Consider the following 136,678-nt stretch of genomic DNA (forward strand, 5'->3'; position numbering starts at 1 on the left):
GGTTTGTTTCCTGCCTTGCGCCCTGTGTTGGCTGGGATTGGCTCCAGCAGACCCCCGTGACCCTGTAGTTAGGATATAGCGGGTTAGACACTGGTTGGTTGGTTGGTTGGATGGAAAGTTATAAAGCAAATTAAAAAAAACAAAATCAAATCTGACAAATACATCGTGAAGTTCAAATAGCAGCACAGAAACCATGAGATGATGAGGGGCACTGCTGAAGAGACATAAAAACATAAAGCTTTAAAATAAGAGTTTATTTTTGGATTGTACAAAGGAATATGATTCATAAAGCAAGTCTAGCTCTTTGCAAAAGTTATGTACAAGCATCAACGATATTTTGCATATAGAGCAGTTATAGTTATATTCCACATATTTAAAAATGTAAACATTGAAATTTTAGATCCAGGCACCATAAAGAAGCATTGCTGCTCAGTAAAATACAGCTATAGAATTCAACTTCCTATGACTAGAAAATAAGAGAGAAAACATTATTATTCCAAATTTTCATTTGGAAAATAATAATAATAATAAAAAACTCATAACAGCCTGCAAATAGTTGTAAAGACAGTTGAGACGGGTTATTATACGGTCAACTGAAGGAAAAATATGAGCGTATGTACAACTTGTTTAAATGAGTAACTTTGAGCTCTACCATATTCATTGATAAGATACTAGAAATGATATTTAATTTAAATGAATAGTGAAATGAAAAAGGTTATCCTATATAATGCTATACAGTTCAGCAATGAAACAATATATTTGCAAGACCAAAAAAAAATTAAATAAAAACAACTTTTTAAAAACAACATACGCATAAATATCAATAATTAAAAAGCGCTTCGCACATGTAAGTACAAACAAGATGGCCAAGATGCACACAATTAAACGTGTCCTCTAAGAACAGCCCCAAATAATGTGTGTTTTTTTTTTGAGACTTTGAGCCTCTGAATGCACTGGCAGCCCACTTTGGACCAATCGGTCTGCTTTTGCAGCTCTCTATGTGCATTAATTCACAATTTTATAGCTTACAAGCTCCATGCAGATATCCTGATTGTAAAACCTATTTTCCTGAAGGTTTTTATTATTAAAATCATCTTTAAGACTTTGGCTACAGTATATGAGAAAGGACCTTCACAGATTTTAGCCATATTCGCAGTTACAGGATAACTGATGCGTCCAAAGGAACCTGTCCCCAGACTGACAGTCATCAGGAGATGATTTAATTTTAAGATCAGTGTGTAGATCGGTTACAACACCATAACCTCAGATACTTGTGTGATCTTTTTTTCCATAGAATGGTCAATAGCTTAAGTTGGCACTTGGCAGAACCATTAGGCAGTTCTAGGTGCGTCTCAAGTGGCCTTTCATATGAGAAATAGTGCAGACTACTGGTGCTCCACATACACTTGATAGAGTCTGGAGTTGGAGAAGAAGGACGCTGGACAGCTTAGCTCCATACAATGAAGTGTGGCTGACTGCTTCTTTGGGTGAGATGCCATTTTGGAAATGGGTTAAAGTGGCTATTTGCTCTAACCATCGTCTGAATGGTTTGTGGTTTTTAGTGACTCTCTCTTTTCTTTAAGGGCAGGGAAAAGGTGAACAGAAATGCTGCTGGTTGTATGAAAATAAACTGTCATCTGAAATTCTTGTTAAGATGCCTGTCCTCCATAAAAAATAACCTGAAATTATTAAAGTCTCAACTCACACAAGTCAGAATTTTTATGAGACCATTTTTTCATAATGCATACATCAGCCCAAAATTATTTAAAACTCCAGAATGCAACAGCATTCAATGGTATAAAAATCTCTAGTTTTATTGTACACCAGTATCTTCTCAAATGTTTAGTTTTGGCGTTACAAAATGCTGAAAAACAAATGTACGCTGGAATTTAAAAAGCAGCTAAATAAACATCTTTACCTCATCACCTCTGTCTGGTTGCCTGTGATGTCTGTCACTCAACGTGCCTGTAATTTTACTAACGAGAATACCACAGTCAGTATTTTTGTAACACAATGACATAATTCACTCACTGAGATGAGAAAATTGTGTTACATTAATAAGTAAATATGTCCAAAACTTGTGCATTTAGGTTACATTTCAAACCTACTTCAGTAGCTTACATTTACTTCTAATTTCATTCTATTTTTTTTTCCAGTGTGTCTTTTAGTAACTGGCAGCCAGGAACGTCTAGTGCTCCAGACCACCCAGTGTACGGAGGGATCAGGCTCCACAGGGGGCTCATCGCATGAGCTGAGAGATGGACAAGTGTAATGAAGTGTGCATAAAGTGCCCTGGGAAGGCGTTCAGCCCATAGAAGTGCTTTATCAAATGCAGTTCATTTCAAACAACGTTTGCAAAATAAAACAGTCGGACAAGTCTGAGTCAATGAAAAAACTGAGTGCGTTTTCAGCAACATATTTTTATCTATTGCATTTCCTATTAGAGCAATCTTATTTTTACTGTTTTTAATGCTTTCTAATATTCTGGTGAACTGGAATTAAGTTCTTCAATAATGAAAATGAATCAAAAACACAGTCATTCTTAAGGCACAAAGTGTGAATAAAAACCCGTAATGAGGACGTTGGCAACAATTAAGTTGTACTGTGTACAATTACAAAAATTAGCGTTAAAATAATGATAGCAAGGCAGCATCTAACTACCTATTGGATACAGTGTCTTTCACATTTGTCTACATTTTCGCTTTACACAGCTCTCTCTCTAAATATTCCTACAGTGTACATACATTTATATACATATGTATAATACACACCCATATCATGATTTGCCCTGCTATGTCTACCTGTAAAATTAAAGAATGAATTTGGTAAAACTCAATGCTTCAGTACCAAATAAGAAATGAGACAACTGGGACTCTAGAAACAATTAGCGACTCTGGAAGCCTAAGATCTGTATTTTCTATTTTTTTTAAAGTCAGAGTTCTTCTATGTGTCACTATTACATGTAAGTAGAACAAGGGAATGGACAGGTGGCGTGGGTGAACTGGGAAGGGGGGCCAAACCTGTATATTGTAATGTCTTAATTTATTACCATGTCTGCAGTCTCTTTTGTATTTAATATTTAGATTAAATGTAAATATATTCCAGAGTTATACGTATTACATACATGGGGTACATTTTTATATACCGAGCACTTGGGTTTTATCTGTTTTTTGCTTTGGAGCAAATAGGTGTTGGTACTGGTACTGAGATCCAAAAGCTGGTATCGATACCAAATTTTAGTACTTATCCAAACTCTGAGATTTTTCACGTAAAGAAGACCAAAGTTTAAAGGTTAGGTAACTTTTAATCACTAATGATGGTGTCAGAGACTGGCAACGTGTTGCATGTTGATTAACACATGCAAGTTAGAATTACTCTGTACTATGTACACATGACAATAATAACCCTATAAGCCTATCAATATTTACAATATATTAAATCGTTCATTTTTGACTCTTCTTGATTTGAGTTTGGGGTCAAGGGTGCCTGCTGGGAGTAAATGACAACTACTGGCAATACAAGGAGAAACCAGAACTGAACATATCATTTTTGAATCTTTATCTGTTATTGTTCTATTGAGTTCTAACGGAAAATAGAGCTGGTTATGAATCCATTATCCCCAATAACCTCATAAACTTTCAAGCAACAGGAAAAAGCAAACTCAGTTTAAGATCAGAGTCAAACTACATCAGAGCTTTGCAAACATGAGCATTTTAGAGATGCGACAGCTTACTTTTACTTTGAAAACTCAAAAAAAAAAAAAACAAACAAAGTATGAAATTGAACTTTGAATCAGTTTGTTTATATTTCTTCACCAAGGTGCATAGTTTAAAATGGTTGTCTAAAGTCTATTGAAAATCATGATAATTACCCAAACTGAAATGTTTACAAATGTGTGTGCATACAGCATGTACCATACAGAGAAACTTTAAACCTGATGCTGCTGTGGAACATGCATAGGCTGCATAACGAACTAAAGGCAGTTATTCTTCTGAACTCTGCACTCTTATGTATTCTCCATTGTGTTCATTTTATGTGTTTGCCCCCCTGTCCAGTGCGCCTCTGTATAATAATGAAACTGCTCTGCCTACTACAGGGTGTGCAAATGTTGTGTCTATTGATGAGCACACATTTTCTTTTTATATATAATACAAACTAAGTAGAAGTTGCCATTCAGGAAAGGATTTGCTTCTGTTACAGACTAACATGATATTAAGGATTTCATTTTTGGTTCTCGCTTGCACTCAGAATTGGTACATGACCCACAGTGCACCTACTGTAGACTCCTGTTAAGGTGCGCTCCAATACATTTAGACATTTGTGTTTTTGTCTTTGCCAGGTCCAAAGCTGTATTAGACCTATCCAGTTGAGGAATAAACAGTTTTCATGGGTTGAGGACAAGTCGAAATATGTCCAACCATTATACGACAGATTCCCGTATATTTCTTTTGATGATGGAGGGTAAAGCAGCTGTGCGTGGTTCAGAGAGTGGAACAACAACATCAGGCATGTGAGGAACATCTAAGGTGTTTTCCGATTTAGAAGACTCCTTAGTCTCACTCTCTTCTTTCCTCCTGTGATCCTCTTTTCCATAGTGCTCCTCCATCTTCTCAGCAATCAAGCCCTCTTTTTCTGGAGCTTCTTCTACTGTTTTGTTTTCCCCATTTCCAATATGCCGGAACATGTATGAAGCCTGCTTCACTGATCGCTTAAGCAGGTGCCTCCTGTAAGCTCGCTGGATGACTGAAGCAGCCACCTCCTCCTGTTTCCTCTTCAGGGTTGTGGTGATGGGTTCATAGGAAACTTTGGAAGGATTGGCAGCCATGAACTTTTCTTCCATGGTTGCTTTCAGGGTATCCATTTCCCCAGAGTCTCCCAGCACTTCTTTAGTAAGAGCAAAGAGGATATCAAGGCAGTGAATTTTGTCACCTACAACCATTGGGAGGTCCAAAGTTATGAGTTTGATTTTGTTAGGTTTTGGTATCTTAAGAGGGTCTTGAAGAGTATTACAGAAATCAGAGAGCCGACAGTATTCTATAAACTGAGAAGCATCAGGATCAAATTTCTCCCATGTTTCATAGAACATTTCAAAGTCATCTTCACATAGTGGCTCACCACTTTCTTCTGTGGCAACATTGAAGTTTTCCAGGATGATGGCAATGTACATGTTGACTACAATTAGGAAAGAGATAATGATGTAGCTGCAGAAGAAAACTATGCCCACAGCAGGATTGCCACAGTTGCCCTTAACTTCTGAACCAGGATTTTCAAAAGTTGGATCACAGTCTGGTGGGCCACTGTTCAATATAGGGTTAAGGAGACCATCCCAACCAGCTGAAGTGGTGATCTGAAACAAGCAAATGATGCTATTCCCAAAGGTCTCAAAGTTAAATATGTCATCAATGCCTGACTCTTTTTTCACATAAGCAAAGTTTGACATTCCAAAGATGGAGTAAATAAACATCACGAGGAAAAGCAGCAAACCGATGTTGAACAAAGCAGGAAGGGACATCATCAGTGCAAAAAGAAGGGTCCGGATTCCCTTTGCACCTTTAATAAGCCTGAGAACGCGGCCAATTCTGGCCAGTCTTATAACTCGGAAAAGAGTAGGTGAGACAAAATACTTTTCAATGATGTCTGCTAACATTATGCCTGCAATAAAAGAAGAAAAAAAGATCAAACATCAGTGCCATTGGGAACAGTATTTTATATGATTATTTACTTATTTTGTATGACTCCTTTGTTCAAAGCGTCTTGCAACATCAAGGTTCAATTTGTTACATTTCTTTTGTTTTGACAATTTCAGCACATACTGGTGAAGTGACTTGCTTTTGGTCACACAGTGTCAGTAGCCAGATTTGAACACGTAGCCTTAGAGTTTGGAGTCAAATGCCTAACCATTATGCCAGACTGCCTTTATTTCTCGCTCTTATTTCACAATCATAACTGAATTTCATGGCAAACACGTCTGGTACATCACTACTCTCCCTGCATCCAGGTCTCTTGGGATTATATAACACATATCTGAATATGTGAGACAGAAATAGTGAGTTTTTAACCAGGGCAAAGGGTGCTTTTTTGGGGGCGTGAGGGGGGGCATGGTATGGGGCTCCTCCCCCAAACCCCTTCTACCCAAAAAATAAAGACAGCATTTCAGAAGTACACAAGTGACACCGAAGGAAGAAAATGAATGACCACCCTGAACAGGTCTGTTGATTTTTCTGACAATGACACAACTTGTCTCAACAGCACATTATCTCTTACTTGCTACATTATATTTAATTCCTCCAGGCATATATTCCCTGGACTGCAATTACCATAGTGAAACTATGAAATATTTTACATTTTCATGTTTCCTGCTATTCTGCACTTGCATGATGGCTGTTATTAGTCAAATCGGTTCACCGTCAAAAGCACGATAGACATGAGCGCCAACAAACCCACGACGGACAAATGAGCACCAACAAACCCGCTGACTGGTTTTCGACAAATGCGCGCCAACAAAATCGCGAGAGAGGCCAAGAGAGTGGGACACCGTTGCTGCAATTCTTCCTACATATGCAGGGTGTGATCTTAAGGACTATCTGCGTGCCGTGCTGATGGCATGCCGCGTCTCATAATATTGACTTCTAAAATAAACATTATTATATATGCTTTAAACTAGTAATTCATATTTAATGAAACTTTCGCGATTTTGTCGGTGCGTTTTAATCAGCGCTATTTTGTTGGCGCGCATATGTCTATTGTGCAAATGTCAGGTCACAAGTCAAATCTGTTAGGCTGGTGTCACCCAACACTACAAGACATCGAGTCAGAGATCATGTCACTTACTGAATGACACTGTCTCTAAAATTATCAGTCAAATTATAAAGCTATGAATTGCAGAAGGTGATGGATTACACGGCTCCCTAATGATTTTTCAGCTTAGTTTCAAACATAAATTTTTCTAAATAGAATCAGTAATGGGAAGTGGTCATCTAAGCAGAGAATCACAACACCTTATGTTCACTGGAAGCTATAGCTTACACTGCAGTGGCATATCATTGAGTTCCCAACATTACTTAACTCTGACTAAATTTGGCCAATTGTGGTCATATTGGTGGAGCAGCAATCCTAATTTTTGTTGTTTAACCAGCTGAGCTGGGCACGTCATTCCTCTCTTCAGATCACTATGTTGGCTCCCTGCAGAATTACATATTAGGTTCAAATCCTTGATGCCCGTAGTTAGGGAGTCTGAAGCTATATATAATTAATATATATATATATATATATACACACATACATATATACACTGCTCACAAAAATTAAAGGAACACTTTAAAGAAACACATTAGATACATCAGATCTCAATATGAAGTTGGATATCTATACAAATAACGACAGGGCAATGTCTTAGGAACAAAAGGATGCCAAGTCTTTTAATGGAAATAAAAGTTTTCTGCCTACAGAGGGCTCAATTGTGTAGACACCCTAAAATCAGAGTGAAATGAAGATGTGGCAGGCTAGTCCATTTTTCAAAAACTTAATTTCTGCTACTCAAAATGCTTTTCAGTATCTTGTGTGGCCCCACGAGCTTGTATGCATGCTTGACAACGTCGGGCATGCTCCTAATGAGACGACGGATGGTGTCTTGTGGCATTTCCTCCCAGATCTGTATGAGGGCATCCCTGAGCTGTTGTACAGTCTGAGGAGCAACCTGGCAGCGCCTAATGGACCGAAACATAATGTCCCACAGATGTTCTATTGGGTTTAAGTCAGGGGATCGTGAAGGCCATTCAATTGTTTCAATTCCTTCATCCTCCAGGTACTGCCTGCATACTCTTGCCACATGAGGCCGGGCATTGTCGTGCATTAGGAGGAAACCAGGACCTACTGCACCAGCGTAGGGTCTGACAATGGGTCCAAGGATTTCATCCTGATACCTAATGGCAGTCAAGGTGTCTTTGTCTAGCTTGTAGAAGTCTGTGCGTCCCTCCATGGATATGCCTCCCCAGACCATCACTGACCCACCACCAAACTGGTCATGCCGAATGATGTTACAGACAGCATAACATTCTCCATGGCTTCTGCAGACCCTTCAACGTCTGTCACATGTGCTCAGGGTGAACCTGCTCTCATCTGTGAAAACACAGGGTGCCATTGGTGGACCTGACAATTCTGGTATTCTATGGTAAATGCCGATCGAGCTCCACTGCGCTGGGTTGTGAGCACAGGGCCCACTAGAGGATGTTGGGCCCTCAGACCACCCTCAAGAAGTCTGTTTCTGATTGTTTGGTCAGAGACATTCACACCAGTGGCCTGCTGGAGGTCATTTTGTAGAGCTCTGGAAATGCTCATCCTGTTTGTCCTTGTCCAAAGGAGCAGATACCAGTCCTGCTGATGGGTTAAGGACCTTCTATGGTCCTGTCCAGCTCTCCTAGACTAACTGCCTGTCTCCTGGAATCTCCTCCATGCCCTTGAGACAGTGCTGGGAGACACTGCAAACCTTCTGGCAATGACACACATTGATGTGCCATCCTGGAGAAGTTGGATTTCCTGTGCAACCTCTGTAGGGTCCAGGTTTCGCCTCATGCTACCAGTAGTGACACTGACCATAGCGAAATGCAAAACTAGTGAAGAAACAGTCAGAAAAGATGAGGAGGGAAAAATGTCAGTGGCCTCCACCTGTTCAACCATTCCTGTTTTGGGGGTCATCTCATTGTTGCCCCTCTAGTGCACCTGTTGTTAATTTCATTAACAGCAAAGCAGCTGAAACTGATTAACAACCCCCTCTGCTACTTAACTGACCAAATCAATATCCCAGAAGTTTCATTGACTTGATGCTATACTCTGATTAAAAAGTGTTCCTTTAATTTTTTTGAGCAGTATATATACATATACATATACTGTACATACATACATACATACATACATACATACCCATATATATATATTGTGGAGGATGCACAGGCTGTTTATTTTTAAAATAAACAAAATTACCAGGTGTATATATATATATATATATATATATATATATATATATATATATATATATATATATATATATATATATATATATATATATATATATATATATATATATATATATATATATATATATATATATATATATATATATATTGTTGTTGAGGATGCCAGGGCGACCGGCGGGACGCTTGAAGGACCGGAAGTGGGCATGCACCCATCTGGGATCACGTGGGGCGTGGGCCGACATCCTGGTTGCTTTGGGGGCCACGGGTAGAGGGCTTGGAAGCCCAACCCTGTAGGGACCCGTGGTCACCGCCAGGGGGCGCCCCAATACCTTGGGGACCCTGGACCTCAGCACTTCCGCCACACGAGGAAGTGCTGGGGGAAGAAGTAGAGGGACACCCGGAGAGCTTCCGGAGAACAGCCGGCATTTCCGCCACACTGTGGCGTGTCCAGAGGGGAATGCCGGGAACCACCTGGAGTTCATCCGGGAGCATATAAAAGGGGCCGTCTCACTTTATTCAGGGCTGGAGTCGGGTGGAAGAAGGACGAGGCAGAGAGAGAGTGGAGACGGCCCAAAGAAAGGCATTGTGTGTTGGCCAGGACTTTGGGGACATTTGGGGGTTTGTGTTGCACTTGATCTTGTTGTAAATATGGTTGTAAATAAATGTGTGGTGGTGGAAAACAACATGTCCACCTGTCTGTGTCCGGGCTGGGTCCACAATATATTTTATATATATATTGTATATATATATACTGCATATGAAGACACCTGTGAGGTCCTATGTTCCTTCTTGCCCACTCAAATCTGCTATTGAACAGCATCTAGTGATGCCACCTCGGCATGATATTAAATCTCATGTGTAATCATGTGTAACTCCTGGCTGGTGGAATGAGCTGTCCACCTCCATTTGAACTGCTGACGCCCTCAAAGTGTTTAACTTTACATATCTTTCAGGAGGCTGTTCACAAGGGATTTCGTAACTACAACACCATCATCGGCATTTGTGAAACTGGACTGTGTTGTGAGCATTTAGTTTAGAGCTTTGAGTTTTGTTGAATTTCTTTTGTATCCAATCCATTTTCCAACCCGCTATATCCTAACTACAGGGTCATCGGGGTCCGCTGGAGCCAGTCCCAGCCAACACAGGACGCAAGGCAGGAAACAAACCCTGGGCAGGGTGCCAGCCCACTGCAGGGTGCACGCGCACACACACACACACACCAAGCAAACACTAGGGACAATTTAGGATCGCCAATCCACCTAACCTGCATGTCTTTGGACTGTGGGAGGAAACCCACGCAGCGCAGGGGAGAACATGCAAACTCCATGCAGGGAGAACCCTCTTTTCTATCTGTAATACTAATCACTTTTGTAGTTTACTACCTTAAATATACTCACACACATCTTATATATAAATGTCTATGCATGGAAGTGTGTGCGTCTGTCTGTCCAGCCCGGAAGTGCAAGGCTACAGCATGAAGCTGAAAAAGCCAGCAAGGCAGCACCAAGTTAAAAAGTCTGAAGAAGAAAGAAGTACGAGGCTATAACATGAAGCTGAAAGAAAGCAACTCTATCACCAAAGTGAAACCGCTGAGGAAAGACAAACGAGAGAGAAATTTGCTTAGCCAATGACAGACACAGGGGGCGAGCACGTCTTCAAAATGAAACCACTGACTCTGCATTTCAATTTGTTGTTTTTTGACGATTTCAATAGTTTCTAGGAGACCAGGCTTTTTACAGCATGGGCTTACACAACTGGTTTATCATAATAAGTAAAATTCTGTAAAAAGTTAAAATTCACTTAAGAACTGCTGAACTATGCATTTTGGTGGGGGACACCACACATCTTTGTCTCAGTAACTAGCCTTACAGAATTATCACTGTACAAGCAAATCATATTGTGTCTCATGTTTCTCGCAATGTTTTGCATCTTATTCAGTACAATAAACGTATTCATGGATTTTCAACTCGCAATGGATAGCTATACTGTCAGTCTGTAACAAAGTCTCTTAATTTTGTGGTTAACAGAAAATTTTGCTCCTCCCAATAAAATTTTCTCTGGAAGCCTATGATACAGGACACACTTTACCTAATACTCCTGAATCTGACTTATCTACTCCATTTACACAGGGTAGTCCTTGAAAGTTGCTTGAATATTCACATGTGATGGTACACTATCAGCCCTGTCATTTTCAGCTTATAAAAAGGTTTTTTTAATTAGCAAAATTAATTAGCAAGGGTGTTTAGGCCATTTTTCTTTTTGCTAAAAATCAATCAGTCACCAAGTTAAACTGGCTATTGTTGATCAAGGTACTGATCTCTTTCGCTCTCTCTGTTCAAGGCAATAGAAACGGAGCCGTCCACTTCCTGATTTTTCTCCAGGGGATATAAAATCAAAAAATACTTACACCAGTCAACATATATTCAGCATTACAGAACTATAACTTTTTGACCCAACCTGTCATTCAAGAAAAACAGAATAGCTATTGATTATTATTGAGCTGAAAGAAGATATAATACATACCAAGAATAGAAAGGATGACCACAACAAAATCAAAAATGTTCCATCCAATGGTAAAGAAATAGTGTCTGAGAGCAAAAAGTTTAAGGATACACTCTCCAGTGAAAATCACGATGAAGACCAAGTTGATATAGAAAAGAATTAATTCTTTCTCTGCGCTCTGGTCATCTGTCTCCACCATCATTGTCACCATGTTGAGGCAAATGAGGACCATAATAAAAATATCAAAAGCTTGCTTATTGACAAAATCATACACAGCTCCTTGGATTTTATTCTGTAAAGAAACAGAAAGAAGATGGAGGTGGTTTGCTGCATTCCACTGGCAGCCTTTGTAAACATTACAAGCTACCTACATGAGATTACTATCTAAAATACGAAGTCTGATGATACTTTCAATGTACTTTTTACCTTTTTATGGCCTCTTACCTATTCACACTGAGGGCAGTGACAGTATGAAATTCATTGCAGTACAGACCCCACCATCTTATGAATAAAAAACTAAACAATGTTAATATTAAATAAACTCTAATAATTTGGGGTTTCTGCTGATAGGCAACTAATTTTATGACCAAACAGGCTCTTCAATGATGGTTGGGCATGGTTGTTGAGCATAAAAAGTTTGTTGACCACATTAATGGCAACTGGAATGTGTACTACTTGCTTAACATTAACAGATCTTAGAGAAATACAGCTCTATTTATTGATTTGATTTTTTTTCCATGTAAAATGGCATACCTGTGGCCTTGGGATAGGCTTCTGTGGTTTCTTGGAACCAAGCTTCTTCATAGCGTTATAGTATTTTTTCTGTTCTTCAGTCATGAAGATATCCTTACCTCCAAAGTACAATACAAAAATAAGAAATGTTATTTTTATAGTAAATATAAGAAGTCTTCATATGCACAGTACAACAAATCTACTTTGTTTATTATGACAAATTTAACCTGTGAGTAATAAAGTGGTGTGAAAAACTATTTGCCCCCTTCCTGATTTCTTATTCTTTTGCATGTTTGTCACACAAAATGTTTCTGATCATCAAACACATTTAACCATTAGTCAAATATAACACAAGTAAACACAAAATGCAGTTTTTAAATGATGTTTTTATTATTTAGGGAGAAAAAAAATCCAAAACTATATGGCCCTGTATGAAAAAGTAATTGCCCCCTTGTTCAAAAATCACCTAACTGTGGTGTATCACAGCTGAGTTCAATTTCCGTAGCCACCCCCAGGCCTGATTACTGCCACACCTGTTTCAATCAAGAAATCCCTTAAATAGGAGCTGCCTGACACAGAGAAGTAGACCAAAAGCACCTCAAAAGGTAGACATCATGCCAAGATCCAAAGAAATTCAGGAACAAATGAGAACAGAAGTAATTGAGATCTATCAGTCTGGTAAAGGTTATAAAGCCATTTCTAAAGCTTTGGGACTCCAGCGAACCACAGTGAGAGCCATTATCCACAAATGGCAAAAACATGGAACAGTGGTGAACCTTCCCAGGAGTGGCCGGCCGACCAAAATTACCCCAAGAGCGCAGAGACGACTCATCGGAGAGGTCACAAAAGACCCCAGGACAACGTCTAAAGAACTGCAGGCCTCACTTGCCTTAATTAAGGTCAGTGTTCACGACTCCCCCATAAGAAAGAGACTGGGCAAAAACGGCCTGCATGGCAGATTTCCAAGACGCAAACCACTGTTAAGCAAAAAGAACATTAGGGCTCGTCTCAATTTTGCTAAGAAACATCTCAATGATTGCCAAGACTTTTGGGAAAATACCTTGTGGACTGATGAGACAAAAGTTGAACTTTTGGAAGGCAAATGTCCTGTTAAATCTGGCGTAAAAGGAACACAGCATTTCAGAAAAAGAACATCATACCAACAGTAAAATATGGTGGTGGTAGTGTGATGGTCTGGGGTTGTTTTGCTGCTTCAGGACCTGGAAGGCTTGCTGTGATAGATGGAACCATGAATTCTACTGTCTACCAAAAAATCCTGAAGGAGAATGTCTGGCCATCTGTTCGTCAACTCAAGCTGAAGCGATCTTGGGTGCTGCAACAGGACAATGACCCAAAACACACCAGCAAATCCACCTCTGAATGGCTGAAGAAAAACAAAATGAAGACTTTGGAGTGGCCTAGTCAAAGTCCTGACCTGAATCCAATTGAGCTGCTATGGCATGACCTTAAAAAGGCGCTTCATGCTAGAAAACCCTCAAATAAAGCTGAATTACAACAATTCTGCAAAGATGAGTGGGCCAAAATTCCTCCAGAGCGCCTTAAAAGACTCATTGCAAGTTATCGCAAACGCTTGATTGCAGTTATTGCTGCTAAGGGTGGCCCAACCAGTTATTAGGTTCAGAGGGCAATTACTTTTTCACACAGGGCCATGTAGGTTTGGATTTTTTTTTCTCCCTAAATAATAAAAACCATCATTTAAAAACTGCATTTTGTGTTTACTTGTGTTATATTTGACTAATGGTTAAATGTGCTTGATGATCAGAAACATTTTGTGTGACAAACATGCAAAAGAATAAGAAATCAGGACGGGGGCAAATAGCTTTTCACACCACTGTAACTGCCCGTAATTTATTTTAATTTCTTTCTCTCAATTAAATAAAACAACTTTTTCGAATGTTTGGCTCTGAGATTTGTTAATTGTCTTTGCAATATCTATTTGAATGGGAAGCTGTTAACGTTTTAATATGAATGGCATATCCTTTGTTGTCTAATGTTATCCGTGGAAGATTTACACATTACCTTTCTTGGATTCATCCTTCTTCTACAGTAATTCATGCAGTGGAAGACCGGAATGGTTTTAATGGTTGTAGATATTCTATGGGATATTATAAGTTGATGTTTTTATCTTCCGTACAATCACCACCAACTGTTTCAGCATAGTCTATTGGTATGCATTTAACCCCTCTGTCATGTAACTGATCAACATTTTTGGCGTTAATTCATTTGACTTTGTTTCTCAGTGCTGGATATTTTTGTTGATAACTGCGATGAAATTCTTCAATAAGATTTGGACGTAATAAATCTTATTTAATTGGGAACTTAAAGTGAGGAAAACGTTAAAATTTATAAGAGCTGAGAGAGCAGGAACTGTGTCTGCCAAAAGCATTCACATGAATGAGAGGTGAGAGTACCATGTGAGTGGTTGAATATGCTTGAGAGGAGGACGTGACTTGAAAAAATCTCATGGCCAAAGTCTCGCCGGGACTTGAAAAAATCTCTTCAAAAAAGTCTAGTCTCAGGATTTTGTATATAATAGAGATATACAGTATAATAATTTCTAATTTTATTCTTACAGTGTAATTTCAGTTTGACTGTTGATGAAAAATCAAATGTAAAGATGTCATTAAACTGCTCAGTACATTTCCTTGCACAACAAGTAAATGACCAAAAACAAGTCCCGAAATAATCCTAACACTGATATCAAGAGGCCTTTATGGTATTAGCTAAATCATTATTTTTAGTTTTGTATTGTATTACACCTTTAATGGTTGAACACCATCTCAATGTATGGTAAACAAAGACAAATCACTGTTTAAATCTGAGCTGTTCAGAATGAAAATGACTCAGACAACCTCATAATCAATCCATAAGTCAAATCAATTTGTCTTGCTTAATTTTATGTTAATGTGCAAGTAATTAATTTCAATGTACTCTAGACACGACAAAATTAATACTATAATCACTACAATAATGCATCATACTACTTGCACATTATATAATTTTGTTAGTCATATTTATTCCTTTTCCTTGTATTATTGTTTATTTTATATGAATGCCTTTTAAGGTGAATACCATCTCCAAGTAAATTACATTGCTACTATAAGAATAATATAATAAATCAATTATCAAATAAATTGTCTTCCACAGTGAGCTTCACTTTAGAGTAAATCAATCCATTATTAACTTTAAAATGTGCCTTTCAAAATTAGCACCCTCTGAAAATACTTGAATGAAAATGAACCAGTCCGTCAGTGAATAAAATCAATCAATTGATTAATGCTTCATTTAAAACAGTGCTTTCGAAACACTCTACCTCTGAAGAAAATTATATAACTTTGTTTCACTTAATAAAATGCTGTTCAAGATGAGCACCATCTCAAAACACATTTATTTGACCACTACAGTTGAGTAATTATTACTGCATATAGTTCCTTTCTTTGAGTAAGCAATTCTTATAAACTATGTAGTGAATGAATCAATACTTGACTAAATGCATTAGCCGGTCTGTCCGTCACTCTTCATGCACTTCATATAGCACAGGTCAATTTGTGGACCTGTCAAAGTGCCAAAGCACTTTACAAACCATCAATAAATCAATACATGTAATTTTCAGCTTTATTTAAACATTCATGGTGAGTAGTCAAGTCATGTGCCTTACTGGATATACCATCTGCGCACAGTGTTGAAGCATACAGTTGCATGAAATAATGTTGAACAGGATCAACATATATACAAACAGTACATATACAATATTACACAGGAGAAGTAGCAAGATTAGTAAAACAAAAAAATATATACTATGTTATACAGTAGTATATTCTACTAAAGTATATACCACTATATACTAAGTATATACTAATATCTATACTAATAGATCTACTCTATATATATATAAAATCCTAAGCCTAAAAGTGCAACAATTTTATGTCACTTTTTTTGTCATGCTTTAAATCGGGCTTATTTTAAAACCTACATATATATGTTTGATATCATTCTTTTCAGAATTTATCAAACTTTATTGTGATGTTGTTAGATTTTCAGATTCTTATTTTTAAATCATAAACTAAAAAATATCAAGAACTCACGTCCTGCGAGACCAGACTTTGTTCCAAGAGATTTAACCACACCCGGGGCCGGAAATAAAAGACAAAGAGGCGAAGTGCCGCTAGAGATGCAGATCATGCGGCATGGCAGCAGCAGCAAGCCAGCAGCTGATTGAGCAAAGAGGAGTTTAAAAAAAAACCTATTTGTTTCCCATTGTATGACCGTTTAAGAGGGGGTTTCGGAGGAGCGACCGCGTCTCCATGGGGTGCTTTCAGCCCCCTGCTTCACAACGCAAGTGGCAGAGATGTGAAGTGGTTGGCGCATAGCGCAGGCCGGGGGGGTTGGCAAGTGAACCCCCTAAAAATAATAATTTTTCTTTTGTACATTTACAGATTTTGTTAATATAATAACCTGGGGTGGGGAGCCGAAGGTGCCAGGGGGGGTTGCCCCCTTGTAAGTGAATAAATACATACATATACAGTAAATTATAATAGTAAAAAATAAATTAAATGATAACAACTAACAATAAAGACAACAGTAGTAATGGATGTACTGTGTATAATAAAATACTAGGAGCAGACCCAGGGGAAGAGGTACAGCTTCCAGACCGCCAAGGGGTAGAAGCAGTTACAGAACAATCTCAGAACAATTTATTGTACTTTAATTTGTACTAACAGTAGATTAAAAACGTTAGCACCATTTTGCATGTTTGTCATGGTATAAATTTTATTAAATTAGTGTTTACTTTACATCAGTCATGTTAAGTAAATTTTCTTAAACGTTACAATAAAAAGGACCATCAACCATTCCCAAAGAGCTTTAAAAGTATACCACAATAGTGACAAAAGAAACCTTAAAAGCAAACTGGACCAGTAGTCTGGAGATCAATATTGGCCTTGATGATATTAAACAATATTGCTATGTATAATTTTTAGTCACAGTCCTGGTGCTCAGTTTTTTTGTACAAAGCACCTGTCGCATTTATTAGTGTTTGCTATTTAATGTTTCTCTTTTCATTGCTGGCAATTAAGTTTCTTATTATATACTTATCTTTTTCTTTTGCTGATTGAAGTTGTCAATAATGACACCAATGAAAAGATTAAGGGTGAAAAAAGCTCCAAAAATAATAAAGATGACAAAGTATATGTACATGTACAGATTGATTTCATATGAAGGCTGTTCTTCCACCTGGAAAAAAGGAAAACAAATGACAAGATGGGAAAAAGACTGACTTCTTTATGCCATACAGTGAACCAGTAACATGTGACATTAAAAGTGCTTAAGTCTTTCTTTTTTGAATTCCTTGTATGCATTTTGAATGCAGACATAAATGCCCAGGGTCAGTTCTAGGACCTTTTAATATAAATGCTCTGCTTTTCAGACCACTCAAGGCAAGCAGCCCTTGGTGTTCTCCGGGTACACATTTCTTACAGACTAAATTCTGGTTAGGCCTTACTTTTGCCTTTTACTTCCTCAGACACCTCGGCACAGCGTGGATGCCTCTATCTATGCATATCAGCTTATAGGTGCACAATGGAAACCATCATCACTGGCTACAGAATTTCTAGGTAAAGCACTTGCCCATATCAGGATAGAAATGCACTACAGTGAAGTTGGCACAGAGTATTACTGGTACACAACTCCCTTCTGTTCAGGGCATATTCTATATAACACACACACTGCCTTAGAATGCAATCAGAATTATAAAAGACCCCAGGAATCCTTATATGGAGAATATTTTATACATATATTGTCTGATATTGCAGTCACTGTCTGTGTTTTACTTGTCTAATGTATGCATTATGCTGCTTTTACTAGTCAATGGAAGACTTGATAGTAAGACAAGAAATGTGAACTTGAGAATAAATAAAAAAAACCTTTTGGGTACACATTAAACTGTGACCATGTGTGCAGCAGAAATTAGAGAGCAGGCAACACCATAGTGCTGGCAACATGACACTAACTAGAACTAGATGAGTAATTTTTGGGGAAAGAGCTGACGTGTTAGGAAGCATTAACTGAAATAAAGTGAACTGGATCTTTCAAGGATGTCCGAACCATTGTGTTTAAGAAATGTAATTGCATTTATTCTTGAACCAATGACTGCATTGCAAACAAAATCTATTTTGTGCTTACCTGGCGTGAATCTACTGCAGCATACATAATGTCCATCCAGCCTTTAAACGTGGCCTAATTGAATAAAAAGACAGTGGCTTATATTGAAAAGAACATTTTCTGTTAAATCTTTACATATCTGATGCACAATTCCAATACAAATGCTATTAATGTAATTTCATGTTTAACTGTATATTGTAAAAACTCTTGTTAAGTGCTAAATTTAAAAGCATAGATTGTTAGTGGGCTCTCTCACATCAGGCCTACAAAATAAGGAATGTGGCGCCAGTCTCTTTCTTAGACTAGGGAACTTACTTTCAGCACATTGATTTTCTTCTTTTCAGTTAACTTACCACCTGCAACAGGGACAAGTAGCCTAGACCCACATTATCAAAATTGACTTTCAAATTCATCCATCTGGTTTCCCCTGGAATCGCCAAGCATTCTGACTTGTTGTTGACCACAGATATGGGAAACAGCTCCTCTGATGTGGTGTTGATGCACCTGTAGAACTTCCCAGCAAACAAATTTACTCCCATTATGCTGAAGATTAACCAAAAGATCAGACAGACCAGCAGGACATTCATAATAGATGGAATTGCTCCCAAAAGGGCGTTGACCACTACCTGGAAAAACAATGCAAGAGAACAAATACAGACAGGGCTCAGATTGTGAAGAAGTTAATAATGGGTACATCTTGCAGAAGAGCTCTAATATTGCCACACTCTGACACATTAGCATGGTATGAAGTCCATTAGCATTCAAAAGGCAAGATGTTTGGATGTAAGCCGTTTATAATCTGCATACATGAGATTTTCTGGGTCTGGCCTTCATTGACAAAACAGATAAAACATTGAAAGCCCACCAGTTATCTCCTTTATACTCCATATGCCTCATAGAATAACATGTAAAAAAAAGAGTCACAAAACAGTTCATATACAAGAGAAAAAAATTTGTCAGAAAACTTCAATTTTAATTGCGATATCCTGAACAGATTGTTAAACATTTTTGAACACCAAACAACTCCTTTTTGAAAGCATTTCCGAATTTTTGAAACTGCCAATCTTAGAAAAGAGAAAAATTCTTGACAAACGTAATTACATATTAGTTTACAGTTTCAAAGTTGTACTGAGGAAGGTTAACCGTACTTCTAAAATTTTTATTATTATGCTGTATTAAGGAATTGTTCTGTTCTGTGTATTGTATTGTATTGACCCCCTACTTTTGACACCCACTGCACGCCCAACCTACCTGGAAAGGGGTCTTTCTTTGAACTGCCTTTCCCAAGGTTTCTTCCATTTTTCCCTACAAGGTTTTTATTGGGAGTTTTTCCTTGTCTTCTCAGAGAGTCAAGGCTGGGGGGCTGTCAAAAGGCAGGGCCTGTTAAAGCCCATTGCGGCACTTCCTGTGTGATTTTGGGCTATACAAAAATAAACTGTATTGTATTGTATTGTATTGTTATTTTAGCTTGTACACTTTATGGATTTTGCTGTTTTCCTCATGGGATAGCCGCTCTTATTGGCAAAACAGACCCCTAATACAAATTATTGAAACAGCAGAAGAGTTGTGCTCGTAGTGGTTGTACCCGGTAAGTTTAACGTAACCATAACCATAAAAGTGAAAAATGCATGCGCTGCAATAAAAAAAGTCACTCAATTTATCTGGTTATGCATTGACAAGAAAGTGGTTGTGCATACAGTAGATAAATACTATTATTAAAAACGTATTCAACATTTACAGACCACTAAATATAACCTGACAGCTGCAAAATGTAGATATTAATTCCAGATTTCTCTGATAATATAGTTTAATAGAGACACCATCACAGTCACCTGCTATCCATCATTGGTCATTGTAGTTAACAGTTTCAGTTTTAGACTTTAACTCTCTGTTAGTTAATTTTTCATATATTTCAGATTAAAAAAATGTGCAATACAATTTGCCATGAACTTCCTCAACCAGCTACTAGCAATAGTACAAAAATGCAATTTTTACATCACTTGAGGTGAAACCTGTTGACTTTAGTCCTATTCGGATGGAATTAGTTTTACACCAGGAAGTGAGGTAAAGTAATAATTACTGTAGGACCTCTGTAATTTTTAAGCTCTATTCAGATGGCATTAATTTTACACCAGGAAGTGGTATAAAGTTAGTTATTCACCAGCAGTGCTTTACCAGCATGTCTCTATTCCTTTTAGTTAATGTATGCATACTGTTAGTTTGGCCCACATTAGCAACTCAATCTGTTAATCAATCAATCTGTTACAGAAAACAGTCTAGATTTATAAAACTAAAATTCAAATTAATGATCTCAAGTTGACCCAAGCAATTTAAACCTAAGGAAAAATGACAATAAAGGCTTCTCTATATCCATAAATTCAACAGCTGCAGCATTTTCCTCAAATTTTCGAATATGTCACACCAATAAATGCCTGAAGATGGGGCCTGAGTTACCTCGAAAGCTTGCATATTGTAATCTTTTTAGTTATCCAATAAAAGGTGTCATTTTGCTTGGCTTTTCTCTATATTCATAATGGCTAACTCTGTACAACACCCTAGTACTACAGTCACACTAATAAAGAAATTAATTTTTTTAGACAACTAAATATTGCAATATACAGTGTCCTTTTAAAACATGCAACCAATTTCAAAGTTGTCACTTTCAGACTTCTTTCTAAGTTGGTTTAGCTGTTGTTATTGTGTAACATTTTGACATTTTTTCTTATATGAATGAGTGCTACATAAACACATGTAGTTTTGTTATGCTTTAAACAGTAAAATCAATTTTGAATTCACCTTTGATCACTGGGAACATCAAAAGAAACACTAGAGTTAAGTTCCCCCAAATGAAATACAATCTTTACCAATACAGTAGTGATTTGTATTTCCCACATAAAGAAGTAAAACATAATGCAATGAGGGTATCAATAACAATCCAGGGCCATTCCAATCAGTGATCTGTAGTGCAGATTGTTACATAACATGATTCATTATGCTGCATTTTTTTTAAATTACAGTAAAAAGAACTATTAAATAAAGGATGTGTAGGCACCACAGAATGCCAGAAGTATGATTATGTTTGATTTTATAAACATGAAGCAAGGCAGAGGTTTGTAGCCGCAAGTCACATTAAGCAACATTACAACAAGCCAGTATGTGGTTTGGCAGTGAAAGATAACAAGTTCTACTCTAAAAGGTTTTATACAAAAAGGCTGAAACAAAAAAATAAGTCAAAGGCTTGCTAGAAAGTGAAATGGTTTTCCAGTACAGCCCAAAATTTTCACAAGCTAATTTCTCATACTGTATGAAATAATTTGCTAATTAATACATTAACTATTATGCATACCATACAATACAAGAAGCCGTCATGTTTGTACATGCAAGATAAAACACTCAAGTATTGCAGATCTACAAGATGCTTTTCAAATTTTCACAGAAATATTTTTATATTTATGTCTCTGGTGACTCTTCCTATAAAGTCAGTAGACGGATTGGGAGAGCATGGAGGGTCATGAGCTCACTGGAAAGGGGTGTGTGGCGCTCCCGATATCTATGCAAAAGGATGAAGGTCCAAGTCTTTAGAGTTCTGGTGCTTCCTGTCTTGCTATATGGTTGTGAGACATAGACGCTATCCAGTGACCTGGGACGAAGACTGGACTCCTTCAGTAATGTGTCTCTTCAGAGAATCTTTGGGAGCCGTTGGTTTGACTTTGTGTCAAATGAGCGGCTGCTTATGGAGTACTGAATGAGGAACATTACTTGCATTTTGAGGGAGTGTCAGTTACAGCACAACAGCCATGTGGCACGATTCCCAGAGGGTGATCTGGCTCGGAGGATCCTCATTGTTGAGGACCCAAGTGGCTGGACCAGGCCAAGGGGACGCCCACATAACACCTGGCTAGGGTCCTTCCCAGAGGGTGGGACTAGACTGTCTGTCTGCTTGTGGGGTTGCCAGCCGGGATCCTGAACTGTTTTATTGTGTGGTGGGTGCAGTAATGTACTATACCAGTACATGCTCCCTAACCTGACCTAATCTGATGTTTATGAACCCACCTCATAGAAAATATTCAGTATGATAGCCTTTCATGTTTACATGAAATATACTTCTACTTCAGGTATACAGTATTTGTGAAATAAGGTCAAGATTATTTCACACATTATGTACAAGATCATTTTTTCCATATACACCTGAAAATCCTTCCTGCTTTCATCATTTTTGTGTCATATTATACAGGAAACCTTTGAATTTTTAAACTTTTCATGTTTAAACATGATCATTTGCTGTACAGTAGAGAAATATTTTTAGTTCGTACAAAGACATTTTCTAAAACTCTTTTATAACATTACAACAACCCATCCATACAAAAGGTAGCTATTCAATTTTTAGAATTAAAAGCTGAAAGGAGACAACTCACTAGACTCCTGACACCTTCAGTTTTGGTCAATCACCTGAAGAGCCTCTGCACATCTCGCTGTTAATCAGTGTCTCCTTTTGGTTGACAAAACCTTTTTATGTTTTTGTCTTGATTTTTGCATATTTTATACTAGCTGTCCCCTGTGGCTCCACCCACATAGCAGTGAAACAGGAGAAACTTTAAAAATCAATAAAAAAATGTAATAATTTGTACTGCAAACAATTTATATTGATAGCTTTCGTATGCAAGGGCCTGTTGATATACAATATTTTTGGTTTTGCTATCAGGGGCGAGAATGTAGCTGTGATCTCTTTGCCAAAAATGTAAAAAGTTGTCAAGGTATCTCTGACTAAGCAAAAGGTAGGTACACTCCAACTTTAAACGCTGCCACTGTACCTGATCAAATTCAGCTCTGATGGGAGAGTGTTCCCCGCGTGGGGAGAAGACCACATGGCCATGATATCTCTGCCAACAAGCAGGTGCACTCTAATACACATGTAGCCGTGATCTCTCTATTTCAAAAATGTCAAACGTTACTCTTTAACAATCTCTAGATGATAATGTCTGCTGAACAAACAGGTATCGCTAGCAAAGAAGAGACAAGGTATGCTCCAATACACGGCGAGAGGTAGAACGACTCGAATGGAGGCTGGTGCGTGAGTGAGGATGGCCCACCAAGCTCACTACTCCTGAGGTCCTGCCTCCCATTCCCCACAGACTGTCTCTCAGGATTTGCACGAATAAATAGGTGTTTGGCCCCCTTGTTTTTTAACCTCTTTATGACGTTTTACTTTGTTTTCTACTGTCTTTTATTTCTGACCTCGCTTTGTCCTGCTTTTTTTCAATGACACCTGGTCTGTGGTGATTATTTTCCATTTTTCGAGTAATAATTTCCGTTTGTTTGCGCTACTGCAATCTTTACTTTCTTTTTTTATATTTTCTAATTTTCCTACTTTCATATTCTTTAACTTTCTCCACGTGTGTATCGCGCCATTTTTTTTTTTTTTGAGCCTTTCGAATTCAACTGCTTTCATAATCTTTAACCTGCTCTGCATGTGTATAGCGCCAACATCTGGATTGGACGTGCTTTTTTTCCACTTATTCCACAATTCCACTTGTTCCGGGCTGATAATTACTTTTCTTATTTTCTGAATTTGCACCTAGATTATTCTTTTTCTTTTTTTTCTCTCCAACGCTTTTGAGTCTCTTTTCTCCGCACTGCTTTCTTCTTCGCTTAGTCGTCTACGTTTCATTTATAATGTATTGTCCTTATATGAGCTGAAAGCCCTGGATCTGTGTGTGCTCAAAGCCAAAACACGACCAATTGTGTTGCTGCCTGTGGTCTTATTTGATATTGGTTGTAAGTAGGGTGTGTCTTGCAAGAATCTCATGTTCTACGTCATCGCGAGATAGTCCTGGGTCAATCTCTTGTCACAAAGTCTCATGTTTAAGGTCCCCGCGAGATGCTCTGTGGCCAATCTCTTTCGTCTCGCGGGTCTTTTAAGTGTCTTCTGTGATCTTCACGTGAAGATCACATCTTGTCGCCCTAATGTTTCTCTCCAGGATTTTTTTTTTTTATAATAGAGAGATTTTAAATATTTTTGTGATGTCTCTGAGTATATCATGGACAATGGGCCTTTGTCAATGAATCATCATATAGTCATTTATACAAATCTAATATTATGAAAGAAAAAAAAAACTCCTAACATTTTATCATACAATTCAAATGTCCTGAAACACATATGAAAAAACAACTGCTAATGATTGGTGAAGAGGTTGTAAAGCTAATGTATATATAAAAATTTTGAAAAAGTACAGCCTGAATTAGGCTTATATCTCCAACATCATTTTGTACTGTTTATTTCTTTTCTGCATTAATGTAAAATGATGGTAAAATGAAGATGAATGATATTTAAATTCTGCAGTTACCCTCATTCCTTCAAATCGTGACAGTGCTCTTAAGGGCCTCAAGGCTCGGAGTGTCCGCAGGGATTTGATGGGTCCCAGTTCAGAATACCCCATTAAGTTTGCTGTAAGGCTGATCAAAGAAACCTATGAAAAGAGAGAAATCATGGAGTTAAAGAATAACAAAGTATGGTATTCTGAATATTTTAATTTGTTCAATATATTCCATAAGTGTAGCAAATATAATTAGTACATCACTCTTAGTGACAGTATACTTTAAATTATTATGGAGACATTAATATAACTTTTTCCTAAATTTAAATACATATAAAGAGTTAGGCTGCCTGTGTGTATGTGGGAACATATACAGTACATACACACACACACAAAATATTAGAATACTAGCAAAATACCCGCGCTTCGCAGTGGCGAAGTACTGCCTTAAAATTTTTAATTAAGAAGAAAATTAAACCTTTTAAAACTGAGGGAAAATATACCAATAATTATTTGTTAAGGATCTCTTTGTATACCACATTGTGAGTGCGGCCCTCCGATTGTAATATGACCAAGCTGTGCGCTGAGCTTACTCTGAGCATGTAACGTACAGTTGGCCATGTGAACAGTAATCTTGTCTCAAATCTCACAGCTTGGATTGCTGCTGTAATAATCGGTTTGAGTTTCATGATTTGTTTCAATGACGACAGTATTTGTAGGACTTGTTGTGCTGAAGTGACATTCGCCATCTGTCAAGTGTTGTAAGTATACAACCACCTTCATCGATAACTTCACATCCAGCTTTTGAGAGTTTAAACATTCATAAACATCAAAGTGTCCACTACTCAAATTGTCACCTGTGAATCTAAGATGTTTAAGAGGCATCGGCGGTTGTCGAAAGGTGTAAAATATTTGGCCATTTCGGTACACTTGAAAGCGACAACCGAACAATTTAGCAGCAGCCATCAACTCACATGCAGAACCATAGGTGAAGGGCTTAAGCATTTCACTCTTCTAGTGCTCCTGTGTAGTCTATCTCCTGTACCGTCATCAGTCCACACCTTGAACCTGTCCCAGTCATTCAATACATAAGACACAATGTTCCTCCAGATATCAAGAGTGAGCCTGATATGGCCGTGCAATATGTAACAAAGAGAATGGAAAAGGCAGGCGTCATCTCCGGGCATGGAAACAGTAAGTAAGTGACAGTTCTTTGATCGATGGTGATCACCTCGATAGACATGTTAATGGGGGTTTGAATGATAAAGGAAATGGGTACCTGAACAATGTAAAGTAAGTCTAAAATACCTACACAATAACTATAATCGTAATAAATGAACAATAAAACAGCGGAGAAGCCATGGATTAAATTAAAAGGCTGTAGTTATCAGCAGGGAGACGTGAATCCCGTGGCGTAGCAAGGAAGGGAATGTAGAGACTGGAGCGACGGACGGCCTTATATAGGCAGGCAGCCAACAACGTGGGAGGCGTTGGGATGGGGACCCAGCGTCGCCTCACACGGTGACTGAGCTGCAGGCTATGGATGTATATATTTACGTAAGTAGGAATCAGTTAGCGCTGGGAGCCCGCGTACCAAATTTCTTGAAGATGGGCCCATAAGTAACAAAGACCATTGGAAAGTTCACTATGGCGGCCGACAGTGGCATCATACCACTGAAATAAGTACATACATTGGTTTCGGTTAGTGCAGGGAAGCCACCTACCAAATTTCGTGAAGATGGGGTCAGCTTTCTACCTACACAGGAAGTTGGAGAATTAGTGACGTTGGAAGGTTCAATATGGCGGCCAACAGTGGCGTCATACCATCGAAATAAGTACGTACATCGGTTTCAGTTAGCACAGGGAAGCCACCTACCAAATTTCGTGAAGATGGGGCCATAAATAAGAAAGTTCAACATGGCGGACATTGTCGACCATTATCGACCGTTACGTGTCGAATTTCGAAATTAAACCTGCTTAACTTTTGTAAGTAAGCTGTAAGGAATAAGCCTGCCAAATTTCAGCCTTCTACCTACATGGGAAGTTGGAGAATTAGTGATGAGTGAGTGAGGGCTTTGCCTTTTATTAGTATAGATAAAATCAGAACAAGGTGCTTGTGAAATGTAAGCATCCACAGAGAAACCAAAAAACATGATTAGAACTGAACGTCTGGCAATGCTTTGAGTGGAATATTTCTCAGTGCAGAGAAAATAAGTGGAAGAAATGGGCTTATATAGAACTCTAACATTCATTGGACAAATGCTGGAAATAATAAGATGATAACAAGAGGCAGTTACCAGACCCCCACACTGGTTTGATAGTACTGTCTTGTTGGAGGTCTTCAAGCCATTCAGCTCTGAACTAAGCCAACTACCCACAGCTAAATAGGGAAAACAACTGAGTGGCAGATGATAAGCTTAGCCATGTTCTTTTTCAACCAGAGACTCTGGTTCTGATGGTGATGGTAATGTCACACTCCTTGTCTCTACAGCTGATTATCAACTCCAAATTAAACCAGGATTAAAATGTAAGATAACTGTTGCTTTTTATCCCTATGTTTTCTTGGATTAGCCTCAGCTTCCCCACCATTCTACTCAGGATATAGCAGGTTTGATAGATGCATGGATGGATAGATGAACGGATGTTTTAAGGTTTTGATCTCTGTAACCAATTTTACAGTATGTTTTTTGGTTTAGCATTAGGCTTGAGATAAACGTTCCTATGTGTTAGGAAGCTTCAACCCCGGGAAAATGTACACCTTTTGCTAAATAAAATTTAGAAACAGACTTGTTCCTTAAAAAGCAACAAGCACAATCAGTGACAAAAAAACAAATTCAAAGTTTCTTTCAAAGTAGAAACATGTTTGAGATAAAGTGAAGTGTTGTCTGTAAATCTGTTGTCTCCCCTCTTATGCCTTCCTATCTACCAGGCCAACCAGCATGTGTGCTCTGGAGTCTAAGCAGATATTGAATTATGCAAACTAGCTAATAAGTAATTATAAACAGCAGATACTCCATTTAAAATTGTTGATAAATCTCAAGTCACTTATTCATTTGTATCATATGGAATATAATAGATAAAGAGAGAGATGGAACCAGAGTAGATCTAAAAGGATACCGCACAATGTTTGAAGAATTCCCTGGCTGACAACAAGGATGCCACCAGGATAGTACAGGACAGGGTAAAGTCCTATGGAAAGCCTCCTAAAAGACACTTTATCAGACAGATAAAAATGGAGAACACTGTGGGTGTGTGTTTTGCTTTAATTGGACAAAGAGAATGAGAACAGAGTGGAAATAATAGGTCGCCTCTAACCCACAGGTTTCATCCTAAGGTCTTTAAATTGAGCATTTGTGATGTGGTAGATTATTAAAGATTAAGGCCAGGAAGAAATGTAAGGATGTAAGTGTTTTTGCACCTCGCTGCTGGGGAAAGCCAGTTGTCCTTGCCAGGGAAGAAAGGGAAATAGACAGATGTGGAAATGCTATGGAGACATGGCCTTATAAGATCTTATGAAATCTCAGGAAGTAAAAACATTGCTGGAAGTTTTAGCCTTACATCAAAATGAGACAGTCCTAAGAAGTTATTCAAGAGCTTGATAGCGAAAGGGCTGATTGACTCTACAGTGGGAAGCAGATATGTGAAGAGACCAGATGGCTCACAGCTGAAAATGTGAATTAAGGAGCTGGGATATGAAACATAATGAAACTTGATGGACATTTGGAAGTGACACCATGCCCAAAAGACTGGTATTTAAGGCCTATGACACATAAGCTTGTTGAGCCAGCAAAAGTTTTGTTTTATTTTCACTATTCCTTTATAGTTCAAGTATTGATCCATTTCTTCTGTACTTTATTAAAATAAACAAATGATTTGATAGATCCTATGCCTCAGAATTATTTTGGAGGAAGAAAATCTTATAATGCTAGCAGGCACACGTTACAGATAAAATTAAATGCACACTTAGGGCCTTGGGAGTGGGCACACTCAACGGCATCCGGTGGGGGGAAATTTCAGCCTCACTCCGAGTGCCGGTGTCCACTTCCAATTTTAAACTGCACCTAGTCACGGAGAGTTTTGGGGGGGAGGTGGGGCTGTGTGTTGGCATCAGCTGGTGTAGGCCACATGGTGCCGGCACTGCCTGCGCCCCCCCAACCACAAAATGCACCTTATCAGCACACACCAACACTACATTAGAGCAGGCGGAGGGAGACTAGAGGTCTTATTACACCTCTGTTCTCAGTTAGCTGACCGGGGCTGGAGGCTAGGAGTGGGAGCTGGCCGTCTGCCTGTGGTCTGGAGTGGTGGGTTGCTTTGCTCTACGTTGGATGGGGGTGCCTGCTCACTATTACCCCTGCGGAACGGGGCTAACTCTGACGTCCAGGAATGGCTGTACCTCAGGTACGGCAGCACCGGGACCAGAGTTAGGTAGGTGTGTGTGGGGAGTGTGAATGGGTGTCTGGCGTACATCCTTGTAAGTCTTGGGTTGTATGTGTATGTGAGAGCATGAGGGAGGGAGTGTATGACTGTGTTTGTGTGTGACTGTATATGTCAGGTGGGGTTTTGGACTCCTCCCCTCTCCTGGGACATCTGGCAATACTACAACATCTTTGCCTACCCTCCCCCTGCCTTAAGCATCTGTCTGGTCGCTCCCGGTGGCTGCCTGGTGGGATCTGGTTCCCTGGGCTCTGTTGGATCCTCGGCGGGTGGGTCGCCCTCGGGTCCCGGGCTGCTGGGTTCCGGGCCCGGCCGACTCGGGAGAGCGGCTGCGGGCGGCCTGAGGGCTTGCCGTTGATATCTCCGGGACTCTGCCGGCTGCTGGTTGTGACCCCGGGTGATCCTCTGCGCCTCGGGTGGGGGTTGGGGCTTCTCTGGTGACGGCCTCCCTGGGGTCTCCGCGCTCTGGGGTGACCTCTGGATCTCTGGGCTTGGAACTTCCTCCATCTTCCGCACGTTTTTGGGGGCAGGTCTGTGGCCCTTCACACTCACTATTGGATGCTCCTATAGAGAAACCTTACACATACAAGCGTGTGCATACACACAGGTGCTCACATGGTGATTTCATAAGTATGACTTGGACATCTTCAGCACATGATCTAAGGTTGTGGTGGCCTTAAATGCCTCAGTAATAATTACTGTATGATTGTCAGCAAACATTTTTATATATCTTCATGTAGCTGATGCAGCAATGTTTTTGTCTTGTGGTTTGTTTGTTTCCCCTCTCTTTCTGCAGGTCTAGAAGCGGATTCTGGTTCATTTATTGTTTATTCTATACGAAACCCCCCCTCCCCTTTACCTCCATCTCTTCCTTCTCTCTCTTCTTTTTCTTTCACTTTTGTCTCCGTGTCCGGTTCGAATCTTAAAAACATCTAAAAATATTTTTTAATAAAGTTTTGGTATCAGGCGTGACGTCAGCAGAAGCTGTAACGCTCCACCTGAGAGAAAAACTGTAAGGCTAGTCGCCAGCATTCAGACATCAATTCTGATTGCTTCACAGCCGAACAGGACACGGTAAAAAAAAAAAGATAAAATTAAATACTTACATCCACAATAAGGAAATCTAGCCAACACCATGCATTGGTGAAATAGGTCTTAAATCCATAGGCGGTCCACTTTAAAAGCATTTCAATCACGAATACATAGGTAAACACTTTGTCTGCATACTCCAAGATTATTTTTATCATTTGCCTTTGTTCAATGTATATATCTTCAAATGCCTGTGGAAAGAAAGGGATAGTCCATCAGTTTGATGTAAACTAATGTTTCTCAGCCTTTTCGGTGTAGAAACCCACTGCGACCTAAGGGGGGTGTTGAGTCCTCTTTGATGAATTCAGCACGGGGTGTCCAACTCTGGTTTTCGTGCACCACAGTGGCTGCAGGTTTTCATTCTTACCATCTTCTTAATTAGTGAGCCATTTTTGCTGATTAACTTAGTTTTAATTGATGGGACTCAGACCCCTTAGTTGTTTCTTTTCCCTTAATGAGCAGCCAAACAATAACTAGACACAAAACAAGCTACCACATGACCAGCTAACCTGAAAATAAAGAATGGTGAAGGTCTCTGTCATGTTGGTCTGCTCAGGTCACCAAAACATCTTGACCGTGGTCTTAGAAAAAAAAAAAAACCAGCTGTGGCAGAATGAGAGCAGCAACAAGTCCTGATATTCAATAACAGCTTTAATAAACAGTGAAGAATTTGCTTCTCATTAAGAAACTGGTTGGAGTGAAATTGGCTGGAGATTGACGTTCCATTTTAGCTGGTCATTTGTTGGCTCATTTCACATCTCATGATAATGAAGAAACAAATCAATTCAGAGGACTGAAACCTTAAAAACAGGGCTATTAAAATGAAGTGAAAAGGAGTTAACTAACAGTGAAAGCTGCATGCCGATTAGGAAAAGGGTTGGAATGAAAACCTGCAGCCACTGCAGCCCAACAGGACCAGAGTTGGACAACCCTGATTTAGCATGATCATCAATCAGGGGTTGATTAATGATTACTGCACTTGTATTATTTAACTTAGCTCCAAGGTTTTTCTCTGAAGATGTATTCACTTTTTATCCAATACGAAGTCTTGCATTTGTAGATTTCTTAAAACAGCATAACACACATTTTAAATATATTATCTGTTATCCATTGTAAACTCTTGTGCAAGGTCCTCAGTCCTCTCATACATTTAAAGACTGAATGATGTCGAGTTTATCTTGCTAATCTGTAAGAACAACAAGGGCTTACCAGGGCACCACTACTCAGCAAAATCATGAAGATGATAAACGTCTCAAACCAGTTGTGCTCCACAATGCAAAAGCATGCTTTCCTCAAATTCCACCACTGTTTTCCTTTGCCTTGCGTAATATCAACTGTGAGACAGGGACATCGCCGGATACAGCCTGTATGTCAAACACACATGAAAAACAACTTTTTTGGTGTAATTCTATTTTTTTTAAGAAATAAATATAGAAACTTGACTGTGACCCATGGAAACTATACCTTCTGTGAAGCAAGGCTGTGGTTCTTCACTGTCTGCTGCTTCTTCCAATGCCATCTCCTCCTCAATCTCTGGTGGCTTGTAATCAGCAGTGCTGTAGGAGCTCCCATCAATTATTGTGTGCTGTCAAAGATCACTTTAAATTAGACCTTGGTAAGGTTTAACATATATTGTCACAACAGAAGTACTTTCAAGAATATTGTCAGAATTCTTACTCTTTTGGGTTCTTTAATTTCTAAACTAATCTCATCGTCATCTTTTTCAAAATCAGACTCTCCAGGTGCAATGGGAGCAGTGAGTCTCATATCTACATTGGTCAGAAATCCAGAGCGATCCAAATCATCCATCATGTGAGCTTCTTTCTTTGTGACACCATCCACAATCTTAAGATCTGACTTAGCTTCCTCTGGTAAATCCATGTGGTTAAGAACAAACTGTTCTTTTTTGTCACTTTCATCTTCTTCAGCTTGTGCTTTCTTCTTCCCAAGAATTGTTCGGAACAGACCCAAAATGCCTCCTTTGACAAAATCAATGCCACGTGTAATCCTGCCAATGGCGATCTGGAGGTTATTCATTTCACCATCGTCATCTTTGCTGGAGAGATTGTCCGCACTAAAGGAGCTTAGCAGCAAGGCTAAAAAGAGGTTAAGCACCTGGCGAGAAAGCAAACACAATACATCATTTCAGACTCACTATGAAACACTGAGCTTTTGTGACATAACCTAATTCACCAAGTGAAATAATGATATATCTACACGAGTTAAGCTCTTTCAGGCCCAGAGCTCAATGTACACGACACATGCCTTTAACACCATGCAAAAATTCTAACTTAAAATTAACATTATTATACAGCAGAGAAACATGTTGTAGCAATCTTTGACTGTTAATGTCTCTCAGAAACAATCACTAATGTATAGGAAAGACTTGCCTATCCCCAAAGATCCTCTTTCCACAGACGACCCACTAGAAGATCAAATCTCCACTGATAACTGAGTGTGACCACACCTATAGTAAAAATACCTACTTTTTAACTTCATTATTTATCTATACATTTTATGAAATTTCTTAATCCCGTTTTAGGGACTCAAGGAGCCAGGCTCTGTCACACCAAGACACTCCTGGACAATACATTAAGCTATCAGAGTATACTCACTTATTCATGCCAAGCCAATTAACCCAACATGCACATCCCTGAAATTCAGGAGGAGAAATTGGAGTATGCAGAGAACGCCACGTGAAGAATGTACAGAATTGATTGACAGTAGAGCACAGTATTTGGACTGCTTTGTCTTTTAATAATAAACTTAAAGAAAATACGGGTGTAGAAGAGTCGCAGCAGGTAAAAACAAGATTGAGAATAAGTGTAATAAATGGATGTTTTCAAACCTTACAGGGTGCGCTGAGGATGACTTTTTGCTCTTTCATTAAGACTTACATGAACACTTAAAAGTAAATAGTTGGGGAGACTAACATAAAAAGGAAAAGGATAAAAGATTTAAATGGCATATACACCGGACAACAGGTTAATCTCCTCTGTGTTTGACACATTCTTGTCTGTATAATTGGTCTCCTGTTTTGAGTGTTTACAGCTGTTAGTTTCGGTGCCAGAGGGCACATTTGAGATGGGAATTAGCACTTGTCCAAGGTCAGAGTTGCTTTTGCTGGCGCTAGATGAACAATTTAAATATATCAGCCTGAATAAATAGTTCACATCCTATCTGCTAGTGTTTGTCTTCGGAACTACTAATAGCCAAAAGTGCTGGGAGAAGAAGGGCCAGTTACTCTTGGCTCACTATTTCCAGCTGTACTTTGTTACCACATTGCAGGAGATATTTCCTCTTCTCTCTAAGTATAACCCAACAGGAAATTCAGTCTGAGTCATTAATAGTAAAGAATTACTTGACTTCCCTGATAAATATAGAATATATATATATATATATATATATATCCAATTCAATGCAAATAGACAGCTTTCAAAGTTTCACCTCAGGCACTAGCAGATGATCCTTAGAAGACTTGATTTACTTAGTTTGCTTGTTTTTATTTTCTTCTGTGTTTTCAGTATTTTTTTTTTGTTTCATTCATATTATTATGTTTGGCTTCTTTGGTAACTATTTGTATCTTTATCTATAAATCACATCTGCATTCTTTCATCACATCCCCTCTTTTATTATTGTATCCCCCAATTTATTATTTAAGCGCACTGGGCTATATTTAATATATGAAATGTGCTCATCAATAAATGTATTATCACTATTATCAGGTTCATAATTATGATTATGAGTTCTCTTTTTGGTTACAGAAGAGGTCATAATCATTACAATTTCGGGCATCAAAACTACTCCAAACAATGGATATTTCTGTTAGTGAATATCTGTATATTTTATTTAGTGAGCTTTGCTCCATTTATTTCTTCTTAGCTTTTACTATTTCATAGTACAGAAATTTTTTCCTTCCTTTTCTCCCCTAATTGTATTGCTCAAAACTGATTTTCTTTCATCAAAAACATTCAGTTTCTGATCATTATATATTTAAAACTAGCAAAATACCCGTGCTTGGCAGCGGAGAAGTAGTGTGTTAAAGAAGTTAAGAAAAAGAAAAGGAAACATTTTAAAAATAAAGTAACATGATTGTCAATGTAATTGTTTTGTGACTGTTATGAGTGTTGCTGTCATCAAGGATTTGATTATCATTATTTCTTTCAATCAGGTTCATATTTGGAGGATGTGTTGTGTTCAAGTTACAATCCGTGTTTGACTAGTCTATCCCTGACCATCTCATCTTCATTGTCAATCGTTGTAAAGATAACAGGTTTCATTCATCGAAGTGTTCACTACCCAAATCGCCACTCGTGAATCTAAGATGTTTAACAGGCATTCCCGGTATTCACTTGTGGATTTGCCTGAAAATATTTAGCAACCGCGTCTCTATGAACTTGTGGATTTGCCTGCGAGTATTTAGCGACAGCATCTCTATTAAGTTGTGGATTTGCCTGCGAGTATTTAGCGACAGCATCTCTATTAAGTTGTGGAGTTTTCTGCGAGTATTTGGTGGCAGCATCACAAAGTTGTTCCCGTATAGCTGCATCAGAAAAATGTACCACGATGTCTGTCACGCCTCCTTTTTACTGTTTTCTCACAGCTTGGATTGCTGCTGTCATAATTGGTTTGAGTTTCATGGTTTGTTGCAATTACGTTAGTATTTGCAGGACTTGTGTTGAAGTGACAGTTGGCATCTGTCAAGCGTTGTAAGCATACAACCGGTTTCATCGATAACTTCGCATCCAGATTTTGAGAGTTTAAACATTTATAAACATCAAAGTGTCCACTACTCAAATCGTCACCTGTCAATCTAAGATGTTTAAGAGGCATTGGCGGTTCTCCAAAGGTGTAAAATATTTGGCCATTTCGGTACACTTGAAAGCGACAACCGAACAATTCAGCGGCAGCCATCAACTCACATGCAGAAGCATAGGTGAAGGGCTTAAGCATTTCACTCTTCTAGTGCTCCTGTGTAGTCTAATTATCTCCTGTACCGTCATCAGTCCACACCATAAACCTGTCCCAGTCACTCAATACATAAGACACAATGTTCCTCCGGATATCAAGATTGAGCCTGATATGGCCGTGCAATATGTAACAAAGAGAATGGAAAAGGCAGGTGCCATCTCCGGGCATGGAAACCACTCGGTAAGTGACAGTTCGTTGATCAATGGTGATCACCTCGATAGACATGTTAATGGGGGTATTGTTGGAACGGTAAAAGAAATGGGTACCTGACAAATGTAAACTAAGTCTAAAATACCTACACAATAATCATAAGTGTAATAAACAAACAATAAAACAGCGGAGAAGCTGTGGATTAAATAAAAAGGCTGCAGTTATCAGCAGGGAGATGTGAATCCCGTGGTAAAGCAAGGAAGGGAATGAAGAGACCGGAGCGACGGACGGCCTTATATAGGCAGGCAGCCAACTAAGTGGGAGGCGTGGGGATGGGAGACCCAACGGCACCTCACACGGCGACCGAACTGCCGTCTATGGACGTATATATGTATGTAAGTAGGATTCAGTTAGCGTTGGGAACCCGTGTACCAAATTTCTTGAAGATGGGCCCGTAAGTAACGAAGACCTTTGGAAAGTTCAATATGGCGGCCGACAGTGGCATCATACCACCGAAATAAGTATGTACATCGGTTTCGGTTAGCGCAGGGAAGCCGCCTACCAAATTTCGTGAAGATGGGGCGATAAATAAGAAAGTTCAACATGGCGGACGTTGTCGACTGTTATGCGTAGAATTTCGAAATGAAACCTGCTGAACTTTTGTAAGTAAGCTGTAAGGAATAAGCCTGCCAAATTTCAGCCTTCTACCTACACGGGAAGTTGGAGAATTAGTGATGAGTGAGTGAGTCAGTCAGTCTGTGAGGGCTTTGCCTTTTATTAGTATAGGTTTGTCTTCAAACGATTACATTACAGCTGCTAACTGGAAGTATTCTTTTTTTATTATTTAAACAACAGTATAAATCCAAGGTGTTTGTTTTTAAATATTAAACCAATACCCACATGGTTTTTGTTATTTTGTTTTAAAGTATTATTTCTTTAGCTACAGTGGCACAGTGGTCAGCACTGTTGCCTCACAGATGTACCATCCAAGGTTCACTGTCTCTGCAGAGTTTGCTCATTTACTCCGGATGTTCATGAGTTGGTTTGACTCCCTGTAGGGGAATGTGCACAACACTGTTGTCTGGCCTTCTTTGCTTTTCATAAAGCCATGTTAGCACATGGAAAAAAACACTTGGAAAATACTACAATTTCCTTTCATGTGTATCATTCCTTAACTTTATTTTTGGTTAATTGCAAGCTCCCAATCTTATGATATTACAGATATCCCTTGTGATTTGTGGAGGTTATGGGCACAGGACCCCATGAATGTTTTGGGGCCCATGATTACTGTATAGTCTAAGTTTACTGCACTAAATAAGATGCACAAAGTTGTGAGAAATACGAGATAGAACGATCACTGCACAAGAATATCGTGTGTTATGCTTTTTTTCTTTTTACAGTCACTAAGCATATACACTACATGATCAAAAGTATGTGGACACCCCTCCAAATTATCAAGTTTAGATGTTTCAGATGCAGGTACTGTTAAAATGTTCACAAACAAAGCACATGGCCATGCAATCTCCATTGACAAACATTGGCAGTAGAATGGGTCGTACTGAGGAGCTCAGGGACTTTAAACATGGCACTGTCATAGGATGCCACTTTTGCCACAAGTCAGAACATAAAATTTCTGGTCTGCTCTGATCACCTATAGGTGCTACTGTTGTAAAGTAGAAGGAAGCAGATGAGCAATAATAGTTCAGCCATAAAGTGGAGGACTACGCAAACTTCCAGAGTGGGGTCACCAAGTGCTGAAGTGCATTGCATGTAAACATGGGCTGTTCTTTGTTTCAACACTTGCAACAGAATTAGGGTTCAAACTGCTTCTACAACCACAGCACAATAAATGTGCATCAGGAGCTTATGAAATGCATTTTCATGGCCAAGCCTAACTCTGCTCAATACAAAGTGTCAGCTGAAATGCTGTAAAGCACGCTGCATTGGACTCTGGAGCAGTGGAAATGTGTTCTCTGGAGTGTTCAGTCCCACTTCACTATCTGGCAGTCTGTTGGACAAAAATGGGTATGGCTGATGGCAGAAGGACAAACCCTTTTGGACTGCATAGTGTCTACTTTAAAGTTTGATGAAAGACATAATGGTTGTTCGAAGGTTTTCCAGGTTTGGGCTAGGATCCGTGGCTCAGGACAAAACATTTTAGACAATTTTGTGGCAATAATTTGTGATGGACCTTTTCTGTTCCAACATAACTATGCCCCTCTGAATAACGCCAAGTCCATAAAGACATGGTTTGACAAGTTAGGTGTGGGGGAAACTGAATGATCTGCACAGAGCCCTGATCTCAGACTTTCTGAAGACCCTTGGGATGAATTGGACCACCAGCTGAGAGCCAGATCTTCTCTTCCAACTTCCATTACCTGACCTCACAAATGCTTTTTTGACTGAATGGGCACAAACTGCCACAGACACACTCCAAAATATTGTGGAAAGTTATCCCAGAAAAATGGAGGTTGTTATAGCCAGTTGGGTTGGGTAACTCCATATTAAAGCCCATGGTTTTGGAATGGGATGTCCACAAGCTCATATAGGTGTGACAGGCTGATGTACACAAACATTTGGCCATTTGGTGTAAGTTTATTAATTAGTCCTCTGTCAAGAAACAATTAAATCTTAAATTTATTTTCTGCTGAAAAATGTGATCTTACATGTGTCATAGCTGTTGATGGAACTTAAGTTTCAATGCTGTTAAAAAAAAAGAGCTCTGTCTTTGGGAATACTTGTAAATCACCTTTCAATGGCCAATAACTGATCTGATGCTTTTAAAATGCACAGTGTTTAACACAAGTTCCAAGAAAAGTTATTGTCAGGACATTCCATTGTTCTTCTGATGCCTGTTTCAAGTTTTATGCTGTGTAACTTACTAATGAATGGGAACAAAGCAAGTCCTAAAGGTAACATACATGCAAGTTTCTTAGTCATTATCATCACCCATCAGTCTTAAATTGCTTAAATTAACCCCAAAATCATACAAGTCAAAACAATTCCCAGAATCATAATTCGTAATAGTCTGTTAGCGTTATATTAAGTTAGACATCCTAACTAGCATTAGCCACAGAATAACACACACAGACTTACACATTAACATTAACACATTAAACTAAACTACACGTTTCTCAGATGGAATACAGAAATAGCTGGGAGCAAACTCCTGAGTTGGCCCAAGACTCTATAATTCTGTAATTATACACATAATTAATGCTCATCTTTCAGCAGATTGGAGTGGTGGCTCTCAGGCTAGGGATCTATGCCGGCAATTGGAAGGTTGCTGGTTCAAATCCCATAAATGCCAGAAATGATTACACTCCATTAGACCCTTGACCTAACCTGCAATTTCTCCCTCCTGGGTATGAAACCTGCATCCAGCCCTGCAATCAGGTCCTCCAACCTGAAGGGAAAACCAGGGGGTTGCAGCCACTGTAAAAAACCTCACACTGTTCCACTCCATTCGAACAAGTATGGTGCTGAGGTGTCACCCATTGCAGTTGTGCTAGGGTCCTGATTCTTAGGTGATTCATTGTGTGATGGGTGCAGCAACACACTATATCAGAGCATGCTCTTAACCTCTCTTTAGCAGATTAATTCAAGGAGCATTCCAGAATGTCTCCATTCTAGTTAAGGATATGAATCATATATATGGATGCAATATTAAAAGGCTTAAAACAATAAAAATATCTTTATTCTCACTTTGCAAGTGAGTAAAACTAAATGTCAGACATACTGACAGACAACCGTTTTTTCTCAAACATTATTCCATCTGCCATCATAATTTTTTTAAACTTTGTATTATCTCATCTACTTTAAGCTTACTACTGTGAACTCTTAAAGGTAACAGTTCTCTTTACTGAACATTCCTTTTTATTTATTGTTGTAACTACTCATCAGTTCCTTTCTAGTTATCTTGTTGATACCGACTGCATCCTTTTCAAACAGCTTCTTTGGTAAATGCAACATCATATTTGCCATCTTAAAGTGTTCAAAATGCAAAGGACCTTACCACAAGGTTTCCAATAACCATGACCATCATGAAGACAATGAGACACATTGTTTGTCCAGCTACTTCCATGCAGTCCCACATAGTTTCAATCCATTCTCCACATAGGATGCGAAAGACAATCAAGAAAGAGTGGAAAAAATCATTCATGTGCCAGCGAGGTAGTTCACAACTTTCATTGATCTTACAAACACAATCCTTGTAAGATTTGCCAAAGAGCTGCATCCCCACCACCGCAAATATGAAAACGATGATGGCCAAGACCAATGTCAGGTTACCGAGAGCTCCAACTGAGTTTCCAATGATCTTGATCAACATGTTCAGTGTGGGCCAAGATTTGGCCAACTTAAACACACGAAGCTGTAAGAGAAGCAAAGTAGCACATCAGCAGGTGACATGAGGAAATTACTGGAGAAAATCCATAAGGATTTAGGCAAGAATAAAGGAGAAACTTAGAACGTTACAGGAAAGCTCAGCATTTCTCACTATTGTTTAATTAATTAATTTATTTATTTAAAGAGCTTCTAAAAAAACCAAATTGCTCCCTGGGGACAAAATAAAGCTCTATCTGTCTCTCTGTCTATCAGAATCTTCAATTTTTTTCTGTTATGTTGCTCTCATTATTTGATACAAAGTCCAGTGCAATTCAAATAAATGCATTTCAGCTTTTAAATGTTGCACACATTTCACCCTAACAATGTCATACGTGTGCTTCTAAGGATCTCCTCCTGAGCTCATCTAAGGTATGTAACAACCTGCCGGGACAGGAGAGAGCGCTATTGTTAACAGTATTCTCTTCTTTCGCCTCTGCAGCAACACAAAGCCGCCCAACAAGTGCGTTTAACTTTGCCCCTTCCAGTACATCGCCTTTAAGAGAGTGGGACATCCAAAGGAGAATGTCACTTAGCGCATGGGCAGCCTGCAAGATGGAGCTCCCAAAGCGCAGGCAAACCTTCATTTATTTCTTATATTACATAACTCACAATCTTCTATTTATTTTGCTAAACCCCAGCCTGGGCATAATATACCAAGACGGGCGTCAGTTTCTTTTGTTTTCATTTCTTATTAAATGGGATGACACAGTTGGCGCCCCAACTATTGATCATCTCAGAAGTCATTCCAGCACCTGACCACAAATGCACAGATAAATTTGCATTTCAATACATAGAAAACAATATGTAGCAAAATTTAAAAATTTTACATATAACTTTATCGTTATATATCAATAGCATGGACGGCACGGTGGCGCAGCAGTAAGGAGACCTGGGTTCACTTCCTGGGTCCTCCCTGCGTGGAGTTTGCATGTTCTCCCTGTGTCTGCATGGGTTTCCTTTGGGTGTTCCGTTTCCTCACACAGTCCAAAGGCATGCAGGTTAGGTGCATTGGCGATCCAAAATTGTCCCTAGTGTGTGCTTGGTGTGTGTGTGCCCTGCAGTGGGCTGGGGTTTGTTCCTGCCTTGCGCCCTGTGTTGGCTGTGATTGACTCCAGCAGACCCCCCATGACCCTGTGTTAGGATTCAGCAGGTTGGATAATTGATGGATGGATGGATATCGTTAGCATCCATTATTTTCTAAAACCATGTACTGTATCTACTATAGATTTATGAGAGGGGGAGAGCAGTGCTTATCCAAGCACTTAAGCTAAAAGAGAAATATTGGAAAAGCCACCATAAGACTCACAGAGATGTGGGGAAAACAAGTAAACCCACTCAACTCAGGCCAAGGTCTTCTGGTGGCATAAAGCAATAAATAGCATATATTCTGTACTACAGAGTTTTTTCTTTATTGTTAATATTGTAGTTTTTATAAAGAATGTAAAGAATGCATTTTAATTTATGCATATTATTCATATAGATTAACATATTAAAATCTGTATTATTTATTTGATTTTTTTAATGAAATACATAAAACATTCAATATTTTACCTTTTAACCATTCATTATATGTTCATCCCTCAAAATGGTATTCCTTACACATTTGTTACTTAAACTCAATTTTGCAATATATATTTTCCTGTATTTTTGCAGTGTATGCAAAAAGTATTGATTTACCAAATCACTTTTACTGATTGCAGTATATGACATATGATACCAAACAGGACATGGACCATATGCACAACTAAAAATGTGCTTTATCAAGGACCATGCCAGACCAAGCAAGACCAGAGACTAATAAACATAAATAATAATAATAATAATATTACCAACAGTCATTGTACTCTGCTGTTTTGAGCATATTCTCTGTAGTGCATGAATAAATATGTAACTTTCTCTCAAGGGTGTTTTGCTATTCTAGTTATTGCCCGAGGTTACAGATATAAAAGAAAAAGGGAGGTGATGAACTGCAGTTGCAGTCAGCGCTGATATGGTGGTAAATGTATGGGATTTAGGTCATTCTGTTAATACAAAAGAGTCTAAAAGAGAAAACGCGGTCACCTACGATCCTACAACAATAAAAAAGGTACTATAGCTAGCAGTGTCTCTCCCAAGTTTCAGCAAATTAAACTTTTAATATTAAGGCCTTTACTCACATCTACAATCAGAATGGGTGATGCCTTTGCATTAGGGTGAAAAAACAGGTAATTTTAAAGTTTACTACATGACTCGTGATATTTAATTTGTGTGGATATTAAGATTGTTATAGGATTATTAAGTCACGATGCAGTTTATAAGTGAATAAAACGGTGTAAATAAGACTAAAGTATTTATGTAGGAGTTTAACAGGCAAGTGCCCTTTTGGCCAGAAGGTTTGGAAAAGCAAGCACCTCATAGTGACTCGTGCAATTAATAAATGTTTTTTCAAGAAGAAGAGGACATTGGGATATATTCAAATAAAAAAGAAGGACACTGGTTAAGCTCAGACAAACTAAACAGTACTTGGAACTTTGTAATCAACATGTTATCATATTTAGCTAAAACTATCTTCATTCACAGGTAACAAGATCATTGGAAATGATCAGATGACTGATAATGGCAGTTGCAACTATTGCTAAATCTGGCATGATCCATCACCAAGGCACTGAATTATAAAGAGACATGACATCACAACTGGAACAGGGAGAGAGAGAGATATCACAAGAGGATAACAACAAACATCAGGTCTGGCCTAAGAAAACAAATGTAGTAGTATCCAAAAGCAATTTGGCCACCTGATTCCCGGCTTGCTGTGTGGCTCTGATATGAATTGCTCAGGATATATGTTTTTAACCATTATTTTATCTAAGATTTGGGTGTATGCCTGGTTTTTATGCAAATATACATAATTAAAGTTTGTTCTTATCTCACTGAAACTTCCTTTTTGTTTGCAGACTCTAGCAATCAGCAGGTGTAGGAGGCTGTGGAGGATGAGCGATTATGATACCTACCCAGGTTCTATTGGATTCTAACCCAAAATGTAAGTGTTAAGGGCTTCAGTAATATAACAAGAGGTGTTCGTTCAAGCTAAATTCTTTCTGAGGTGGCAAACTGGAAGCAGACAATGGAAAGTGATCTCGGCATTAGCAGGCTCCCGGCTTTTGATAGGGTATTCAGTGTAAATACTTTTAGTGTAGCCAGTCCCTGTTAGGAACGAGTCAGACCTTGCAGTGGGAGAACGCAGAGCAAGATCGGTCTCAGCCATCGCTAAGGTATTCAGAGGTTCAGCCCTTGCAGAGTTGGAAAAATGGGAACGATCTGAGCAGCTTGTCACTGTTAAGGAAGTTCAGGGTTAAATCCTTTCAGGGTAGAAAACTGAGAAAAAATTGGTCTCAACAGTGTTTATCCTGCACTTATTAAGGATTCCAAAGGTACATATTGTGGGATGTACATGTAAAAACAGGGTTAGTAAGGTCTGGAACATTAATTAGGCATTTCAAGGATTAACCTGTCCACCAATAAAAAAAGAACCTTGGGAATCTACAGAGCACTGTTTTGGACACATTCACAATAAAACTGTACTGATAAGACAAAACTCCAAAGGCAGAAATGTTAATGACAACTGACTTACCAAACGGAAGGATCGGAGGACAGACAGGCCTTCCACATTGGCAAGTCCCAGTTCCACCAGACTGAGAGTGACAATAATGCTATCAAAGATGTTCCATCCAGTTTGAAAGTAATAATATGGATCAAGAGCAATGATTTTGAACACCATCTCAGCAGCGAAGATGCCAGTGAACACCTATTGGAGACATAAGTACGAGACTTTATAGGTTAGTTGAAGCACTAAATGCTATGGTCAGGGTTAACATGTATCTTTGAGTGAGAGGGAAAAAAAAATTATCTGAAAACAAAAATTATTAAACTTATTTATTGCTAGCAATTAACATTATAGTATGTCTGTGTTTGTAGAAGATTGAAAATAATTTGTGATATTTACCCCTAGATATTTAAACTGCTCTGCTAAGATAAAAGGGAAGGTGTCAAATCTAATACTGTGTACTAGAGAGTTCACCGGAAAAAGCACAAATTAATTCAAATTAATTTTGAGTCCAGATATCTTTTGAAAATCTGCCAGTGCTTTTAGGACTGCTGGCACAAAATGTTGTGGGTTGGATATATACAGTACCATATCATCTACATATAGTGATATTTTCTGTTCAAGTCCTTCTCTAAAATCCCCTTTATCTCTGTTGCATTTTGAAAGTAAACAGCCAATGGCTCAATGGCAACTGCAAAGATCAATGGTGATAGGGGACATCCTTGTTGAGTACCACATTCTAGTTTGAAGTAGTCTGAAATACTGTAATGCTGTTTCTATGAACTGAGGCTTCTGGACTAATACAGAGTAGTTTATTCCAGGGGTTTCCAAATTTTTGGACGTCAAGTACCACCTGAGTTTAAGTGAGTTGCGTTGCGTACCACCTACACCTTGTTGAAGGGGAGGGAGAGCTGTAAGGGGGGGGAGTTTGGGTCTAAACCGCCCCGAGATCTGAATAAAAGTTAAAGAATTGGAAGAAATTATGCATAAAATTAATGAAAAAATTTGTGCATGTACATAAATTGATAAATTCCGCCCCGAAACTAAATCCTGCCTTTGGCTTGTATGTGACGCAGTTACTGAACACGAAATGGTATCAGCTTTGTGCTTAGATCTAGTGACTACGATGCGATACAGCGGCAGTTCACGTGAGCTGCTCTCGTGTGATGTTGCAATGTCCACGGCTTTATTTAATGTTAGCTAAGACCCGGCACTTAAAAGTTTCTCGCCTCAGCGATTTTAACTCCGTTACAAAGTAATCCAAAGTCTCATTTATACCTCGTGTCTTCTCATTAAACTTGTATCTCGCGAATAAAGTATTCGTCAAAGGCATGACAAACGGCAGCGTAAGCGTGTCTATAAACTTAATTTAAACTTACGGGTTACACCGTGCTTTGTTTCTTCAGTAGCTGCACTCATGAATATGCTTGTATGCGTTTTTCTTCAGCGCTCTTTGGAGCTCTTCCTTGTTTTCTACGTACTGCGTTCACAGTCATTTCACGTGATTACGTGGGAGGCGTGATGATGTCACACGCAACTCCGCCCCCACGGCCATAGAGCTGAAGTCCATTACAGTATATGGAGAAAAATAGGTTACAGTTATGACCATTAGAATTTCAAAATGAAACCTGCCCAACTTTTGTAAGTAAGCTGTAAGGAATGAGCTGTCAAATTTCAGCCTTCTACCTACATGGGAAGTTGGAGAATTAGTGATGAGTCAGTCAGTCAGTCAGGGCTTTGCCTTTTATTAGTATAGATAAAGAAGGAATTAAAAAAAAAGTTTGGGGAGGGTATGGGCTGGATGTGGAATTGAAAGAGGATTTTTTTCTCAATGTCACAATCGAAGTGCGTTTGTCTGATCTGTCAATCTATCATTGCTATACCAAAGAAGGAAAATGTGGAAAGGCACTTTCGAACTGTTCATAAAAACTACGAAACTGACGTTCTTCTGAAAAGCGTTCTGAGAAAGAGAAAGGAGAGGGAACTAAAATCGCAGTTAATCGGACAGCCGTCATTTTTCACTCGGCTGAATTCAAAAGCTACTTGACTGCATTATTCGGCTCTACTTATTTATGCGAGGCAGCCTTTTCCCACATGACGATTATTAAATCCAAATACTGTAGTGACCATAAATGTATTGAATTATTATTGTGCCATAAAGGTTATTCAGTTATGCAAGGTATGACAACATACATTTTATGTATAAAGTAAACTCAGAGTATAAAATATTATAAATATATATATATATATATATATATATATAATTTTTAATGCAGGTAGATCATTTCGACCTGGGCATTTTAAAAGTAGCTCGCAAGCCGAAAAAGTGTGGGCACCCCTGCTTTAAATGTTTTAATCCCAGACATTTTCCAAACATTAAATACTGTTTATGTTTGAGAGGGTGGAAAAAAGTTTGTCATGCACAACTCTACAACTTAAAAAAAAATATTTTCAAGTCCCTTCCTTTCAAAGATCCCAGGGTAAAATGAGGAAAGGATCTTTCAATTAATATTTCAAATAAGGAGTGGAAGGCAGCCATTCACAAAATACACTCTAGTTCCATGTGCACAAAGCATTCATTCATTCAACTTAAAATATTCTATCATGAGCATTTATCTTGATTAAACCTATCCAAAATGTTTTCAGGGCAAGATTCAACTTTTGAGCGCTGCAATCTAGCTCCAGCCTCAGGCATGCTACAAATTAAGCTGTGTTTGGTGGACTCCCAGATGGGCTGAAAGTGGAGGATAAACAAATCATAATTGCATTTACCTCACTACTAGCACAAAGACTTATCTTGCTCAACTGGAAGAATTCCACTCCACCACTTTTAAGTCAGTGGGTAACTGATGTCCTATACTATTTGAAATTGGAAAAAATCTAATTCTCACTCAGAGGATCTGTTCAAATATTTAAAAATATGGCAGGATCTAATCAATAGCATTTTAGAATAAGCTTCTATATCGGGGGGAAAAGGATACGGTTCCTTCCTTGCTACTTTCAAAGATTTTCTTTATTGGCTGGCTCTCCTTCCTCTCTTTCTTTTGGTTGGTTTTGTTAAGTTTGATTTGACTGTATGAATTCTTATTTGCTTTTAATTAAAATCAAAAGAAAAAAAAGAAAATAAGTGTAACGAAAAATCACATGGTAAGTTACCTAGTATCTAGGCTAGTTTTCCAGCAAATAGTCAAGTACACAAAAGAAAATAAATTCCAAACGCAAGTAGTGAAGTAAGTCTATACTGTACGCACATTCCTAACTTGGTGCTTACACTGCTTAGCCACTAGGTCAGAGAGCAGTTACTGGCCTAGAAACTCTCCATCAGTGAAATTAATTGAAAACGCCCATGTGGCAGTATTCAAAGACACCAAACTTCCAAATTCTCTTACCAGGTTTCCCGTTGCCAAGACACTTTCAAACTGCTCTGTCATAGGGTAATGCTCCATAGCCATAAAAAGGGTATTCAGAACAATGCATATGGTGATGCCAAGGTCCACAAAAGGGTCCATGACCACAAATTTCACAGCTTCTTTAAATTTTATCCACAGGGTACAGCAATCCCAGATCAGGAACATGTGCGCAAATTTATACCACCAAGGAGGACACTTCTGCTGCGTCTCTTCCAGCTCTGCACAAAATGAAAAGCAGTTCTGTAATCATAATACATTCATTTCATGAAACAGACTGATAATCAAGGTACCTGATCAGTGACTGTGATAAAGTTATTTATCTGATTGGCGATGTCCTCATGTAAATTGACCCATGTCAGGATAAATCACACATCATAAAGGTGGAATCTTAAGGTTAGTGTCTCATCCTGTCTTAAAGTGCTCTCTATTGCCTTAGAACCCATAGTAAAGGGGGCACTACAAGGTTGAGATTTGATGCTGATCACATATTATTAATAAATGAGCTTCCTCCTCATCATCACATCCTGCTACGCTGCTCACTTTCTTACCCAAATTGCAAGTGATATCCCTCACATAAATCAATTCCATCATTCAGTGGGTATTGAGAATGCAAGCACTGGCTTATGTGCAACTCATTGTCCTAAATACGCAGGCACTTTTACACCTATGAGTGTTTTATGCATTTTTGTTGTTCTTGCAATATCTTTTTTTTTTTTTTAACTCTAACTGATCTGCACCAATCAGCCTAAGCCTGAGTGAGTTGGTGTGGACCAAAAGACCTTCTCAAACCTAATTCTGTTATAGCAACTAAATATTAAAAGTGCAATACTAGTCTGAAAATAATAATGTAATGAAGTAAAATATTAAAGCAACCTTCTGTAAGTCATGTAATCCATATCTTAAACTAAATACTAGTTCCTGGTGAAACAAGGAAAACATGCAAACTTCATACAAACATTGGCCAAAGTAGAATTCAGACCCTGAGGCAGCAGTGCTTACTGCATTTTGCTTCCATAATAATAATAATAGGCAGCAAGGTGACACCGTGGTTAACACTACTTCCTCACTGCTCTTATTGTCCAGAGTTGAAATTCTGGCCCAGTCAAACTTGTGTGTAGTTTGCATGTGCTCCTTTTGTTTTTATGGGGGAAAAAAAACAGGTCACCGGTGAACACACCCATTCTCACAGGGCAGACAGAATTTAACTGAATTCCCATTACTCTAAAAATGAAATGGCACATATCTTAATTTATTAGGTGATGCACTATTAAAGAGACATTCTATTTGTTTTTCTTCAATAGCTGCAATCTAAAATTCCAATTCAGGATTATTTCAAACTTTGATACATGCAACAAAATCTAACAGAGAGCATAATTATAACTAGAAATAAAATTGGAAATAACATAAAAGCAGGTCAAAATCCCTTGGTTGTTTATAATGCTATTTACTAAACATTAACTCAATGAGATACTGTACAAAGCTGTGTTGGTTAATATTATTTTAGGTACACCATCTGATCTCTGTCTCCTTAGTGAAAGCTGACATATTCATTTAGTTGAAGCATCACCACATGTTATTTTTTAACTTTCTTCACAAACCTAGATGTAGTGGAGAAGGTAACCAGAGGATATTTTTATTAGAGCAACTGTCTATGGCTTAGATATTAAAGTAGAATCTAACTCATATTACTAATGTATATTCCACCTTACTGCAGTGGGCTGGCGCCCTACCCGGGGTTTGTTTCCTGCCTTGAGCCCTGTGTTGACTGGGATTGGCTCCAGCAAACCCCTGTGGCCCTGTATTAGGATATAGCGGGTTGGATAATGGATGGATGGATATTCCTCCTTAGCCATATTCATTATTTTTGACTGAATTTGGTGCTTTTTATTTGCCTTCACTACAAATTTTGATCTTGTATTGTAGTTTTAATGTGTGATTTTACTTAACTCTGTCGACTTACATGAAAATACTGCCCTGACCAAAGCACTGCCTGAGGCATATGCCTCGTTGCCAGCCTGGGATGCGGCAATATTTTTTAAGGTGTTAAACAAGACACATTCAATCACAAAAATTAACACGGTAACTTTCCCAGGCGTAGTTGAAACTTAATTCTGCAGAACAATATAGACCTATAATAAAATCCTCAGAAAAAGAATGGCCACAAATGTGACCAGACATGAAGACACTCACCTTAAATTAATGAGGGCACTTACACTCTTAAATTACACTCCAGAAAAGTAAAGCCTTGATTTAGAGCAAAAAAAAGTTACAACTTTCACTGTAAATATTTATTCTAGACTGAATTGAATCCTATTTGATCAAAGCAAAAATAATCCTCAAATACTATTTAGAATAGATGTTAATTTGACAATATAATATCAGAGCATTATCTTAAAAATCAAAACTAGACCCAAACATACAAAATAATGACTTTTTTTTTACTGGTGTTGTATTTTTTCTTTGTACTTTTTAGTTTTTTGTTAACTTTCTAATTTCTCCGAACTCCTTATTTGCTCACTGTTCATGTTTTTGTAGTTTTTATTATTTTGCCTTACTTGCTTTTACCCACTGTCATTTAATAAGGGCTGTCAAGTGTGACCTGAAGAATTCTATTTAAACTACCTCATTGGACAAAGCTCTCTGCTATAGGACTAGTTAGCCTGTCTTGATGTTCTCTTTCACTCCCTATTGTGTTTCACTCGTATTCTTTGTTTTTAGTTTTGTTGGTCTTTTGACCATTATCCATTGGCATTTTCTGGTTTTGACTTTTCATTCATTTTCTTACATTTTTCACTTGATTTTGCCAAATTGTTTTGTAAATTACTGGATTACTTTTTGGATTTGATTTGATTTAGTGTTTAATATTTAGTTTGTTTTGTATTCTTTAAAGTGTATTCTCCCACTTTGGAATGTGAGATTATTTTGTTTTATTTTTTGGAAATGTGATCTTTGTTATTTTTTTAATATTATATTTTATATTGTCATTAAATATGTTATGGCTTTCTTTATTATAATTTTGAAACATATTTTATTACTTCTCTTTCTATTATTATTGTTAGTCATCCATTTGCTTATTCTTTGTCTTATGCTGAAGTTGTAGGACAGCCCCAGACCCACATAAGTTTGGGAAAGCATTAGAGTCAGTGCAGAGGTACCAAGCTTGTGCATACGTATGTTGTTCGGTTCTGTTTCTGAATTTTGGATTTCGACATTTGGAGATTGTAAATGCTTTTGTTTGATTCTGTGGTTTATGGAATTATGTTTGGTTTTTAAGAGTTTAAATTTGGATAATAGACTTTACTTTGTTAACCTTCACTTTGCCTTCCCAGCAAACATCAATCTACTCCTTTTGTTTTGCTTTATGTTTTTTGATAATAAATAGTTTAAATATATTTTAAAGGAGCTCTGTTTTGTTAATTTGGGCCAGGAGTTTTATGATTTCTGCTTCCTTTTAGGGTGTACAATTAAGTCTTGGCTCCTTTGGTCTATGTAGGCATCATCTTTTTCTCCATTTTGAGGCCAGGATGATTTTGAGTAGGGGCTTCACTGAAGCCTTAAATCCTACTTTTTAAATCAAAGTCATTTTTGAGTCTTGAGTGCCTAGCAAACTAACACCAGAACTTATATATGTGTTCCAGAATGTCCAGGAGGGGACGGACAGGCTGTTGGCCAAGGCCACCAGAACTTTAACATTGTCTGTTGACTGTGACTTTGATCATGCACTCATCCTAACTTCATTTTCTCCAGAAGTGTTGTTAACTAGAGTTTTTGTTTTCCTCTTCTCCATTTTCAGCTGGTCAAATCTCAATTATAATATTAACCCTCTAAGGTCTAAGCCATATTTTGAAGTGTTTTTGAAGTCCATCTGTTTATTGCATAACATTGGAATTTTACAGAGTGTTTTATATATAGTATTTTTTTCTAGCAGAAGTTGGACTTTTCAAAGATTACTAGTAGAACCCATCCATCCATCCATTATCCAACCCGCTATATCCTAACTACAGGGTCACGGGGGTCTGCTGGAGCCAATCCCAGCCAACACAGGGCGCAAAGCAGGAAACAAACTCTGGGCAGGGCGCCAGCCCACCGCAGACTAGTAGTACCATGTATACAATAATTTTGCAATAATTGTGATGTAAATGGCCCAAGACTGGTCAAACACCTTTCAAATTTTAAGTTCTCCTTTGAAAAAAAAATACAGAACACTGACAGACCCAACAGTTTTGAGAAAATTGCAAAGACATGCCTTTAGCATGTTTTTCAATGTCATTCAACTTTTTTCACTCAAAACTCAATGAATTGTACACATTTCTTTCTTATATAAGAAAATCAGAAAAGTATTTACTTGTGCCACTTTTCATAATAGGCTCTTAACCTGAACATTTCTTCAGGGGAGTTGCACAATGGCTGACCTTTCACTCTGACCTCCAAAGATCATGCAAAAAGGCAATTTCCCCAAATATATCCAATCAAAAAATCATATACAAATGTTAATTCAACCTGATGGCTCTGAGATTGGGAGTGCTTTATAACAGTAAAATTGTGAAAGCCTACTGAGTCTGTACAAAGAAAAGAGAGCTACTGTATATTGAAAAAACAATTGGTTGAACTTAGATGATAAGGTTTTGGATTTTTATAAAGTTTTATAAAGTGCCAGTGCTTGATTGGGGAAGATCTCCCTAAAATTTAACACAAGGGGTGATTTCAGACTCTGTGAGAGGACTGATGCCATAAATTGGCAGCGGTGGGTTTGTCAAATAAAAAGAAGTTAAACTGAATAGGAATTGACTAAACATTCCAAGTCAATTTCTGAATTTTTATATTTGTTATATTAGCACAATATACTTGAGCCTGTTTTTAACCTTTAATTTAACAATGTTTAGTCAAGTTTCTTCTTAAGCTTTATTTGAACAAAAGGCATTGCATGCTGCACCCTTGTCACCTGCTGTGCAGCTGTACAGCCCCAGTGAACAACCGAATTCCACAGCACACAGGAGCAGCTGCAACAGGAAAGCTAACATTCTATGAAAATGAAAATATATTAATTCATAAGTAACAAGTTAGGCTCAATTATGAAATAGTAATTTTAAAAATTAACTGTAAGTTCCAAATAAATATGCGAGGGGAATTTGAGGATTAAAAGTTAGAATTTGAGGGAACAACTTAATTTGTGTGGGGTACTCACAATTTTAATGCCAAATTTAAAGCCCCTAGTGCTTCTTTCAGTGAACATTGCCACAATGTGCAACTATAAGCTGCAGCATAATTTTTTGCATTACTTTTAAAACCTGCAGAACTTACAAAGAGATGTAAACTACTCACTGTGTATCCCTAAGCACATCCCTTAAACTAGGTGTGCTACACCAGGTAGTAATGCAGGAAATTACTCAGCCTGGAGTCACAACATGGAAAAGGGTTACTGTTATGAAACAAATTGGTTTACCTTCCATGGCATTAGTAAGCACACTCATTGCACTTGCAGTTCTTTTCTGAAGACCTGGATCCTCCAAGTAATCCATATTTTGTTTGGAGTAAGGCTGATTGTGTTTCACAACTTCCTCAACTGACTACAGAAAAAAAAAATCAAAACAAAAGGAAGCAAAAGAACAGCAGCAATGAAGGCAAAGTGTAACTATTTTGTCAGACATCATCAATATGTTTTCTCCTTGTTAAAGTTACTCTATGAAAATTAATGAGATGGAGGGGATTATGTTACCAAGTCCAGTGGGTATGGGGGTTTACCTCAGCTTGTACAGAGTTGACTCGCTCAATGACCACCTTTGGTATGACTTTTCCATTGCAGTCTCCGATTTGGTCCCCTTCTTGATCAGTATCAGCATGTTCGGAGTCGCCCTTTTTCTTCTTTACTTGATTTCCAGCTAGTGAGTCCTGGCTGTTTCCATGGGCCTTGGCTGGTCCATGCAGCTGTAAAGAGAAATCAAAGGAGCCATCCCATGCAAGAAATCATTAGGCTGAATTAAAGAATATTCCAACCACATCTGACAGGCAGCTGGTATCATCACACACATGGTGGAAGAACTAGAAATTAGATGACCTGATAGCAAATGTCCAAGTGCAATGTTCCTGGACCACAGATACGTTTTTTTTTTTGTTTTAAGCTGCCCATAACCACTGAAAGAATAGATGATGTCAGGGTGAATGTGGCGGACACTGGAGACAGAACACTTCTAAGGATAACTGCAGCTCTAAAGCTTCCTGAAAGAAGCTTAAGAGTATATTTAAATAGGCCTTGTGGCTAACTGAATGGAAAAGAAAAGACATTGCACCCTTAAGTAAAATGTCCAGCCCCCTCAGTTTTGGAGGAAAGAGTTTTTGAACACTTTTGCATACTTAACTTGAGCCTTGAAAATAACTGTTCTTTGCTTAGTGCGGTTTTACCAGGCGCCAGCCCTGCACCTTACCACCCGGGAGCTGGCAACTAACCTGAATCCTTTAGCCTCTTTTATCTGAGAAAATGACCACTGCCCTGACAATTGACAGCACATGTAACAGCATAATACAACTAAGTGCATACTCGCTCAAGCTCAGTGAACACCACTGTCACATCAGAGCACTAGGACCATGTTCTTTACATGGTGAAGACATCAGAATAATCCTAGTCAGAAAGAACAAATCAGGTTCAAGTAGATGTAACAAAAACAAAGAAAAAGCCTCTCTGAAACCTGACATTCACCCAGAAACTAAGGTAAGGATCATCAGGGGAAAGAAAGTCCTGTCCACCAGATTAAAATTGGCTTGCAATGACACAAAGAGTGGACAGGAGAACAGAACAATAGTTTGGTGTTTGGAATCCAAGTCAAAGAAAAGCGCAGAGGCGATGTCTGTGTCCAGCTGGGTGTGTTCACTTCACAGGTGGACCAGAATCCGTGGAAAATACACAGCGTGCATGTTGTTTCACTTTCACGGCCAAGGTTTGGTGAATTTCAGCAGGTTTCACACCCTCTGCCCAAACACATCTCACTACGGTGCGTTGTTTAACAATGGTAAAATCCTGCAGTGAAGAGTCCTTGTTCATTTGAACTTATCTTCAGCTAGACTGATGACAGATTGCTGCATCGTGCGTGTCTGAACTACCCATAATTTATCATGAAAGTGTTGTGTTGCGTCAGGTTCTATCTGTTGAGGTTACAGCACAATTATCAAGTTACCTTTACTTTTTGATTTAGCATATGTATATTTCTAGCTAACAGGATCTCCATTCTACGTATTGTCAACAACAACTAAGGTTTTGATTTTTGATTTGACAATCATGTACATTTGTCTTCCCAGTTATGATGTTTTGCTTGTCTTTTGGTTCAGGCCTCTTCTTTTTGTATTTTACTTGGCAGGATACTTCTGTTACGCTATACTGGGCCAAGCAGGTTACTCACTTGTGCGTCCTGCTTCTTCAGTTGCTCCAATATTTGCTGAAACTCTTCCTCTTTTTGTCTTGCTTCCTCCATTGTGGCCTCATTCTGTTCTGCGTAGGCCATGGCCACCACAGCCAGAATCAAGTTTATCAAGTAAAAAGAGCCCAAGAAGATAATTATCACAAAGAATATCATGTAGGTTTTGCCAGCAGCCCTTAGGGTCTGAAAGAAATAATGCAACAACACATTCAGAATAAAATATATATGCTGCTTAATCTGTATGTATACACTTAAACAAAAATATAGCTATACCTAGAAACAGAGTTTCATTCAGAATAAAGACCAGAAAGCCAGAAGAGCAAATGTATAGGATTTTACAGCCCATTACACAGTACTTACAACTTCTACTAGATGATGTGCATCAGGCCAATTCTTAAAAACAAATGGCTAGAAAGGACACAGTCATACAAACAATTGAGTTAGCTTGATCACTGGCTGCCACTCAGAACTTGAATGACACCACTAGGTTTACTTGTGTGGTTTTTTAGATGGCTCAATATTTTTAACTTCGAGCCACAGATCTTATGATAGTGAGGTCAGGAGGTTTTGTCTGGATGCAGCTTTGGCAAATCTGGTCTCTTCTTCCTCTCCTTACATTGATTTTTTAAGTTAACGATTAATAAATCAGTGTAAGAGTGGCATGAATTAGAATGGGAATAGAGCTTCCTCACTATGTGACATCTGTATTCTTTATAAAGTGATTTTTTCTAATTGGTGGAATAATTGCTTGATTTTCAATATCATGCAGCACTTTAATAATAAGTAAAAACTTCACATATAACACTATGCAAAAGTCTTAGATAAATGTAAGAAAATCTGTAAAGCAGAAATGCTTTCAAAAATAATGAAATGATTAGTTTCTGAATATCAAAAATATACTATAAAGAGCACTAAACAGTAAAAATCAATATTTGGAGTGCCAGCTATTTGCCTTTAAAATTGCACTAGTTGCCCAAGGTTCACTATCTTATCATGCAGCTTCATAAAAAAATGTCATCTTGTTGAAATCTCCCTAGTTCTCCTGCCCAATATGGTGGTCATCTCTATTGTTTGTCTCTCCAGGTAATCTAAGACAGCCACAATGATGTTGAGATCAGCATTGCATGGAGGCCATACCACCAATTGCTGAACTCCAGATGGTACTGCGTGATGGATGGGAATCTGCTTGTACTTTTCAGCATCGAGGATTCCATTCATTCTGGCCAGATATCATAAAGTAGCACCATGTCTACATGAACCTCCACTGTTCTTACTACAGGCTTCAAACACTCAATTATATAGCGCTATTCAGATCTTCTTGATACTCTGCCCCCTGTATGAGCCAAAAATGTAAAATTATGACTCGTCAGTCTGGTGTACTTGCTGCCCTTGTTCAGAACCGCAATCCTTGTGTTTTTGACCATTGGTTCGCTTTTGGCTTTATTTCAGCTTTGGCAGAATCGCTTTGTGGTAGTAGATCTTCCTACAAGAATGGTCGGACTGTAGAGGGGAAGACTTTGGTTTCACTGGTTTTTGCAAGTTCATAGCTGATAGCTGTGCTAGACTTGTCCTGATTTTGAATGAATGTCATTTTGATTTCTCTCTCACCTTTTGCACTGTATGTCCATGGCCAACCATTGCATTTCTGGTTCTCCATCTTGCTCATTTTCATTTGCGAGTTTAGACAGCACAACTAGAAAATCATGTTAGCAGCGAAATTACTGCCTAGGCCAGTGATGGCGAACCATTTAGAAACCAAGTGCCCAAACTGCAATCCAAAACCCACTTATTTATCGCAAAGTGCCAACATGGCAATTTAACCTGAATACCACCTAAAACTGAACACCAGCATAACCAAGGAGCTGGTGGTGGATTTTAGGAGGCCCAGGCCCCTCATGGACACCATGATCATCAGAGGTGAGTGTGTGCAGAGGGTACAGACCTATAAATACCTGGGAGTGCAGCTGGATGATAAATTGGACGGAACTGCCAATACTGATGCTCTGTCTGTCTGTCTATCTACTGAGCTTTTAGTTTAGAAAAGCCACTCATACATTAACATCTTTTGTCTTAAAAGAAAAACATAATAACAGAGCTTTCAATGATACAAACAACTTTTTGTTGAAAGGTAATGGTTTGCATTCGGTATGCTTTTGAAAAATTAATGTGCTTTTTGCTGTTGTATGTATGCTGATAATTTGTCTAACCTTGGCTTATACTTTGTAAGTTTGGGAGCAACACATGCAGCACTCAGGTCATCTGTTAGTCTGTTTCTGGTGTCAGATTTGATTTAATTCAAAGCTGAAAACAGCTGCGCACAAGCATAAGATGTTCCAAAGAAAGTAAGGAAAGCAATCTCAAGTGCCTTCATTGACTTAAGATTATTTGGCAGAGAATTCCACACTTTAAGGATTTCATTTTCATAACTAACTGTGCTGTGCTGTCCTTTGTCATCCCTTCGATCCTCAAGTGTTTCACGCAGGTCTTCCCTATTAAGCTCCGCCCCCAAAGCTTCCATTATATATTACGGAGTCGTGGATCAGGTGTGGCGATTAGCAACTCCCGGCAATAATTACAGATGCGGACGACTCCTCACCTGTGCGCTTAAGCGAGGACTGCACGCATCACAAAGCTCCCGGAAACCGCTCCGGCCACTCTACCATAACCCTCTTTAAGCGAAAGGCAATTATCTGTTAAAACTAGCCTTTTCAATTTTGAGCTGTGGACCCGCTATACCACATCCCCTCCAACCTCACCAAAGGAATCACAGGCTCAAAAGGCTGCAGTCCGTGCCGCACCCTCAAGCTGCATGTGTGCCGCCCGCCTTACCCCAGACAGGAGAGGAAGGACGCGCTCCCATTGGGCTGCTGGGCAGAGGGGCGGGTGATGTGAGAAAAGTCCTCCGGCGCACGTGAAGAGGGGGAGCGGTGAGGGGAGCAGCCCGGCCCCGCATTCCTCTGGCTTTATAGTAACGAACTCTGTGCTCTGGCGACGGCGCGCGTGCCCACTGAGAGGGCTTTGAGTGCCCCCTTTGGCACGCGTGCCATAGGTTCGCCACCACTGGCCTAGGCGATATCTTGATGATATAGGATGACCAACTTGTGTCTTGTTGCTATGCTCACACTTGTCATGATGTATGAATTGATCATTTGAGAGTTAAACTGTTCCTTTGGCCGCTGCCACACCTTTTAGTTTGCTTGCCATTTGCCCAGTTTAAATCCTTCTGCACCCATATCTGTTTCAGTCCATCAGGTTGGTTCCATGAACTGCTTATGCCAAATGATCTTTAGTAACTTTTAGTTATCTTTGTTTAGTCCTGCACTGGACAAGAGAACAAAGTCATCAAGTTTTGAACTTAGAAGTGCTCCGTTACTTAAATGTTTCCGTCTAATGTTAAATACAAAAATCTTTTGGTAAAATTTAACTTTTTGGAAAACTAGGGCGCTTTGCCCCCTACTTGCTTCACTCGCCCACCCCCGGGTTTGGTTAACCGGATATACAATTTAAAGAGATTGTTATTTTCATCGCAATTGTTACATACTCTTTTGACTCTATGTTGCATCGCTTCTCCGTGATCATAAATATACACCTGACCAAATTGTGGTTTCTTCGAAATGAAACTTGTCGTAGCTTTAATTGTTGCGGGACCACAGGTTCTCATAGTGTATGGTCCATTATTGTGTTAATCTATGTTCTGAGCACTGAATGATGCAAACGCAAAAAGATTATTGCATACTCTGATATTTTGCCTGTAATGTTTGTGGATTTCACTTTCACCAAACAACAAATCTTTTAATTCTCGCGGATACTCCTCTTCATTGGGAGGCAACACTACTTTTCCCTGATGGCAACACAAATTTCATCAAGAACATGGGGACACAGTTGGAAACTTGTTATGGGTAAATTTCACACAAACATTAGGAAGTTTTTCTTTACACAAAGAACCATAGACACTTGGAATAAGCTACCAAGTAGTGTGATAGACAGTAAGACGTTAGGGACTTTCAAAACTCTATGTTTTTTGGAAGAAATAAGTGGATAGGAGTGGCGAGCTTTGCCGGGCTAAATGGCCTGATCTCGTCTAGGATATTCTAATGTTCTAAAAATTAGAAGATGTACAAGTTGCTGACTTAAACTTTAAAGCAGAACAATATCTGCATACTTCTAACGTATCACCTATGTCCATAAATTCAATCTTTTTTTGCTGTTCCGTTATTTCACCAAATAATAATTTCCATTAGCTTGTGGTAATGCGATCTTTACTCTCTTTTTTTGATACTTTCGAATTTTACTACTTTCATAATCTCTAACCTGCTCTGCATGTGTATCGCGCCAACGCTTTTGAACCTCTTTATGAAGTCTTTTATTTCTGACCCTGATTGGACCTACGAGGTTTTCAAGTCCACTTGGTCCGGGCTGATTATTAATTTCCTTATTTTCAGAATTTGCACATAGATCATTATTGTTCTTTTTTGCATTCTTTTCTCTCCAACATTTTTGGGTCTCTTTTCAACGAGCTGCTCTTTCTTCTTCGCTTAGTCATTGACATGCCATCTAGAACATATAAAATTTTTAAGAGCTGAGAGCACATGAAGTGTGTCTGCCAAAAGCATTCCAACAACTGAGAGGTTAGATATCCGTGATCTTGTTTTAAATGGGTTGTTCTCGCGGGACGTCAAAGTGTCTTTCTGAGAAGGTCACATCTCGACCCAAGATTTTTTTTATATAATAGAGAGATTTGAAATTTTCTTTCACATTGATGGAGAACGCAAAAAATATATGCCTAAGACTTTTGCACAGTACTGGAACCATTTTTTGAATAATAATAATGACTAAGTTTGGTGGGACAGAATATTTTTACATTCTTAAATCACTGCATATATGAGCACAAAGGTTATGCTTTAAAAATTTAAAAACAGTGATGAATGAGCAGAGCCAAAATTACTCCTAAATTCAACAAAAAAACTGAATTGGGAACAAACACCTAATAACCAGGTGAGGAAGAAGTATTGTGTTCTGATTAGCTGGTTTCCCAAAATGAATAATGTGAGTTTTTATAGCTTAAGACTGGAAGAGAATTCAGAAAATGAGTCACCTTGACCTTATATCACATACAATTGGTTTAAATAATTAATTACTGTATGTACTATAATCAGCGAAGGCCAATGAAATAAACAGTACACCCACTTCCAGTCTGATATATTTTGGAAAGGTCTTTGTGCTGCAACAGATTCTGCAAGGATTCCCCAAAACTTTGTATAATGTTATAAAATAAGGTAAAAAAATGGATAAAAAGAAAAATTTTACCTTTTTACACGTAGAAAGGTTTCAGTGTATTTGATAATTGTTGACAGTAATGTGGCTTGAAACTGGCAGATGATTCAGAGCTTGCAAATCATTTAGCATTAAATAAAAATCAAAAAAGCGGAGGTCCTAATTGACTATAAATATCACGATCGATAAACTGCTACTGTGTATTTTTTGCATAACAAAAACGAATTTATTGTAAGCATTCCAACTTTTGTTTACATGAATTAACCTCTTTCATGTTTGTTTTTAGCACAGAAGGGCTTCGGTGCATACTGCATATTGACTAGATTCATGTTTGAGAAACTGTACATACCAGCTGGAAAAGATTCTCCCAGTAATCTTGAGTCATTAGTCTGAATAAAGAAAGAAAAGCCCAACCGAAAGTGTCATAGCTGGTGTAACCGTAGTTTGGGTTCCTTCCTGCTTTCATGCACATGAATCCTTCTGGGCACTGTCTGTAAAGAAGAAAAATCAGTTAGAATCAAAGATTGATAATAAAAGACTTGTGCAGAAATTGAAGGTGTGGAGTTGCTGAAATTGCTTTCAAGGGATGCGGAGGGGACTATTTGAAACAGAAACCCTCTTTTCCTCATCTTTCCTAAATGTTACTCCCCCCAAGTGTCTTGCATCTGGGTTTAACATTTTAGCCTGCCATATCTGCAAGGCTCAGTCATACAGAAGTGGTGCTGACACCTCCTGGCTCCAGCTTTCATTTCATGCCATTTATAATCATTTTAATAGTTAACATATCACCTCTTGTCAAGAACGGTCCTGGTGTTATACCACATATGGGTGACTTTTGTCCTTCAACACCCAGATTAAATGAAACTGAAAAAACAGTTATAAATTTCATTTGAACAATTAATTGACTTAATTTATCCTCCTTTCACTTGGATTATAAAGCTTCAGCATAACCTCCTTATCAAGGTGTGTTTGTAGATGTCTTGATGCATCCTGCCTGTAATGTTGATGTCTGCAGCTCATCTCCTAAAGTGCTAGAATGAATATAGATTTGTATTGTCCTGTTTCTGTTACTCTTCAGGTTCTTAATGGTGGCACATAAAGAACTAATTATTTACTATGCTTCCCTAATGGCACACTTCATAATAATTAACACTATTAAGCAAAAGTATATCACTGGCCACGTTGGCAGAACTTGTTGACTCACCCAGCATCTGAGCTGTTACCACACAGTAAGGCATCTGCGGCCCCCTCTAGAAAGTAATAGTTACCTTGAAAAAACAGAAAGATAGGAAATTTAAAAAAAAAAAAAAAAAGAGTACAATGACTTTAAACAAGAGTAGACCTAAATAAAGAAACTGGGACAAAGGTGAAGCAAGCACACAAACACACCAATACAGAGCAAATTGACACACCAGGGATCAGCAGATCTTTTTGTCCAGCATATACATGGTCTATAGCAGTAATCCCTTCATCTTTTTGACCATTATATATAATACAGACCCTGATCAATGTTATGTGATTATATGAACATACATAAAACCTAAGGGCACCTCTGCCCCCCACTCTTCGATTTTATATCCATGTAAGACATGTACAAAACACCAAGGGGGAATGATCCCCTTCCCCATTCGTATTCTTATAAGCACATAAGACTGTGCACTGAACCCCAAAGGATATACAGTAACCCCCACCATGTAATACTGTGTGAACGCAAAGGAAAACTTCAATCCCCCCTCTATTTTATCTATGATTTTGCACAAAACCTTCCGTTTTGCACAAATCCAGGAAAGGTCCCTAGCCTATTAGGAGATACAGACACAGATCAGACATAAAGACTGTAGGAAAGCTGGGAAATGATGAACAAGACTCAGGAATATTGGGATATATGGGCATACTCCAGTAGGAATACAGTTCTTCTGATGCTCAATGGCACAGGAAAATGATATCATATGGCAATTGGGCTTCTGGATTACTAAAATACAGTGGGTAAGGAATGACATAGCATTTGGTGGTGTGATGTTCTTTCAGGTAAGCCAAAGAAGTTCAGGTGAGACTGTGTAATGCAAAGCAAGGACGAGGCTCTGAAGATTTTTGGAACTGGAGAGATACAGTACTTGTAGAAACATCTAACACTGTGTCAGTGTCCTATAGTTTTGTAATGTGACAAGGACAACAGTACACAGGAGCACCTACACAAACAATAAGAATTTGGTATATGGTAGATAAGGAAGTAATCCTACACAGACATGTTTAAGGAGAGTATTGTGACTCATTCTAGAAAGACAAAGACGCCAGTGAGGGGACACTAGAGGTGAAAGCACATTTCTGCCACAAGAGGGCACATAGACCCCAAAAAGGATCATGTGGGTTTCTGCTGCTCTTATAACCAAACAGGCAACCAGGAGATCATCTATGCAACTTGGCCCAGCACCACAGAGTGAGGGCTGCAGAAGAGGGCATCGCTCCTTCCAATGAACTATTCCACCCCTTCTGTTTTTGATACGCATTACATATTCCATATATACTTACAACAGTACTGCCACCACAGAGGACAAAAGGAGGAATTGACACCTCATCTTTCTTGTTCTGCCTCTCAGTTTTGGACAAAAGGGTTTTTGAACACTTTCTCCTACTTTTACGCTAAGAAATGGATACACTTAGTCAGTGGTCACAAAACAACACTGACTGCTAACTCATACTAAAATTAAACTGTCCAAGAAGTCTTTTGCATCAATTTTTCAATGTTGATGTGTCAGTTGTTGGGTAATATGAATTACTGGCAGCTTTTTTTTTTAAAGTTATGTGTAAGATTGAGCTCCTTAACTGCCATAGTTGCATATTTACATCTGTATCTTTCATTAATATTTATAAATATGTTGTTCCTACAATCAATGAATCTGTTAAGGTAGGTGAATGTTGACAGAAATTCTGACAAATTTTATAATAAAAATGTTATTAGTGAGTATCTGTTGCTAATTCAATTTATTGGGACTGAAAGTGAAGACAATGTTGCATTTGGGTCGCTGCAGTGGATCCATTTTAACTGAAATATCATCAGCCTCCCCCCAGAATTTCAAATGCCCTCATCTAGATTTTTCCCTGGTGCCAACTCTGCTCACTGATGGGTATACAAAGCAAGGACAAAAGGCAAGAGGACAAACGGACACAAGGAAATGGGGACACACTGCAGTTGCTTCTCAGAGAAATAAAGAACGTTGTTTATTGGACTGCATGCTTTATGAGAAGATAAATAGCTAATAACAGTTGTTTCAGTGAGTAGCAGAGCTTTGATGAAGTATGATAATGCTGCTTTTACTTGATCCAGCTCTCACATGTCTGACGTGTGCCCCAACCTACCCCCCCAACACTAGCATTAAGCATTCAGCCATTTGTTAAATAACATCTGTCATTATAATGTCACACCATATGTTTCAGTTAAACTTATTGTGGGCAGGCTTTCTCTATGTAACAAACCAAAAGCATTCAGTCCATATTTGAATTTTACTTTCAAACCAAACAGATGGACTTTGTAATTTATAACAATTCTAACCACAAAATGTAAACATTGAAAGTAAACAAAAAGGACAATTATGTCTAAAAGCTTTTAGATTACTTTCAAGAGGCTTCTAAGTAAGCACCAAAACAGGTCCCTTTACTAATCTTTTATTTGTTTTGTGATGTACACTTTGAAATTCAGATATTCTTTCATGATTTTTGTTGTTTCCCCATTACAACTGTAAAAATGTAAATAAATCTTTGCTTCGTATGGGACCACCAACTAGCAGTTGTGTATGAGTACAGCAGTAAAGAAAATCAAAAATCAGTATAGAATAGTCCATCCAGTGCCAGTGCTTCCACATAAGTGACACTTCAGTGATACCATAGGAAAATCACTCAATGGAAGATTTTACTATGCAATACAACTGATTGTACTGTACAATAATATACAGTCAAGTATAATACCATAAGGAATATTAATTATGTACGCACATGAATGTACAGTAAAACCAACAGGAAATTAAATCAAATGAACAACTTTAATATTTAATATGAGGCTAAACACATTGGGTCAAATGAAATAAATTCAATACATAGATAAACAGATTGGTCCAGGGCTGGCTTAATGCCTTTGTCCATGTCGACATTTACCGATCTACTGTGTGTGGGTTCACGTTAACTTCTTTCTCTTCCTCATCCAACATATGTTCTGTGGGACAAACAAGCTGTCAGCTATCCTTACTTACAAATTTCATTGAGTCTGTGTATGTGTGTGGGCTCATGTATATTAAGATTAATTACTTATCTTAACAACTACTTGTGCAAAAAGCTTTCAAATCAATAGGCCTGGAGCCATGACTAACTGTACAAAACATAATTGAAATGCATACAGGCATGAAACACAACTAGCACCTGTGAAAGCAACTCCTCTGTGTCCGCTACGCTGGAATATGGTTTTCTTGCATTAAGAGTGACCAGTCGGGGATGAGATATTGTAATTAGCAGAATCCAATCAGGGAAGAACCACAGAACCGACTGTACTTGCAATCTAGCTTTCACCACTGTCTCATTAACAGGCACGTTGCCATCAATTAGAAAAAGTATTAGTTATCCAAATAAAAACAGTGTGATTAGCATCTGCATTTTCAAAACTCTGTTTTCACACAATCACACTGAGGTGGTGTTTTCAGAAGCTCTGGAATTTATTTTCAAAAGATAAAACACTGTCTGCATTTTTTTAAACAAAAACATAGTAGTGGGGACATAGTCTTTGTATTAATACAAGAGGATATGTGCATTTGATTATTATAAGCGTTTTTTTTGTAAACATTTAAAAAAAAAAAAAGATGGTTGAACCCATCACTCGTAACACCACTTCTGTGTGCTTTATTTCTGGTGGCTGCAGATCTATACATATTTACAACAGAATCTACGTTTTGCCTGTCCCGTTTAAATTTTATAAATCTTTAACATCAGTGCTTGACCTCATAAATGCTCTACAGAATCAATGGACACAAACTCCCACAGAAACATTCCAGAATCTTGTGGAAAGCCTTGCAAGAAGAGTGGAAGCTGTTATAGCTGCAAAGGGGGGAACCAACTCCATATTAAAGTCTATGTATTTGAATGCAATGTCATTGAAGTCCCTGTTGATGTAATGATCAGGTGTACCAATACTTTTGTCCATATAGTTTATGTTCAGTTTCTGATCAACACGTGAGAGCCCCTTTAATCCAGAGGTCATCATCAGTTATAGACATTTGGGCAAACAAGTTCATAACATGGCCATCAGGCTGCAACTAAAGTAGAGAAGCAGGAAGTCCCTAGATAGTCCTGAGTAACCGAACACTTTCACACCCAACCAAGTTACTGCTAAAGGAAAAGAAAATGAACTTAAGCACATTTTTTTTTAAAATACAAATCTCAGTAAGCATATTTCCAAACCTTATTTGCTGTCATCATTCATTTTGTTAACTTCCATGTCTAAATGACCCACATCTTTCCATTAACCCTGGCTAATCAAGATGCACCTGAAGACAATTTAATGAGCTTCTCCAGAGAGCTACAGAACTCATGCTCTCTGTGCATTTTTTGAGATATTTGACCTGGGCTGTACTTGCAATCTAGCCTTCTCCACTGTCTCATTAACAGGCACCTTGCCATGAATTAGACAAAGTATTAGTTACCGTCATCATTAATGTATTCGTCCCAGTCAAACCAGCTGTTGTCTGTTCCATTGAAATTCCCAGATGTCTCATTGAAACTGAAAGACGTCTCATTGTAGGCCATGGTCATATTTTCAAAAGAAATGGGCCACCTAACACACTTGTGCCTCAGGTTACCCATGAAGAGTTGCAGGCCAATGAGGGCAAAGACTGCCAGACAGAAGACGGTGAGGATCATCACATCAGACAGTTTCTTCACCGATTGGATGAGTGCGCCCACAATGGTTTTCAAACCTGTAAAGACAAAAACAGAATAACTACTGAAATCTTTAATGGGCAGCATGGTAATGCTGGGATCAGTGCTCCTACTTTATAGGTCCAGGTTCAAATCACTCTTCTCTCATTGTCAGTGTGGAATTTGTTTATACTCCCTGTGCTCGTGTGGGCTTTCCTCTGGGTGCTCCAGTTTTCCTCCAAGGTTAGATAACAAAAAAAAAAAAACTTTACATTTACAGTGCTTGTTTCAGTACTCAAAGTGCTTTACACAGTCAGAAGGGAACCAGTTCAATCACCACCAATATGCAGCATTCACCTGGATGATGCGACAGCTGCCATTATTGCATTAGTACTTTCACCACATATTACCTATTAGAAGGAGTGAGAGAGACAGTTAAGAAGTTAGGGACAGGGGATCATTTAGGGACAAGAATGATAAGGCTGTAGTGGACAATTCAGTATGGACATTGATAAACACCCAACTCTTTACAAAAGATGCCCAGGTGTCTTTTATGACTACAGAGAGTCGGGACCTCAGTTTTATGTCTCATTCAAAGTTGGGTGCCATTTTTAACAGCACAGTGTTCTTGTCAGTACGGCATTGGGGTCCACATACAGATTACAGCACCCACTGCTGGCCTAACCACCACCTTTTCCAGCAGGACCCCTAGCTTTTCCTAGATAGTCTCCCATCTAAGTACTGGCCAGGCCTGACCATGCTTAGCTTCAAGTGGATTACCTGTACTGAAGTGTGTGTGGTATGGTTGCTGGGTAACTGCCTAAATTGGTCCCTTCTAACTGTAGCCTCTGTGTGTGTGTGCACATGTGTGAATGGGCCCTGTGAAATACTAATATCCAGTACTGCTGCTACAATAGGCTGTGACCCCCTGCAACACTAAATTAGATTATGTGATTCTGAGACTTCCATCCATCTATTTTCATAACCCACCTTTTCCAGGGAAGGGTCGTGGGGCAGCTGAAGCCTATCTCAGCAGGACTGGTATGTTGAAAACTTTAAGTGAATAATGAGAGACTAGTACAGAACCTACACACAATGACACCTAGTAGATAAGAAAACAAACTAAAGATTAATCTACCACTGCCTCTCTATAAGCAGAAGTCACTTAAGACAAAGCCACTGCTGCTTGTAGAAACACACTTTTGGAATGAGTATATTGCTAATACTTAAAAAATATCTATATCATTCGATTTCTTTTAATAACCATCAGAGATGCATAGAAGGAATTTTCTTCTTAATTTTATTAATGTTCATATTGGTTACATTTGATGGGTGAGTTAGTAATAACACCAGAGTGGACAGTCACATAGCAATGCAGGCCACAAGGTGATGCCACCTGAAGTACTAAAAGTTTCTATGTCATCTCAAGGGCCCTGAACATTCCTAAAAGAAAGTGTATAAGTTCAGCAATATCACTGCAAAGCGGACTAATGAGAATCACAGTTACAAACACAAAAAATACATAAAAAGACATTGAAGGAGGAAACGGATGGGAAGCCTTGCTGTTCCATTTGTGTTGATGCTAAACATCTGACCGTTTTTCTCTTTTTCTCAAGACAAAAACTTAAAAAATACAAAACGCACAGTGACTATGGTTGTGCATTCCCAATTCTTTACAGATTTCAGGAGTTAATGTCTAAATGGTGAAGGCAATTTTCAAGTTCCAGGCCTCACTAAGTTTACTTTAATTAAACTTTTTATTTTCATTTGGTAGAACACTAATTGTGATCAGGTGGCATGGATGGTGCTACCACTTTACAGCTCTGTTTACATGGGTTCATTTCACAACCTAGCTCCTGTCTGTACTTAATTTGCACATTTTTCTCATGTCCTCATTATCTTTTTTTGACCACATGCTCTGATAACCTTCCAAGTCCAAAAGATGCACAGATTACAATGACAGACAGATGTTATTTGGCTAGTTGTGAGTCTAAGTGTGGGAAGTGTGCATTAGTGTGAACAGAGCAGGTCATGAGTCCAGTTCCAATTTAAATCCTAACAAGACTAGGATAAGCTTTGGCCCCATAGTACTTTGCAACTTCATATAGTGTCTTACACTTTATGGTAAATGCCACTCCAAGGGGCTCTGTCAGTACTGTACTATTATACTTACACTATGGGAATTGACAAATGAAATGATATCATTAATACCACATGGAGAGTCAGTCCTGCTGATGCAACCAGTGCTGTTTGACTTAATACAGTGCATTTGAAACAGAAAGAAATTCCAATCTGGTTCACAGATCAACTCTTTATCTCATTATATATTTATGTATATTATATGTATATATAAAATAATCTTCCACAGTATAAGTCAAGCTATGTGTCGTTTCCTAAAGCTCACTTAAGGAGTCAGTACTGAAAATTAATAAACCAACTTTATAAATTTTATACTGTATATTTTATAATAAACTCTCTTCTAGAGTGTTTAACCGGTGTAAATACAGTTTTTACATATTTATAAAGTGTGAAGCCAGACTGGTGAAGTGACAAACTCAATATCACAAAGTGTATCAGTCATGAGGTGTAAAAGAGCAACCTTGTAATATTATGTAGTGCCTTTGACAATCAAACCACAGGGATCGGGTAAGGATTCCAACTAGGGATGTTAAATTTTATTTATTAAAAGTTTTATTTCATGGTCACATGGGCAATACGCCTATAATATTCATTTTGTAATGGGGAAAAAAAATCACATGTGGCCTTCTGTTTATTTTATTTGTAAAAACACCAAGATGTGTAAGGCTTATACATGGCTAGGTAGAAGCTTGTTTTAAAAAATTAAAATGAAAATCAGTGAACAATAACCAATAACCAGTGCGATTTCTTCACTTGTGAGCCGTATGACCAGCTTAAGATGCACAAACACTGTGTTGTGATTTTGTTACCTTTGTGAATCCATGTGCAGGTATTGGCCTGCAAAACACAATGTGATTCCACAGCGGGGCTTTACATGTGGGGGATCTCCAGGTGAAAAATGTTTAGTAAGAGCGTCCTGCAGTTGCCGTTTTCTTGCTTTTATTATGATTGAAAGTAAATCTGTGTAATTTAAATATAGAATATACAATCCTTCATAATATTGTATTCAGGCACCGACACTTAATAAAAAAAATCAGATTCTGGTCTCTTCTAATGAAGTTAACTTCTCTAGTGACTAAGGTGTAAGTGTTTTGCTGATCCTCAGCAACTTACCTACACTTGCCTGCACAGCTATCATAAAACTGGTTTAGGAAATATTTTGAGAAGGATGTTTACCACAAAACATATTTTGCAAAATAAAATTTGACTGATTTAATGAGGAAAAAAATCTGCTAGCAATACCTACCAGGAATAACAGTAATTGTTTTCAGAGCTCGAAGCACACGGAAAGTTCGGAGAGCTGAGACGTTGCCCAAATCTACAAACTCAGTAGTGTAACTGGCAGAGAAAACAGAGATTGCATGGGATCAGCACAGGGTCAGAAAAAAAATATTTACATGAAAGCTGTTACATTGCTGTACTTCACTTGGGTGCATTACACAAACGAAAAGGCAATTCCGTGGATATAGTCTGACATGAAGCTAAATTTAGAACAAGGCAACTGGTCACAAATGAAGCCAAATGGTAGCTTTATCCATGAAATGACAGCATGCACCGCTCACAACACTGAGCCCTCATGTGGACACTGCAAAAAATACAACTAGACTATTAAAACAGGATCTGATTGTGTTGTTTCTTCAATTTTTACAAAGCAACGCAATTAATTTAGATGAAGAAATTGTCGTTTTAAAAAAATGAAATGAACATCAGAGTAGGGGCAGTTACTCAAAGAACGTAATCTATTTAAAATTATTTTATTTTACATTTCTCTCTAAATCAATATTATGTACCAATTGGAAAGTACAAGAACGACACACAAATGTTTTTTCGATATTTGAATAACTTCAGAAATAACTAATTATAGTGAACTTCATTTCAACAGATAAACAAGTAAATGACATGACTGACATTAACACTGTGAGACTTCAAACATATAAATCAGCAGGTAGAGGTCTTTAATTCATAAAAATAATTCTTACTAAATAAATTTTTTATAATCTATATATAAAAACAGAATGTCTGTATGCCCACTATACAACCCTAAACCCTTTGGCCGATCTAAAGTATATTTTGCTAATTACTCTCTAGGACCACACGGGCAAGAACGGCTAACATGAAGCATGAACACCTCACCCTCTCTACAATTTCATCCCCATAAGACATAAAAAATCTCAATACTATTTCTTTATTAACAGCACTTGGTGGTTTTCTGTGTTGCAGATTATGAATCTGAATTTTTTTTTTTTAATTCAAGATGGTGGATTCAAAATGGTGGACCAAAATTTTTCAAAATTAAAAATGTAGGTACTGTATGTGAAACAGACAATTTGAACTCACGATGCCAATGGAGAAGATGTGATCATTGGACAACTATTAGATTTTAAGCAACTGCAATATCCAGAAAGACTTGTATTCGCTAAGACTATAAATAAATTCCAAGGACAGTAACTTAGGATAGTAGGAATTAACTTAGGAAATCTATGCATTTCCCATGGTCAACTATATGTTGCTTGTTCCAGAGTGGGAACACCAAAACATTTATACATTTACGCACCAGAGGGGGAAAACAAAAGTTTTGTATATTAGAGAGATAGATAGAGAGAGAGAGAGATAGATAGATGGATAGATAGAGAGAGATAGAGAGATAATATTAATCCCCAAGGGGAAATTCACATACTCCAGCAGCAGCATACTGCACAAATGCTGATGTTCCAGATATAAGAAGCCTGAGCAACACCAGTTGGTTTAAGATAGTTAAACTGAATTAAACACTCAAAATAACTGAAAACATGGAGTTAATAAATGGTAAAATCATTGCCAATAATTGCTAGAGTATTTATGGGGTGACTCGATCAAATGTCAGGATCTCTTGTATCTTGGTAATCTTTACACTAACAAAAGAATACTCATTGGCCTTGTAATCTTAGGCTCTAAAAATGACAACAAAATCCAGCCCTATTCAACTCATCATTCTCTGTCTTCTTCCAAAGTACAACATGTCTTTAAGAGATCTTGCTGAATTACTAACTCGGTTAAGTTGTTTTTGCTAGGCAATCATTCTTGTGGGTGATTTTAATATCTACATTGATATTTCTACATGTAAACATACACTGATTTAGTTATTTGCTCATGGTTTTCTTCTAGTATCTTGCATTATTATTCCTACTTATTGTTTCTTATTCTAATTCAAAACTTTGTGTTTCCTGTATTTGGTATATACTAATTTGTACTAAGTGCTACCTATTTTATATTTTTGTGCGTTTATTTTTATTTTTCCCTTTTGAAAAGTTGCGAAATGCTTTGAGCATGGGTAAGGCACTGTATAAACATATCTATACTAATAAAAGGCAAAGCCCTCACTCACTCACTCACTCACTCACTCATCACTAATTCTCCAACTTCCCGTGTGGGTGGATGGCTGAAATTTGGCAGGTTCATTCCTTATAGCTTCCTTACAAAAGTTGGGCAGGTTTTATATCGAAATTCTACGCGTAATGGTCATAACTGGAAGCAGTTTTTCTCCATTTACTGTAATGGAGATGAGCTTCAACGCCGTGGGGGCGGAGTTTCGTGTGACATCATCATGCCTCCCACGTAATCACGCAGTACATAGAAAACCAGGAAGACCTCAAAAAAGCGCTGAAGAAGACATGCATTATATAATTGAGAAGGCAGCGAAACAATAAGAAGCGAGCGAGTGACATATACAACCATATTCATGAGTTCTGCTACTTCGGAAACAAAGCACGATGTAAACCCACACTTTAAATTAAGTTCATAGACAGGCTGCCGCTGGCGTTTGTAATTTAGTGCCTGCCCATATAAGGCCGTCCGTCAGCGGCAATCCAATAGCAAACTGCCACGGGTAAATATTCACGGGTGAAGGACTGTGCTTATGGAGAGGAAGATGAGATGGTCAGGGTGGTGTTTGACACAAACTCAGTGAAACTGCGAGAGAACGTTTTAAGTGCCAGGACTAAGGTAACATTACATACAGCCATGGACATAGCACGAGATGGCACCAGCACAGCTGGGAACCTTCGATGCAAGTACACCGAGTGGCTCACGTGAACTGACGCAGTGCACAGATAAAAGCAACAGTTCCAAAGAGCGCTGAACAAAACCAATTACACAATTGAAAAGGCAGCAAAAATATGAAGCGCCTGATACATACAAGCATATTCATAAATCCAACTACTGCGGAAACAAAGCACACGTTGGAAAAAGTCAATGTCCCGCTAAAGGAAGACAGTGTAAAAACCCGTGCATGCAGTGTGTCAGGTCTCAGATAAAGAAGAAAACGAGCTGTTTATTGATGCAGTAAGAAACGAATCGATGAATGAAACCTGTCATCTTTACAACGATTGACAAACACGGAATGTAACTTGAACACAACACATCCTACAAATACGAACCTGATTGAAAGAAATAATGATAATCAAATCCTTAAAAACAGCAACACTCAGTAACACTCACAAAACAAATACTGTATATTGACAGTCATGTTACGTTATTTTTAAAATGTTCCCTTTTCTTTTTCTACCTTTTTAACACACTACTTCTCCGCTGCGATACACGGGTATATATATATGTATATATATATATCCCGCTCTACATACTCGAATAATGGATACTTTATTCGCCATCAATGATTGTTTTGGTAAAGCCATACTCAGTGTATTCATTAGTTTTAGAACGGTAAAAAAGTAAGAGCGAGGGGAGGATGACTTATTGAGGCATGCAGGCTGTAGTGCGCGTCAACTCTATCTGAATTGCGCGATCACATTTCAAAAAATATATCTTTTCAAGTTCTATTTAGTCCATATTTGTCAAACTCAAGGGCCACGGGCCACATCCAACCCGCGTAATTATATCCGCCCGAGATCATTTTATATACTGTATTATTGTTATTAATGGCCCGGGTATATGAAGCGCTGGTACCACAATAAACTACAGATCCCATAATGCAGCGCTTCAGCTGTGAAGTGATTTCAAGTGAAGCTACTTTTATGGGAGACACAAATGCACCAGTGCAACTTTCCCTGTTGCCAAGTAATGTTGAACCAAGTCGTCACTATGGTGTTCCCAAATACGCACTTTGCTGATAAACTGAGCGCACTGAGTTTGCACGGCACTTTGGTGACTTTGAAGAACAAAAAAAGTCCGTCTACATGCGGCTCGAACCTTGTGCATGTTTGGTAGCACATATCTGTGTGAGAAGCTCTTCTCAGTGATAAAGACTAACAAAACAGCACACAGGAGTCGCCTCACTGATGAGCACCTGCAATCCATCCTGAGAATCTCCACAACACAGAACCTCACACCAAACAGAAACGAACCTGTGGCCAAAAAAAGATGCCAGGTGTCCAGCTCTAAAATGACACATGAGCAAAGACAACTGAATGATTTTATTTGTTATTGCTGAAAGGAACACATTTTATTTATATTTCCAGGTTTTGTTATGCAGCATGTTCATATTTGAATTTGTATCATTTTGACAGGATATATTTTTATGGAGAGCAAAATCTTTTGGGATATTTAAAATCTAAGTTTATTTTTATATAAAATTACATAAGAGTAAAGAAATTTGAATGTTTGTTCTTTTAACGCTTACTTTATTTCTAACTTGTATAATTTAGACAGGATATATTTTATGGAGAGCAAAATATTATAAGTTGTTTAAGGTTTGAGTTGATTTATTCACGAATAATATTCCTGTCTGTTTTTACCATTCCTACCAAAGATATTTCTGTCGACTAAATAAAAATTCCTTCTATTTAAAATTTAAATAGAACTTGAACAAATACGATAGTTCATAAAATCCACGCAGACTTGCACGTAAGAGCGGGAGTCATCCGTTTTAACAAGCAGCGTATTGCACTGATACGAAATAGCTGTGTGTGTATATATGTAGATATGTATGTATATGTATATATATGTTTATATATGTGTGTGTGTATGTATGTATATATATATGTATTTGTGTGTATATATGTGTGTGTATGTATGTATGTGTGTATGCATTTATGTGTGTGTGTATATGTATGTGTATATATGTAGATATATATGTATGTATATATGTGTATATGTATAGATATGTATATATATATATGTTTATGTGTGTGTGTAAATATATATATATATATATATATATATATATATGACAACAACACTCATCACTCACAACAGTGACAAAACAATTACATTGACAATCATGTTACGTTATTTTCAAAATGTTTCCTTTTCTTTTTCATTGCTTCTTTAACACACTACTTCTCCGCTGCGAAGCGCGGGTATTTTGCTATACTGTATATTAGTCAGTCCAATCAGTTATTCTCCAACCGGCTATATCCTAACACAGGGCCACGGTGGTATGCTGGAGTCAATCCCAGCCAGCACAGGGCACAAGGCAGGAACAAACCCTGGGCAGGGCGCCAGACCACCGCAAATAATGTATATTGTTATTATTATTATTGGTTTCAACAACATTTATTTATATAGCACATTTTCATAGAAAGTATGCAGCTCAAAGTGCTTTACATGATGAAGAAAGAGAAAAAAGGCAAAATAAATAAAAATTAGAATAAGGGAACACTAATTAAAATAGAAAAAAGTAAGATCCGATGGCCAGGGAAGACAGAAAAAACAAAAAGAAAAACTCCAGATGGCTGGAGAAAAAAATAAAATCTGCAGGGGTTCCAGGCCACGAGACCGCCCAGCCGCCTCTAGGCATTCTGCCTAACATAAATGACCTCAATCAGTCCTCATGGTATTCAGGGTTCTCAAGGAAGAACTTGGTGGCTTTTTTAGATGTTCTTTAGCAAAGCCCAATCTAGCCTTTTCTTGAAATGAAGGGATTGTATTAAAAAAATGCTTTAGTTGCCTCACATTTTTATGCAATCTTTTTGTTCAACCCACTGAATTAAAGCTGAAAGTCGCACTTCAACTGCATCGGAGTTGTTTCATTTAAAATTCATTGTGGTAATGTACAGAACCAAAATGAGAAAAAAGTTGTCACTGTCCAAATATTTATGGGCCTAACTGTACATTTCAGATTAGTTGTATTATCACCTGCTTTCAAAACATAAAGCCTTACATCCAGCAGTTGCTCCAAATCACCCCACTGATAGACATCGGGAGGTTGCGGACTTTTTCATCGTCCACAATCCTGTCTACTTCTGGAGCTTTTTTGCTGGGGCATTAAATTGTAAGACCATTTTCTGAAGCCAGACAGATAGACAGAAAGACACAGGAGAGAGATAAAAAGACAGACACATACCAATAAGCCTACAGACAGACTGGCAGACTTGCATAGATGCAAACGGTGACAGAAACAGAAATACCTGCAATGAATCTAAATGCAAGTCACATGACAAGTCTTTTCATTGCTCCTTTAGAATGAACATCATAATGGAGATTAAGAACAATGGGTTACTTTCACACACTTACGCCATGGTGATGACGCTAAAGTCAAGCCAGTTCCAAGGATCTTTCAGGAATGTGAAACCACCAATGCAAAAGCCCCTAGCTAAAATCTTGACCAATGCTTCAAAAGTATAAATTCCAGTGAAAGCATACCTAGAAAACAAAGAAGTTTTGACTATTTTTGATTATTACATAAACAACTAAAATGCATCAGATTCAACATTTATATATTTGGATGAAGGGCTGTTTGGTCTACAATTGATTGCCAAGAATTCAAAGGGTACCAGAGTGGCAGACATGACATGGGGAACCCAATTAGTTAAAAGCAGCACGCTTGTGCGGTTAGACAGGCATTATGCATGTGTGTGTCTCCAAAATTGTTGCTGGTCTTGGCTCAGGATTAACCCAAAGAGTATTAGGATGAGGTTAGATGTACCTCAGGCCTGTAAATGTCTGAATCCTGAAGAAAGTGGGAATAAGATATACTGTTCCAGGGTCTTAAGTGAGAGAGAAAGTGATAACTGTTGGAATTATAGAAGTGGATAAGCCACCCTAACAAACAGTTACCTCAGAGCCACAGCTCTGCTTCTTGCATTATCTCATCAGTTCTTTTATTTTATTTTCTTCTTTGTGTCACCCACACTGAAGTGAAAGACTTTTTTTTTTAATATATCAACAGCTCACTGCTTGGCCTTACTGCTGACATCAGGAGACACCAGAAAGGTTCTTTCCACTCACACCTCTATTTATAAAATTATATAGATAAATACACACCTATTTCTATTTTTTGCTTAATAATTATACCAACATGCTGGTTTAGTATGTTACAAAATGAATAAACAGAAAATAATTTTCATAGGTACATAATTAAGGAAAATGGACTCTGCCACAAATGGTCTGGTAGGAAAGGTGTTTTAAAAGCTGGGATTTCTAAGATTATTAACTAAGGAATAAATATGTTTAAATGAGCATATTCTTAGGGAAATACAGGGTGGCGTAGGGAAATGAGAAATTTTTAATTGACGTTCAATGCACAAATAAACACATTACAAAATATATTTAATGATGAAATGTATTGTACAGGATATGCAATTAATGATGGAAATCAACATTCATTTTATGTTTTGAAATAAACTTCATGAAGATGTCCATTTCTCCGTACACATTCTGACAGCCTGTCGTGGAAATTCTGCATTGATTGATGTAACATGTCAACAGCAATGCCAGCGATTTTCTCTTCAATTCTCCTTTTCAGTTCAGCAATGGTTGCACGATGTGTGTAATACACTTGGCTTTTAAGATGTCCCCACAGAAAAAAAAAATCAACAGTGAGATACGGTGATCTTGGAGGCCCTGGAATGTCACTGTTGGGAAAATTACACGCCTTCCAAACAATCGTCGTGTTGGTCCCAAACAACTGCCGATGCCCCAGGGTCACCAAAACACCTAGTTCCAAAATTTCCCATTTCCCTGAGTTACCCTGTATAACATCCAGTCAGCATTAAACTAGAAACAGATTGTTCATGCAGGAAAAGTAACTACTATATTATACTGTACATTGATCTGATATAATACAATAATCTTCTGCCCATCCATTACATAACTCAAGTATCCAGTTTAGGGCCACATATTGATAGTTGGGTAGAACTTGTAAACATCACACCATCAGTAACTGGACCAGGTTATGAACCTAGAACTCTTGAGATGTGTGTCTGCAGAACTAAAGACTACCTGCCATTGTGCTATCCAGAATAAAATGGAACAGAGGAGAGCAGTAGGACTGAAGTGCAGTGGTTAGTGCGGAGGTTATAACAGCTGCACAGTATAGACTTTCAAAGCCCAGCCTGGCACTGTCTGCATAAACCTTGCAAGTTTCCTCCATCACAGAGGGTCACAGGGCAGATGGAGCCTATCCCAGCAATGCAGAAACACCACAATAAAATATACTATACCATGCTGCCCTATAATAATAATAATATAATACGCTGTCCTAAAATTGAATAGAACATATAGAATATATGACTTATGTACAGTATTTGATTAGCACATGCATGTAAATATTTCTCTACACCCTGTACATGTGACAGTTTTGTCCCTATAAAACTATAAAGCTGTAAATATATTTCTGATTTTACAGCAAAGTCCTTTATTTTGCTGATTCATCACACAATTTTGGCTAAATACTTTTCACTTTATTACACAGCCTATTTATCCATCAAAAATTGAAGGCTTGAGGTGACAGCTTTAAACATGGATGTTCATAACTTAATATTTTTGTGGTCTCAATCTACTGATGCAAAGACCTACTTGTGTTTTAGTTCAAAATAAAAATTTCTGACCTTCAGCTCAGAGGTCCAGCAGTAATGAAGTCACTTCTAATGAAATGACAAGAATCAATTTAAAGCCTTAAATGACAAGTATTTCAAGCTATGAAGATCTACTTACTCTACATTTTTGCTCCAAGATGGTGGGTCACTCATCGCCATAAACACACAATTTGTTAGAATTGTGATCATGATGAACATGCTAAATAATTTGAAAATGAGTTAAGGATAAAGCAACAGAATTTAAAGAAAGCAAATCCTGAAAAATGCAACATAAAATGGAACTTTAAAAATGATATGTTAAATAATAGCTCTCATTAATAAAACAGTTTTGCTAAAAAGAGGAAACTGTAACGACAGAACTTGTACAGTAGCTCAAGTAAATTCTTATGGCAGTTGCTGTTTTGTATTCAAATTAAATAAGTTCATTGAGGACCACTTTCTCTTTATAGTGTTCAGGAAGATCTATGGGATGCAGTTTCACCACTTCTCTTGTAAGTAGTGACTTAGAACTGTGACTTTGTGACAAATAGAAGAAATTCTATCAAGTATTTAGGGTGAAAGGCACTGTAAAGGATATACAGACATACAGAGAAAAATCTACAGTTGATATTTTTTTAAATTCTTTTTCCTCATGTTGCAGAACTTTGTAAAAAAAGGATATGAATGTATAAGAATTTTGATGGCAGCCCTCCGAATTGGATTGAAGGGACTCAAAATATAGCAGGCCGGCTCAGCGTTAAACCTGTAGATTGCCTTCCCTTTACTTAAGACTATAAAAGTCTGGGGAAAAAAAAAAAAAGTGTTAAACACTCATTCTGAAAAATATTCTTCAGATGCCTGTAATACTGGGACTTTACAGATAACTTTCATTCATCAACAGTAACCTAATTAAACATATGACCTTAAAATATAATCTTTGGCAGATTATTCAAACCTCTTTAAATAGATTATCTTTGGTTGTTTGCACACTCGATTTAACTAACCTATTTGGTCAGGGGGTTTCCATTCTATGAATGTGACAATGTAGTTTGAACTGCATTGAACTCACTGCCTACCTTTATTAATAACAATTTGTGAAAAGAACTGCATGGGGAGCTAAACTCAGTAAAGAATAAAAACAATAGTGAATGCATAATGTTCACCAACTTTCTGTGTATTGTAGAATGGGTCCAGGTCCTCTAAAGGTTCAGTAAGGACATTGGGTGGAGGATCACCATATATGAAAGGCAGTGGTTTTCCAGCCTCTAGATCACTGTTTGGCTTGGGAAGGTCTTCTTCCGAGATTTCATAATGCTGCCGTCTGTCTTTTTCAGCCTTTTCTTTGAGGATGCGTTTCTCAATCTCTGCCAAGGACTCTGAAGTGAAGCGACGAAAAACATCAGGGCCTGTTGGAATGAGCAAGGGTGCCATCTTCTCATTCTGCACCAAAAGTGGTTCCCCTGTCTTCCGCCTTCGCAGTAAACGCCTGGGAAAAAAAAAAATAAATAACAGAAATATGAATTGGCATTGGATTGCTCTGTCACTGTTTCACAATAAACTCCGTGGGAGCAGTTCTTCTTTGCACCACTCTGTGTTTCTGGGTCAGTGTTCCCATTAAAGCCTTGAGTGGTTACATCAAGCAGGCTTTCATTTTCTATTAGTCTGCAACTCGCCATATAAGCTATGATTCTTATACGTGAGTAGAATCTGCGTAATAATGTCAAAGTCAGTTTTGAACTCTTCAATGATGTCTGTTTCAACTTCTTAATGAAGATCAAATCAATCCAATAATATGAATAGTCTAGTAAAGTGGCAAACCATGAAGAGCTAGCTTTGTATGAAAACATATAGACATTTGTGAATTGTTAAGTGCTAAAAAAGCGCAGATCTCCACTGGGGAAATTTTTAATGGGATACTTGATTATATAAGGCTGACAAAACAATTGGATGACCATCCCCAAAAGCTACCAGGTTAAATACCTGTACATTAAAATAAAAACAAATTCTGATACTGATCATGCGCTCAACTACTTTCTTGACAAAAAATTGTTCTATGTTCTAAAGACATTTTAAAGTCTTCTACACCATTACAAAGCATTTTATTTTGATTGTGGTGCCTATTCTTGCAGCAATAACTGCAAAGCTGAATTTTACATCTCATTTAAACCCTGGGTTAGCTTTACCCATTGATACAATCCTACTACCTGTACCAGGTTTACAAGAAGATCTGGCAAACTCCGTGAGAAGACACCCACAGCCTTAGCATCATGTCAATTTGCAAAAGGGAACCCCAATGCTGTGATGCTGTCAACCGTACTTCTATAATATATTCATGACTATTTTTTTATATTTTTTTCACTTTCTTCATATCATATTAGAAAGCTACACCATGATAAATTACTAGAGAGGCCTCCCATTTGACAAATAAAAAATAACAAATACATTTTTGATAAAAGAGCGACACCCCACAATTTCCAGTGTTTTTTTTTTTTTTTTCTAACAGGAGACATTTAAGCTTTTACATGAAAGCAATGGAAATCTTTATTGACGGCTGGGGGTTTATATTCTATGGTCAGTTTTGTTTTTTTGTGTTTTTTTAATTAGCAGTGTAGCATAAAAGGATTCCAAATATACCTTTCTTAATGGAGGATATTAGAGGTTTATACTAATCTTAGAAAAATAAATTTGGTAGACCTCTAAGCTTTTTCACTGGACACATTTACAATGTTACCTAAAACGAGAAAACATACAGTCAGTCAAGCTTGTCTGGGTAGCTAATAATGAAACTGAACCAATATGCTGTCCATTTTTACTTTTTTAAAACAGTCAAAACCTTAACTTCATGTACACAGCTCAACAGTCACTTGTACATTTCTCCATGTCATTGGTTCTCAAGTTCAGACCTGGAGGCCCCTCTGTGTCTGAAGGTTTACATCCCAAGCAATTTGTTTCTTCTTCATGGTTTATGTGTTTTTTGTATCAATCCAGAAATAACAAACCGGTTATGCTACATATTTTTACTGAATGAAGCAGGAATTCAGAAACATAAGAATTCTTTTTTGTTTTTTAGCATTTTGTTCTTTTTCAATTTTTGGGTTATTTATATTATTATTTACTAATAAGCACAAATGTGAGTAACACTAAAATACAGTAGCTGCCCTTAGCACTCAGTGTTGGTTGCCCTACTTGTCATTTATCATTAGTATTCAGATATAAATTATTACAGTAAACTCAAAAAAGTGAATCAAAAATAAAATGAGAAAGGTAAGTATCTAAAGATATTAATCTAGCTCTATTGACATTTTTAAATATAAAATAAAAGAAGAAATAAATGATGAGATGAATTAAGGGAGACAATGACTCACTGATTGTGAAACTGACTGGGACAAAACTCTGCGCCCAATGGAGGACTAAACTTGAGAACCACTGCTTCTGTGAGAAAAGACTTCCCATTTTCCTTCTTACATGCAGTTTCCCTGATGCTGAGCATACGCTGTGTGATTTTGCCGTGATTCTAAGTTCGAATTGCAGTCGCTGGCTGGTTTTCTAAATTGGACCGAATTTCAGCTTGTTTGGCCATCATTTCACATGCAGTATGAGAGGGGCTGCGATGCCGGATTCCATCCATTATCCAACCCGCTATATCCTAACTACAGGGTCACGGGGGTCTGCTGGAGCCAATCCCAGCCAACACAGGGCACAAGGCAGGAAACAAACCCCGGGCAGGACGCCAGCCCACCGCAGGCGATGCCTAATTGCAACTTACAATTGGGCCATCAAATGAGTGGGTGAAGTTCTGTTATGTCAGGAAATTCAGTCAGCTTTCTAGTATGAGTAGTCTCACAAGCTGAATTCCTGATGTTGCCATAGAATTTCATTGTGCATTGGTCACAGTATAGTACACAATGAGCATTGCCGTTGTCATACCATTTCAAAAATCTAAATACATGTATCATATAACGGGGTGGACAATGTCGGTCCTGGAGAGTCACAGTGGCTGCAGGTTTTTCTTCCAACTCAGTTTCTTAATGAGAAGTCAATTATCTATACTAATAAATGGCAAAGCCCTCACTGACTGACTGACTGACTGACTGACTCACTCACTCACTCACTCACTCACTCACTCACTAATTCTCCAACTTCCCGTGTATGTAGAAGGCTGAAATTTGACTGGCTCATTCCTTACAGCTTACTTACAAAAGTTGGGCAGGTTTCATTTCGAAATTCTACGCGTAATGGTCATAAATGGAAGCTAATTTTCCTCCATATACTGTAATGGAGTTGAGCTGGATGGACGTGGGGGGCGGAGTTTCGTGTGACATCATCACGCCTCCTACGCAAGTACGTAGAGAACAAGGAAGACCTCCAAACAACGCTGAATAGAAAACGCCATTTCACAATTGAGAAGGCAGAGAAAGATTATGAAGCAAGTGATGCATACAAGCGTATTCATAAATACAAGCATATTCATAAGTACAGCTACTGCGGAAGCAAAGCACGGCGTGAACCGTAAGTTTATATTAAGTTTATAGACACACTCCCGACACGAGGTATAAACGAGACTTTGGATCACTTTGTAACGGAGTTAAAATTGCTGTAGGAAGAAACTGAACAAAACGTTAATGTTTTACTTTTAATAACTTATAGACTACATTTTTTTTTCCCTTGCACTCAGTGAGTGAGGCCAATGCATATTCATAAGTGCAGCTACTGCAGAAACAAAGCACAGTGTAAACCTATAAAGTTTAAATTAAGTTCATAGACAGACAGTTTAATGAGAGGACGCAGGGTATAAACGACAGTTTTAATCACTTTGTAACTAAGTTCAAATTGATGGTGAGAGGCTGTGCTTATGCAAATTCCGAGAGACTGTGTTTGTAGGGGGATTGACAATTACGGCGGGTGGAGGAGTGACGTCATCATCTCCCCTTCCATTCACCTCATTTCGCTCTGAGCTGAGCACCGCGGCTAACGCCGTTCTCCCGAAGCAACTTCGTCACACTGCCACCAAATACTCACAGAAAAATCCACAAGTTAATACACACGCTGTCTCTAGAGTTTCTCCACACTCAATGTATTCCTTGCGTCACCGTTATACCCTCTGATCTCCCATTTCAATTGAAATGCCTCAAAATTTCAGTAAGGCTCTGCTTCGCGATGACAATTAATAAGTCTCAGGGACACACCCTACAAAAGGTTGCCATTGCTTTCAGGCAAGATTGCTTTCCTCCTGGACAAAACTATACGTTGCATTCTCAAAAGTTATATATATATTAGGGCGAAGCACATGCCGCTGCACTGTTTGCATTATTTCACAGTAAAAATATTTCAATATATTCAATATACTGTATATATATCACCGATTCATTTTACCCTCGCACCCCCTTGGTTTGAGTAGAAGTATGAAAAAAAATGAGGTTAACGCAGAAAAAAAGATCACCAATTGAAGTTTTATGAATAATTTATACTTTTTTCGCCATCAATAATTGTTTTGGTAAAGCCATACTCAGTTTAATCCTCCTTCCATGTTATAATTTTTCCGCGACTAGCCATGATTAAATGAACGGTAAAAAAGTAAGAGCGAAGCGAGGGTGACTTATTCAGTCAGGCAGGCAACAGCTCAATTGCTCGATTTTGGATATAAGTAGGTTCTATTTAGTCGCCAGAAATATCTTTCGTAGTAATGGAAGTTGGATTTAGTCTTTAAATTTCTATGGTGAAGAAAAATTTATGCAATGATGATTAAATTTAACTTTCATTCCTACTAAACATATTTCTGTCGACCAAATAAAAATTACTTATATTTAAAATTTAAATAGAACTTGAACAGAAACGATACTTCATAATATCCACGCATACTTACACGTATGAGCAGGAGTCATCCGTTTTAACAAGCAGCGTATTGCACTGATATGAAATAGCCTGCCCATTTAATTATTTAGGAATGGATAAATAAATTAAGATTTTGTACAAATAATGTTTTTAATTTTGCTTCCTCAATGGATTCTGGCACCCCCAGCAACAGCTGCTCGCACCCCAAAGTAGATATAGATATGTAGATTATAGATATAGATATATAGATTACTTATTTTAATCTTTAACAGCTGCATTCACGGTTTTAATGGCTCCGTATTAGCAATAAGATGTAAATGACAAAGTAGCCAGTACTGTAGTTCTCCATCTCGCTTGTTTCCATTTATATCTCTGTGTGTTCATCATGCACGGTTTGATTTAATAAAATGTGACAGACTGAAAATAATCCGTTTTAGGCTCCACATCATTTGGATGATATCCTTGGAAAGGAAAAAATCTACGATATAAGAACCTTACATTGCAGACTAATAAGCCATAAAATTAAAGACGGTCTGAGATTGGCAAGGATTAGTTTCTAATTATGCAATTGGGTTGAAATGAAAACCTGCAGCCACTGTGCCTCTCCAGGACCGACATTGCCCACCCCTGTCATATACTAATACACATACAACTAAATGTCTAATGAGAAGAGTATCTTAGGAAACCTTTACTGGAAGAACCAGAAATAAACACACACTATGGTAAATTACACCGACTACATACCTCAATTCAAATAGACAGATTTTACTGTTTGCACCTCAACCATCTGTGTGTCCATTTACGCCTTTTTCTTTTCTTTAAAGCTTCAAACCACAGTACTAGCAAAAGTCAGGAAAGAAGCTCTTTTCTTTGTTGACATGTAAGAAGCTTGAGGCCATCATGTTTTGCTGAAAGGGTAAAACTTTAATCGGGGACATGTACACCACATATAGTCTGCACCCCCATGTTGGGGCATGTTAACCAGGCCAAATGTGCTTCTACTGTATAGGTTGAGCACACATAGGACTGGCAACTCTGTTGTGCAGTGTGAATAGTCTTTTGTCTACAGTTTTTAAAAATTTGCAAAGTGTATGCCTGCCATTAGTCTCCTCTCCACTAGCTGTGCTCAACAACTAGTGACACTCATCAGCTAAAAGAATTCTGCTGAACCAATTTTTTCTCACTTCTGAAAATTTTGGACATCTGGATTTAGTGCATGTTTAGATTTCTCTTGCATTTGTTGCTCATGGTTAGCAACTTTTGTCTGTCTTAGTAAGAAGTGTCATTAATTCATGTCTCTCTATTATAACAAAAAAATTCTGGGATGAGACAAGACTTTTTCAGAGAGATACTTTCACACCCCGCGAGACCAGACTTTGTGCCACGAGATTTAATCACGCCCAGGGACCAAAATAACAGACATTGAGTACTTGACAAAGTAGAACGTCGTAAAGAGGTTCGAAAACGTTGCCACGATACACATGCAGAGCAGGTTAGAGATAATGTAAGTAGGAAAATTCGAAAGTCTCAAAAAGAGTAAAGATTGCATTAGTGCAAACAAATGGAAATTACTCGGTGAAATAACAGAACAGTGAAAAGAGATTGAATATATTTTTCGGATTTAAATTTTAAGTCAGAGACTTGTAGATCGTCTAATTCGTGTTGCCATCAGGGAAAAGTAGTGTTTCTTCCCAATGAAGAGGCGTATTTGCGAGTATAAAAAGATTTGTTTGGTGAAAGTGAAATCCACATACGCAAAACAGAGATGCTAAGTGATTGGTGCGTAGCGCAGGCCCCGGGGGGTGGGTGAGAGAAGTGAGCAGAGGGCAATGCCCCCTAGTCTAATAAAATTAGTTCTTGGTATATGATGTAAACAGAACTCACATTGGTCATTGGTTTTATAAAAGTTTAAAAGAAACAAAACTGGGGAACCAAACTTTCTTTTCTTCCATTTTCTGAATCTTCTAACACAGAGGCACAAAAAAACCAAAATGAACAAAACTTGGATGGGACATTAATCTATGCAAGGGTCTATTTACTTGTGTGATTTAGAACATGGGCAGCACAGTTGGCGACAGAGTCACTTTTTTTGAGCTTCATGCTGTAACCTCACACTACCAGGCCAGACAGACACACACACACACTTCCACACGAAGACGTTTATATAGAAGATAGATTAGCAAGTAAATAATAGAACATGGGCGGCACGGTTGCGCAGTGGGTAGCACTGCTGCCTTGCAGGTAGAGACCCGGGTTCACTTCCCGGATCCTCCCCGTGTGGAGTTTGCATGTTCTCCCAGTGTCTGCGTGGGTTTCCTCCCACAGTCCAAAGACATGCAGGTTAGGCGCATTGGCGATTCTAAATTGTTCTGGGTGTGTGCTCTGCGATGGCCTGGCACCCTGCCCATGGTTTGTTTCCTGCCTTGCACCTTATTTTGGCTGGGATTGGCTCCAGCAGACCCCCGTGACCCTGTAGTTAGGATATAGCGGGTTGGATAATGGATGGATGGATTTAAAACATAACATTTCAGATTTCTAATAAAATAGACGAGAAGTATCAAGGCCTGCTCATATATGCAAAATTAAAAACAGGACAGAACACTAAGGACCCCAAAATTGTAGTTTCAATGAAAGGTAGTATGAATTACTGCTATCAAACTTATAATCCACATTATCTGGTAGGTAGTGAGGCCTGGTGGGTAAAGTTGAGAGTTTTTAAACCAGAGGGATAAGAGTTCCATTCCCAGTTGTGATTCTTTGCGTAACCTTGAGATTTTCATTTAACCAACCTGCATTCCAACCGTAAAAAAATCATATGGAAATGTTGCACCCATATAAGCTTGTCATGTGCAGCATTTTGGAATAAAAGACACTAAATAAACTTTTAAAAATGATAATCACATTTAAAAACAGTCAACAGAAGATATTTGTTGATTTCAATTTTGAAAAAAAAAAAAAAAGCCCTTAACAAAATGAGGTCAACGTAAAAACATCCATCCATCCATTATCCAACCCGCTATATATTAACTACAGGGTCTGCTGGAGCCAATCCCTGCCAACACAGGGCGCAAGGCAGGAAATAAACCCCAGGCAGGGCACCAGCCCACCGCAGAACTTAAAAACAATGACACAAATATAGCAAAGTAATGATTTACATGGAAGATGCAAGTGCCACATGAAGTAATAAAACCAAAAAAAGGAAACCAGCAGAACATAAATCTCTGCCTACAGGCTATTCAGTTTTCTTCTATTTGATAAAAATTGTACAGCTGTACTATTACAGCCATGCTCTTGTGTCAGTAATGGTATAATGAATAAACATTGTCTACAACACTTCAGTATTTCATTATTTTAGTATTGCTCTGTGTCTTCATCAGTTCTGAACACTTCTCATTCAATATGGAAGAATCAAAAAGAAATCACACCTCACAAAGAGATGAGATGATCAGGTGGGTGAGGTCGCTCACAGTTATTTCGTTCATACACTATGCAATTTTTTAGAAATTGTGGTCAAGTAACTACTGTTATTGTATGATAGAGTCACCAGTCCTCCATGGGCTCAAACTGTATAAACATGTTCAGTCCAATTGACATACCACAACGTGGGTGCTCAGCCTATAAGTGAACATGGCCCTGATGGACAGCTTTAACCACTGACATTTTGCAATAAAGCTTTATCAATTCAAAAAAAAAACACAATATGGCCACAGGCTGCATTGCTGGCTCTTGCTGTGCTAAAAGTATACAATAAAGAAAAGAAAAAGGTGTAACTAGACACATGGATAGTTGGGTGGTTACTACTGTGTGAGGTTATTTCAGGTTCTTCCAGTAAATGTTTTCCAAGATACTCTTGTTATTGACCACTTAGTTCAATGTGTGTTGCTATATGATAGTTAGCTTTTTGATTTCAAAAAGCTGAAAATAAACAAGACAATGGCAAAACACAAATGTACTGTACAATGTACTTCAGTCACTGCTCGACGAATTTCAGGAAATGTGATGGAGACATCAGAAAATTGGCTTTTGAGACTGCTCACGCTACAAGACAGCCAACTACAGCTTCTGACATGACAGACATTCTTCTGATGGTACAACAGCTCAGTCATAAGATGAAGTCAAGCATTGCAGCCCTTCTCATACTGCACTAGAAATGATGGCTGACGAAGCTGGACATTGCAACCCCTCTCATATTACATGTGAAACAAGGGTCAATGGAGTTGATATTCTGGCCAACTCAGAAAAATCAGTTGACGGCTGCAAAAGGGCTTAAATCATGCCAAAAATCACAGTGTATGCCAGGGACTGAAGAGTCATGGGTCATCAGTATGATGAAAGCCATCACATCTAAATAAGGAGAAAAGTGGAGTAGGCTCACCAGACCAATCAAATCATTCATATTTTAAAAAAGGTGATGTAGGAGTACAGGATCATTTGCATGATAAGATTAGGTAAGGAGTAGGGGTGTGCGATATTGGGAAAAAAAATATCTCGATATTTTCTGGGACTTTGACGATAATGATAATTCCAAGATAATGTAATGTATTATTTCAAATTATATTGAATTATATTTTTGTCCTCTATAACTTTACTTATCAGGTCTTTTGTATTTTTAAACGTCATAATAAATAAGATCAATTTAACCTAAACTGCATTTTATAGAGGAACCCCAAATTACACACCAATCGCAATATGAAGCCTATGCCCAAAACAAGGTAGCCTCTTCCAGTTATTAATCCCTAGTGCACTGACAACGTTAGCCCCGCTGTCTGTTGTCATGCAAACCATGCGGTCTTCTCGCAGTGACCATGATGCCAGCGCATCTTTCAGACCTTGCACAATGATGTGGCCAGTGTGATCTTGTGGGAAGTAGGATGTTTGCAAACAAAAGCTTTGCAGTTGCCAGTTTTCGTCAATGAAATGCACCGTCATGGAAAGGTATGGCTCGGATGTTCGGCTTGGCCATAAATCCGTTGTTGTGGCAAAATGTGAAACCATTTGCAGTTTATGCGTCAGAGTTTGGCAACACGAATCATACAACTTAGGCTGAGCTGTTTGACTGAAATACTGTATTTTCGGCCAGGCAGTCTGTTCCTTGGGTCTAAAGTAGTCAATAGTGGTTTAAAACCATCTCTCTCAACCACTTGAATTGGCACCATATCTTTTGCGATGTAACTGGTGACGGCGTTTGTTATGTCATGCCATCTGTTGCTTTTTATTGCATGTTTTTTGTTGCATGTTAGTTGTCGAGCTGTCTTTAACGGCAACCGATTTACCACATAGTTTGCAGATTGCCGTCTTTTGAGCAATATCAGTCTTTTCAAAACCAAACCACTGCGAGTGAGAATTAACGATGTCTGGCAATTAACTCTGACGACGTAGATGGCGAGGTTGTTTTATCATCTGGTGCTGTTTGTTCACTCATTTTGAGGCAGGGAGCGACGCTAACTTGCGGCTTGCTGGACGTTCATGCCTACGCAACTCGCTTTGCGCACGCACAGTGGTCTATACTGTTGCATTAGTGAATGAACTCTTTCTTTTTTTTGCAAAGCGAGTTAAATACTCGACAATTTAATTCCGCACATCGTTAAAACAGCAATTAAGATATAATCGTAAACGATGTATATCGCACACGCCTAGTAAGGAGGATTATGAAACTGGTGATAGCCCTTATACCAAGACTTTCGTAGAGTGATGTACTGTAGATCTTAAGAGCAACGAAGGTGCACAGCTAAATAGGGAAGTGTAGGGAGGTGGGGAATCAGGAACATAGCAGTGATAGAGGGCCTTGCATTTAAATCATGGTGTAAGAGGGACAGCACCATCATGTACATAAGAGTCCCTTGTTCTTAAATTAGTAGGACTGACAAGGATCCATGATCAACAAACTAATGAAGGTACTTACATTTAAAGTAGGGTCATCATGGAAATAGGTAATCTACAGGTGCATCTCAGTAAATTATAAAAACATCAAAAACTGAATTTATTTCAGTAATTTGATTCAAAAAGTGAAGCTCATATATTATATGGATTCATTACACACAGAGTGATATATTTCAAGCGTTAATTTCTTTTCATTTTGCTGATTATGGCCTACAGGTAATGAAAATTCAAAATTCAGTATCTCAGAAAATTAGAATATTACATAAGACTAATAGGGCTGGCATGGCAGTTAGGAGTCCCGGGTTCTCTTCCCAAGTCCTCCCTGTGTGGAGTTTGCATGTTCTCCCTGTGTGGGTTTCCTCCGGTTGCTCCGGCTTCCTCCCACAGTCCAAAGACATGCAGGTTAGGTGCACTGGCGATTCTAAATTGTCCTTAGTGGGTGTGTGTGTGCGTGCCCTGTGGTGGGCTGGAGCCCTGCCTGGTGTTTGTTTCCTGCCTTGTGCCCTGTGCTGGCTGGGATTGGCTCCAGCAGACCTCTGTGACCCTGAAGTTAGTATATAGATTGTTGGATAATGGATGGATAAGATCAATAAAAAAAAAAAGTTTTTAATAAAGAATGTTGGCCTACTGAAAAGTATGTCCATGTACGCAATAAATACTTGCTCGGGGCTTCTTTGCATGAATTACTGTATCAATGTGGCAGGGCATGGAGGCGATGAGCCTGAGAGCAACCAAGTACATCCCAGGACTTAAAGAACATGTCCTACTCTGACAGACTCAGAGAGAATTAAACCTATTTAGTCTTGAGTAGAGGAGAGTTTGTGGAGACCTAAACAAGGTATTGATAAAGTGGATTCATCAACATTCTTGTGGCTTAAGGGTGAATCACGTACTCAAGGACACCAGGAAGTACATCTTTATACAAAGAGTTGTGGCACTCAGAACAAACTACTGAGACATGTAGTTGAAGCAGAAACCTTGACAACCTTCCAGAAGAATCTGAATGAGATGCTGGGACAGCTTAGCTATTAGTTATACAAACTGGCTTGATGGACTGAATGGTCTTCTCTCGTTTGACAAATTTCTTATGTTCTTATGGAGTGCCCTTCATGAATGTGAATTCTTTCCTTGCCACTTAAATGCTGCTGGGCAATTGAAAGGGAGGTTGGAGGGGTGATGCAAAGGTCTGTCCCTCCTCAACCAGATATTTCTGCTGTGTCTTTACTTTTAAACCCACTCATAAAGTCTCCATCAAGTAAAACACAATAGCAACACTACTTGCAAATCCCACAAAACAATCAGATTTATAGTCACACCTTTCAGCTAGTGAACAACTGTTGTCCTGGAGCACTAGCCAGTGGAGCTCACAATGAGTTAATCCATCAAACACATAAGCGTTCTGCCAAAATCTGGTAAGAAGACCTTGCAGAGATAAGCTGAGCCAGCAGATGCCTGTCACACTGTTGGCACAGGTTTATAAAAGCCAAGCCAGCTGTGGAATAAAGTGGCCTGTCTGTCTGAGACCCATCATTTCAGCGGAATCCATGGATGACGCCTTAAACAAAACACCCCCTTCCAATCCCCTTAGTACTGGAGTAATATTCACATAACTGAAACTTATTCTGAATAGGATGCTAGTCCACTGTAGAGGCACACAGTAGATAAACACCTAGTGCTTTAGATACATTTTGTGATTTTATTATGTTTTAATATTTTGAAAGGGGGATTGTTGAGCTTCATTTTCAGTCATGCTTTACTATGCCAGGAAAATGTTACTTTTTTGATTTATATATGTTAAGTGTACTACAGGATTTAGTATTTCTTCATCAGTACTGTGTTAATTAGAGTGCACGTGATGGTTGTTAAAGACCACCTCTTTGTCACAAAAGCTCAATAGTAAATTTGAGTGGAGCAAATTTTGTACCAAAGGAAAAAAAAAAAAATCAACATCTTCAGAGTAAGGCCTGGGGGGAGAATGCCTTCAGATTAAAGCGCTTTTTGAGGATGAATCTTTGTGGAAGTACACCATCAAAGCAAAGAACTTTTCACAGTTTTTGAGGCAACAGCTCAAAACACAAATATATGGAAGAATGGGGACATCATGTAAGCTTCATGTAGAAAACACTCTTGTCCACAGACATTATACAACCAGTTATCAGGCCTCAGCTCAGTTAAGCCACATCTTAAAAATGAGTCTTTAATGGCAAACCCATTACCAGCAGCAGAATAAAAAGCAGCTAGTCAGTCAGAACCCTGTGTTTTATAAAACACCTTTTATAGGCAGCATAAATCAAGGAAACATGCTTTACAAGGAAATATGAAACATTACAATGTAAAAGATGTCAATCATTCAGACACTATTAATTTATATTATGCATTTCACAGTGAACATTATCAAAACCATTTTGTTTAAATGTGAACAAAATTACACTTCAGTCAGTTTTCCTGACAAATTCACACCTGTATTTTATTTCCCAAGGAACTGTGGGATGAATCAATTTTGTATTTTATACAGTATAACTCTTAGTGAGTCCATCTATATTGTTTTATAATGTGTTTGTTTTTTTTACAACTATATGTGTATTCTTTAAATTACCAATCTAAATGAGATTCCAAATCTCCCTCTGAAGGGCGTCTTGGCCAATTATTTGTACATAAGCACTAAGAAAACTAAAGCAGCAAGAAGGTTAAGGCCAAAATCAAACCTACAAAGAAGATAAAAAGCAACCACACAACAATTCGCAACATTAAAAATAAGCTAAATCGGTCAAACTATCCCATTCTAATATACAATTATCCTTTCACAGCAGACAGTATTACAAATCATTTTGGAAAGCCCATCACAAAAGAAGAGAAATTCATCAATCTACCCATTTTCATTGCCTGCTTATTTTATTCTATACAGGGGGTGCAAAGCCAGGGCCTATCAAGGATGGATCAGGAGCAAGTCAAGAACCAACAATGGATGAGATGCCAATACTTAACAACACACACGTGCTCACTATCAACAGACCAACTCAACCTAATCTGCACTTTGGGGTGTTTGGAAGAAACTCACTTGAACAGTGGAGGAGCAAGCAAACTCCAAATACTCTAAACAATGACCAGGTCAAGAAATTGAACCCAAGTCTCCTGGAGATGATAGGCCGTATCACTACCTGCAGCCCACTGTACTCATTTAAACAAACAATCAATGTACCAGTCTTACAACCCCAATTCCAATGAAGTTGGGACGTTGTGTAAAACGTAAATAAAAACAGAATACAATGATTTGCAAATTCCTATATTCAATTGAATATGCTACGAAGACAAGATATCAAATGTTCAAACTGATAAACTTTATTGTTGTTTTGCAAATCTTCACTCATTTTGAATTTGATGCCTGCAACACATTCCAAAAAAGCTGGGACAGGGGCAGCAAAAGACTGAGAAAGCTGAGGAATGTTCAAAAACACCTGTTTTGAACATTCCACAGGTGAACAGGTTATTTGGAAACAGGTGTTTGGCATGATTGGGTATAAAAGGAGCATCCCCAAAAGGCTCAGTCGTTCACAAGCAAGGATGAGACGATGTTCCAGCAGTTTAAGAACAACGTTTCTCAACGTACAATTGCAAGGAATCTAGGGATTTCATCATCTACTGTCCATAATATCATCAAAAGATTCAGAGAATCTGGAGAAATCTCTGCACATAAGTGGCAAGGCCGAATACCAACACTGGATGCCCGTGACCTTCGATCCCTCAGGCGGCACTGCATTAAAAAACGACATCATTCTGTAAAAGATATTACCACATGGGCTCAGGAATACTTCAGAAAACCACTGTCAGTTAACACAGTTCGTCGCTACATCTACAAGTGCAAGTTAAAACGCTACCATGCAAAGCGAAAGTCATATATCAACAACACCAAGAAACTCCACCAGCTTCTCTGGGCCCGAGCTCATCTGAGATGAACTGACGCAAAGTGGAAAAGTGTGCTGTGGTCTGACGAGTCCACATTTCAAATTGTTTTTGGAAATCATGGACGTCGTGTCCTCTGGGCCAAAGAGGAAAAGGACCATCCGGATTGTTATCAGCGCAAAGTTCAAAAACCAGCATTTGTGATGGTATGGGGGTGTGTTAGTGCCCATGGCATGGGTAACTTGCACATCTGTGAAGGCATCATTAATGCTGAAAGGTACATACAGGTTTTGGAGCAACATATGCTGCCATCCAAGCGACGTCTTTTTCAGGGACGTCTCTGCTTATTTCAGCAGGACAATGCAAAGCCACATTCTGCATGTGTTACAACAGCGTGGCTCCGTAGTAAAAAAGTGTGGGTACTAGACTGGCCTGCCTGCAGTCCAGACCTGTCTCCCATTGAAAATGTGTGGCGCATTATGAAGCGCAGAATACGACAACAGAGACTCCGGACTGTTGAGCAACTGAAGTTGTACATCAAGCAAGAATGGGAAAGAATTCCACCTACACAGCTTCAACAATTAGTATCCTCAGTTCCCAAACGCTTATTGAGTGTTGTTAAAAGGAAAGGTGATATAACACAGTGGTAAACATGCCCCTGTCCCAGCTTTTTTGGAATGTGTTGCAGGCATCAAGGAGTGAAAATTTGCAAAACAACAATAAAGTTTATCAGTTTGAACATTCGATATCTTGTCTTTGTAGTGTATTCAATTGAATATAGGTTGAAAAGGATTTGCAAATCATTGTATTCTGTTTTTATTTACGTTTTACACAACGTCCCAACTTCATTGGAATTGGGGTTGTATTATATATCTCCTTTCAACCTACAGGATGGTCCAGATCTAATTATGCAATTATGAAAAGACGAACACATCGTACCCACTGTTCGACTGACAACCGTCTCCCCACCATTTTGGAATGCAGGGCAGGTGCTGCCATCTATCGGCAACAAAAACATTTTTTTGTGAATTCTCTATGTAATAAACTTAATAAGTTATAGCGTAATGAAAATTACATAATTAGATCTGGACCACACTATATATTGTTTAGTACGGCAACTTTCAAACGTTGAACAAATCACTAATTTGCCTTTCAATCTAAGTGAGGGCCATCACAGAACACTTTGCACCAAATATTCTGATTGAAAAAGAATTATTGAACATATCCATTTTATTTATTGAATCCCTTTCACTGGAAAATTTTCTTTAAATTATTTTGTATATTTCATTTGAAATATAATCATTTTATCCATCTTTATTGACACAGTGCTCTTCATGGCAAGCACTATCATGAATTATTTTTAAAAATACAGTACATTACAAGTGCTCCATTAATTACTGAATGTAATCAATTCATATTTCAAGTCATATTTCATATCAGACAATATTACAAGTTTTAAACAAAGCATATCACCATCAAAGATGACATATACACCTGGTGCATTTGTCAGTACAGGTTCCCAATCCTTTACTCAAAATCTTTGCTCACAACATTCAAAACTGAAACACAGAGATTTACAAAGGTGAGGTCATGAGTACAAGTGAGAAAATACTCACAATCCTGGAGTTTGAGGTAAAAAGATGTTAAAACCCAGTGGGTAAAGTTGGGACAAAAACATTGCAAGTGACCAGTGGGTATGGAGTGCAAGTACTTAACTAGGGATGGTCATTTTGAATAATTTGCTATTTCAATATTTTGTTGAACAAAGAATGCCTCGTCCCTTCACTAGGCTTTAAACTTTTCTTTTTCAACTGAAGGTGTGATTTTAGCAATCTATGATGGGTGTGATTGTTGTCTCTTGTTTAAGTACAGGAGGCTTAGGCTAGTTAAAATTGAACATACTGTATCTAAAAGATTAACAGCGGTTGAAATGAAAGATTATTTGAACCTGGTGGTTTTTATCCTAGGAGCCTTGAATTTGTGACTTAAAGGCAACAGCTTAAATTGAGAATTGTATGGGCCAGTCCTGTCTGACAGAAGAGACACTGCTTCTGTTGCTTATTAAACAGGTCTGTGAGGTTTGACTATTGAGACCTTAACGCTGTACTGCTTCGTTTTATAACTTGATTTCCAAACAAGGCCAGCAGATCATAAGTAAAGACAATTTGTTACATGATTTATAAACGAGTGACATAAGGGTAGGATGTCCACTAAAAAGACTCCACTTCCCCTTGGGATTAAAAAAGTATCTATCTATCTATCTTAAGCTGTAGAAATAAAAAACGAAAAAGGAAAACAAATCCCATACTGATATCAGGTCAACTTCACCTCTCTTTTTTGTTCATCCGTTCCTAATTTATGAGTGAAAGGTCCCATCTACGGAAAATCAACTTTCTTTTTTATATCGCGTTTAACAAATATATAAACATTTTTAAAAGGACCATGACTCTTTTGTGGCAAAAAATGATGTGGAACTGAGCATTTTGGGTTCGTATATTTGCACCAAATAAAATAAAACACAATCCGAATCGTTTGGGTTTGGTGCGGTTTGGCAAGTCTTGTCCCCTGCTGTCACCCCGTTGTCCTCCACATTGCTGCTCTCTTCTGTGTCGGACTGCTCATAACTGCTAAAAGCGGCGCCTTTTCCTGACTATCCTGTAAAGTCGATTTTACTATTCTCATCTGTAGTATTCAAGACTTGTTTTTGTCATTTTTTTTTAAACTTAGGTACAGTTTTCGCAAACACAGAGTCTTCAGCGCCCTTGTCTGGCGTGTATTTATTTAATTTTCGGTGCACCACAGGGGGATGTCGTTTTGAACGATCACCTCTCTTGCAGCATGGTGACATATGAAATGTAAGCTCTCATTAAGTATGCAGTTAGACATTCGCTCCCCAACAATATCAACCAATAGGTCTCATATGTTTGCTTTAAGTGGTTTTAATTTAGGTCTGATTACAAAGGGTTTAAAATCGTGAGGACTCAATAAAAGGTGGGGGTATGTGCTGGTTATCGCTTTGGCTGGGTTAGCCTGTTCTGTTGGTTAAAAGCGAACTTTTCCTGCTATCTGGCATTTTTGATCTCTGAAGTCCTATTCGAACGGGATTAGCTTTACACCAGAAGGTGAGGTTAAGTAATTATTACCAGAAGACCTTCTTTTTTTAGTCCTGTCCGAATCGCTGATATGCTAAGGTATTGCGAACAGGGCTCCAAGGTGTGCACCCAGGTCCACCAAATGGTAGATCTGGTCGTGTGAATTTGCTTCAACTTACAAAAAGATAACATGCAACTGACTAACGCTTACTCCACTGATGTCCGCCTGTCAAGCGATTACTTAATGGGGCTACATACAACATTGACCTTTGTCTTACTCGAAAGCTTATGACCTGATATGTTCTGGAAATTCAAAAAATGTAGCAAGTGCATTTTACATTAGGGATGCAGGTCCGAGCGTTTCACAAGTAATAGTAATAATGGGTGTACAACAGCATCGACTTGTGGAAAATGTTATATCCTAAAAAGTTTTTTGTGTTAAATATGTCATGTGTACGGCAGAATATATTATAGTCAGCTCAGACGCAGCAAAACAGCCAACAAACCCCCCCAAAAAAACAGAAATCAGTTTTGATGTAATTTATATCTTTTCATGTTACAATATTACTTTTCCCCGAATGTAACATTATGATCCTAAAAGGGTGTTTGGCTATATTTATTCTAAAGCTCAGATAAAATATCCACATGCCGGACTGACGCGTTTACATTAAAATAAGGTTTATTTGCGGGCACCTGTCGGTGTGCAGGACTTTAATTTGACTTATGAAGCTCTCCAAATTAAATACGGTACAACACCCTTCTACTACAGGAAAGCAAAAAGAAATACAAAAAACACCTGCTCGTGTACCGACCCCTAGGTTTAGATCTTTAACCTTCACCGCAACCACCCGTGTACAGCAATGCGACATGACAAAGCTAACGACTTGTTCAAGGTTGTTAACTAGCAACTGGTAATGAAAAACAAAAAGTTAAATTAGGTTTCATAAATTTAAAACACGAATCAGTTAAAATGAAGACATCAGATTAGGTTCCATTTTATTTCAAATTTTGTAATTACATCCTGGTAATGTAACTCTAAATCAGTGTTTACCGTCTCGCGACCATGTATTAACTGTAGAAATGTTTAATAACGACCAGCGGGGACGAGTTTCCCATTGTTAAATCGAGCTCGAATGCAAGGTGAGGGTCCCCCTGAATGAATCGAACGTATGAGCGTTTAGGGGGCAACACGTCCGGAGAATATCGCTTAGTGTTGTCCTAACGTCGACCTACTAGTACACCATGACAGAAACCTGCGGCCCACTGGCCAGTGCCCTAAAAGTGGGGCGCAACCCAATGTTTGTGAAACACCGCTATAAATCACACATTTACCGTACATTACTTTCATAAAATATGACGTATAGTTGCGCACTTACCCATAGCAGTAACTGACAAGATTTCTGCCATGCCAGTGGCTCCTTCGGCTTCTTCATGCACTCAATCTTAAGGACCTTTCCCTTGGTGTTACTTTACGCTGTTAAGGTACCTGTATATCCAATCCCTTTAATATTCGCCTACACGTTAAATTTCTTTAATAAACAAACGTTTCCAATTAAAATTAATGCAGCAGGTAAAGCTTGTGTGCCGTGCCAACCAAAAACAACCCTTAAAAAAAGCGCGCAAAAAGAGCCTCAATCAAGAGTGTGTCACGTGAAAGACGCAGACTATAAGCCAATTAGTGACTGCCGCGTCATTATGACGTCGTCGTGGAGGCACACGGCTAGACATGAGCGGCAAGCAACAGAACATAGAAGTTTCTGGCAGATTCTGGAAGAAACGTATTGGATATAAAGGAAACATCCACCTTAGCTTTATTATCTTGTTGCAAATACTGTATATTCATTAGTTCATGGTGAGTCTTTAAAATTATTAATAGTCGTTGACGTATTCCTGTTTTTGGAAGTAACGACCATTTAATAATGTCGCCTACTGAACCGATCACCACAAGATGACGTTCACGTCATTCGATTTAATTATACAGTATATGAGGAGAGCAGTTGCAAGATACAAGGTAAACACTTTAGATCAAGCTTCTATCAAGATTGCTGTTACCCCAGTATACAGTGTTAAGTACTGTGAAATTTACTGATTGTGCCAAACAAAGACTCAGAGTTAAAATACTTGAAGGAATCTGAGAGTGAAATGGCAGGCAGTCTTGATGGATGTTAGCCTTCAACGTTTCATAGACAGGACTGGTCACTGTTATACCAAACCAAATTGACACAGATATCTGAAAATGCATTTAATACATCTTAAAATTTATTGTAGATATCTGAAAATACATCTGTCCTAAAAATATCTTTAATGCATTTTATATCAGATATACATTTAAAGATTGTCTTAAAATGATACGCAACCAGTTTTCAGACTTTTCAAGTGCATTTTACATTTTAAAATAGTCTTGTATGCATTTTGACATCAGAAATGCAATTCAAGTTCTCAGAATGACTTCCAGTAAAATTGCGTAAGTTATCATTGGAACTTAAAAAAAGACTATTCGTGCCAAAATTAAATGCAGTCCAGCGTTTAACAACAATGAAATGCAATGCATACACAGTAAAAAATAAAAATAAAAAAAGTTACATTTAAAGTAAAGTACGGGCAGCTGAGGTTGCCAGATTTTTGCCGCAAAAAAGATAGTGACAATATTTATTATAATAAGGTCTGCGGTATAACTTTGTAGTAAATAACTGGTTTTTCTTTACAGTACATTCCAATCGAAGTGAATGTTTAGCCATAACCTAAAAATCATGCACTGTAATAAATATGCCTCCCTTATAAATATTGTCAGGATCAAACACCAGTACACAGTTTGCATCAATAAAGTACTAATAACCAATAACAAACATATAACATTTAATTGCGTACATTGAAAAGAATTCAATGTTTAAGGACATTATGGCACATTGTCTGGTGGAGAAGAACTTTCCTTTAGTGGTGTATGGTGCCTCAAAAAACCTTCAGCACGCAGGTAAAAATAAATCTGCTAATTTTGTTTATTTTTTTTCCTTGCTGTTCAAAGATATGCAGTTCACCGGGAATAATATGGTAAAAGAGGGCGTGTCCTTATGCAAATATTATAACTTAGGTGTTACTTGTTTACCTTCGCTGTTTAAATGTTTTACACTTTACAGTTAACAGCAATTTTTTTCAGTGTAACTGTAATGTATCAGTAAACGGTATGTAGCATATTTTGAGGATAGAACAATATAGATTTTATAGAACTTGGCTGTAAAAAATAATGAAATGTGTTGACTTTTGCAGTAGAACATAAGGTAACTCCCTTTTTTCAGAAAAGGTATCTTACTTTCACCATTTACAGTATTCTTACCTTTAAATTTACTGACATTTTTACAGTGTATGTGAGTGGTGCATTTCATTTTGGTATGGTTTTATCATGTCACAATTAAAAACATATCGACCAAATGATTGATTGCTTTTCACTACGGCATTCAGTTTTATTGTCAGTTTAAAATGCAATGCAAACACAGTGCATTTCAATTTATGTCCATAGATCACATGTAATAACTACAGTAAAAGCAAAGAAGATTATTACATTTTGACTAGTGGCAGCGCCATATATATTGCACTATAATTCAATTCCATGCTTTTACTGTGCCAAAACTAAATGTAATCAAATGGCCAAATAGCATTTTAACATGGGGCAAGGAGCTCCATGTGCAAATTCCACATAGATAATGAAGGTGTCCTGAAACAGCAGTGTTAACCACTATGGGTACAGGACATGACTGCGCAAATATAATTAATGTAATATGTGTGATATTGTGCCTCAGTAATTAGTACTTCCATGAACAGCTCTTCAGTTCTTGGCTTGGTTCAACTATTGCTTAGAACTTGAACTTTCTCTCCATGTATGTTTAGATTTTTTTTAACACATCAGTTTGCTCCCTTATCTGAAAACATACATTTCACTTTCCACTGGAAAATAGAACAAAATTATATCCAGGCTTGTTTCCTGCCTCACACCTTATGTTGTAGGTATAGGCTGCAGCTTTGTGAGAGCCTACATTTGTTTTTTTTTTTTTAGTTTAAGAATGTTAAGCAAATGTCCTCTGTCATAATATGATATACAATATAATAAGTCAATATAAAATGAAATCTGATTCAAGGTTGCCAGGTGGCTGTAGACGTTCAAAGTACCATTGAGCCCAAGGCAGGAAATAGCCCTGTACAGGATTTCAGTATTTTGAAGGGCTGAGTGGCACAAACACACCCATATTCACAAAACACAGGCCCGATTTGGAATTGCAAGCCAGCCTAATAAGCATTTCTTTCAGGAAGGCACACAAAATCATTGGGCATGGGTTGAATCCATTAAGTAGAAGCACTACTTACTTACTGTGCATCCTATAATATTATATTATATTATATTATATTATATTATACTTGGCACAGAATTATGACACAGTGTTTAGTGCTGCTTCACATGGTATGACTCTAAAACTGTCCCATTGTGAATGTGTTTATGTATGCCCTGCTATGTACTGCATTTGCAAATATGATTTGGATTGGGTTTTTAGAAACTAAATTATTCTGTTTTATTTTATTAAAAACTATTCCATTTTACTTGGGACAGTGTGATGGTCCAGTGATTAGTGCTGCTTTAAATTTAGTTACAATTTTTCCTATTGTGGATGTGTTTGTGTGTGTCCTTCTAAGGACTGCATTAGATCTCTCATGTGGATTAAGTGTGTTTAGAAACTGTATTATTATATTATATTATATTATATTATATTATATTATATTATATTATATTATATTGTAATTAGTTAAACATTGCTTGAAATAGCTCATTATTACCTACCACTGTTTCTGCCTACTAGATACTGATAAGTTCATAAAACACACAGTTTAAGCTTTAAATCTGGATAAGACATTTTTTAGAAAGCTTAGTAGAACATGTGTCATAATGAACATTTAGAAAAATAAAATTCTTATATAATCTAAATCCCATTCAGAATCATTTATACGCAGTGAATTTCAATGACAAAAAATTGAGTTGTGAAGAATAAACGTCATTTTCAGGCATCTCTAGGAAATTAAGTACTATTTGATTTGATTGTCTTCTTCATCGTGAGTCCATGTTCTAACAAGCCTGAGAATGGCAGCAATTATGCCTTTAGCTCAGTGAACCATACAAAATTCTTTTATTTTTCCCAAAAATATTACTTACTGAATTTGGTCATGATAATTCTTAAGTCGCTTCTTGCACTCTTTTTGGAACACTTTGTTCTGCTTCCAAATCTGCAAGAGGAATGTACTTCTCATTTTGTTGGGGTCCATGTTGGCTGTTACCTCTGGTTCCCCAGTCCTCTGTTAGCAAGCGTCTATTCTGCTCGTATTTAAATACTCAGGCTGTGTTCTTGGAGAGAATACACTTTGACATGTTTACTATTACTTCCCTTTGGAATCAGATAAAAGAGGTTTGGATTCCTGTTTGTACTCTGCTTTTTTACCGATTTGCACAAAATGTTCAGTGTCTGCTGTTTCTGGAATACTTCCAGTAATTAAGTGTAGCCCCCACTGAGATGTGTCCATAGCTTCTCACAATAAATTCTTTGTTCTGTTTCTTATTATTTCACTTTTGTGCTTCACAGTAAGCCTTTTCATTTGACTTCCCCCTCAATTAACCCAAAAAGAGGAGAAAGAAGAGGTGGAAGTGTGGTCAAAGTTAAAATGACAGGCTGGTTATGCGGAGAGATTAGCCAGTTTAACCTTGTATGCATGTTTTGGTTGTTTATAACAGCATATGGATCTATTGATAGCACCACCACGCCATCCAGCGTTGTTTTCTGCATTTGAATGAGCCCACCCAAGTAGATGAAGGCTGCCATCAAATCCAGCACCTTTTGCACACTGAAGCTTTGCCTCCTGCACCTATATTTGAGTCATATCAGCACATTTACAATATTTTGTTTATTGACTCCTGTCCTCACTAATGCTTCCTGCTTATCAGTTGATCAAATTTTATATAATTCTTGTCAAGGTAAGCCATGGCTCACCAAGAAATGCGACATGATCTTTAGGGTCAGTTCAAGTAGAGTAATTAAAGTGTTAAACCATAAAACAACATAGTGTATTACTCTGAGAACTATTCTAACTGCACTGAAAAAAGTATAACATTGATGTTGTTCATTCAACGTAAATTTTCTCTTTCAAGCAACTTAAGATTAGTCATTTAGTGTTGTAGCTTGAATATTTGGTTTCAGATCTCAATCAAAGTAAAAGAAATTTGTTTGTACCAAAGTAAGTTATGGTGGAGGGAATAAACATAAAAATCCTATTTCAGTTAACCTGATATTTTAGGTTGTTCGTGTGCTGTGTTTGAGGGGCTGTTTGAATTTTCTTCTGGTCGAACTTTCCAGCGTGATGGCTTTCCAACTGCCAAAAAAGAAGAACAACTTAAAAAATAGATTAACTTCAGTATAAAACAAGTGACTGGCACCCAGTCACTCTAAATGTGTGCCGCAACTTAAAAATTGTGGGATCAATAAGCTAAAAAGAATTATATTTGTTCAGATTGAAAATATTAAGTGTGAATCATTACCAAACTTTTTTCAGTGTGTGTTGGGTACAAGGCAGGATCCATAATATGTTAAATGTATTTCCCACTTCTGATGCACAGTTCTTGATGAAGACCTCAGCCATCCTGCACAGCTGCTTTTCTAACTTCTCCCTTCTGACAAACGGTACAGGACCACTGGCACTTGAATCAGTAGGTTCAGAGTGAGCTTCTGTCCACAAGTCATAAGGTTATTGAACAGCCAATCTTAATAACAAATACTGTACATGCTAGGCATAGTTATGCTGTATATAATTATATATACAGTTAATATTTCATTCTGTATGTGTGCATGTTGCGTGTGTGTGTCTGTCTTTCTGTTGGTACTGTACTACTGAAGAGTGTTTTACAAGTAACTATGAAAATGAACATTTACCTTCCTCCACTAATATGGCTAAATAAATATCACTGACATTTTATTGTCCTGCTCCTGTCAAGTATTTTGGGAGACTGTTAATGCTTGATCTCACATGTAACAACAACATTTACTTCTGTAGTACATTTTCATACAAAACAACATGTCTTACAAGATCTTAAAGAAAAAAATTACAATCATAAAGAAGAAAATATAAAATGAAACACAAACTACAGTACAGGCCAAAAGTTTGGACCCACCTCGTCATTCAATGTGTTTTCTTTATCTTCATGACCATTTACATTGGTAGATTCTCACTGAAGGCATCAAAACTATGAATGAACACATGTGGAGTTACGTACTTAACAAAAAACGGTGAAATAACTGAAAACATGTTTTATATTCTAGTTTCTTCAGAATAGCCACCCTTTGCTCCGATTACTGCTTTGCACACTCTTGGCATTCTCTCGATGAGCTTCAACAGGTAGTCACCTGAAATGGTTTTCACTTCACAGGTGTGCCTTATCAGGGTTATTTAGTGGAATTTCTTGCTTTATCAATGGGGTTGTGTTGTGCAGAAGTCAGGTTAGTTGGACGATCATTTATTTTTCAACAGGACAATGACCCCAAACACACCTCCAGGCTGTCTAAGGGCTATTTGACCAAGAAGGAGAGTGATGGAGTGCTGGAAATGGTCATGAAAATCAAGAAAACACATTGAATGAGGAGGTGGGTCCAAACTTTTGGCCTGTACTGTATGCTAAATAAATATTTTTAAACATATATAATACTAGCTGTGTAAGCCTGTGCTGTAAAAAGCCCGGTCTCCTATAGAAACCATGGATTCTGGCACTTCAATCAATCAATCGCATCGGTTGTGCATTAGTAGCTAAGAGAGGTTCTCTTTCCTCTGCAGTTTTGTTTTGCTGACGTGCTTGCCTCCGTTGTCTGTCAGCGGCTAAGCGAGTTTCTGTCTCATCGAATGTTTTGTTTTGCCGATGTGCTCACCTCACTTGTGCATTAGTGGCTAAGCGAGTTTCTCTTTTCTCGGCGGTTTCACTTTGCCGACAGAGTCACTTTCTTTGAGCTTCATGCTGTAGCCTTGCACTTCCGGGCCAGACAGACAGACACACACACACACTTTCACGTGAAGACGTTTACATTAGCAAGTAAATAATAGAAACTGGGTCGGCACGGTGGCGCAGTGTTAGCGTTGCTGCCACACAGATAGGAGACTCGTCTGGGTTCACTTCCCGGGTCCTCCCTGTGTGGAGTTTGCATGTTCTCCACATGTCTGCGTGGGTTTCCTCCCACAGTCCAAAGACATGCAGGTTAGGTCGATTGGCAATCCTAAATTGTCCCTAGTGTGTGCTTGGTGTGTGGGTGTGTGTGTACCCAGCTGTGGGCTGGCACCCTGTCTAGGGTTTGTTTCCTGCCTTGTGCCTTGCGTTGGCTGGGATTGGCTCCAGCAGACCCCCGTGACCCTGTAGTTAGGATATAGCGGGCTGGAAACTTGCAGAGTCCTTAAAGGGTAACTTTGGTATTTCTCAAGTCAGTTATTTCTTCACAAATATGCTATATCTACATTTACCACATGAAATTGGGTTCAGAAGTTAATTTGTTTCTTTAAATGTAAAAAAACTATTTTGCCTGTACTGGGAACTTGTCTATGGAGCACAGAGGAAAACCTTAAAAACGTACAAATTGCATCAATTTTCCAGGCGAAGACAGCTGTTGAGTATTAGTCCATGTCTTGTAATTTGCACACACATTGTAAAATAGTTTATACAGTACATGACATTTTTGAACAATAAACACCAATATTGTGAGATTCAGCTATTTTAACAGAAGACCAGCCATACTTCTTCAGGGGTTGGTTTCCTCCCGACGGACCAAATCACAGTAAACTTTTGGTGCCATGTGTTTGGTTTTGTTTTTGATTTGCTTTGAATACACAGTGGGACGTCTGAAAATCGAAACTACACCTTATGAAACGGATTTAGGAGTCGTAGTGGAGTTGACACTATCAACTTCGTGACCGTGTTCAGAAGCCATTAAGAAGGCAAATAGAATATCAAGTTATATAGTGCCCTGACATGTGGATCACAAGTCCAAGGAGGTTATGCTCAACTTTTATAACACACTGGTGGTAGTTTTGGTCTCCGGGCTACAAAAAGGACATAGCAGCACTAGAGAAGGTCCAGAGAAGAGCGACTAGGCTGATTCCCGGATTACAGAGGATGAGTTATGATGAAAGATTAAAAGAGCTGATCTTTTTCAGTTTAAACAAAAGAAGATTAAGAGGAGACCTGACTGAAGTGCTTAAAATTATGAAGGGCATTAAGTCCAGTGGATCAAGACATTGGAAACTTGTTGAGGGTAAATTTCACACAAACATTAGAAAGTTTTTCTTTACACAGAGAATCATAGACACTTGGAATAAGTGACCAAGTAGACAGTAGGAGTTTAGGGACTTTTAAAACCCGACTTGATGTTATTTTAGTAGAATTAAGTTGAAAGGACTGGCAAGCTTTGTTATGAAAATGAACATTTCCATTTACCTTCCTCCACTAATATGGCTAAATAAATATCACTGACATTTTATTGTCCTGCTCCTGTCAAGTATTTTGGGAGACTGTTAATGCTTGTTGGGCTGAATGGCCTGTTCTTATCCTGATTGTTCTAATGTTCTGTGTTTTTGTGAGAATTCACACAAGCGAATAGAAAACATATCTATACCATGAAAATAATAGTACAAGGAATGTGCAATAAAATTATTATTTCCAGATCCCTTTTGTTGTCACAAACATGTCGGAAACAAAGAAGGCATGAATCAGTACTCGAAAGCTGTCTTGGCTTGAAAAATTGACTTTTGTTTTTTTTTTTTTGTTCTTTATTCCACCTTATACAATTTCTTGTATTAGGAATTTGTTAGTTTTTGCATACCCCTTGGGGTCAGAGCACAGGGTCAGCCATTGTACGGCACCCCTGGAGCAATTACAGGTTAAGGGTCTTGCTCAAGGGCCCAGCAGTGTAGGATCTCTTTTGGCAGTGACGGGGATTCGAACTGGTAACCTTCTGGATATATTTTTTTTTAATTTATAGAAACCGCTTACGTTTAGAACACAATTTTGTTTGCTAAATGCATACATACCCCGTCTGGGAATAGATAACCTTGACTTGAAAAATACCAAACTTATCCTTTATATATACTGATTAAGTTACTAAAGTAAATTTTTAAGTTTCTAATGATTATAATGATAAGTCCAGTTCTGTGGTCACATTGTTAAAGAGAACAAAAAAAAAGAAACTTCTGCTGGTGAAATGCCTGAGGAAAGAAAGCCTGCAGTTCACTGTTAAAGGCACTACAGTATATCCAGTACAGCTGCATTAATATATATATTTTTGATACCAGCTCTGTTTCAGTAGAAAATTAGGGGTAAAATCTTAGTCTCAGCCTTGACCAGTGTGGCCTTTACTATTCTCAGTCTCTGATATTAGAACATCAGAAAAAGTTTGACAAGAACAGGCCATTCAGCCCAGCAAGGCTCACCAATCCATGTAAATTCTCCAAAATAACATCAAGTTGAGTTTTTAGGGTTTCTAAAGTCCTACTTTCCACCACACTACGTGGTCTCTTATTCCATGTTTCTGTGGTTCTCTGTTTGAAAAAAAAACAACAAAACTTTGTTTATAATGTTTGTGCAAAATTTACCCTTAAACAGTTTCTAACTGTGTCCCCGTGTTTTTGTTGCATTAACTTTAAAGTAAAGGTGTGGATTGACAGATTAATTCCAACCTGGTAGCCTAAGAGTGAGTAAAGAGATCTCTCGGTGCTCATGCTTTAGAAAAAGGGAAATAAATGTGCTCAATTCGTAAACATTTGATGACTATGATGAAATGTCTTTATTTTTCTATTCACTCTCCTGATTTTCATTGGTTTAATTAGATATACTGTAACATTTATTTTGATCAGTTTAGTATAGCAGGGATTCATCTTTGTAACCCACTTATTCACAGTAGGTTTGCAAGGCAGAAACAACACCTGGACAGGGTGCCAGTCTGCCGCAGCAAGCACCCACATACACACACTCACACACACACGCATACACATACATACATATATAACTGGCAATTTAAAAATGGCAGTTCACCTAACCAGAGCATAGCCATGAGGAACACCCAGGACACGAATTCTGGTCTCCTTACTGTGAGACAGCAGTGCACATTTATTACAGCAGTGCCCCTAAAATATTTTCCTGTCACACCCTAATAACGTTGGACTCACTATACAACCAATTAAAGTATTTATCAGCAACAGTATTTTACCCTTATTGAAAATGCGGAAAACAAAATAAAGTGGATTCAGCTTTTTACAAGCATATCTAGAGAAAGATAGAGGACAAGAAAATTACCAAAAAGTTATGAATTTAAAACATTATGGGGAAAAAGGGTTATGATTTAAGAAGAACAATGGAAAAGGAAAAAGAGGCAAGACTCAGGGCAAGCTATTATCCCCTCTAATTGGGAGCTACTACATTGCTAGACATACTTTGAAGGGCACTTGGGGTCCGAATTCAATCAGGTCAAGTGCCATTTGAATTCAAATGATGGAATTTGAAGAATTTCCTTTTCCAGAGTAGCGGGGTAGAATACAAAACAATTTGTGAATGCACTGTCAGCTAGTAACTATTACTTGAATTTATTCTGACACTACAAAGGCGACAGAGAAATGTTTAAATAAAAGACCAGAAGAAGAGATGTGTGCCAGAACAACATGCAAAGATTCATAACCAGGAAGTTTAATCAAACATTATCGGCAAGTTAAAATCAAAAACCCAAACTCGTAGTCAAAAATGCGTAGATCAGAAGTCTTTTACCAGGAGCTTTAATTAAATAAACATACACTATTCTTTTATTCTTTCACAAACTCAGATAGGAAGTAAGGGTTTGGGAAGAACTTTATACCTTTGACCTTCAAACAGTTCTGGTTCAGTTGCCTAGCTACACCATAACAAAACTCCACAAAATGGCAGTGGGACAGAATTCATAATGATGTCCACAAATAAAGTCCCAAAACAGTTATAAATACTCTAGAATAATCTTCTACCATGGTAATAATCACAGAATTGAATTCTTCCACCTCTGAAACCTGTATTTACTGTACATAAAAGGAAATCAAAAGTAGGACTCAAATGTGCTCGCTAATATAAAATATAATACCAATCATAGCAGCAATGCTGCGATACAGTGTTATTTCCTTTTTAAAGTGTCTGTGTTTACTGTTGCAACCAGAAGAATAATTTGCATTAAAATGAAAGTACAGAACTGGTGCCATGGGCTCAAATCTGTGTTTTATGTGGAATTTGTTAATGTTTGAATTATTTATATATATTAATGTTTCTTTTGTTTATTATTGTACACTATGTCTTGGTTATGTTCCATGTGTTTTGTGGGTGTTTCCAACAGAAGGCAGGGCCACCTGCCAATCACCACCAGGAACTGCCCACTGCCCTGTAGATCCGAAGGGTCCCCCATAGTTTCTGGTGGTTCATTGTGAATGTGCTCTGGAGTGGGTGAGTTACTGTGTTTTTTGCTGTACCTTGTGGTGTTTTTTTTTACGATTTTTCAGGATTCTTGAACCTCTACTTAGTTTTTTACTCTCTCCATTGGATTGTGTATTGGGACGTTGTTTGCTTTGTAAATTACCTTTATAAGCACAGTATGCCCTCTGTGCTCATCCGAGCTTCACAGTTTTACTCAAAGCATTAACTCTTTTATTTTATAAAGAGTTTTCTAGCCTCTTTCTATGTCTAGCTGGGGATTTTTGACAGTGTGTTCTCCCTTTAATGGGCATCATTGGAATTGCTTTTGGAACTTTTGGGACTTGCCTGCTTTGGAACCTTTAGTTCACAACAACATTTAAAAAGGATTCCAAAATCATGGCCAGAGTCAGAATCAAGGCATGCATAGTAAACAAAACCTGTTAGATAGATAGATACTTTATTAATCCCAAGGGGAAATTCACATACTCCAGCAGCAGTATACTGATACAAAAAGCAATATTAAATTAAAGAGTGATAAAAATGCAGTGCAAGTTAAAAAATGCCAAGTGGAGAGTGCCAGGCAGGTAAAAACAAAGAATAACTTTGTATAATGTTAATGTTTAAGCCCCCAATCCCACTCCCGAGTGGAATTGAAGTGTGGGGTCTCCTCAGTCTTGTCAGTGGAGCAGGACGGTGACAGCAGTCTATCACTGAAGCTGCTCCTCTGTCTGGAGATGATCCTGTTCAGTGGATGCAATGGATTCTCCATGACTGGCAGGAGCCTCTAGAGCGCCCGTTGCTCTGCCACGGATGTCAAACTGTCCAGCTTCGTGCCCACAATAGAGCCTGCCTTCCTCACCAGTTTTTCCAGGCATGAGGCGTCCCTCTTCTTTATACTGCCTCCCCAGCACACCACCGCATAGAAGAGGGCGCTCGCCACAACCATCTGATAGAACATCTACAGCATCTTATTGCAGATGTTGAAGGACGCCAGCCTTCTAATGAAGTATAGTCGGCTCTGTCCTCTCTTGCACAGATCATCAGTATTGGCAGTCCAGTCCAGTTTATCATCCAGCTGCACTCCCAGGTATTTATAGGTCTGCACCCTCTGCACAGTCACCTCCAATGATCACAGGGTCCATGAGGGGCCTGGTCCTCCTAAAATCCACCACCAGCTCCTTGGTTTTGCTGGTGTTTAGTTGTAAGTGGTTTGAGTCGCACCATTTAACAAAGTCCGTGATTAGCTTCCTGTACTCCTCCTCCTGCACACTCCTGATACAACCCACGATAACAGTGTTGTCAGCGAACTTTTGCACGTGGCAGGATTCCGAGTTGTATTGGAAGTCCGATGTATGTTGGCTGAACAGGACCGGAGAAAGTCCAGTCCCCTGCGGCGCTCGTGTGCTGCTGACCACAATGTCAGACCTGCAGTTCCCGAGACTCACATACTGAGGTCTGTCTGTAAGATAGTCCACGATCCATGGCACCAGGTGTGAATCTACTCCCATCTCTGTCAGCTTGTCCCTAAGGAGCAGAGGTTGGATGGTGTTGAAGGCGCTAGAGAAGTCCAGGAACATAATTTCTTATTTGTTATGTTTCAACCTGAGTTTTTTTCAAGTTTTATTAATGTTTTTGTTATTATTGTAATTGCTATTCTTTATCATTTATTAGTTGTGTTCTTAACTTTAAAGTTGCAGTCATTGAGGAGAGGCCACACTGTTGTCACTTCTACCGAGTCTATACTGAGGGCAGAGAGAAGGATCCAGCAGTTAGAATTAGAATTAGAACAATCTAGACGAGAACAGGCCATTCAGCCCAACAAAGCTCGCCAGTCCTATCCACTTGCTTCCTCCAAGAAAACATCAAGTCGAGTTTTGAAAGTCCCTAACAGTGGTTCATTGATTGTTGTTTTATAAGTATTGCCTTTCATTTATTTCCGGTTACTTGATTCTTTGCTTGTTTTCATGGTTTCTGCTAACTAGATTGTGTATTGAGACATGTTTGCCTTTGGATTGCCTTTTATATAAATCCTTTTTTGCCGTTTCTTCGCACCTCTGGTCTTATTTTTCAAATTTTTTTGTTAATCCTCATTTATAAACATTTCTGACTGAGTTGTTTTTACTGTTTTTTTTCTCCCTTATTGGGCATTTGTGGACTTTCAAAGCCACTTTACCATTTTGGGTCTGCATGGGCCAAAGCCAGCAAGTAGTAGTTGGGGATTGGTGGCCCTGTGTAAGGCCATATCTAAGCAAGCTGGTGAAGATACTGGAAATTTTAGGATATTTTATAACTTTTTTGCCTTAACTGAATCACAACCAAACATTGTGCAATGATCACTCCAGACATACCCAATCTGAAGCTGAAGGTTGTTGATGCCAATTACTGTAGGGATCTCGATATACTGCTCCTGAAAGTTAACACAAAGGATGATAGGATCTCCTCAATGAACGTTTGTGTAGTCAGACTCTCCCTGGTGTAGATGTTATTCTTCCAAATGTAGTTTTTTTCCCGCTGTTACATGGGCACGCCACCCAGCCAACTGATATTTTGTAATCTCAAGATAATGCACTACTGATAAATACGATCCACTCTCATGTGCATAAAACAGTGAATAGGATTTGAATTCTGTGTTTACAAAAGGTGCATTTTTGTCCTGAAGCCCTTTTCTGTTTTTTGAAGGTTCTTTAATTTATGCTCCTCACCCAACAATGAATCAGAAGTGGATTTTTGTAGTGGAGAAGTGCTACTGAGGGGCTTATAGGTTATAGTTCTCTATCCGCAGTGCACCCAGCCCCACACTCTGCACAGGCCCTGTTTATGGCCAAGTTCTCCAGGTGGCCCTAATCCTTCTGCTAGTCCCTGGGCACCAAAGCAACTTGTCTCTGCCAGGTCCTGTCCTATTTAGGTAGCAAAACACTTCATCATTATTAAAGTAGAACTGCACCAAGGTGGATGTTTGATATTGTTAGGACTAGGGTATAACACATCTATACAAAATGAAACCACAGAAGAGCTGTATTTGACGGGTCTAAAAATCAAATCTCTGCAAAGCTTATGTAATCAAAATTGTGGTTTGCCAACAAAAGTGTGTGGGACTAATGCGTTCAGCAATGTTTAAACATTTATGATAAGGTAACCTTCCATAATAATTTCTCCATTGCATATATAGTACACATACAAATATAAGTTCAGTTATGTTGTGAATTGTTTTTTTTTACCAGTGAATTATTTACTGGAAAGATATTTTATACAAACAAAATTGAAGACAAATGAAAATAGAAAATATGCCAAAATATAACATATAACAATGAGCAGAAATAATATACCGTATATATGCAGAAATCACATAACCTTTTCACAATTTGTGTATACAGTGATCCCCCACTGTGTCGCGGTTCAGCTATTGCGCCCCCGCTATATCATGGAAACATTCAATAAGTACATCCTACCTGTAGTGTACTTTGCAGCAAATTCATAACAAAGCATACGGTTTTCAGCAGTCACTACGGTAGACAAAGAGTTTCGTGTTACAGTACCCAGATGATTTCTTACAAGGCCCATTATTGGCTGAAAGAGGAGACTCAACCAATCAGAGCGGGATTTTCATTCTCTTAGGCGCTGATTGGCTGCTGCTAATGTGGTGTAATCTCGCAAGAACAGCGAGTGTGGGTCCCCAACGCATCTCAGTTCTCTGCATATCCTGTACCTTGCTTGTGGTCCAATTTGTTGTGAGCAAACGTTTTGTGAACGTTTCATTTTGTTTTAAGCCCTACGATGGCTCCCAAGCGTCCTGCATCTTCTAAGCCTTCTGGCAGTAGTGAGCCTAAGCGCCAGAGAAAGACCTTGACCATTCAGGAGAAGGTAAAACTCCTGGATATGCTTCGGGAAGGAAAGTGTTACGCAGATGTCGCTTGCCATTACAAGTTCACATGTGTTTAAAGCATGTGGTAGGGGTATTTAAAGGCTTAAACTATAAAAAAATGTTTATTTATATGGTCTTTCTATATCGCGGATTTTCACCTATCACTGACTTTTTTTGTGGACTTCAGGAAAAAGAAAACGGACATCAAACCACTCTACATCGCAAGGGACTGTGTGGAGAGGGTGTCAGACTTCCGCTTCCTGGGAGTCCAGTGGTTCAAGTCCTGTCTGACTGATAGGCAAGAGTTTGTTAGTCTTGGCAACAGCAGATTCAGCTCAGCACCAGTCACACAAGGAGCTCCTCAGGGCTCTGTCCTCGGCCCTCTTCTCTTCTGTATTTATATGCTTCCCCTTGGCCATATTACTCGTAGCTATGGACTGGGTTATCATTTTTATGCAGACGACACTCAACTCTATTTCAATGTAAAAAGTGCAGCTTTTCTCAGCTCACAACTTGCCTCAGAAAATTAAAACCTGGATGGAGCAGAACTCTTTAAAATTAAATTGCAACAAAACTGAACTCCTGCAAATTGGCACTAAAGCGCTACTTAAGAAAATTAGCTCCTTCTCAGTCACTCTTGATGCAAGGAATCTTGGTGTAATTTTTGATTCCTCCCTTTCTTATTCCACCCACATAAACCACATTAAGAAACCTTCTTACTTTCACCTCCGTAACATATCCCATGTTCGCTCATTCCTCTCCTTTTCTAATGCTGAGAGACTTGTCCCTGCTTTTATCACATCCCACATCAATTATTGTAACTCCTTCCTGGCAGGTGCCCCTTCTAATCTTATATCACAGCTCCAGTTGATTCAAAACTCTGCTGCAAGAGTCCTTACACGAACCAGCAACAGTGAGCACATCACAGCCATCCTGCTTCCCCTTCACTGGCTCCCTGTGTCTTACAGGATTGAATATCAGATTCTCTTAATAAACTACAAAGCTTTAAATGGCCTCGCACCGCACTACATCAGCGACCTTCTCCATCACTCGGCTCCTGTTCACCCACTAAGGTCCTCTGATTCCGGCCATCTTGTTGTGCCTCACACTAACCTGCACTCTATGGGTGACAGTAGGGCCTTCAGCTCCATAGCACCAAGACTTTGGAATGACATCCCGAAATTAATAAGATCAGCCGACTCCATTTATTCTTTTAAAGAACAACTTAAAACTCCTCTATTTAGGAAGGCTTTTAACTTAACTTTCTGTCCTTTCTTTCAGTTTACCTCTCTGTCCAGGTGCTCAGGATGATTAGTGTGTTATACCACAACTTTAGGTTATCTGTTAGGTTTTTCTTTTAGTATTGAATTTAGTATTTTACTCTGGTTTATTGTCCTTAATTCTATTTAATGCTTTGTTTTCTGTTTCATTGTTCTATTCAGGATAACATTTTGTCACGCTTGGGTCACAGATTTGCACAGAGACACAGGAGGTCGTAGAAACAAGAAGGATTTTTATTCAAACACTGCAAACACATGAGCTTAAACGTGCTCCATGACAAGTCAGAGATGACAGTTCCGCTAGGAGCAGAAAGAGATAAAAGCAAACAATCAATTCCAAAACTGACAGGCGCTGCGCAAGGCTTATAAGTCGGCGGAGTATTACGCGTTATAGTGCAAGGATAAGGAGCAATGTGAGGGTGGTAGTCAGTGTTTCAGGGTTTGTGGTTTTCCCAGGGGCGTCTGTATCTATTTGGGGTGTGATCAGCCCTCCAGCTCACAATTAGTATCCAACTGCAGTGGGCTGGCACCCTGCCTGGAATTTGTTTCCTGCCTTGCATCCTGTGTTGGCTGGGATTGGCTCCAGCAGTTCCCCCGTGACCCTGTAGTTAGGATATAGTGGGTTGGATGATGGATGGATGTTATACCCTGCTGTTTTTTTTTCTAAGACTCTGTGAAGCGCCTTGAGCATGGGAAAGGCGCTATAGAAATAAAATTTATTATTATTAACAGCAGTGCGGCAGTCAGGAAGCACCAGCTGAGCATTATTTTAGAATAAAAGGGAGCACTTAGGAAAAGAGAGAGAGAGAATAAAACAACTGTAAAAGAAAGAAATTAAACCACAAGCAATTACTACAAAAAGTGGACAAATGGAGGAGGCCTGGAGGAGCTCTGAAAAACGGATGCACTCTTGGTGGCTGGCAGACTAAGATGTAGAGCTATCAAGGCCACACAAGGTGAAGAAGGGATGAAGTCCCAGGCGAGAGTACAATGTGTAGCCCCAGGAGTTGCAGTGGCTGATGGAGGTGACAGCTTTGGGTACCGGCTGAGGTGATGGCTGGATGGGGTTGTGGTGGGCTATGTCCATGGGATACAAGGGGCCCTGACAAGGACCAAGACTAGGGCAAGAAAGAAGAGCATTTGTGCTTTTACCTTTCCATTTGGATTTTAACATACTTGTTGGCTTACTGGACTTTAACCTCCCTGTACCACTTTATTGATTTGATGGCATGGCTTTATGGATTGTTTGATTATTTATTTATGGACTTTATTTATGAACTTATTGCACTTCTGAGAATGCACTTTCATCTTCTCTATGGTTTGAGTAGACTGTTATTTTTTTTAACTAGTAAGCCTAATGATTGTGTACTCCCCCTTCCTGGTCCAGCATTGGTTATGACCGTCAATGCCCTGAGAAGCAGGCACTGCCAAGGCTGCAGGCACATGGAGCATCACACTGTGCTGGAAAGTGAGCACTCTATGTCGTTAAATGTGACAAGCCCAGCGATTTCCAGTCATTTAAATTGACATGGTCTGGCAATGAGATCAGCTGGGTCTGATATACCCAATGTCTAGAAGTAGTGTGATGTGACAATGGGTTATACTAGCATAACAACACATGCAAAGCACATGCTTTACACAAACACAGAATGTGTACAGGTATGTAAACACAGGCCACATCTGAACTGTGTAATGGAAGTACTAGAGACTCTGAGTTAAATTTCCTCATTATTTCTGATTTGGTCATTGAGACCTGATAGTATAAACACAGCCTACGCGTACAAAAGTGGTCAGTATCCAATCTCAAAAAAATCAGATACAATGCAAGTTTAGGTGTTTACATCAAAATCTAATCTGAGCCAGATATGTGACAAAATTGGAATTAGTCCACATCAGCGTGATGAAGTGCTATATTCTTCCCACCCATAAAAATGTTAAAGTGTATTGTTTTATACACTGTGTGTCTCAGTCAATGCAGTACTGCGTGGGAGGAACCCACAGAAAGTATAAAGTGTGGGCACGCTACAAGCCAGGCTGGAGCAGCTTAAGTGAAGCTGGTGGTGCTTTTTGTTTGAGAGAGTGAAGGAGCAAGAGAGATTCAGCTGCTGTCAACGATCACGGCAGGCATCAGGTTTCTGCAGTGAGATGACTCGGCTCATTCCTTCTGTTCTGAGCACTCCAAGTCTCACATCACACCGATAAACAGCTCAAATACCACCTCAGCCTGCTGGCTGCCTCTCTCCAACTTTCTATTTTACACCCGTAAAAATCCACTTGCTTCCGTCCCCCCAGCCCCCCAACATGAAACCAATATGTCACTTGGGGCTAATCTTTCTTCTTTTCTGCCAAAGCCACCCAACACCTCCAATCTTCCCACAACTATTAAGCTACAGCGGCCATGATGTGCACCTATTTAAAAATCCTACACTTGTGTGTGTGTGTCTGTGTGTGCGGGTATCAAGTACCCAAATCTGCATGCAACTATGACCCACCACCCTGCCTCCCACCCATCTTCATGCCACTGTTGACCTCTGATGTTTTCATTATGATTGTCTTGAAATTTACCCCATTTGCAGCCCCAGATAAGAAATGTACAGAATGTCACTGCTAGTAGAGAATAAAGACCTTCTGTGTGACAGAACATGCAACACGGCTATAACCCCACTGCTGCAGTGCCTGTTTGTTAAAATGGTCATAATTAACTCATTGTTAAGTCAAAAGATGAAGTCACTAATTACTGGAATGGAAAAACCGGGGACATTGTGTGTACTTAGAACAGAGGGTAGGTCAGAGGGAAAAACTAGCAGCCGAATGTGACCCCTGCTTTTTTGCTTCTCCCAAGCCAATAAACCAGGGGCTGTTCTCACAATCTGATGAAGAGCTCTAATTTGGGATTTAGGAACAATGTAACATAAGTCTGGTTTGTTTACATGAAAACTTTCACTAAACAATATTAAATGATATAATTGAATGATCTTGTTTTTTATCCCGAACACTCGCAAGCCCTTTAATGACCTCTTCGGCACGGCCATCAGATGTGTGTTTGTCTGCGGAGAGAATGTCAACCTCATCAAGAGGTTTACTTATCTCGGCAGCGACATTCATGTCTGTGGTGACTCCTCCTATGAAGTCAGTAGACGGATTGGGAGAGCATGGAGGGTCATGAGGTCACTGGCACTCATGCGGTGCTCTCAATGTCTTTGCAAAAGGACAAAGGTCCAAATCTTTAGAGTCCTGATGCTTCCTGTTTTGCTATATGTGTGCGAGACATGGACGCTATCCAGTGACCTGAGTGACTCCTTCGGTACTGTCTCTCTTCGGAGAATCCTTAGGTACCGCTGGTTTGACTTTGTGTCGACCAAGCGGTTGCTCATGTAGTTCTGAGTGAGGCACATTACCTGCATTGTCAGTTACACCACTATAGACATGTGGCGCGATTCCCTCAAGTTGATCCTGCTTATTGTTGAGGACCCAAGTGGCTAGATCAGGCCAAGGTTGCCCAGATGATACCTGGCTGCAACAGATACTGTAGATGGTCATTTCTAGAGGGTGAGAATGGACCATGTGTCTGCCCTTTGCCAACCAGGATCCCGAGCTCTTTTGTCATGTGGTTGATGCAGCAACACACTGTACCAGTACATGCTCCCCAGCCTAACCTGACCTGACCTGATGAATGAGAGAAGAAGACATTTGTATCGAGATAGAGTTAAGTCCAGACCAGTGGCCTTATTTAAAGCTTATAATACACACAAAAAGAGGCTTGAAATGTGCGTACACAACTTCACAGTCAAAGGAAAGGATTTATAAAAGAAAGCTTGACTAGGGGAACGTGTACATTTACAGCAACTCTGCCCCATGCGTAGTCAACGTTGCAAAGAAACTGAGTAATGATGACATCCTGGACCAAGTAGAGAAATGCAGGCAGAGCAGCTAAGTGTTGACTCTCTTGCATAATAATTCATATCACCAAATTTTTATCATGTGCTTTGATATGACAAGCATATTACACCTCAAATGTGGTGGCACTGAGGTTAAGGATCTGCGCTGGTATCCCGAAGGTTGCCAGTTCGAATCCCCGTCACTGCCAAAAAAAATCCTACTCTGCTGGACCCTTGAGCAAGGCCCTTAACCTGCAATTGCTCCAGGGGCGCTGTACAATGGCTGACCGTGCACTCTGACCCCAAGGGGTATGCGAAAACTAAGAAATTCCTAATACAAGAAATGTTATAAGGCCAAAAAAAGAACAAAAAAAGAACAGATCTACAACCTGTATTTAGTTCATTTTTAAAGAGCCAGTACTACATATTTGCGTTGAAGAACTTTTTTGGTTAATAGTTTGTACCTGTTGCCGCTTTTCAGGGAGCTGGCCGATAGAGTGAAGCTTGGCTGAGATATTTAAGTCTTATCAGGCCTGCTGTGGTAGAATCCATTAACCAACCGTTGAGGCACTACGTTTAGTTTTCGTATAGTGTGGGTGTACATACATAAAACATAACATTTATTATCTAACATAAACAGGCAATCTGCAGCCATGTCCGGTTTTCCTGACGTAATCGGAGCAATTTACTGCAAACATATTGCAATAAGGGCACCTAGAGAGAATGACACTGATTTTATTAACCATGAGCAGTGACATACCATTAATGCACAAGTCATGTATGATGCTGAGACTGACAAACATCATGTCTTGGCGGCCTGGGTCAACCTGTGGTTAATTTATTTACAAGCAAAGTAGCTTTGGAGGCATATTGAAAGGTAACTGGCTGAACCCTCAGTGTTTTGTATGGCACTGTAACAGCAATAACATCATTAAATGTACCAAGTGATAGTGGCAACCTGCTCAGATGGTGATGCCTTATGCCTTTCCTGGATCCCCAGAACACCGAGGAGAGGCACTATAATGCCACACAGGAACTTCCACTCTCAGTTGTGGAGCGCAACCAGGTACTGTTGAATACCGGTTGCAGGGTCTTGATGTGTCAGATGGAAGGCTGCTGTACCAGCCAATGAAATTCTGAAGCACTGCAATTGCATATGTATGAGGTTAATTACCATACTCCATATACAGATTTTCACACATTTTTAAGCTGATAATAATTTATTAAAGGGTGAATTGCATTGAAATGTGTGTCTGCTAGGTTTTATAAATTCTTTGATGATTTTTGTTTTGCGTATGTGTTTTCCTTTTTTTTTTTGATGTGTGCATATATTTACACTCAAATTCACATCAAAGTTTTGTAAATTAGGCCCCAAGAGGACAATCAATCCATCCATTCATTTTTAGTACATGCTTTTTCTCTAGCAGTGTTGTAGATATGAGAAAACGGTGGTGGCTCAAGCAACAAGCCCACCCTGAGTGGCCAAACACTTTTGCAGTATGCAGGTATATTTTGGACAAAATAAAATCTATATATAAATAATCTAGCTGTCCCCTCTGGCTCTGCCCACGTAGTAGTGAAACAGCACAAACTTTCAAAATCAATAAAAAAAATTAAAAAATGTAATTCTGACCAAGTGGAAGGTAGGTACACTCCAACATCAAATGCTGGCACTGTATCTGATCATGTTCTGCTCTGACGGGAGAGCGCCCCCCACGTGGGGATGAAAAACACATAGCCGTGATATCTCTAGCTATCAGAAGCTACCCTCTAAAACACATGTAGCTCTGATCTGTCTCTCTCTTCAAAAACATCAAATGTTACTACTTAACAATCTCTAGATGATAATGCCTGTTGAACAAACAGGTATTGGTTGCTAAGTGGAGGCAAGGGATGCTCCAACACGTGGCGTGAGGTAGAGCGACTTGAACAGAGGCAGGCACATCAGTGAGGAGGACCCTGCCCCTCAGCTTGCATCCTCTTTCTCGGAGACGCGCAAATAAATCGGTACCGTACGCGAACAATGATACATAGCGTGATGACAGAAGTCGCAAAATCGGCCAGAATGTTCAATCAAATTATAGAAAAAAACCCAATCTAAATCCGTTAAGTAGTTCTCTCGTGAAAAGCAGACAGACATACATATAGGAAGACAGACGTTGGATTTTATATATATAGATATCGATGGATTGTGAAATGTCACAATAAATAAATGATAAGAAAATGATATGTGAGCATAAATAATGATGTGCATCATGAAATGTTTCTTAATTTTCTTTATTTATTTTTCCATTAATTTATTTCACTAATAACCCATGCAACACGAACTATGCCTTTAAATCAAACTGTTATTTTCATCCATCTGAGTTTGGAGGGTGGGCTCTACTGAGTACTGAGTTTTGATTGATTACTAATGTGTGTGTGTGTGTGTGTGTGTGTGTGTGTGTGTGTGTAAGTCTTCGCTTATCAAGGGCCACATTTTCAGACACTTTGCATTGGCACAACTTTGACCATGTGTTTCACCGATGATTCACCAATCAAATAGCAGTACTTGACAGAGCCTGCCCATTCAACTTTGGCGGGTGAGAAAGACAGTTTTAATTTCAAGGGGTATATCATGTTGTGTGTAATGTCACTGAAATAATAAATGAAGAAATAATTAAATAAACACATAAATAAATAACAAATCATTTCACGACACATTTAATTTATGTTCACATATTATTTCATTTATTTTTCATCACATTTCACAATGCATTTATTTATTTAAATAAATTAATTTTTACTTAGGGCAGCACGGTGGCGCAGTGGTAGTGCTTGCTGCCTTGCAGTAAGGAGACCCGGGTCCTACCTGCGTGGAGTTTGCTTGTTCTCCCCGTGTCTGCGTCGGTTTCCTTCCACAGTCCAAAGACATGCAGGTTAGGTGCATTGGCGAGTCTTAATTGTCCCTAGTGTGTGCTTGGTGTGTGTGCCCTGCAGTGGGCTGGCACCCTGCCCGGGGTTTGTTTCCTGCCTTGTGCCCTGTGCTGGCTGGAATTGGCTCCAGCAGACCCCCGTGATGCTGTGTTAGGATATAGCGGGTTGGAATATTTACTTATGTCTGGAATATTCCTTAATGTTAGAAGGTTCAGGTGCACCCCCACAGAGTGAGACCATATGAATTCCTTACATAGCCACCATCTTCAATGGAATTAGACACTGGGGCCTAGAGTGGCTGCTTCAGACAGTAACAGTCTACTTAATGTACTTTATAGGATGAGCTGGATGATGCCATCGCAGAAATTGACATAATGGCAGCGTTTAAGTGATGACTATAAAAGTGACCGGTCAAATGGTAAATTATTAATACAGTAAACAAACCTTTTATAATCTTAGAAATGTGTTTTTCTGAAAGCTGCAAATTCAGGTATTACGTTTTGGAGCTTGTGCATCAGTTATGGGGTAAACTGCATTACTGGCCATTTTTTTTTCATATTGAGTTTGCATTTTTAACCCAGCCACAAGGGATGCACAAACCACTGTGTTTCTTCATGCCAGATTGTTTAATGGAATCTTGGAAAGTGAGAGGATGCCCAAGGAGTGGAGAAGAAGTGTACTGGTGCCGATATTTAAGAATAAGAGGGATGTGCAGGACTGCAGTAACTACAGGGAGATAAAATTGATGAGCCACAGCATGAAGTTATGGGACAGAGTAGTGGAAGCTCAGTTAAGAAGTGAGGCGATGATTAGTGAGCAGCAGGATGGTTTCATGCCAAGAAAGAGCACCACAGATGCAATGTTTGCCCTGAGGATGTTGATGGAGAAGTTTAGAGAAGGCCAGAAGGAGTTGCATTGCGTCTTTGTGGACCTGGAGAAAGCATCTGACAGGGTGACTAAGAGGAGCTGTGGTATTGTGTGAGGAAGTCGGCAGTGGCAAAGAAGTATGTAAGAGTTGTACAGGATATATACGAGGGAAGTGTGACTGTGGTGAGGTCTGCGGTAGGAGTGATGGAGGTGGGATTACATCAGGGATCGGCTCTGAGCCCTTTCTTATTTGCAGTGGTGATGGACAGGTTGACAGATGAGATTAGACAAGAGTCCCCGTGGACTGTGATGTTTGCTGATGACATTGTGATCTGTAGCGAGAGTAGGGAGCAGGTTGGGGAGACCCTGGAGAGGTGGAGATATGAGGAGGAGCAGAGAGGAATGAATGTCAGTAAGAACAAGACAGAATACATGTGTGTAAATGAAAGGGAGGTCAGAGGAATGGTGAGGATGCAGGGAGTAGAGGTGGAGAAAGTGGATGAGTTTAAATACTTGTGATCAACAGTACAGAGTAATGGGGATTGTGGAAGAGAAGTGAAGAAGAGAGTACAGGCAGGGTGGAATGGGTGGAGGAGAGTGTCAGGAGTAATCTGTGACAGACGAGTATCAGCAAGAGTGAAAGGGAAGGTCTACAAGATGGTAGTGAGACCAGCTTTGTTATATGGGCTGGAGACCGTGGCACAGGAGACAGAGCGGATGTAACAGATTTAAAGATGCTAAGATTTGCATTGAGTGTGACGAGGATGGACAGAATTAGAAATGAGGACATTTGAGGGTCAGCTCAAGTTGGTAGGTTGGGAGACAAAATCAAAGTGGTGAGATGGAGTTGGTTTGGACAAGTGCAGAGGAGAGATGCTGGGTATACTGGGAGAAGGGTGCTAAGGACAGAGCTGCCAAGGAAGAGGAAAGGAGGAAGGCCTTAGAGAAGGTTTATGGATGTGGTCAGAGAGGACATGCAGGTGATGGGTGTAACAGAACAAGATGACGAGGACAGAAAGATATGGAAGAAGATGATCCGCTGTGGCAACTCCTAACGGGAGCAGCTGAAAGAAGAAGAAGATCGAGTTTGCATTTTTGTTTAGCAGATGAATTGAGCTTCCCAATGACTGTGAGAAAGTCTGTCCTGAACAATTAAGTTACAATGTTGTGTTATCACATCCCATTTGGTGTTCCATGTTGTCCTTGTGTTACTTTAAGAAACCGCAGTTTGTAATGTTTAATTTAAAATGTTTCCCAATTTTTGTGTGTCAATAATCAAAACTAAATATATACTGTATAAAGGTTTAAAAAACACAACTGTTGTAAATGATTAGCTAATGTCTGTACAGTATGATGTTTTCCATGTTTACCTTTAGTTATATATTACCTCTTGAGCAAGCATTCATTCAAATCTTTAAACTCAGACTGTAGCAATGTTTGGAATACAGCATTTCTTTTCATGACTTTGTTACAGGTTCTGTTAGTTGTTAGATTTGTTTTGCAATTCTTTTTCAAGAGTTGTTTGATAACTTTTTCAAAGCTGTTTTACCTGAGCTGTCAAAAACTCTGTAAAGATAATTGTATTCATCATTTGGTGTAGTTTAATTGTTCTGTTTAATTATTTATTTTATGCCACTCATACAAGTAAATGACTGAAGAACTAAAGCATGTATAAGCAGATACATCATTTGGACCATTTGAAATGATGTAAATTATAAAAAAAAAATAAGTACAATATGCAAATGAACATGTCTGTGATTTACAAGGTAATGAATTATGAGCATCACTGTTATATAATACAGTGAAACAGACAGAGATAGCCATGTTTACTGATTGGCCGACACTGATGCCAGCAATGCAGGCCAAGGAATGAACACAATACACACGATGGAAACTCAAAATTAAGTAAAATAAAAGTGGTTGACAAAACATGCTATTTTAGAATTTATTTTTGATGAAATTATGTCTATCCATCCATCCATTATCCAACCCGCTATATCCTAACTACAGGGTCACAGGGGTCTGCTGGAGTCAATCCCGGCCAACACAGGGAGCAAGGCAGGAAACAAACCCCGGGCAGGGCGTCAGCCCACTGCAGATGAAATTATGTTTTATAGGAAAAAAAATGTCCCTTTACTAATATTTCATATTATTAATGTGAGAAGATATACCATATTTTGGTATATGTGGTGTTGTTCTTGCTCTTCAATCTTTAAAGTGTTTTGAGAACATATTAAGATACACTGAATAATGCTGTTTTGTTCAAAATAATTACAATATCAATTTAAGTCCATATCACCCAACCCTAGGTACAGTATATCTATTTATCTAGCAGCATGGACAGGTCTTTAAAACTTATTGAGTTTGCCTTTCCTAACATTTTATTGTATGTTGTATTTACTGCGTCGGGACTGGATGTGTGGTTTTGATCATTTGATGTTGTTCATGTGTGTTCTTTTCAGTTAATTTAAAGAAAGCAGCAGAGTTTAACTTTTCAGCATAGCATGGAGGTCTTTACTCATTTATATCAACTGATGTCCTCATTGGCATTTTTGAATGGATGAGTAGTAATTTCCTTAAGCTCAACAAGGAAAAATATGAAATTTTCATAGGTGTAAAAAAATGAAATAACTGAGGCTTTTAGAAGTAAACTTGATCAATTGTCTTTCTAGAATTAAAGAATGTAGGTGTGATTATAGATTCAGATCTAAACTTCAAATTAACTATAATACTAAGACTGTGCAAAGGGTATAAAATCTCAAAATGCTGTAAAATTAATTCACGCTTTTGTCTTTACCAGACTAGATTACTGCAGTGCCCTCCTAACAGGGTTAATTAAGAAGGAAATTAATCAACTGCAGGAGTTCAAAATGCTGTGGTCAAGAGCCAATTAAAAGAAAAATGTGATCACATCTCACCATTCTTAGCATCATTAAATTAGTTGACATTAGAATTGAATTTTAATGCCCTTAATTGTTTATAAAACCCCTCGTTCTTATACTTTGGAGTGCCTGTCTTATTGTATAGGGTGGTCCAGACCTAATTGTGCAATTTTCATTACTCTATAACTTATTAAGTTTATTACATAGAAAATCACCCGAAAAATCCCGGACCATCGAGAAGTGTACGAACTGACGACATGAAGAATCGTCTTCGCGCTGAACTGGGATCGTCCCTGCATAAGTCAAAGTCATCCAGACTATCTGGATCTGCATAATTAGATCTGGACCACCCTGTATTTCCAGTCCTAACCTTAGATCCGCAAGCACTGGTTTGATTGTTATTCCAAGGGTTATGCATAAAAGAAGCAATGAGGTGGTGTTTTGCACAAAAAGTCATGAATGCTAATATACTGAAATGTTTTAAAAAGCTCGCAAAAACACACATTTTTGTATCGGCATTTTCATAGTTGGATTTTTCTTTTTTCTTTTTTGCTAGTTCTAATGGATTGTAGCGTGTATTGCTATATCATTTCATTTATAGACTTGCAATCATTACAGACATCTACTATTCTCTGTTTTTTGCTGTAGCGTTTTGGGCCACTGCCATCTGATCAAAGTACCCTTCGGTTTCCTGTGATGTTGCAAGGAATTTGGACACTCAGATCTTCTAGGACAGTGAATAACAACAGTAAAGAACTACTTTAGTACATTTACAAAAATATAGAATGCCGTTTTTTTGGCCTTTATTTTCTCCAGCATCTCACGGCTGGAATTTTTATTTTCCTGTCCTCCCTGGCCATCTGATCATAGTATCAATCTTAACTGTTATAATCATTAGAGACTTAAAAGGAAAGTTTAGCAATTTAAATAATACGTAACAACTCTGCCATTTCTATTTCTTGCTTGTTTATCTGTATTATGTAAGTTTGCATTTATTTATTTATTTGTGATACAATGAATGTTATATGCATAAAGTAAATAAAAAGCAGATCTGACATTTATGACCTCCTGATTGCAGTAGAAAGATATGTGCTTTTTTGATATTATTGAGCATCTAGTGCCTTTGAAAACATACATATATATATATATACTGTATATATATAAAATATACTAGCGACTGGGAGCCAGATCAAATCGGGCTACAAATTCTACGTTTGTGAAATCCATACTTTCTCTGCAAAGAATTATTTGTTTTTTTAGGTCCTTGAAATGATTTTGTTTTCATGGCAGTGATTTGTGCTCTAAATAGACCTTTTCGGCCGATGTAATGAAGAGCTTCCTGTTTAACCGGGGTCGCGAGACGTGAACTCAGCTCTTCGGCGCTCCTCATTTGATTTTTTCCAGCAAACAAATTTCGAAAACAAACCGTATTTTACGACTCTAATCAGAGCCGGAGTAATAATTATGTTGACGTGGTCATTTTAGATCTGAGATCGGCTAAAATGTAAACAATGACCGCTGTTAATACCCAGCCGTCATTACTCAGTTTACCAATAGATGTCAGAAGGACGGATGCCAAAACCGAACTGCCCAAAGATAGATTTCGACGTACCAAGCAAATGGCGATACGTTCAAAATTACTTACGGTTCCGAAGCTGTCGAAGGGTTTAAGTCAGTCAACGATGTTAGTGCTGGAAAGTACGCCCCACCAAACCAACGTTCCAAAAACCAACCGAACTTACTGTTATCTGCTCAAACCAACACTGACTTACTATACTCGGCCGTCCAGCGGCATCACTGAAGCATTCGAACATTCTTAGCCAATCATGCAATACTGCGTCCACGTTTGCCACATTATGTTCTAACTACAGGGGCAGAGTCCCATTGCATGGTTCTAGCAGAGATTTGAACCCATTACTCTGGAACTGTGAGACACCAAGGGTAACTATACATTGTAGTATGAATGAATGTCATGTTCCAGTTTTTCAACAGTCTGATTAAGAACACTTCAAATTGGAAAGCTCATAAAAATCTTCTGAACACATCATATTCGTTCCCCTGAAATGATGCTGAGTAACTGGTATTTCAGGAGGAAATGAAATCTGGGTCATTATCAGCCAGTGGACCCGTTTATATTTTACTCTTCTGTAGAAGACATATCTTCTGGACTCTGGACATGCCAGTGGATATGGATATAGTTATAAACATCCTGGGTTTTACATTACGTCATGCCAGGAATGTGAGTTGAATATTTCAGTTGGAAAGCTAAATTAAAACTGTGTTCGTCTTGTGACACATAGCCAGGAAACAGGGCAACCATATGATACAGCAATTGGTGAAAGTACAGCAATTCAAAAACCCTCAAGTACTGTCATACCCATTTACCACCTTGCCTTTCAGAGTTATAACACCACATTATAAATTAAGGGATGTATGTTTAAACTGCACTAGGGTCTCTTTTTAGTGACATCAGTCCCCAGGAAGCACAAGAATGCTGGCACGGTGGTCGTGTGTGGTATTTCAGTTCCCACATGTGACTCATTGTGTTAATTGAGTTTCCTAACCTGCCATGACTCTCCTGTAGAACAATCGCACTGTATTGCTTTGAATTTATTTTCAGTACAGAAAAAATATATCCATCCATCTATTATCCAACCCTCTGTATCCTAACTACAGGGTCACGGGGGTCTGCTGGAGCCAATCCCAGCCAACACAGGGTACCTCGGGCAGGGCGCCAGCCCACTGCAGGGAAACAATATATACAATACAATAAAATATATACATTATTGACCTCGGCTTGTCTTCTGACTTACATTTGAGCCTTTCATCTCCTGGTCCTGTTCTTAAAACTAAACAACAGAAAACTGAAGAGAGCTGAGACGCTGATGGGCTTGAATTGAGAATAAATAAAAACAATAGAATGAAAGTAAGCCTCAAACGGTGAAAAAAATAATAAAACTGGGAGTTATAAATAGGAAAAGTATCTCTATATATGTAAAATCCAACGTCTGACTGTCTGTAAGTCTGTCTGCTTTTCATGAGAGAACTACTTAGATTGGGTTTTTTTTCTATAATTTGCTTGAACATTCTGGTTGAGTATGTGACTTCTCTCATCACGCTAAGTATCATACTCTGCTTGCAGGAGCGATTTATTTGCACTAATCCGAGACAGAGGCTGCGGGCCGAGTGGGTGGGGAAGCGTGTTGATTTGCACCTCACCATGCAAGCCTATTTATGGCAAAGTTGGAGGAAGATTTTATGTCAACATGTGACTTAAAACCCAATGTTGTATCTCCGTTACATAGATGACATCCGAGGGGAGTGACATCAGGAGTGGGGAGCCAGGGGTCCCTCCTCAGTCACGCAACAGCCTCCGTTTGAGTCGGTCTGCCTGTCACCACATGTTGGAGCGTAGCTTGCCTCCGCTTAGCTAGCGATACCTGTTTGTTTATTAAAATTAATAAAATTTGTCCTGTTTCACTATGGCGCAGGCGGAGCTGCGGGGGACAGCTAGTAATAAATAAAGGGCATTATTAAAAATATAAAGATGAGATATCTTAAATATAAGGCATTATTATAATGGGATAGTGCAGTTAGCAGCAACAACGGAGTATTTTTGGGACAAGAGCTCTTTTAGCACTGTTTTGTCTTTAATTCTAATTTTAACAAGCTACAAAATGTATGCTTGTGTGTTCACGGGCTGTGCAGACTCTGTAGCCCTCAATGCACTGGGCTCAGTAAGTCGGTTCTACAGTCCTTTTCAGGGTTGTGGGGGGCCAAAGGCTTTCTCGCCAGGATTGGTCAAAAGGCTGAAAACAACACAGACATGCGTACCCTCAGCCTATTCACACACAGTGACAATTATCATAACCTAAACTAGTAAATAAATAAAAACCTTTGTAATTGATTCCTTATTTGCTTAAATGTGACTGGCCTTAGTAATTGTCATAAAATGGAATATGTAAAGCTACTCAGTTATGACAAATGTTAGGGAATGATAGAAGTGGAAAGCAAACCTTATTACAGCGAGTGATAAAATGTGTAAAATGTGGCACTCTGATTGTATAATTGTAGGGTCACCAGATTTTTCAAAGTCCCACACTGAGACACTTGTGTAGCATGTATACCCATGCATAAAGCTCATCTTCATTTGTTTAATGCCTGCTTTATGTCCTCATCAACAGGGTTCAGGGCACAGACAAAGAACAAAGACAAAAAAAAAACCTTTCACATCTGAATATACAGTATATGAAAGTGGAAACAAAATAAATGACTGTGCTGTATGTTTTTGTTCACTTCTTTGTCGTATTGGGAATGCTGTTCAAATTTTACACAGGTTCTTAACTGAGGTTTTTCCCCCTTCGGTGTTTTGACCAGGCTTGTTTGACCTGTTGCATTCATGGAGGTGCTACAGGTGCATCACAACAAGGACAAACAGACTCAAGAACAGTTTTTTCCCAAAAGCCATAACCATTCTAAACTCGCACATGTACTGACTACAAAGTCTAACCTCCCAACCCCTGGACTTCCCTCTCTCCATCAACTGTGCAATATCCAATATCTAAATGGTACTGATAATAACTGTGCAATATCTGTATACTGTACAATATCGTTACTCTCAGGGTCCAACATCCACTACTCACTGCACATGATCATCATTATTGTGCAATATTTAAATAATGTGCAATAACCCAATAGTGCAATAGTCATTTATTCTTTCCATATGTATACAGGGCGTCCTCGGGTTACAACACAGTTCAATTCCTACAACAGCGATGTAACCCGAATTTTGGTGTAAGTCGAATCACACCCTAGCCTAAGTCACTTTCCTATGCTAACACATTTGCAAAATCATAATCTAGAACATAAGCCACAGAAAAAGGAAAAGGACATAAATATACTGTACTGTAGTAACAGAAAAAACGAGTGTAAAAAAAATCCTTTATTAAAAAACCCCCTGTATAGCGTCGCAGAACTTTTTTGCAACTTTTTGCACCATTTGTTTATTTACTTGTTGTATTCTACATATATGTCTGCACTAAAGGAGCTGCTTTTAATCTCATTGTACATGTGTATAGTGACAAAAAAAGGCATTGTATTCTATTCTATTGTTCTATGTATCTCTATAGGTTCTCTTGGACTTTTGTGTCCACTGTTCTAAATATATTGTGAGGATGTCTGTTTCAGTGTAACAATGTTTTATTAGACGGGAAGTCCATTAAAACATTTTAATATTCTACAGCTTAGTGGAAGCTGTGTGGTCTCCTGGCCTTGGAACCCCTGCAGATTTTGGTTTTTTTTTCCAGCCATCTGGAGTTTTTTTTGGTTTTCTTCCATCCTCCCTGGCCATAGGACCATAATTTATTCTTTTTTAATTAGCATTGCCAAATTTTTCTATATTTTTTTTCTTTTTTTGTCTTGTAAATCACTTTGAGCTACATCATTTGCGTCAAAACGTGCTATAGAAATAAATGTTGCTGTTGCTGTACAGTTATTTATTTGGACTCATATACTGAAATCGGGACTGTCCCTGTTACCTGGTAAATTTTATAGTGAGAGTGAAATACTGAATCATAGTAATGTGCAGATAATGGAGTTGTGACCTTGGTTTAGTGTAAGGTTAATTGTACTAAGCAAATTTTTATTTGCTGTGTGCATAATGGTTTATACTCAACAAGGTACTTCATTCATATGTAGATAACCCTTTGCTTTAATGGCTTGCATTCTTTACTTTTATAGTAAACAAGATCGTTTAATTTCCTTGTTAATAATCAAAACATCAAGACAAGAAAAATACAGTACATGCAGTGGTGTCAGCGCGCCTTGCTGGAGTTGCTGACAAGAGGACTGCCATCCCTCTCACGTGTGCGTGTAATCAGCTAGCTCCGTGAAAGCGACTTCCAGTCTGCTGGTGTTTCATTAACTTGTGTTGAGGACCTGTTTGCCGTCAGTAGCGTCTATCAGAGGTTAAAAAGATGAAAACGTACAAAATATACAAGTTAGCGCAACCAATCTCAAGGGAAATCTGTAGCAGTGAACTAATTTTAGTTTTAAGTTAGATGAGTTTGAAACTTCTTCCAATGGAAAATTTTGAAATTTTAAAACTGTGCATAGCATGACCTGTTTGAAATATCCCAATTAAAATTGAACTGCCTTGACACATTACCAGGAAGAATAAGTTTGCCACATTTCAATAAAATTGCTGCATGGTGGGCCAAGTCGTTTTGTACAGACAAACAGACATGGCTATCGCAATATGTGCTTTGCACGTTATATGTGGACGCACCTAAAAAGCTCATTTCACTGTCAGGCTGTATGGTGGCACTGTGCCAGTTTCTATGGATACTGTATCTCCGACCATTTTGGAACATTTTGAATATGTTTTCTATGTTTAGCTAGCCTGAAGTTAGTTTGAAATTATATTCACTGCATTCTTGATGATCTTCTTTGCATTAGTGTTGATACTTGATTCCATGTGCAGATTCCTGTTGTGAATGTGTTATGCATGTGTGAATATGTGACACAGCCGTTACCATTTAAGCATTTACAAGGGTCAGTCGTCTGACTGTTATTTGAAATTAAAGAAGAGTCTTGCTGATTGTGTGTCTATCTGGTTGCTATTTCTCTGTCATTCCAATAAATGGCGCATCACAAACATTAGGCCTGCTTTTACAAATCCCATACCAAATGGCATATAACAGGGTCATACACATTGCATAGTGCAATGCAAACATTAACACTGAGGTCCACATTGATTACTTAGATTTCAACTCAAGCAATTTCTGGTTTCTTTTGCCCACTAATTATTGTGATTCTTGAAAAAGAAAATTTGCTTGTCATATGTTTATTGATTCTAGCAGCTATTTCCTTTCCCTGCCACTCATACGTCTTAGCTAATCGCACATTTTTTTTCATGCTGAGATGTGTGCGTTTGTCACACACATGAGTTAGAGCCAGAGTGCTGAATTTGAATTGCAGTCTTGATCTGTTTGGTGTCTGCATGACCACCATGTGCCTGCATGACATTTAGTTTGAATAGGCTGCTTTTCTTTCCATGAGCTTAAAGTCGTGTATCTTAGGTTTATTCACAACCTTTTACTAACCATATGGAACATGGAATACTATTTATGCAAATTCAATCAATTAAAAGGTAATCTTATGAAAAAAAATGAAATAATCACATGAAAAGGATAAACAATATACATTGATGAACCAAAACATTTTGACTCTCTGTCTAATATGCAGTTACTGTTAGCACTTTTTCACATGATTATTTCTGAATTTCCTTTATTTTTGTAATTTGGCACAAAGGGCCTTCGATATAGGAGATAATTGTGGGGCATCTGCCTATTGGGAGTAAACTAGCTGTGGAAAGTGTAAACATTGGCAAAAAAAACTCGGACATGAGTGTCAGTACGTTTTGCACCCAAGGAACCAAACCTGAACTATTTTCTAATATTTTAGTAGTTATTTACTGCTCTGATGCTGATCTTTCTGATTACAAAATATATCATTTGCGATTGCAATTTACGAGAAGAATTCATAATGAATTGCAGAATTATGGTGTTTGAGGGATCCTGTAGAGTGCCTCTTTCTCTTGCACAGTTTGGCTCAAAAACTAATCAGCATATCATCATCTCATAAGAGGCTTACGTTTTGAGTTTATTTTTCCTTCCAGCCATTTTAGCTGTAGACCATCTTCAAGAAACTATGACACACACACACACACACAGACACACACCCATCATCGAAATATCTATGATTTCGGTATTAGGGGACCCTGAAACGTTGAGATCTGTCACAAACTGGAGATCAAAATTTTTGACGAATCATAATCAATAACATTTTGGATTAAGCTCTTAAAGCACTGAGGGAGCAGATTTTCTTTCCATTTCGTTTTCTTCTCCATTTATCTTTATCTGCTTGTTAAACTCATCAATTTACTTATTTTCCCAAGCTTTAAGTTTTATTCTGTTGGCCATGCTCTCTTTTTCAGGAGTGGGGGCTGATTTGTTTTCAATCCTATTTTGGTAAAAATTGATCTATTTGTATGGAATGATTACAATAAAATCTATCCATCCATCCTCTAACCTGCTAAATGCTAACTAGAGGGTCACGGGGTCTGATAGAGCCAATCCCAGCCAACACAGGAAACAAACCCCGGGCAGAGCGCCAACCCACCTCAGGGCACACACAAACACACCACGGACAATTTGGAATCGCCAATGCACCTAACCTGCATGTCTTTGGACTGTGGGAGGAAACCCACGCAGACATGGGGAGAACATGCAAACTCCACGCAGGTAGGACCCGGGAAGCGAACATCCAGGTCTCCTTACTGTGAGGCAGCAGCGCTACCACTGCACCACCATGCCACCCTACAATAAAATAAAAAAAAAGAAATTTTTAACGAATTTAAAGCTTTTGCTCCTCCCTCATAGACGATAGGTTATGGTGGGAACGGGAGCAAAGCAAAAAAAACAGTCGAACTTAAAAATTGTAAATGTTCACTTACAATATACATACAGCGTTTGGGTTATTCTGTAGAGGAAAATAGCAATCAAAAGATAAGAACTAAGTTGTAAAGTAAGCTAATTTTAGTTCGCTCAGAACAGCACATGCATATGTAAAACAGGCCTTGTTCACTCAACAAACTTTGCAGTGGCACACACAGCAGTTGTATGGAACAAATTTCCAGTCAGAAGCGTTAAGGTTGCATAGTATGTGAAATGTTCCTTCTGCACAGATTAGAGTATGCTGAATCCTGTAAATGATTGCTTTAAACAGAAAATGCAAAACACCTACATTGGATGTTTAAAACCCTGCCCTCTTACTCCATCCTTCTATATAAAAGCGGTCGGGATTGTCCTTCCATCCAGTGAGTGCTACGCAGGCGCGGCGTTTCACACACGCCCCGTCTATTTTGCAATGCACGATGGGATTTGTAGTTTCGTTTTTCCAGGTAAAAGATGATTTTCTACTCCAGACTGTCCGATATCTTCTTCTTCTTTCTTACAATGTAAAAGCGGTCGGGATTGTCCTTCCGTCCCGTGAGTGGAAAGCGTAGCGGTATTCCACTTATCACAGACTTACTACTTGCAGCTTGCGGTACGAAGCGACGCGATGTGAGCAGAGTTCTGGTGCCCCCATCGTTCCCTTGCTTTTGTGCACAATGCGCTGGAAAAATAGACAAAATGATGTCTCTGGAAATAATTCATGTTGATGGAGTACAAATGCCTCACTGCATAGTAAATATTGGGGGGTTCAAAAGGGCGACCTCAATAGAGAAAAAAAGTTTAAATTTCATCACAAAAATAACAGAAACTACGAGTATTAAAGTAATACTGCTCAAATGCAATATAACCAAATTAATGAGTTTGTATAAAATATCAAAATGATCTACATATTGAATTGCCTTAAGAAGTGGTCAACTTAAAAGGCGGGTCAGCCTAGTAAACCATACAATCTGTGGATTTGGCTTTTTATAACCTCATGTAGACGACAGAAATTGAAGTAAATTGGATGATATATTTGAACTGACACATCCTCCTCTGTTCAATGCTATTTCAGTTTAGTTCAATAAGAGACTTCTCATACAGTGGACCAAAAAGAAGCCTCCACCCCTGTGTATGTTGAATGAAGAAACTAAAATAACAAGAAAGGTTGACCTATGGATTTATATTGTGCTAAACGGTACAGACTCCTTTATTAAGGTAAGACAGAATTTTTTATTTGATTGCTATTTTTTCTTAACAATCCAAATCTGAGACATTTTTACCAGAGTGTGATAGCAGGTGACAGATTTAGTGATTCCTGCATCTCAGAAGAAGCTCTTGGGATTTTCATGCACTACAATTGCTAGAGTTTACAGAGAATGGTTAGATAAACACATAAAAAACATCCAGTCAGCAGGAAGTGCAAACATCTTGATAATGAGGCAGGTCAGAGTAGAATGGCCAGTGTCTTACAACCTAATACAAGTAACCTAAATTGCAATTTTGGTAAGCAGAAAGGTAACTCTGAATACACAATATGTCAGACCTTGAAGCAAATAGGATACGACAGGAGAAGAACCATGTGGGGTCCTACTACTGTCAGCGAAGAACAGTAAGATAAAGCTACACTGGGCACATGATTAGCACAATTGGATGACTGAACATTGGAAAAATGTTGTTTGGCCTGAGAAATCTTGATTTATTCTCCATCATCAAGATCTTGCATTCAGAAATTGGCATTAACAGCAGATATGTCCTACCTTGTGTCAACAGTAAAGTATAAGCAAGTGCTAGTAATGTCATGGTATGTACAATTTTATGTTAGCACATATTACACATTTTTATACCAACCGACCATCACACAGTGTATCAAAGCTTTGCCCACAGTCTGGCCTCATACAAATAAATAATGCTAAATTGAGAAGCCTTGTGTTATCTAAAGCTAGTTTCATGAACAGGGCAGTTATTTTACTTCAGTTGTCTGCACAGTCACACATCTCAGTCCAGTACACCGTCTTTGGGATGAGGTTGAAAAAGGTTTGGAGACAAAACAATCTGTCGGAACTCTGAGATGCCATTGAGTCAGTATTGAGCTAAATCCCAAAGAGCGTTTGTAGTACGTTGTTGGATCCATTCCTCAAAAAATTCAGGCTGTTCTAAAGGAAGATGGAGATGAGTGAAATGGGTAAAGCTAATTAAGTAGCCATTCAGTGATTATGCTGATGAAGTGCATGTTTAAGGTCACTTATGTGTCATATAGATGACATTTTATTGAATTTGTTGGTGGATTATACAGATACTGAGCCCTGTTATACTATACCATATTAATCTCTTCATTTAGGTGATGGTGTTATGTTATGTTCCCTGGCTTATGTTTAATTTTATTTTTCTTATTTTAAATTATGTTTTAAGTGTTTTTAATTTTTTTTCTGAAATGTTTGTTAATATTGTTACATGTATTATCTACTAGCCGTCCCCTGAGGCTCCGTAGTATGGAACGGTACAGACTTCAAAAATCAATGAAAAAGCAGGTATCACTAGCAAAGCGGAGGCAAGGTCCACTCCAAAACGTGGCCAGAGGTCGAGCGATTCGAATGGAGGAGAGCTGATACTTAGCACGATGAGAGAAGTCGAAAAAAATCATCTGGAATGTTCAAGCAGATTGTAGAAAAAAAACCCAATCTAAATCTGTTATGTACTTCTGTTATGAAAAGCAGACAGAGAGTCAGACAGACAGATGTTGGATTATATATATATATATATATATATATATATATATATATATATATATATATATATATATATATATATATTATGAGGTGCCAAACAGGTAAATATAATGGTTTTTGGAATATATCAAGTCAGTGTTCTGAATATATAACACAAAAACCTGATTATATAAAGTCAGCGTTGGAATATATAAAGTCACTCCTGAATATATAAAGTCAAAACTTGAATATATAAAGTAAGCGTCGGAATATATAAAATCATACCCGATTATATAAAATTTCCATGCTTGTCATTTCACTGGTACTAGTGAAAGGTAAACTTCGACAGAAGCCACTCAGTCGATGGGGCTTGTGAGGTTCGTCCAAAAATGCACCCGTACAAAAAGAATTAATAAATACAGTATAGTGTTCAAAATGCCGGGCACATACATCATTTTGAATGAATTAACTGAACAGTGTTTTTTTTTTTTTTTTTTTTTTCTGAGGATGTTTTTGTTAACTTATTTCAATATGTTGTATTAGGAGCTCATTGAGTTTACTAAAAATGTGCTTGAGTGGTTTCAATCAATATCAATATAATCTGAGTTTAAATTTATATATTCAGGAATGAGGTTACAGTATACATTCTGAAGCTGACTTTATATATTCGGTAATGACTTTATATATTCTGACGCTGACTTTATATAATCAGGCTTTGACTTTATATATTTGGGAATGACTTTATATGTTCCGAAAATCATTGTAATTGCCTGTTTGGCACCCCATAATATATATATATATTATGAACTGCCTTAATTCTACGTGGCATTGATTCAACAAGGGGCTGAAAGCATTCTTTAGAAATGTTGGCCCATATTGATAGGATAGCATCTTGCAGTTGATGGAGATTTGTGGGATGCACATCCAGGGCACGAAGCTCCCGTTTCACCACATCCCAAAGATGCTCTATTGGGTTGAGATCTGATGACTGTGGGGGCCATTTTAGTACAGTGAACTCATTGTCATGTTCAAGAACCCAATTTGAAATGATTCGAGCTTTGTGACATGGTGCATTATCCTCCTGGAAGTAGCCATCAGAGGATGGGTACATGGTGGTCATGAAGGGATGGACATGGTCAGAAACAATGCTCAGGTAGCCCGTGGCATTTAAACAATGCCCAATTGGCACTAAGGGGCCTAAAGTGCGCCAAGAAAACATCACACCACACCACACCATTACACCACCACCACCAGCCTGCACAGTGGTAACAAGGCATGATGGATCCATGTTCTCATTCTGTTTACGCCAAATTCTGACTCTACCATTTGAATGTCTCAACAGAAATTGAGACTCATCAGACCAGGCAACATTTTTCCAGTCTTCAACTGTCCAATTTTGGTGAGCTCGTGCAAATTGTAGCCTAT

The 136,678-nt window shown here is 38.5% G+C and overlaps 1 protein-coding gene across 1 annotated transcript; it reads right to left on the reverse strand.

Annotated features, from left to right (window-relative positions):
- Nucleotides 1–918: 918 nt before the first annotated feature.
- On the reverse strand, nucleotides 919–101,272 carry scn4ab (sodium channel, voltage-gated, type IV, alpha, b). Its single transcript, XM_039739452.1, has 26 exons — nucleotides 101,076–101,272; nucleotides 78,345–78,663; nucleotides 77,860–77,978; nucleotides 77,317–77,406; nucleotides 74,896–75,024; nucleotides 68,693–68,784; nucleotides 65,094–65,366; nucleotides 60,614–60,677; nucleotides 59,759–59,900; nucleotides 54,118–54,318; nucleotides 52,469–52,651; nucleotides 52,170–52,293; nucleotides 46,706–46,944; nucleotides 43,344–43,517; nucleotides 39,363–39,719; nucleotides 31,904–32,341; nucleotides 31,691–31,811; nucleotides 31,436–31,590; nucleotides 30,244–30,417; nucleotides 24,731–24,853; nucleotides 18,740–19,012; nucleotides 18,408–18,461; nucleotides 17,322–17,459; nucleotides 12,228–12,332; nucleotides 11,496–11,766; nucleotides 919–5,652 (listed from the first exon to the last, which is right to left on the reverse strand). Exons 1-26 carry the CDS (start codon nucleotides 101,183–101,185, stop codon nucleotides 4,421–4,423), a joined length of 5,700 nt encoding a protein of 1,899 aa, XP_039595386.1. The 5' UTR covers nucleotides 101,186–101,272; the 3' UTR covers nucleotides 919–4,420.
- Nucleotides 101,273–136,678: the final 35,406 nt, after the last annotated feature.

Source organism: Polypterus senegalus, chromosome 17, assembly GCF_016835505.1.
Source record: "Polypterus senegalus isolate Bchr_013 chromosome 17, ASM1683550v1, whole genome shotgun sequence".
NCBI lineage: Eukaryota > Metazoa > Chordata > Cladistia > Polypteriformes > Polypteridae > Polypterus > Polypterus senegalus.

Excerpts from the sequence above, each read along its gene's own strand:
- scn4ab (XM_039739452.1), bottom strand. The coding sequence starts at position 101,185 with ATGGACCCCAACAAAATGAGAAGTACATTCCTCTTGCAGATTTGGAAG. Across the intron at positions 75,025-77,316 it reads TCTTGGAGCAAAAATGTAGA|GTATGCTTTCACTGGAATTT; the intron begins GTAAGTAGATCT and ends TTTGTTTTCTAG. Across the intron at positions 31,812-31,903 it reads AAATTAAAGAACCCAAAAGA|CACACAATAATTGATGGGAG; the intron begins GTAAGAATTCTG and ends GATCTTTGACAG.